Below are 144179 nucleotides of genomic sequence, written 5' to 3'. Positions count from 1 at the left end.
TACTTCGACTGCATAGCCTCCATCCACCTATCATCACCTTGTGCCTCTTCAAGACACTTGGGTTCATCAACACGGATCACCTCTGTCATCAAAACGTAGTTGACCAAGTGTTCATGCGCTCTTCTTTGCTCCTCTAATCTCTTGGACTGGCGGTGTTCGGATGATTCCTCCTCAATGGCTGGAGGTTCTTTGTTGTCCAAAAGCTGCTTTACCCACTTCGGTAATGGCCGTTGCCATTGTGGTTCTACAAGCTCTTCTTCCTCTTCTTTATCTTGAATCCTCCCAAACACCATTGGTGGGGGAGTTCGGTCTGCTATTGGTGGTTGTACTGGATGGATATCTTGGTCTTGGTTGTCTGGGAAGGAAGCATTCTCCTCCAATTGATGCGGCTGTTCTACAAAGACCACATCGCGGCTTACTATTACCTTCTTGGTAATAGGGTTATAGAGACGGTAACCCTTCGCCTCTTCACTATAGCCCAAAAAAATACACTTTCGGCTCTTCAGTTCCCATTTGGTCCTGTTAGCATCAGGGACATGCACAAAATAGTCACATCCAAAAACTTTGAAATATGCAGCTGAAGGTTTCTTACCAGAAAAGGCCTGCAATGGAGTCATCCCATTCATAGCCTTCGTGTAGCTACGATTTAGAATGTAAACTGGCGTGTTACATGCTTCAGCCCAGAAAGTCTTTGGCAAATCTTTCCCTTTCATCATACTGTTACCCATTTCACAGATGACGCGCATCTTGCATTCTGCTACTCCATTTTGCTGTGATGTATGTGGCGGGGGTTTCTGCCTCAATCCCGTGACTTTTGCAGTAACTTTCGAATTCACTTGATGTGAACTCACCACATCTGTCTGATCTCAACTTCTTCACCTTCCTCCCTGTTTCTTTCTTGACCATTATATGCCATTCTTTGAACTTACTAAAAGCCTCGTATTTAGTCTTCAAGAAGTATATCCATATCCTTCTATTGTAGTCGTCGATCAGCATCATGAAGTGGTAGGAACCACCCAAAGCTTTCGTCTCCATCTTTCCGCAAAGGTCCATGTGAACGAGCTTTAGAGAAGACTTTGCCCTACTGGCCTCTTTAGAAAGGCGTTCCGATGCTGCTTGCCCATCATGCAAGTTTCACATACATCGAAAAGTTCTGTAATTTATGGTAGGTCTGCAATCATTCCACTTTTATGCATCTCCTTTAAAGAACTAAGGTTTACATGACCAAACATCTCATGCTATGAGCTTAGTGTTCTCTACATCGGCTCGAGCACTGAAAGCTGAGAGTTCGTAGATGTTGTTGTGCTGTGTATCTTTACCAATGACCTTCCCTTGAAGATCAAAAATCTGTGCACCATTCTTATCAAATTGAACTTTGAGGTCCCGATCCGTGATCGCAGAAATGGACAACAAGTTCCTCTTGATATCTGGCACATAAAGAACATCGGACAACTCTTTTACAACTCCATCTGACTTGAGAGCAATCGTACCTTTTCCTTTTGCTAGACATTTTGCATCATTGCCGACTTCTACCAGGATGTCATTCCCTACCGGTTGTAGAGAGGTATACCAATCCTTCTGACTGGTCATGTGGTGCGATGCACCACTGTCAATAATCCAAGGTTCATCCACAGGTACATGAACTACCTGTGTGTAAATCTCCTCAATTGCTACGAACAGCTGTACTGGTACTACATGCGTGCTGTTGCTGGACTCTTTCTTCACTCCATTCTTCTCATCTGCAATCTTCTTTCGACAATCATTCTACTTGTGCCCTACCTTGTTGCAATAGAAGCACTTGATCTTCTTCTTTCTCTTTTTATCATCAGAAGAAGATGGGTTACCAAAGTCCTTACCCTTACCTTTCTTTGATCTAGCATAGAAAGTCGAATCTTCTCCAGTCCTCGTCTTTTGATGCATCTCCTCCAGAAGCATCGCACTTAAATCCTCAAAGTTGAGGGGCAGATTTCTGTTTTGCGTATTCAATGCCATAACAAGACTGTCGTACTTTGGTGGGAGAATCCGTATGCACCTTCGTGCTAGATTCTCGCTTGTGATGGTGATGCCAATCACAGTCATCTGATCGTGCAGATTATTCACCTTGGTGATGAACTTCTCTGCCGCTTCAGACTTAGACAGTTTCTTGTTCGCCAGTTGAGTCTCCAAATTTTGAATCTGCGTCTGATTCGTGGTCTCGTAGTGATTTTTCAAGACCGTCCATGCCTCCTCTGCTATGGTGACATGTTGAATTAATGCCATGATGGAATCACTTACACTACATGAGAGTGCTCTCAACGGAAGCAAGAACGGAAGAAGGAGAGAGAGAGAGAGAGAGCCACACAAGTTTTGGTGGGTGCAGAACCACCCTAATCTTCTTTTTCATTCATTTATATATGTGTTTGAGTATTGTACATAACCGGGGTAAAGGCACAATGACCTTTAACCCCCACAACCTCCCACTTAAAGGACAATCTGCCTTTAAGGGAGAACAACCAGTGAGCATACTATCCAATACCCATCAATACATGACAATACTCAAACCGCTGACTAGGTAGACTCTTCGTTAGCATATTTGCAGGGTTATCATCTATATGAACCTTGACAAGCTCTATGCGCTTGTCCTCAAGTACCTCCCTGATGAAATGGTACCTGACCTCAATGTGTTTGGTCTTTGCATGAAAGACCGGATTCCGTGCTAGCTGAATAGCACTCATGGAATCACTATGCAATGTCGGTACACCTGTATGAATCCCCAAATCTCCCACTAGCCGATCAAGCCATATAGCCTCCTTGCAACCCTCTGTGGCTGCAACATACTCAGCCTCTGTGGTAGACAAAGCAACGCACTTCTGTGCACGAGACATCCACGACACTGCACCACCTACAAAGGTGAACACATAACCAGAAGTGGATCTCCTACTATCCACATGCCCTGCATAGTCTGAATCTGTGTACCCAAGTACACGCATGTCTCCTTTACCAAAGCAAATGCACATCTCCTTGGTACCCTTCATGTACCTCATGATGCACTTAACTGCCTCCCAATGCCTCTTTCCTGGATTAGCCATATACCGGCTAACAACTCCCACTGCAAATGCAATGTCTGGTCTAGTAGCTATCATAGCATACATAAGACTCCCAACTGCTGATGCATAAGGAACCTTGGCCATCATGGCCCTTTCCTCATCTGATTTGGGACTATCTGTATGACTCAATTTCACATATGGAGGCAATGGAGTACTCACTGCCTTCCCCCCCTCCATATTGAAACGCTGTAATACTTTTGTAACATACTCTTTTTGTGAAAGCCAAAGGAGTTTCCTACTCCGATCACACGTGATGCGCATACCAAGAATATGACCTGCAAGTCCCAAATCCTTCATATCAAAGGCCTCATGCAACTTGGCCTTTAATGCATCTAGCTCATAAGTGTTCTTGCTATCCAATAGCATATCATCCACATATAGTGCCAGGATTATCAGGCTACTATCCTTAGCCCTTTTAGTGTAGAGGCAGTGATCAATTTCACTCCTTTTGAAACCCTAGGACCGAATGAAAGCATCAAACTTCTGATACCATTCTCTAGGCGCTTGCTTAAGACCATAGAGACTCTTCTTCAGCTTGCAAACTAAATGCTCTTTGCCCTTTTCTTCAAAGCCTTCCGGCTGCACCATGTAAATTTCCTCATGCAAATCCCCATGCAAGAAAGCTGTCTTGACATCCATTTGCATAAGCTCCATATCTCTGATGCCACTAGTCCAAGCATGCATCTAAGTGTGGTCATCTTCACAACCGGAGAGAATATCTCATCAAAGTCCACACCCTTCTCTTGCTTGAACCCTTTAGCAACCAAACGGGCCTTGTACCTAGGCACATCATCACCTGTGACCTTCATTTTGTAGACCCATTTACATGGCAATGCTTTCTTTCCATGTGGCAAAGAAACCAAGTCCCAAGTCTTATTCTTCATAAGTGAACTCATCTCTGATTGCATAGCATACTCCCACTTGCGTTGATCCTCATGCATCATAGCCTCTCTGTAGCAAGAAGGCTCCCCGCAATCAGTAAGCATCACATAGTCTACCCCTGGAACAAACCTATCAGGCGGTCTAGACACTCTAGATGATCTTCTCAAGGGCATTTCAGCTTGCTGTCCCACTTGCATATCAGCCACATTTGGCTCATCATTTCCACCAATAGATGATCCATCATCTACCCTTGATTGTATACCTGTGGGAGTACTTGGTAGTACCATTTCTTGCACATTTGGTGCATGGACAGCTTGTTGTCTATCAACATAGGCAGGTGGATTCACATCCTGGAAAGTGATTCTCCTCATTTCCACATCCCTCCTTCTTCTCATTGAAGACCACATCATGGCTGCTTATGATCTTCTTTGCTTCTGGATCCCAGAGACGATAGCCCATCTCTCCACTTTCACCATAACCCAGAAAGATGCATTTCCTAGACTTAGGATCTAGCTTCTTTCGAAGCTCTTTTGGCACATGTGCATATGCCTCACACCCAAATATACGCAAATGAGAGTAAGAGGGCTTCTTGCCACTCCATGCCTCTTCAGGAATACCACCATCCAAACTCTTACTAGGTGATCTATTGATCACATGCACTGCAGTCTTCATTGCCTCAGCCCAAAAACCACCAGAAAGACTTGCATTGGAAAGCATGCATTGCAACCTTTCTTGAATGGTACGGTTCATCTTTTCTGCAACTGGATTTTGCTCTAGAGTACGAGGGGATGTGAGCTCCCTCTTAATCCCACGTGTATCACAGAAATACTGAAAGTCATGAGAGAGATACTCTCCACCATTGTCAGTCCGTAGGCATTTAAGCGTTCTACCTGACTGATTCTCAACCAAGGCCAGCCATTTCTGAAATACCTGGAACACATCACTCTTCCGAGCTATAGCATAAGCCCACACTTTCCTAGTTGCATCATCAATGAATGTCACATAGTATTCAGCCCCGCCTAATGACCGTGTAGGCATGGGACCACATACGTCTGAATGCACCAAATCAAGCTTTTCAAACTCTTTCTTTCCCCTTCTTTTATGGGCTGATTTAGTCTGCTTCCCATAGAGACAGTGCTCACAAAATTCAAAATCAGAGAAACTCAAATGCGGTACATAACCCAAACGGCATAAGAGTTTCATTCCATTCTGGCTCATGTGCCCCAACCTGCAATGCCACAAAGAAGTGCTTGGCTGCTCGATTATTGCAACAACATGATCAAATACCCCTGATACATGTAAGGGATACAAAGTCCCACACTTGGCACCCCTGGCCAAAAGCATAGAGCCCTTCTGAATTTTCCAACTCTGAAAGCCAAAAGTAGTGTGAAAACCAGCATCATCTAGCTGACCCACTGAAATAAGACTCTTGGTCAACTTAGGCACATGTCTCACATGTTTCAAAACAAATGCAGACCCATTTGCAAAAGAAAAATTTATGTCACCTGCTCCCACTATGTCACATGCATAGTCATTTCCAAGATGCACACAACCTATCTTTCCACTATCATAAGTGGAGAACCATTCCCTATGGGGAGTAACATGGAATGAAGCACCAGAATCCAAAATCCAATCCTGGGAATATGCATCATCTGAAGTGGTAAGCAACTTTGCAGATAAACTAGACATGAAGAGAACATCATTGTCACTATCACGTGTGACTGCATTGATCTCCTCGATCTTCACTTTTCCTTTGTCCTTCCTTGGACTCTCTTCCTTTTGATTTGCACCCCAATTTGCATTCTTTTTCTTATCCTTTTGCTCTCTTTTCAGCTTGTAGCAATCCTTTTTCATATGGCCCTTCTTGCCACAATGGTAACACTCAATGTTCTGTGCCTTGGATTTGCTATGAGACTTCCCTCTTTCTTGGGACTTCCCCCTGAACTGTGATCTGCCCCTTTGCACATTTAAGGCTGCATCCTGCTTGTTGCCATCCATAGACTTCCGTCTAATCTCCTTGGCCAACAAGCTACCCACAACATCATCAAATTTCAGTACTCCACCAGGTGCAGAGTTACTGACAGCTGTACGGAAGGTATCCCATGAGGATGGCAATGAACATAAGAGAAATATTGCCTTAGTCTCTGCATCAAAATTCATTTTCTGAGCCTGAAGCTGGCTGAAAATAATATTGAATGTATTCAAGTGAGAAGCAATGGAGACCCCTTCCTTCATCTGCAGCAGCTCAAACAACCTCTTCATGAGGTAAACTTTATTAGAGGCAGTTTCCTTCTCATAAGTGGCACACAGTTTTTTCCACAAATCTTCCGTAGTCTGCTCATTTACTACTGTGAAATAAACTCGAAATAAACTCACTCTGCAAGATGAAGTCTAATAGTAGACTTTGCTAATGCATCCAACTCATTCCAATCATCCTCAGACATATTTGCAGGCTTAGCTTCAATCCCTGCCAAGGGTTTAATCTGCTTCTTTTGAATAAGCACATCCCTTATTTGTTCTTTCCACAAAGAAAAGTTTGTCCCATCAAACTTTTTAATGCTGAAAAACTCCTTTTCAAGCATGGAAGAGGATGCCATGATGCAAATGAAACAAAATCCCAAATGCTAGTCCCTGCAAGAGAGAATCACACCAAATACCAGGTGCACCCAAATGTGTATGCCACAATAGAGTGAAATATCACCAAAACTCAAAGCTCAAAGCATCAAAAGATGCATCTGACTCATGTGCATATACTAGCTTTGGAGTTTGCTTCATGGCAATGCGGCTTGAGGCTTGAGGCTTACAATAGGTAAAAAGAGCTTTGTGGAGGCTCATCTGACTCTCCATTATTATTCATACCGAGTTTTTCATGCTTTCGTCCATCAAGAGTAGAGTCCAAATTCAATTCGTTGGTGCCACTATTTGATGCTAGCATTTGATAATAGTGTCTTACTCATGCACAGTTTTGAGGGCAACTTGTGAAAAAAACTCGTAGAAATGATAGTACAGAAGATCGACGAGAGATGTCCAATTGATGGAGTGCTTCACCCAATTGGTTTGGAATGAGGGTCCGAGAAGTTGTTGTGCGTGGACGAACTCAGAATTGTAAAGTTTGTCCAACTGTATGGGATGAGTGGGGTTTGCAAGACCGTCATCACTCAAGCAGTTTACCAAAGCCTTAGTAAGGAGTTTCACGCACGAAGCTTTGTGAGAAATTGCAGGGATATGGACTTGAGGCAGATTCAGCATTCACTCCGGCAAGATCTATTGCTGGACAAGGATGACAACCAGGGGAACGACATCAAAAAAGGAAGAGCAATCTTGCAAGATCGCTTGAGGGAGAAGAAGGTTTTGATTGTATTGGATGATGTAAAGGAGTTCTCTTATGTCAAAAGTATCATAGATCTAAAATCGCTTCTTCCAAGCAGCGGCATCCTCATCACATCCAATGATCAAGCAGCCTACACGCTTTTGACTCACCTGTTCCACCAGAAGATTTTGAGTAGCGTGATCTGGTGGCACCTATTGTAAGAGAGTGCGATGGGCATCCTCTTTCGCTGGCCATTCTTGGGGCTCATTTAGGTTAATATTGTTCTCCCAAGGCTAAGGTCGACAAGCAAAACAGTCCAAGATCTGGCAAGAGACAATCCAAATGCTAAGAGAGAACCGATTCCCCGATAGAAAGATAGCAAAAGCACTCAAAATTAGTTATTATGATGCCCTCGTAGAAAATGAGAAACAAATGTTCCTCAATGTGGCATGCTTCCTAAACGAAGAAGCATAGAGTTGTGCACAATATTTCTAGGAAAGTTAAAAAAACTACCCTATAACTAGTATGGAGAAATTGAAGCGACTTTGTCTGGTAGAGCAGGGGAATGATGGAACCATACAAATGCACAATCGGTGAGAAATTTGGGTAGCGGGATTGAAAGGAACCAATTCCAAGAGACAGGCGAATGGAGCCAAGTATGGGTTGATGATGACTTGGAAAACTTGATGAGAAGAAGAAAGGTGTGTTTTTTTTTTAATCGTCCTGCTCTGTCTTTCAGCACAGAACATATATGCTCTCTCTTTTTTGCAAATTGCCTGCTTGCCTGGGCTGTTGCTCGGACTGTGATGCAGATTTCATTGGGGTTGGTCGCAGGGCCTTGGGAAAGTCCGTGGGCTTTCCACTTCTCTACTTGAGTTGGATGCAACTCTTCTCACCCAAATGGTGTCCTTACAATTGCTTTTCTTAAAGGGTACATGCTTAGTGGGGAAACGCAGGGGCCAGAATGAGCTGCTGCTAGAAATCAAGTGGCTGAAATGGGAGAGGCCCTGCATCCCCTCAATACCTCTACCTACATGCTATGGGAAGCTGACGGTGCAGCAGATGTCTGTGAGCGAACCCAGACGTGTTGTTGCAAGCGGTGGCATTTTAACAACTACAAAGAGCCCGTGCAAAGCACGGGTACAACACTAGTGTTCTTAACATATCTTCATGAAGTCATAATGACCAGCAAAAGAGCCAACTTATCAACAGTAATTTTAGAAGACTTTTACATAGACATGGGCAAAACATCACCTCCATCCACAAACTTGCAAGCTCTCATGCAATCCTTAGGGCTCCAATTACACCTCCAAAAGCCCACAACTATCTACGGTTCACATTTGGATCAAATTTGGAGTGACTTGAAGGCAGAAAAAATATACACGGAGATATCGAAGGCTTATTGGACTGACCACTCCACAGTATTTGCGTACATGGAATAGAGCTTCGCTAGCGAAGTTTGGTGGGACAAGCACTGCAAATCCATTACTTTCTCGGGAGACAAAGATTTTGGAACACGCTATAAGCCACCTTGTTTTACATGTAAAGGACAGCGGAACACGAAGAGCAGCAATAGTGTATGGAGCCTATAAATTAGAAGTACCTGAATGCCCATCCGAGGCAGAAGCAGCTTGGTCAAGCTTCCTGATCGTCTCCATATCCAGGACGATGAGGTCTGTGCATCTCATGGACGCCCTCTTCCCCCTCCTGATTCTCAGCCTGGGCTCCCAGCTCACCATCGAAGCTCACATGTATCCTTACAAGTCTCCCGCTCCTCCCTCGCACAGCCATCCTCACCATTACCGCTATCATTCTCCTCCTCCCCCTCGTCACCCACCCTACTTGCACTACACATCCCCTCCCCCTCCTTCCCCTTCTCCTCCACCACCTTACCATTATCATTCCCCTCCTCCCCCACCTCCCCCACCCTACCACTACATATCTCCTCCCCCTCCCTCCCCTTCTCCTCCCCCACCTTACCACTACAAATCCCCTCCTCCCCCTCCTCCTTCCCCTTCCCCACCGCCACCCTACCACTCCACCTCTCCTCCACCTGCTTCGCCTTCCCCACCACCTCCCTACCACTACAAATCTCCTTCACCACCGCCTTGTCCTCCCAAGTATTACTACAAATCTCCACCGCCACCTCCTCCAAAATATTTCTACAAATCTCCGCCACCGCCTCCTCATTATTGAATCAGATATGTTCCCGATGCCAGTACACTCATCGGCATATGAATTCTCTGGTCTTGTAGAGACTCGATCTGCTGCTTCGGGTTCTAATGTGTGCTGATATATAGTAATAATTCTATGCGGCGAGCTACATTGTGTCGCAGAGGACGTGCCACATGTTTGACAAATTCGTGCCATGTTAGGTAGTCACTTGCTTTTGTATTCATGAATGCTCGGCCTATTTCAGGCCAGTGCGAGCTGAATCTGTGTACTTTGTCCAACATAAATATAATTCGCTTAAATGAACAAGGTTCAACTGAAAGATGAAGCTTGGAAGTTGACCGGCTTGCGTCGTATAGACCGACCCAACTTGGAAATACCGTTGTGCCGCATTGTCTTTTTACTTGGCGCCGTTAATATTATGTGACGTGGTCTTGCTTAAACGGAGAAAAGAGCTGAATACAATTCCAGGGACCACGCCACTCACGAATATAGCTACAGCTGCCTACAATGTACCTATCGACTGGCAGCTGTCTTCTTTAAGGAATACACGAATCGCAGCTCGCCACTATAGTCAAGCGAATTGCTCATCCTAGGATCTCTAGAATGGGATGGGCGGCCTTTCTCAAGTGTTCGAATAATCGTGAACATTACAATATCCGCGATCATTCTAACCGGATCGATATGAAATCAGTGAGCTCAAAGTATTGTCGAAATGCAACATTATGCGTGATAGCGGATGCATTAACCTGTGCGAACTTGGACACGAATGGGTATAGGCAGCACAGTTTAAAGACAAAGTTTAACCGCGTAGGTACTCATTGTCAACAAGTGGCATATGAATTCTTAGCGTCCCTCTCTCCGAGAGAGTTTGATAGGTGAAAAACACTAGTAGCATGAGCCATCTACTACGGGTTAGAGCCCCGCTCCACTTGGTCTCAAGGTTGGGATCCTTGTGCTCGTCCTTGTTTAGGTAACATTGAATACATCTCTATTTACTTGTGCATGCGGTCTATGCTTATGTGTGTGAATGCATGTATATGTACATGTGTGTGTATCTTATTTCTTTATTCACCCACATGAACACAAACATCCAAATATAGAGACACCATGACAGATGCCTAGAGAATCAACATACAATGTGTAGAGACACCCACGCATGTGTATGCATACGTAGGTAAACACACACACATGTGCACATGCATATGTATACAGACGCTTAACCATGTGCACACGTAATTTTTTGTGCATGTGATATAAATGTATACGTGGGTGCCTATTTGTGTGTACGTGTGTGCTTATACGTGTATGCAAGCATGTCCTTGCATGTGCCAGCTGTATGTCAAACTTATCCATTCACGACATACATGTGTCAGCTGTATGTTAGACTTGCCAATTTATGGCCTATGCACTACTATGATATAATTGTGCATTACATGCTTTCTCCCCATGTTCTTAAGGTTATACCATCCCCTTCTGTCCTACTCTTCTTCTATTTATTTTTCGTTGGAATAGGAGAAACTCACCCTTACTCTTTCTATATATTTTTCCCTACAATCCCTTAAATCTTTTATGTTTACACATCCAAATTGACTTCTCTCTTTGAGAATCTAGTTAGAGCAACTTGAAATGTGGATATGTGGCCTAGTTCACCTTAGGAATGTCTTACTTCTTCCCCCTTATCGTTATGAATTCTTTTTCAAAGGTAATTATGGATCACCTCTTTTATTGCAAGCTTTTGGAATCATAGTTTCCTTCTCTTCTTCTTCAGATTGTTCCTTGCCTTTCCAACATTTCCAATTGCATAGCTCCCTCTTCCTTCTTCCTATCAACCTTTGCAATTCCCATCTCCATCTATGAATTCCTACATTTGTAAATATCTATTGCCATTGCTCTATATCACACCCATCCCTATAGCTCAAATAGAGCTCGAAATTTTCAATGCAATCTCCATCACCACCATAGTCCCATTTGCCATAGCAATAGCTAGAAGAGGCACTAGCAATAAGAACAAAACAAAGGAGCCACTTGTAGCAGCAAAAGGAGCAACGATAGGAACAAATTTGGAGCAATCTCAGTCCTCATCTCCCTCCTTCACCCTCTCCATCGACTGACCTTGATCATGAACCCTCCCTCCATTCCTCTCCTCTTGGCCCACGCCCTGCTACCTTCAACCTTGTTGTAATGATCAATGGCATCACTAACAAGTCTTCTCTCCCTAATCCTTCCTTTGAAGGAGCAACAATAATAAGAACTATGTGGCAATCTCGCGCCTCATGTCCTTCCTTCACCACCCTGACCCCAAGCCTGATTCCTCTCCTCACCCTTTCCTTAGCACCTTGTCATCATGATCAATTGCTCATAGGTCTATTCCTCCATCTATCATCCTTTCCCCCCCCCTTGTTTGGCCTTCTTAATCCTTGAAATTCGCATGGGTATTGACATTTTGAAGTACATCTATAGTAACATTCATAAAAGAAAACAATGGAATAGAACAAACTCACTATGGGTGATATTGAGACTTGGATTGCTTGTGATTTCAAGTCTTGTAGCTCACTCTATTATAAAATATGGAAATGTTAGTAGAGACCTTCAACGCATTTGTGCTGGCACTAGTTGTGTTGTAGTGGGCAGTTGCAATTGATGGCAAGACATATGGGCAAGCATCCAAAGAGTTTGGAAGATAATAACCCTTTTCCCTTGAAATCAAGCCTCTCCCTTTTTGGGATGAAGTCTCAAGAAAAATGTTAAGACATGCTTGCCTACAGGGCTAGAAATGTCTTATGAGTGCTAGCAAAATTTTAGATGATTGTACTAACCATACTTGGGCAATAGCTAAACAATTTGGCCAGCAAGATGCAACCAATGGAGGAAACGTCAAGCAACAGTCAAGATGGCAGTCAGATGCCTAATGGGAGTCACAATTCTTGTGAATGCTCCTGAGCTTAACCTCCAAAGGCTACATAATGTAGCAAAAATACCAAGACTTGATGGAAAGCATGTAGTTAGATACAATGCCACTATTGAAGGGTGACCCCAATGACCACCATAAGCTTCCAAGATTATCAATTGTAAAAAACTTGCTTCTATTCCCACCGTTCTAAATTTTGGAGAGTCTTTGTGCTTACTGGTCTGGTCCAATAAAGACCAAATACTGCATGTAACATTTTGATTTGCAAGTGCTTCCATAGTATGCGTATTCTTCCTTCAAGGTGATCCTCTTGCTAGAGGACTGCAACAAGCTCTTGGTATAATGTAGTGATGCCTTGCACTATAAGGAATAGGCTCTTTTCTGACGAAAATACCGATGTTTTTTACACTAACGTTTTTTTTTAAAACGAGCGCAAAGGTCGTTATTTACGTCGTTATAAGTGTCAAAAAAGAACAGTCACTATATAAGCGTCGCTATATAGCGACTCTAATAAACGTCGCTATATAGTGACACTGGTAAACATTGTTATATAGCGACACTGGTAAACGTTGCTATATAGCGATGATTAACAGAACTTTAAAAAAACATTTGTGGGGCTAAACAAGGCCACAGCAAGTCCTGTTTTGCCCCACTAATGTTTTTTTTTAGTAATTACAAAAAAAAGTTTTTAATTACAAAATCTCTTTTGCAAAAAGAGTGATACAAAATTGCTCAAATGAACCGATCGAGCGACAGAAGCATATACATGTCGAAGATATATAACATTGTTTGTTACAAAATTACCCTTTCAAAAAGGGTGATACAATGCTCAAACCAGCCGATATACATGGCAAAGTAACTACTACTACTACTACTGCTACTACTACTCCTCATTCGAATCGTGGTCCTCCTCCTCGTCCTTGTCTTGCTGGCCTGTTCCTTGGCCCTCATGAGCTGCACCTGATCCTTGATCCTCATGAGCTGCGCTTGATCCCTGGCCCTCGTCACCACTCACCTCCGGTAATGGGACGCTCGAGCTTTGACTCTAAGAGTGAAACCATATTAATTAGAAATTAGATTGGAACTTAAAGAATAAAACAATTTAAAAAGTGAGATTACAAGTAGGAGTAGACTTATACTGTGCGAACAGCCACCTCAGCCCAATCGACTATCACTCCCATTGCCTCTTGCTCAATAAACCATGGCTTTGTTCCTACACAAAATGTGCATCTCGTCTTTGCATCTATAGGAAGGCGACCCATCGCAACTTGTTGTGGACTCAATTTATGAGACTTAGATAAAGTGCATGTAATATGTAGTAAAACAAATGGAACAATACATTAAATGAGAAGAAGTAGACTTACCACGATTGCCTCAAATGCCAACTGTCCACCTGCACCAAAGTGCGAAGTACCTACAGTGTCCAGCCATCTCCTTGCAGCCCTCCTTTGACCCTCGAACATTTCAGGATGGTCCCTGTTCTGCTTCTTGAAAAACTTCCAATCAGCTTTGTCTGCCCAGTGGGGTTTAGCCCTCCCCTTTACAATGGAAGTACACAAGGTTGATCTACGATGCTTCAAGACCAAACCCATGCACTCTCGCATGTAATTCTCATTGAACTCCCAATTTGGGGGGTTAGGGTAATTTGCTTTCAATTCATCAATGACCACTTGCTTCTTTTGGTCATCTTGATACCACCAATCAGTAGCAATGCTGCTCTTGAAGTGGTGGCTCATCAACCTCCTCATGGTGGCCATCACTGCTTTGCCCTTTTTATCTTCTATTATCTCTTCAGCAATCGTGATTTGATAGGACAGTTCCTCGACTGGATAAGGAGGACTCATGGTAGTGGCAGAGTCAGAGCGAGTGGTGTTTGTGGGAGCGCATCCAAAGCAAGGAGTATCAGTGGGAGTAGGAGAGGGCAAGGGACCTGACTGGTACTGGGTCTTGGGACCAAGTGGAGACCTATAGGGATGTGAGTGTGCTGACTCATCTACATCTCCCGAGTCAGCACAACATAAGCGACCCCTCCTACTCTTCCTTCCCTTACGATGGGCATGCCCAGGTGATGACCCCTCAGTCAAAGGGGCACGAGGGGATAGCTGGGCAGTAGGTCCAGTCGTCAGTGTAGGAGAGGGAATTGCTAAGGTCCTCTGGGATAGAAGAGAGAAGAATCTCGCTGCCTCCTCATCGGTCATCTGTGCCACAAACTTGTCGAGACTCCCGACAAAGCCATGGGCTACTAGCAAAGGAGTTCCCCGAGGGGTAGTCACAATGCTATATCTGAGAGGAGTCGGGCTAGGGGTAGTCATAGGGGTAGGCCCCTGAGGTGTTGCTTGAGGGGAAAAAAAGTCCTTTGGAGAATAGAGATCATGATGTCTCCTCCTACGAGGGTTTCCGTACTCATCGGATGTGGTACGTGATCCCATGTCTAACGTAGACACAAACATGAAAACAAAAAACAAAAAACAAGAGAATACATTGAGAAAGCATATGAGAAGAAAGAAAGGAGAAGGAGAAGGACATGCATAGGCATAGGCATAGGCATAAGAGAAGGAGACATATGCTCATGCATAAGCATAAGCATAAGAGAAGGAAGAGGGAAAAAGAGCATAAGCATAAGAGATACGGAAAGAAAGCATATGCTTATGCTTATGCATGAGCATATGAGCATAAAAGAAAAAGAGAGAAAACTTAAGCATAGGCAAATACATATGCTTATGAAAATAGATCGAAAGAGGGGAAAGAGGGGGAGAAAGAGAGAGGAAAAGAGAAAAAGAGGAGAAGGAGAAGAAGAAGGAGAAGGAGAAGGAGACATATGCTCATGCATAAGCATAAGCATAAGAGAAGGAAGAGGGGAAAAGAGCATAAGCATAAGAGAAAAGGAAAGAAAGGATAAGTTTATGCTTATGCATGAGCATATGAGCATAAAAGAAAAAGAGAGAAAGCATAAGCTTGTTCTTATGCATGAGCATATGAGCATATGCTCATGCATAAGCATAGGCAAATACATATGCTTATGAGAAGAGATTGATAGAGGGGAAAGAGAGGGGAAAAGAGGAAAAGAGATTGAAAGAGGAGAAAAAGAAGAGGGAAAAAGAGCATAAACATAAGAGAAGGAAGAGGGGATAAGAGATTGAAAGAGAGGATGAATGAGGGAAAAAAGAAGAGGGAAAAAGAGCATAAACATAAGAGAAGGAAGAGGGGAAAAGAGATTGAAAGAGGGGAAAAAGAAGAGAAGGAAAGGAGGAAGAGGGGAAAAAGAGATTGAAATTAAAGAAGAGGGAAAAAGAAGAGAAAGAAGAGAGAAAGAGAGGGAAAGAAGAGGGAATAGGAGAAGAGAGGGGAAGAGAGGGTTCCTATGCCCATCACTACAGCTAGCGCTTAAGGCGCTAGCTACAGGCCAATGCAAATTAAAAAAATAACAAAAGGAAAAAAGAGGAAGGACTTTCTTACCTGGAATAGTCCCGCTCGGTGTTTTGTGGACTGGCCCTACAAAAGAGAGGAAACATACCATTTTTCAAATAACTAGTTAGAGGAAGGAGGAGTTTAGAGAACCAACTTTTCAAAGGGATTGGATTGAGGAGACAAGCATAAGCCTACAAACAAGGAGAAAGCATAAGCCTACAAACAAGGAGAAAGAGGAGGAAGAGAAATATCAAAAAGAGAAGAGGTGAGTCTTCTTTCTTTCACAAAATCTCGTTTTTTATCTTTAACCCTTGAAAATCAAGCATGAAAACTAGCACATAGCCTTCATAATACAAGGAGAAACATGCTTCAATACTCACAAAATGAAATTTCACAAGTATTCTAAGCTGTAGGATTAGTGTACCAATAATCGTGATGCGTTAGTGTAATTATGATTATGTTATATTATTGACATGACTTCTTTGTTGCTTTGATAGTTCATCCTCCCAATTACAATAAAAGGGTGCTTACAAGAAGATGTTAGAAATGCTATATTCAAGATCAGTGGTATTGTGAGGTATGCTTACTATCAAATTGCATTGATTGCATTCTCTTCAATTTAAGCTGAATAATCTGTAGACTGTTATGAATATATCTTACATGGGCATGTGAAATAGGTGGATATCTCAAAAAGAGATCTCCATATCGAGCATCGAGAAGGCTAGGGTGGAATCCATCGAAGCCGTATGCTTGCTTGAGAAGCACTTTCCCTCGAGCATTATGACAACTCAAGTGCACTTGCTTGTGCACATAGGTGATGAGGTGGCCATTGCGGGTACTGTTCATAGTCGGTGGATGTTTTTTCTCGAGCGGTTTATGAAAACTTTAAAGGGATTTGTAAGACAAAGAGCAAGACCAGAAGCAAGCATGGCAGAGGGATGGTTTGTGCAAGAGTCATTAGTATATATCACGAAGTTTTGTGCATCCACAAAGCTTGGCATAACAAGGATGATGATCACATCATTGGCGAGCTTCCCCAAGGAAAAGGGATTGAAAGAAAGATGAGAGAAGAGCAAATGGAGAAATTCAATAAGTTTTGTATCCTTAATAGCAAGGAGATGCAGAAGTGGATTGAGAGATATAAAGAGGCCAAAGCAGAAAGAATAAATGCAAGGACAAGATTCAGAGTAATGTACAGGCGATCGCAACCATATCCATGGGATCTGGCTCTTCTCCCCACTCACATGTCACTTCATTGGCTACAACTGGCTCTACGTAAATCCAAACGTGATGGAGAGACAATAAACGAGCACGAGCGAGACTTATCATCTAGATGTATGATGTATGCAAGTTTCTTACCTCTTGACGTAACTAAGTAATTATTTGTGGCAATATACGCTATAAAATAGATGCATCTTCGTTGTTTTAATGATGCTCTTTTATAGTACAAAAAGTACAGTGCATTGTGGTCATATGGACAACATTTTTGCGTGGAACGCATCAATTCAAAGAGAGTCACGTATGATTATGGAGTCATGGCTAACTTCACATAAGATAGCCGAGCAAGTTCTTTGGATACCAATCTTCTATCCTCACAATTGGATTATTGTGGAACCATATGTGAAATCTATGAAGTTAATTTCAGACGATTTAGTATTTTCATTCTTGATGTAAAATGGTTTAGAATTATTAACAACGCTCCCCATGCGACAGTGAGAAAAGACAATAGCAGTTTTTTTGCAATAGACTCCACCAAACTTTGGACCGATGAAAGTGATACTTTTGTTCTTCCTGAGCACTGTGAGCAGGTGCATACTAATGATTTAATTAATCGAAGCTTTCATTTTTAAAGATCTATTGATACATGTACTTAAGCATAATTTCATATATATAATTGATGGCATTTGGCACCCATCTTCAATATAGGTGGTTTTTCATCTGGATCATTCTGATCCAAGATGGTGGTATGTGATCCAAGTTGCACCACGAAGTAAGCAAATTTTTGAAGATAGAGATGTGGATATGGAGATGCCACTACCAATGCCGAATCCAATTGATCCAGATGAATCTAGTGAAGAAGATGAAGATCACAATATGAGCCAAGAGGAAGATGCACATAATGACATCGTACGGGAGGAAGATGGAGATCATGATATTGAGGAAAAAGACGACGATTATCAAGAATCACCACACTTTATTGAAGAAGATGATCAAGTACTCTTAGGTGAATGTATGATGCTAGAGTACGATGACAATATAGGAGATCAACTCGGTATAGAGTTAGAGATAGACTTGTTTGGTGCATTAGACTTGCAAAGGCTTGATGTACATGCTCTCGTACTTTTATTCTCTCAAAAGATCAAACATGTATGAAAATATAAAAAATTTTGTCATTGGGAAAAACTATCTTTAAAGGTCGGTATGGAAAAAAAAACTCTCTGTAAAACGTCACTATAGAAAACTGTCTCAGTGTCACTATATAACGACCATTACCAATCTGATAAAAGTCGCTATATAGCAATGTTTGACTAAAGTTGCTATATAGTGACCCTTAACAAACCCCACTTCCAATACCGACGATTAGCACCCCGTGCATGCTAAACGTCGGTACTTAAGCATCGCAATAGGATTCGTGTGTAGTAGTGTTGTAGCAAAAGATCTTGTGCTGACCCCTCCTCATCGTCATGAGCTTGACCTAGTAGTTAAATTTCCAACTTGGAAATTATTGGATTTTGATTTTGCCACTCCATGCACTTGTCTTTATACTTACCCAATGTGGAGGTGTATGCAAGCTTTAGACTATTGAATTCTTGAGATCCTTTTGGATTTCCTGGAAATCAATCATTAAGCACACGGAGTTGGAGTATCTCTTGCTCTTGAGCTTCCAATTATGCTTTGGTGTGCACAAGTATCTCTCTTGATGCCGTGCATTCCTTCTCTAGTGCTTGAATTTGACGTTTACCTTCTTTGAGGTTGTTCTACAACTCATTGTTTGTGTCTAATGTGGCATGGAGTTAATCCTCTTTAAGTAGTAATCTTTCATTTAAGTGCACCATTTCCCTCTTAATATCGTCACAAGTGGCTTGCATTTGAGAGAGGGACAACTCGACCTTTTCCTTTTGGTTCAAGGCGTCAGATAGCTATAGGTGTTTTTCTTGGAGGGAAACTGTGGCTTGTAGGGCATCCTTTCTTCTTTCTGCTAGAGCATTTTGTGCAAGGAGCTATTGCTACATTTGTTTTTCCATGCTTTCCTTGAGCTTAATAATTTTAGTCTTGGAACTTTGCAACTTGGTTTGGAGTGTTGGGAGCATCTATCTTTCCATTTCTCTTTCCTACTCATCTAATGCCATGGTAGCAATTAATTGAGAACATTGTTGTAATTGTTGGCTGTGATGTTGTATGATCTGGAATGTGCTATGGCCTTGTTTGTAATGGACATACAGTTGAGTCCCATGTGCCCATGTGGAATTTTGATCTATTTCTTGAACATCAGTCTGTTGTATGATGCCGCTAGAGACATTTGGGGGTTGTGACTTCAGAGTCGTGGAGTCGTCAACGTTGGTGACGTGATTCTTAGAGAGGCATGCTATTTGGCTCTCTTGCAAAGTCATTATGTGGCATGGTATCCTCTTGGATTTCCCTCGAGGGGGTCACTCATCATATGTAACCCTATCATGTGAGTTCAACAAAAGGTTATTTTTAATTCCTAAATTTTACAAAAATTAATTTACATAAGGGAATATTTAAAATATTTTTGAAAAAAAAGTACATATTTGTATAGAAAAAGGGTACATTTTATTAAGAAAACATTTACAGATAAGGGATTTTACAAATAGGCCTTGAACGCACATGATATAGAATTTTTATACGTAGTGACTCCCCCGAGGGATTTCCACGCTCGACTCCTTCTATTGCAGGAGCAAGACTGAACTGAGTTGCAGTATTCTTTGGCAGAGTTCCAAATTTTCATTCTCTAGAATTTGTTCAGATTGTTGCCCATCCATGTTATCCGCATTGAGAGTAGGTGGAGGGTCTAATTCCCATTTTGGCGATAATATCAATGTATCAAAGTCCTCTATATCTTGTGCTGAGAGGGGTGTAGAGTCTTCCTCTTACTCTATTGCAAACCCAATTATTATGGCCAATAGATGGGAAATGTAGCTTTTTCCATTATGTGTAGTGGATACATAATTGGTTAGCAGCAAGGATATGTGTTGAGCCCAATCTTGTAGTTTTGCTCTACCAAGGAGTGTAAGAGCTTTTATTGACATATAAATTTTTATCACTCTTGTATGATTGAAAATGTCAGCCAAAGACTTAGCTTCCTCTTTGCATACGGGATCTAGAATCATATCATGGCATATTCCCCCGCTTTGTGACTTTGTGTTAGGTGGGAATAAATCCTGAATTTTAGAGAATCTTTCATCCAAATATTTCTTTGGATATTCTTCTTGTTCTATCATAGCAGGTGTTGGTAAGAAGGATTTTAGCTTCTCAAAAAGACTACCTAGTTCCTTTAACTGCAAGAAGTTGTAAGCATCGGGTGACATGGCAAACATTGAGAATCGTGGCCATACAAGCTGTATTATTCCATCTATTGCTAGCTCTTTGTTGGTCTGGTCATCAAGGTGTTCTGCATCTGCATCCTGCATAGTCAATTGCTCTGCCTCCATTTATCCTTCCTATAGGATCCTTTGGTTCTGTGGCATATCTTCTTGGCATGTTGCATTTATTTGCTCATCAGTATCACTGTCCAAAACCACTAGCTATGGTAGTTTTGGTGCTGACCTCTGGGTTGGTGATTCTAGACTGTGTCCTCCAGGTTGGTGATTTGAGGAGGGTTGTTGAGGTTGAGGCTTGGGCTGTTTGGCATGGTCTCAGTCTGTCAATGGCATTGTAGGCCTTTTTTCCATCTTATTGGACTGTCTTCACCCTAGCATTGCACACATGAATCAGGTCCCAGTTTAACAGTGCCAATATAGTACCATGTGCTAAGCGTGCCTGTTTCTTTTGTGAGTAGCTAATGCATTTTACTCTTTGTATGATGAGGGTGTCGTGTGTGTGGATTTAAAACAAGTATCTCTTGGGGCTTTTATTTTTGCAATTTATTCGTGGTGCTCGAAATGTGTGGGTGCGCTATGCATGACTAGTCGATTGAAACTACCTCTATGTGCGAAGGCGAACATATGCTAGTGAGTGCTCATGATACAATCTAGTCCTAACTATGGAAGACTTGGAGCCCCCAAATCTTCATTATTGTCGAGGATGGCTTGCATGTTGATGTAGTAGTGCTTCAATTGGCTCCCATTTATTATTGTTGTGAACTGGAATCCATCCAATGTTTCTAGTAGCACAGCTCCGATGGGATTCATATTTTTGACTCTATAAGATCCTTGACCTAGAAATTTGAGCTTGCCCTTATGGACTTTGGTATTGTACAACAAAACCAGGTCACCTTCCTAGATGTCTTTGCCATTAAGGTTTCTATCAAACCATGCCTTCCTTCTTTGTTTTTCTGTTGTCATGGTATAGTAGGAAACTAATGTGATCTCTGTATGCTTCTCTAATTGGTAGAGTCTTTCTTTCAGCAATGCATGATCTCCCATACCTTCTTGTACTGCCATACGTAGACAAAGTATTACAAATTCTAGTGGGACCACAACTTCAAGGCTGTACACAATTGAAAAGGTGTATTTGTTGTACTGACCTTGAGTGTGGTTTAGTATGCCCATAAGGCTGCATTTAGTTTATCTGCCCAATCGAAACGCTTTGGTTCTACTACCTTGGTGAGGACAATGCATAATATTCTGTTGGTGGATTTCGCTTGTCCTTTCCCTTGGGGGTAGTAAGGCGTGCTCTTTCTATGGATCACCATAAAGCCAGACAAGAGTTCTTAGATGACTTCATTCACAAAATATGTGCCTCTATCTAACACAATTTCAATGGGACATCCAAATCGGGTGATCACATTCTCATACAAGAACCTTGATGTGCTTTTGGCATCCGCCTTTCTGACTTCTTTAGCTTCAGCCCATTTGGTAGAGTAATCAGTGGTGGCCACAATGATGTAGCATGCCTATGTTCCCTTTGCTACTGGATGGATGGGACCCACAAAATCAATCCCCCATTTTTCAAAGGGTTTTTGTGCAACGACTATTGTTAGGGGATTGAAGTCTTTGTGTTGTGGTTTAGTAGTTCATTGGCATAAATCACAGCTTTTGACATATTCATAGGCATTTGACCAAAGTGTTGGCCACCAGTATCCTGCGAGAAGGACTTTTTTTGTTGTTGCTTCCCCTTGGAAATGTCCACTTGCAATGCCTTCATGTGTTGCAGTGAGGATTGGCATGATCTCATGTGGCATCACACGTCTCCTTAAAACCTATGCCTTGCCCATCTTGTATAGTTATCTTGCAATGAGTTGATAGGGTGCAGCTTTTAGAATTAGTTTTCTAGCATCCACTGCTTTCATTGCAGGAGGTGGTCTTCCTGCCATTAAGTATCCAATGATGTCTGCACACCACTCAGGCATAGTGTCTATTTGAAATAATGTGGCATCTAGTAGGTCATCTTCTATTCCTTTTGGCTCTTCTCCTATCCTCGATCGTGACATGTGATTAGAAATGAAATGTTGAGCTCCTTTTCTCACCACGATTTTGAAGCTGAATTCTTGTAGCAGTAGAAGCCATCAAGTGATTCGACCTATGGTACATGGCTGATTCACAAGATATAATAAGGCTTGATGATCTATGTAGAAGATAAAGTTAGTAGCCAATAGATAGTGTCAAAATTTCTTCACGCTGTAGATCGTTGTCGGATGTGCACAGTTTTTGAGCAAAAACCTACGAGCAGAAAAGTCCGAGCGATAATTTTTGACACCAACCATGCTTGTATATTTCTCAAAAGAATATGCAATTCTTTCTTAATTTCTCATTTATGGAACCATATACTTACTTATTTTTCATTATAACCCTCATTTTAGAGAACATCATCTATATATGAACAAACAGTGAACACTTTAGAAACTCCTATAAATACCTCCCTACCATACTCTCTTTTGAGGATTATGGTAATTCAATCAATTTAAAAGAGTTTCCCTAATCTTTAGCAATCCCATATTTGAAGCTCTCATATAACAATGTATACCATATTCCTTGGATGAGTAGGAAAAAAATATTGGAAACCTCATACTTGAAGCCATTATAATTGATCATATATTAATCTCTAATACATTATCAAATATGGTAAGGCAAGGGAGGGATTTTCAAAATATTCCCAATTCTCCAAACCTAAGTACTTTTAAGGAAATGTGGTCTCTATTGAACTCCTTCTTACCATAATATGAACTAGGGAGAAGTTGTAACTCTCGTATACATCTTGAAATTTTTAATTTTTCTCTTTTATAACTATAAAAAGTGTAATTTTAAGCCTACCATTGCATAGATCATGAGATTCTGAACATTTTTCCCTTTTACAGCTCCTCAATCTGAGCTAAGGAGCAAAAGTTATGACCCCTTCTGCATAGGCTCTCCAAGGGTATTCCGCCAGCGGAATAGGGTTGGGGCAAGCTCTTCAAACCATATTCCTCTGGCAAAATACACTTAGAGGGTCTATTAAAAAGGTATTATATATTTTTCTTAGGTCATCTTGAGGAACTGTAAAGAGGATATTTGCTCAAAATTTCATGATCCAACCAATGGTGAAAGGAATTTGTCCGCTTGTCGCTTGGGGGTTTTGGCTCGGAAAATGGAAACCCCCATTACCAAGGCTTCTCTTTCTGTTGTGGTGTAGTTCACCTCTACATCATTTAGCTGCCTGCTTGTTGCAAAGTATACTGGGTAGTTTTTGTTGTGCTTGCCAGGTTGACATAACACACTCCCTATTACATAATTGGAACTGTCAGTATGTACATGAAATTCTATGTCCTAATTTGGTGCCATTAGAACAGGGGCTGTGATCAATCTCCACTTGAGGGTTTCGAATGCTTGTTCACATTCGTCTATCTAGATGAAGTTGACTAGGAGCTTATATAGGGCCTTACAATCATGGCATACCTCAGTATGAATCTTCTATAGTATCAGGCATGTCCCATGAAGACTTGGACTCCCTTGGCATTTAGTGGGGAGGGGAAGTTCCATGATGATCTTTCTTTTGTCCATGTCAATTGCAATCCCATGTCGAGAGACTATAAGTCCCAAGACTACTCTCTGTTTGACCAAGAATTGTTGGCATTTTAGAGGATTCAAAGAGATTCCATACTCCCTGCATTTTTTAAGCACTTCTTCAAGGCATTTCAAGTGATCTTTTTTTCCTAAGTGTATGCACAAGTTGTCGAGGAAGACTTGTAGGAAGTTGTTGAAATTCCTTGAAGGCGGTGTACATTACCCTTTGAAAAGTAGATGGGGCATTGCATAAGCCGAATGGCATGACTCTATATGCAAAAATGCCCCATTCTATGGCAAACATTGTCTTTGCCTAATCTTGAGGTGCAATTTGTACTTGGTTGTACCCGCTGAACCCATCCAAAAAGCTATACAGTTCCGATCCCTGTACCCTTTCTAAAACTGTTTTAATCAATGGTAGGGGATAATGATCTTTGATTGTTGCTACATTGACATTCTTGAAATTCACACATATTTTGAGCTTCTTGTTTTTTTAAGGAATAATCACAATTGGTGGCACTCAATCGGTATGCTCGATCTCATAAATGAAACCAACATCCAGTAATTTTTCTAATTCTTCATAGACATGGGTGCCATACTTGGGATTTGTCCTGTAAGATCCGCATACCTTTGGTTTGGATCCTTCCCTTATTCGTATGGTATGTACTACAACTTCTGGGGAAATCCCTTTCATTTCTTTGTAAGACCAAGCCATGCAATCATTATATTCCATCAGCAATGCTTTCAATTCTTTTGCTTCTAGAGTGAGCTATTCACCGATGTATATAGGCTTTTCTTCTTATCAATCCAAGGCAAGATTCAGTTTCCTTGTCTTGACTGGTCCTTCATAGACTGGGGTATCCTCAATGTTCTCTATTTCATTGAGCTCTGATTCCCTGACTGGACTAGGCATTTCTATTATTTCTTCTCCCCTAGTGTAGTTTTTGAAGTAATTAGAAACTTCCCTTAGGCCTTCATGGCATTTTGAGGTGCTTGCTTGGCTACTATATCCACTAGAAGATATTTGGTCCAATTCACATGTGTTCCCTTGTTCTTCTTTTTTGTTACTATTCACCATTTCACTCTTCATTCTCACATTGGGTTTGAACTTTCTAGGCTTTTTGGTTTGTAAGACCAGTGATGGATTTTCAATAGGAGTCACACTCCCAAGGAGTGGTTCTTTGGCCATACAAACACCTTCAAGCCCTTTAGGATCCCATTCAAATTTTGTGGACTTAGGTGCTTTTGTGGGCTTAGTTAAGTACAATTCCACCACTCTAGTCTGCATTCTTTTGAATTGGTTGAAGTGCTCTATCTTGGCCTTTTGGAATTGTATGTACACACTCCTTATTTTTCCTGGACTGATTGCTATTGGCTATTGCTGGAGGGTCGCGATCTTGGGGTATTCTATGGCCATTAGTGCCTGTAGGATTGCCAAGTCATTGTCAAATACTTAGCCCTCCAAGGTTGCATTATTTGCTTATGTTTCCATAACCCAATCAATGTCGGCACCATAGCCTTCTATTATGGACTCTTTAGGGTCACTGTCCCACTTGACACTTGCCATGAAGACTGGCATTTCCACTACTTCAGATTCATCATCCCAGATTGGTGCTTCTAGTTGTAGCATTTGGGCATCCACATCTAGGAACATTGGATGTGTTGTTTTACAATTATCTATTGTAGCCAACGTATGTATCCAATTATTGATGTCACTTTGTGTATCCCCTTCTATGGTCTTTAGTACATTGGTAGGTACAGGGGATGCATGACTGGTGGCTGTAGTGGAGGAATCATCTTCAACATTTATAGGAATAGTGGGTTTGGTTTCCCCTATTCCTAGATTTATCTTGACAGCGGTTTCTCTATTTTGGATAGTGATTCTATCAGTGCCCCAATCATGGAGTACTGATACTTCCTGAAGCCATGGTCTTCCCAACAATATTTGGTATAATGTGGGGTTGAGAGTTGTGGTGCCATGAGCACATAGATTAAATGCTAAGGTATGGTATAGGAAAGAATTAAAGTAGCCACCCTAGGATGTGGACTACATGATGTGAAGATGTGGATCAAGGATATCCACAAGGAGAGATGTGGATCAAAGGATCCCACAAGTGTTGACTATTCAAAGGGCACTCTCTGTATAAGAGGCCTATCATGTTTTGTTGAGTACAAGAGAAATGCACATTCACTCAAGATTCTGTTTATGAGTCCAAGCTAATATATCTTGGAACCTAATTGACTTGAGGTACATGTTATGAGCACTCTCTTCATCATGTCTCCACATAGGTTTCATCCACCTTAGAGCACTCCATCAAATGTGAGGCACTCCAGTTTTTTCATGTGGCTCCCTTGGGAAGATCCAAGATAGTAAATTGGAGAGTGAACCTTACTCCAACAATTTTTGTTGACACATTGTCAACAATACCCAATGGCTTCATTTTTAATGTGGTTTGCTAGGCGGATGTTAAATGTGTCCTTATGCATTGGAGGTAGGCCCCATTCTTCATATAGCTCTCTTGCCATAATGTTTACTCCGCCTCTGACGTCCACTATTGCCGGGTATTGACCAAAGGCTTTATGCTCCATCGGGATGGTTACATTTTTTATGTCATCCCTAGCACCGAATTTTACTGAAATTACATTTTCCTCTTCTTCAGGTGGGGGCGAGTATTGTGAAGATTCAATCCATCCCTTGAAACTCTCCCACATTGTAGGGCAATTTCATAGTAAGGTCCCAATTGGCATCATGAGAGGGCAGCTTATCAAGCTTGCTAGTGCAGTGCCATCCAATTGGGGATGTTTTGCATGTTGCTCTATTACCCGTTGAAAGTTGTTGGGATCAATCATTGTGTCAATGTTGGGTGCTGATGGTGCTATGACCTCTGTTGCTGCCATCCTCCTGTCTGTCTCAATTTTTTCTTGCTTCTATTGTACCCATTGCTTCAAGGCTTGGTAACGTGCCTTTTCAGTTTTGGCATTGGGGTATGCTTCCTTGACTCCTTGTGTGGCATTTTCCGTGGGCATGGTCTCACTATGTTGTGGGATTGGCATGGCTTGTTTTGTCAGAGGGCTCTTTGCTTTTTGAGAGGAAAGGAGTTTTTGCAATGCCGCTTCTTTCTATTGTCTTATTATGTTCAAGACTAGCTATGATACCATACTATGATTTTCCATAATTATCATCCCCAGGGGTACATCAGGTTTGACTTATGTGGTTGGTTGAGGCTTTGTTCTTAGTGGTCAATCCATGCAAGCATGCCCAACTCCGCATTCCCTACACACAGGTTGGAATGTAATGGGGTTACCCTTGTGTAGGCATTCCGCTATGCGGTGGTTTTCTCCGCAACCAGAACACTTGATGGGTGTTCGATATGTGGTGGGCCTTACTTGATTAGCATACACCGGGATGAGTCCTTCGGCACCATCTAGACGTAATACACAGGGCATTCTGTTTCATACTCATAGTGGGGTTCCAGCTCTTCAGGTTGGAGTTGTTGCACTAAACTACTGGAGCAAGATTGGGAGACCATGGATATTGCAGAGGATTGGGATTCCTCAGTAGTTGAGGCACTTGTGTTAGTGGATTGAGATGTGGAGCTTGTGCATTAGTTGCCAGTGCCAGTTATCTGTACACTGGGATTGGTGACTATTGGTATTGTTGGGGTTGGGGTTGTGCTACCCTCATATTGTAGAAACAAGTAGTTACATCATGCCCTGCAACATTGCAAATGGGACACCATAACCGTGGGGGATGAGCCACTTCTGGTGGGTTTAGTATGTTCCTCAACATTGGGCATTCATTGGCTATATGGTTGGCCATACGATGTGGGCACCAAAGATTTTCTCTCCAGGGGTACTGTGGTGGGCTGAGAGACACGCAGTTTTTGCTCGATGGCTTGCATCATTTCATCTTTTACTCTTAGGGTCATGGCTTCCACTCTGTCCTCAGTGGTACAATCTTTGTTGGAAGTGCTTCCCTTCTTGGAAGATTTCTTGTCGCATTGACTTGATTTATAGCCATCACTATCGTCACTATCAGAATCGGTCATGCCATCCTCAATGTCAATTGCAGCTTCATGAACGTCATTAATATGTGCATAGCTACTGACTTTTTTCATGTCCTTGCGAATGGATTTTTTCATGCCAGAGATGAACCATGCTATGAGATACTTGTCATCAAAATGGGGATCGGACTTTGCTATTAATCTTTTCATTCTTCCTAAGTATGTTTTGACCTTTTCTTTCTTGTGCATATCTATATATTGCCTAGTTGTAATGCGGGGTCATCTTGTAGCCTTTCTATTTGGAATCTTCTTCTGAACTACTCAAATAGTAGTGACCATGTGGCTCTTTCCTCTACGAGAAGGTTGTGGTACCATTCCGAAGCCTCATCGGTTAGGGCCATCCAGAACCATGTGGCTTTGGTTTCATTTGACTGATCACCTCCAGCACAACATGCTGCGTCGAAGAGTTGAAGGAACTTGGCGGGATCCCCTCATCCATTGTACTTTGGCATTTCCAATTTACCGAAGTGTCACTTGCCATGGTTGTTGTGGTTGTAGTTACGTTGTTCTTGAACGTGATTTGCAGCATGCAGATCATTGTTACCTATTTCTTCTTCAATTGTTAGGTCCTCCATGCTGCTTGTCCATGGTGAGAGTTTGAATTCTTGAAGAGCGTTGAAGGCCAAAGAAAGCTTGCAAACCCCCTCCACCTCCCCTTTTGCCCCTCCACCATCTCTCTACCTCTCTCTAAACCCCCATCACCATCCACTCCACGATCTCTCTACCTCTCTCTAAATGCCCATCTCCCCTTTTTCCCCTCCATCTCCCCTTTTCCCCCTCCACCTCCAACCCCCAACAGCCCCCACCTCCACCCACCCCTCCACTCCCCCAACCCCCTCTCCCCCCTCTCCTCCCCACCCCACCCTCCCTCTCCACCCCCCCTCTCTACCCCCCTCCACCCCCCCTCTACCCCCCTCCACCCCCCCTCTCCATCCCCCTCCACACCCCCTCCACCCCCCCTCTCCACCGCCTCCACCTCCACCCCCCCTGCACCTCCACCCCCCACCTTCCCTCACACCCCCACATCCACCCCCCCCCCCCCCCTCCCCCCCACCTTCCCCCCACTCCTCCCCCCCCTCCACCTCCTCCCCCCCTTCCCCCCCCTTCCTCCCCCCCCCCCCCCCTTTCCCCCACCTCCACCTCTACCTCCACGTCTCCCCCCCCCCTCCCCCCCCTCCTCCATACCCACCCCCCCCACCTCCACCTCCAACCCCCCTCCTCCCCCCCCCCCCCCTCTCCTCCCCCCAACCTCCACCTCCAACACCCCTCCCCTCCCCCCCTCTTCCCCCCCCTTTCCCGCCCCCCCCACCACCATCCCCCCCAACCACCTCCCCCCTCCACACACACCCCCCTCGCTCCCCCCTCTCTCACTCTAAGTACAAGGGCCTTAAGGCCTTGGCTCCCCACGGGTGGCTAGCCCGCAAGCTAAACAATGACACACGCCCAGTGAGAGAGCCTGCGTGCCATATGGCAACACTCTGCCCTTAGCCCACAGGCCCCTTAGCCTCTCCTACATCACTTCCCCCTCCCCTCCTTTCATGACCTATCCCCTCCCATCCTTCATCTCCACCACACCCACCCCCCCACCTCAATCGCCACCGCCGCCGCCGCCCTCTCCAAAAAACAAAAAACAAAAAAGAGGAGAGAACTAACCCTAAATAATTAGTGGAACCTAGCCTAAGTTAGATGACCATAGCTTAGGTTAGTTTGAGGTTAGATTAAAGTTAACTTTGGATTAGTTAGTAACTAACTATAGCTAGTTGGACAAACTACACTCACACTAATTGGATAGTTAGATTAACTAGGTTAGGCTAAAGACTAATTAAAGTAACTGTGTCTAAAATAGGTGGCAGTTAGCTCACAACCCTAGTTAGGCCTAAGGTCTAGGTCCATTCACAGTTGGACCTAAAGACCAAAGGGCCCCTAAATTCTCCTAACTTTAAAGGTCCATAAATTTTTTATTTGGGACCCGAATTTGAACCACGGATTCACACGTAACCACCACACTATGGGGAATTTTTCCGGCCCATTCTACACCATTTAGGCATCCATAACAATCACCAATTTGCACCCCCCGTGTGGGCACCTTTTTCACACTATTTCGCTCATAAGATTCCATTGTGACCTCCGATTGACAATCCATCTGCACCGACACATTTTCCCACTCACATGGGACAATCCTAGGCACATTTTTAACACGAAGGTCCCTACTACACTAACCCCCCTAAAATTTTATACTCCTTTTTTGGGAGCCCGTATCTTGACCGTTTGAAGACCAAATGGCACCTAGTATGACGACAAGATTCCCTCACACAACATCCAATCTCAAATGATAATTTTCATGCCTTTTTACCATCATTTTTAGTCTTGGTAGTTGCCATTACATAGGCAATTATTTTGACTCGTCCATTGCATATTTTTTGCCATTATCGGGCTACAAAGGTCAAAATCAATTGCTAATTTCAAAGTCAAAGGCACTCACTTAAAGGATACACTCAAGCATTGTGTATGCACCTCAGATCTAGATGAAGACTAGAACTTGCATTGAGATGGAGGTGTTGAGAGAGGTAGAGATATGGTGGAGGGGGAAAGGGTGGTTAGCTTGAGTGGGGGAGATGGGGGATGGACAGAAAAAGTGGCAGTGGTGGGGAGGAAGACGATGGGAGGTGGTGGTGGAGATGGAAGGGGGGTGACAAAAAAAGTGGTGGTGGTGGTGGTGGAAATGGTGGACAAAAGTTGGAGGACTGAAAATAGAGATAGATGGAAAACATGGAGGCTTAACGGAATTTCGAGAAGGAAGTGGCTTGCAAAAGTGTGGGGAAAGAAGTGGGGGTTGGTATTGCTTTTATAGGATGTGGGGGCATTAAGGGTTAATTCTGGTTGTTTAGTGTATTAATGTGATTTTGCGAGTCAACATTATAGTTTTGTACCATTTGGAAGCATTTATTCACTCCTTTGCCTTGAGGGATGTATCTTGAATGGTCTTTTGAAGGGGGTTCTTTTTCACACATGCAAACACGTGCTCTGCTGATTTCACTTCAGAGGCACTAACCTCCAAGGTAGCGGTGCCAAAATAATGTCTCTATTTCTCCCAAGTGCAGGTTCCGAGTGTGTTGGTCACCTATAGTCATGTCATTGCTTATTGTAGCATAGGTATCCACAAGTGTAGCATAGGTCCTCGAGTTGTGTTCCAGTGAGAGGTGTAGGCTAAAGCATGGAAAGTAGATCTCATGCGCACGTGAATGAGAAAGAGAGTTTGATCATAACGATTGAAGAAGGCTCTCGCCTTCACAAGAGTTCAGGGGTTTAGAATTGGATTTCAGGGCTTGAAAGGGGGATAGGGTTGAGAGAGATAACTAGGAGTTCCAGGGTTCAGAGGGGGTTGCACGGTTTAGGAGGTGCCCAAGGTTGAGGAGTGGAGAGCTAGTCTCCTTCATGGACTCGAGGGGTAAGGGTTGAGGAGGAGGGACAAGGAAGGGGGAGGAAGAGAGAGGAGAGTGGAGGAGGAGGGAGGGAGGAGGAGGAAGAGGAGGAGAGTGGAGGAGGAGGAGGGAGGGAGGAGGAGGAAGAGGAGGGAGGAGGAGGAGGGAGGGAGGAAGGAGGAGGAAGGCAGAGGAGATGGAAGGAAGAGGAGGAAGGAGGAGGAGGAGGAGGGAGGAGTAGGAGGAGAAACGAGGATGGAGGAAGGAGGAGGAAGGAGGAGGAGGGACAAGGAGGAGATGGAGGAGACGGAGGAGGAGGAGGAGGAGGAGGAGGAGGAGGAGGAGGAGAAGGAGGGGGAAGGAGGAGGAGGGAGTACAAGAATAGAGAGTGCAAGGGTAAGGGCATGCTAAAACATGAGTGTAAGAGAGCATGGATGCAATGGGGAGATCAATCACATGAACACAATAGTGATCTTGAACACTGAACCGCAAAGAGTGGGAGCTTCATTCCATTGAGACATATTTATACATGTTGGTCTCTACACAAAGTGGGGGGACCTTTGAGTTTCTACACGAAGTGGGCAGACCTTTTGGGTATCTCCACAAAGTGGAGAGACCTTTTGAGTCTCTACAAAAATTTGAGGGACCTTTTGGGTCTCTACACAAAGTGGAGGGACCTTTTGAGTCTCTACACAAAGTGGAGGGACCTTAGAAAGTGTAGGCTTTTAGTATTTCTCTCTCTAGATTTAGTATTTCTTTCTCTAGATCCTCATTTTGCAAGTGTGATTGGATCCTTTCTAGAGAGGATTTTGGCTATCCTCATCCTTTAATATTCATCATACCATCTTTCAGGCTCAAGATATTACAAGCGGAGCTGTGCCACTACACACACAATGCTCTCATAGTTGTTGTCCTAGACTGCACTTCTGGCCCTTGTTGCCATAGGGTTAACAGGGGACCATGGAATGGACCCACTCTCATACATTAAGAAACCTAACCTATGAAGCTTGAGGCAAGATTACATATACTAATGATGTCTAGGTATACATAAGGTAGCATTAATAGGGTAAGCTTGACCAAATACTCATGAAAAGGACACATGAGCCCTCATTGACAAAAATACCATGAATTCATAGTCAAAGGGACAACAATTTAAAAATATAGTAATTAGTGGAAAAATGAAGAGGAGAGTGATGAATCCTCTTTGTATGAGGGGAGGGGCACCTCCCTTCTTATTTATCAAGGTAATAATATATAACTCGTATACTCAACCTCTTTCACAACATCTTTATGTAGCTTAGTGGTAGGACCTCATGAGTAGATGATGAATATCTTATATTCAAGTCCCTCCTTTTGTGAAATTTTGAAGCTATACCTTTGACCTTGGCTGAATTAGTACTCGATTTTCCATCTAAAGATCAATTTAACTTCTCACTTGAAAGATAAAGGACTTCTTAAACCTTTCTCCTTACGTTAAGGTATATATATATAATTTATGGAGATTAATTGCCTTTAAGGTAGATACATGGAATGTATAGATGAGAAAACTAATGGAGGAGTTAGGTGAAAGCCATTAAACACCGTATTAGATAAAATGGGACAAAAGTGTTAGATATCAATGCTCCACTCTCGTGAAACCACGCGGGAACTAGCTAACTCTACTTGTAAGCCCCCCATATGAGGAGAAGGCATTTGAGTAGCTCGGTTATCCAGTAGGTCCTGGTTTGGACACCAGATGGGGGCCATGTGTGGCCTGATGGCTGGACGGCTTTAGATAGAGTTGGCACACCGCCAACTAGGCTACATGCAAGTGCGAAAAGGCATCCCTTGACTGACCACACTGAGGGTAGATGGAGCATTTCCCGGGGCAGCCCACTCTCGAGTTGTGGGGCCTGTTTGAAGCCTCAGATGATCCCGAATGGCTCTGGGCCAAACAAAGACCGTAGGTTAGTTGCTCTGTTTTGCGCACCGATTCTATCGTATGGTCGGTGGCCTTTCGGGACCGACCCCTAGTCGACCGTTTTGGGCGGACTGGGTCGGTCACCCAATTGAGCCTAATCGACTACAACTGGTGTGGCTATATAAGAGCAAGCCCGTGAAGCCCATTTCATCACTAGCTACAGCAACCCTGATTCTTTAGCATCCAGCCTCCGTCTTTTCCAGCACGCCATCGAAGCTTCTTTTACAGGAGCGCACGGTTGGGAGGTAGTGCCACACCAACTTGGCTCATGGGCACATATTGTTGCAATGGGCTTCCATCAAGTAAGGTGATCTGCTTGATGGGCCACTTAACTAGGCTGAGAGATCTGACATATTGCATAGAAGAAGACCCTAAGTCACTTCCTATAATTTGTTCCTTCTTTTCAATACCCACACCAATGCAATCGTTGCCCAATAAATCAAAGTCTATAGAGTCGCCTAAGAAAACATACATGATAACACCTTCCCCCATGGTCTTTGTTTTGCTGTCATCCCACAAGACAACCTTTTTCTCTTTCCAAGATTCACGAATGCAATTGTTAGTTTCCAATGAAGAAACTAGTATTGCCTCAAGATAAGGTTGCTCAGGCTCACTTGGTGTGGCTTCTTGAGTTATTGGATCATCTAAAGAACCACCAACATGTTTTAGAGAGGTCTTAGGCCACTTGACAATGCTCCAAAGTGGCCCACCACAATAAGCATTGCATCCATAGTGGGAAATGGCAAGAGCATATCACTATTGATAGACTTCTCCACTATCACCGATACATTTTCTGCCCCAATCTTCACACTACTACAGTAGCCCTTTGGATCTATGACACACACTGCACCAATTGCAACCACTTCATTCCCCACCACCATCATGACCTTGTCCCCACATCTGGTAGCCATCCCCTGCCATTATGATTACAAGAAATGAAATTTTGGAAAAATTACAACCAAAGAATTTCACAAACCAACAGAGATTGGCACCAGTGCCATTCTCCACAATCCCACATGGAGAATGGCACTGTTGCCAATCTCCATGTGAGTCTAGCAAATTTTAAATTTTCCCATGCGGAATGTATTTGGGTTTGTGGAGCATGGCATTGGTGCCAATAGCCATAAACCAACATTGGAGAGTGGCACCAAAGCCATTCTGCATAGGGAGATTTAAAATTAGCTAGACCCACATGGAGATTGGCACCAGTGCCATTCTCCATGTGGGGTTGTGAAGAATGGCACTAGTGCCATTCTCCATAAATCCACATGGAATATCCAAAAACCTTGTGGGAAACGGATCTACACAAAATTTACATGAAATTATTTTTTCTAAATTTTCTAATGATTTTCATGGAAACCTCCCATGCAAAAAGAGACATTCTGGAGATTTTGGCACCAGTGCCATGCTCAAAAAACCCATGTGGAGATTGGCACCACTGCCATGCTCCACAATCTCACAAGTAGATTGGTAATGGTGAGAATCTCCATATGGGATTGTGGAGAATGGCACTGGTGCCAATCTCCAGAATCCTCGTGGAGAATAGGCTAGGTAATTTGGAAAACAAATTGAGAGCAATGCAATTGTTAGGTTAGGATCAGATTTGCTAGACCCACAAGGAGCATGGCAATGGTGCCATTCTCCATATGGGGTTGTGAAGAATGGCACTAGTGCCATTCTCCATAAATCCACGTGAATCATTAAAAAACTTGTGGGAAACGGATCTAGACAAAATATACATGAAATTATTTTTCTAAATTTTTATAATGATTTCCATGGAAACCTCCCATGCAATAAGAGACAATCTAGAGATTTGGCACCAGTGCCATGCTCCAAAAACCCATGTGGAGGTTGGCACCATTGCCATGCTCCACAATATCACATGTAGATTGGCAATGGTGACAATCCCCATATGGGTTTTTGGAGCATGGCACTAGTGCCAATTTCCAGAATCATCATGGAGAATAGGCTAGATAAAATTTCCATGAAATTATTTTTCTAAATTTTTTGGTAATTTGGAAAAAATGAAAAATAGAAGATTGTGGTCGGTGGGTTACCTTTTGTTATAGGGAGAGAGAGAGAGAGAGAGAGAGAGAGAGAGAGAGAGGGTTATAGAGTGGATTATCTTCTGTTATAGTCCAATTAATCCTTCAATGAGGGTTTTTTAAATGCAAAGTTTTGAGTGGTATCCACTTTAGGCTCTAGAGCACTTCTTTTTACAATCACGCTCAAGGTGCTAGTAGACTAATACTAATAGACTAATCCTAAACTAGTAGACTAATCCTATACTATGATCTAATAGACTACTCCTAAACTAGCAGGCCATTCCCAAACTAGTAGACTAATCCTAAACTATTAGACTAATCCTAAACTAATCGACTAATCCTAAACTAGGATCTAAAAGACTAATCCTAAACTAGTAGACTAATCCTAAACTATGATCTAATAGACTAATCCTAATAGATGGGGGTTTCCATTTTCCAAGCGAAAACCCCCGAACGATGAGCGAACAAAAGGTGGGAGGGGTCAAAATATATAGGCTCAAGTCATTTTTGGGGAGCAAAAAATTCCAAATTATTTCAAGGAATATGTAAGTAAATATGAAATATTGATAAATAGATATAGATATAAATATACCTTTATATAATATACATATATAATGTCCAAGTGGTGACTTATTTTATGACTTTGAAAAATCCTTTATTTTCCTTTCACCATTGGTTGGATCATGAAATTTTGAGCAAATATCCTCTTTATAGTTCCTCAATATGACTTAACAAAAATATATAATAGCCTTTTAATAGACCCTCTAAGTGTATTTTGCCAAAGGAATATGGTTTGAAGAGCTTGCCCCAACCCTATTCCACTGGCAGAATACCCTTGGAGAGCCTACGTAGAAGCGGTCATAACTTTTGCTCCTTAGCTCAGATTGAGGAGCTATAAAAAGGAAAAATGTTCAAAATTTCATGATCTATGCAATGGTAGGCTTAAAATTATACTTTTTATATTTAAAAAGGAGAAAATTTAAAATTTTCAAGATGTATGTGAGAGTTACAACTTCTCCCTAATTCATATTATGGTAGGAAGGAGTTCAGGAGAGACCACATTTCCTTAAAAGTACTTAGGTTTGGAGAATTTAGAGATGATGTTCTCTAAAATGAGGGTTATAATGAAAAATAAGTAAGTATATGGTTCCATAAATGAGAAATTAAGAAAGAATTGTATATTGCTTTGAGAAATATACAAGCATGGTTGGTGTCAAAAATTATAGCTCTGACTTTTCTGCTCATAGGTTTTTGCTCGAAAACTCTCCACATCCATAGATAGATTAATCCCAAACTAATAGTCTAATCCTAATCTAGAATCTAATAGACTACTCCTAATAGACTAATTGGATCTAATAGATTAATACTAAAGTAATAGACTAATCGGGTAATCCTAAACTAGTAGATTAATCCTAATCGACTAAATTATCCTAAAATAGGAACTAATGGATTAATAGGCCTGCCCATCAAATGTTTGGGGGGCCATTAGTGGGTGTGGGCACGGAGGCAAGTAGTTTAGATTAATTAGCTTAATTAAACGGTTAGGAGCTTCATTAAAGGGTTAATTAGCTTAATTAAAGGGTTAGCAACTTAGGTTAGGAACTAATTAAAGGGATAGGGGAAGTTAGGAACTAATTAATTAATAGATTAGAGCATAGGAGCAAATAGGTACACACTAATAGATTAATATAAACTATGAACTAATATCCAAATTCATGACTAAGGTTGGAAGGGTTAATTAGCTTAATTAAAGGGTTAGCAGCTTAGGTTAGGAACTAATTAAAGGGATAGGGGAAGTTAGGAACTAATTAATTAATGAATTAAAGCATAGGAATAGATTAATCTAAACTATGACAAGAAACCCTACTTGAGCGCACGCCCTTTCTTGGAAACCCTCCTCTTCTTGGAAACCTCGCTCGTCATCCACTGTGCCCCCTTGCAATCCGATTCACCTCGTTCGTTGTCCATCGTGCCCCCTTGCAATTCCTTGAGGTTGAAGTGAACTGTGGAACTGTGGACAATGGAAGTGTGTGAGTCTGTTGAACTTTGTGGAAGCTGCCCCTCATTGCGCCTGCAGCCTATGCTTCGTCCACTATGCGTCCGTGGAAGAGACAAGACACATATGCTTCGTCCTCTGTGTGTTCTTTGAAGAGACAAGACACATCTGTCCCTTCGTGCGCTATCGTGCCCCTGCAGCCCTACTATCCCACCACCCGCGAACCTCTAGGCTCTCACAGTTTCACAGACTCACAGTTACCTTTATGAGATGTGACTCATGTGAGAGTTGAAAGCATAGTCTCTGTGACTCTTAAAAATCTGCGATGCTATCCTACGTACCTCCGTGAGTACCTCCGTGAGTACTTTGCTCCTAGGGACTACCGTGAGTACTTTGCCTCCTTCAAAGTTGAAGACCTCTCTCGACAAATTTCGAACCAGGGTCCAGGTGTCTCTCTCTCTCTCTCTCTTTCTCTCTCTCTCTCTCTCTCTCTCTCTCTTTCTCTCTCTCTCTCTCTCTCTCTCCCTCCCTCCCTCCCTCCCTCCCTCCCTCTATTTCTCAATGGCTTTCAAATTTGAAATTTGAATTTCTTTTTGTACTTTGTTTCAAGTTTCAAATTTCAAATTTCAAATTTCAAATTTTAAAATTGTAATTTTTTAAATTTCAAAATTTTAATATATATGTCTATATAAATAAATATATAAAAATAGAAATATATGTATGTTTAAATATATAAATATATGTATGTGTAAGAAATTATATATATATATATATATATATATATATGAATATGTATATACTCATATATATGAATATATAAATATATGTATAAAAATATAAAATAATATATGGAAAAAAATACATGTGTGTGTGTGTATGTGTGTTTGTGTGTTTTAAATTTAATCGATTTAATGATTATAGAAATATATATATATATATATATATATATACATACATATGTATATATATATAGATACATATGTATATATATATATATATATATATACACATATGTATGTATATATATATAGATACATACATATATATATATATATATATATATATATGAAACTATAAAAATATCTAAAAATATAAAAATAACTAGTTAAATGAAACTATAGGGATGTCTTTGAAATTTGAATTCATCTACTTTTGTGACTGCACATAGAAGCACTCATTACCATGGTGCATTTTTCTTATCAAGGTGTGTTGATTTAAATTTGTCCCCTAGTGTTAGGATATGGAGCAATTAGAATGTATAGCTAAACACATATTAGAATAGCTAATAGATTCTTAAAGAAAAATGTCACGAATGCATGAGAGAACACCTTATCTAAATGAGCGAACTCGTCTCCTCTCATTTTCTTTTCCCCCTCATGTGACAATTTGGCTATGATATATTTTAAAATGGAGATTGCAAGAAGAAATCATGTGACAGGGTCACTTATTTCAAAAAAAATCATGTAATAAAATATTTTGGATTCAAACGTTGCAAGAGTACATTGGCAGCAGTGCCATTCTAAACTAAAAGATTGGCACTAGTGAGATTGGCACTGGTATAATTGATATAATTGTTACTGTACCTCCTTGTTATTTTGTCACCACTAGTCCAGTCCTTTGTTTTAGGATTTATAACATAACTACCAAACCTTGAGCTTTGGTAACAGGATGCATATGAATTATTTTACCTTGAGCTTTGGTAATAAGAATTAGCACTCTCTATGTCTATGTCAATGTCAAGTATATTGGCAGCAGTGCCATGCTAATAGGGAATATGGAATATTTATTGATAACATTTTTGAGACTTTGGCACTCTCTATCTGGTGCCACTCTCATTCTATGTCTATGTCAGTGTCCACTCTCTATCAGAATTAGCACTCTCTATCAGGATGGCACTCTATATCAGAATGGCAGTGGTGCCATTCTCATTATATGTCTATGTTAGTGTTAAGTAGATTGGCAACAATGCCATGCTGTTGGGGAAGATATTGGCACAGTGCCACTGTCCACAAAATCTCATGGATTAGAATGGCACTCTCTGTCACAATGGCACTGGTGCCAATCTCATTTTTGTCAGTCACAAAGAGAATCAGATCAGTGCCCATTGAAGTATGATGTGGGAACATTTATGCACTCTTTATGTCTATGTCAGTGTCAGGTAGATTGGCAGCAGTGCCATGCTAACAAGGAAGATGGAAACAGATGTGGGACATTTATGCATAGCATTTTTGAGACATTGGCACTCTCTATCAGAATTAGCACTCTCTATCAAGATGGCACTCTATATTAGAATGGCACTGGTGCCACTCTCATTATATGTCTATGTTAGTGTTAAGTACATTGGTAGCAGTGCCATGCTGTTGGGGAAGACATTGGCACAATGCCACTATCCACAAACTCTCATGGATTAGAATGGCACTCTCTATCAGAATGGCACTAGTGCCAATCTCATTTTTGTCAGTCACAAAGAGAATCAGATCAGTGCCCATTAAAGTATGATGTGGGAACATTTATGCACTCTCTATGTCTATGTCAATGTCAAGTAGATTAGTAGAGCAATATGCTGATAGGAAATATGGAACATTTATGCATAACATTTTTGAGACATTGGCACTCTCTATAAGGAGGCAGTCTCTACCTGGCGCCACTCTCATTCTATGTCTATGTCAGTGTAAAGTAGATTGCCAGTAGTGCCATGCTAACAGGGAAGATTGAAACAGATGTGGGACATTTATGCATAGCATTTTTGAGACATTGTCACTCTCTATCAGAATTAGCAGTCTCTATCAAGATGGCACTCTATATCAAAATGGCACTGGTGCCACTCTCATTATATGTCTACGTTAGTGTTAAGTAGATTGGTAGTAGCGCCATGCTGTTGGGGAAGACATTGGCACAGTGCCACTATCCACAAACTCTCATGGATTATAATGGCACTCTCTGTCATAATGGCACTGGTTCCAATCTCATTTGTGTCAATCACAAAGAGAATCAGATCAGTGCCCATTGAAGTATAATGTGGGAACATTTATGCACTCTCTATGTCTATGTCAGTGTTAAGTATATTGGTAGTAGTTCCATGCTGATAGGGAATATGGAACATTTATGCATAACATTTTTGAGACATTGGCACTCTCTATAAGGAGGCTCTCTCTATCTGGTGCCACTTTCATTCTATGTCTATGCCAGTGTCAAGTAGATTGGCAGCAGTGCCATACTAACAAGAAATATGGAAACTGATGTGGGACATTTATGCATAGCATTTTTGAGACATTGACACTCTTTATCAAAATTATCACTCTCTATCAAAATGTCACTCTATATCAGAATGGCACTTGTGCCACTCTCATTATATGTCTATGTCAGTGTTAAGTAGATTGGTAGCAGTGCCATGATGTTGGAGAAGGCATTGGCATAGTGTCACTATCCACAAACTCTCATGGATTAGAATGGCATGCTCTGTCAAAGTGGCACTGGTGCCAATCTCCCACATCTATTTCCTTGGACCCTAGGAGCCACCCTAGTCCATGAGAGTTTGTGGATACTGACACTCATTTGTGCCAGTCACAAAGAGAATCAGATCAGTGCCCACTGAAGTATGATCGTAGAGAATTCTCTAGGTGAGATTGTACAGAATGGCACTTGTGCCAATCTCATGCAATCCATGTGCCTCCTTATTTTGTCACTAGTCCAATCATTCTAATGGCACTCTCCATCAAAATAGCATTCTATCAAGATGGAATTCTCCATCAAAATGACCTTGAGCTTTGGTAATGGGATACATAGCCTGAATCATTTTACCTTGGACCCTGGGAGCCATCCTAATCCATGAGAGTTTGTGGAGAATGGCAATGGTGCCAATCTCCACAATCTCAATTAGTTTGCCAATCTGATTCTATGTATATGTCAATGTCAAGTAGATTGGCAGGCAGTGCCATGCTAACAAGGAAGATGGAAACAGATGTGGGAACATTTATGCATTAATTGTATGAGACATTGGCACTCCTTTTAATGGTAGTACTCTCTGTCAGGATGGCACTATGCCATTTTCTACCAGAATAACCTTGAGCTTTAGTATGTTAAATTACACGGCACAGCGGAATAGAAACTGAACAAAGAATAGAGAGTACACAGCAAACTGGAGATGAACAAATTTTCTTGCAATATTGATGTAGTACAGATGATGGCTCCGTCCACCCATGCGCTCCCATAGTGGAGCTTAGATGGTGATTTAGACAGATACTAGTGAAGAGCTACTAGCTGGAAGATCTGATCTGGTACAATGGACTGGGGAGGTTGCCTCTCTATAGCTATGAGGGCGGTAGTTAGATCAACATAGTCAGTGGAACCGACCAATCAACCTAGTTGGTGAAGCCGACCAGTCAACCTAGTAGGTGGAACCGACTAGTCGTCCATGGAATATTTAGGGAATATTCCCTATACCGTCGCCTCGAGGGCTTTCACCCCCTAACCCCCACCAAGGTGGGGGCCGGCTAGCCCCTAGGCCCCAGCAAGAATAAGGGGCTCCCACACAATCACCTTTCTACCATCAACAGTCTCATTGATAGACCTCATCTGACATGCAAGTCAGGATCCAAGTCAGGATCCATCCAGTGTCCCGGGCTCACACATGGCTTCTCCTCATATGGAGGCCTTACAATTGAGCACCTTAGACCACTGGTGGTTACCAGGAGGGTGGGTCATTGAGCATATCTAACATGGTAATGGGATGCATAGGAATTATTTCACCTTGGACCTTGGGAGCCATCCTAATCCATGAGAGTTTGTGGAGAATGGCACTGTGCCATTCTAAACAATTCAATTAGTTTACCACTCTCATTCTATGTATATGTCAGTGTCAAGTAGATTGGTAGCAGTTCCATGCTAATAGGGGAGATGGAAACAAATGTGGGACATTGGCACAGTGCTACTATCCACAAACTCTCATGGATTACAATGTCACTCTCTATCAGAATGGCACTGGTGCCAATCTCCCACATCTGTTTCCTTTGACCCTAGGAGCCACCCTAGTCCATGAGAGTTTGCAGAGATTGGCACTGGTGCCACTCTCCACAATCTCAATTAGTTTCCCACTCTCATTCTATGTCTATGTTAGTGTTACGTAGATTGGCAGCAATGCCCGTTAGCAAGGAAGATGGAAACAAATATGGGAACAGTTATGCATTAATTGTTTGAGACATTGGCACTCCCTACCAGGATAGCACTCTCCAATAGGATGGCACTCTCCATCAGAATGACATTGAACTTTGGTAATGGGATGCATAGGAATTATTTTACCTTGGACCCTGGGAGCCATCCTAATCCATGAGAGTTTGTGGAGAATGGCACTGGTGCCAATCTCCACAATCTCATGTGTTAGAATGTTACTCTCTATCAGGATGGCACTGGTACCAATTTCTATCAAAATGACCTTGAGCTTTGGAAATGGGATGCATAGGAATTATTTTACCTTGGACCCTGGGAGCCATCCTAATCCATGAGATTTTGTGGAGAATGGCACTGTGCCATTCTGAACAATTCAATTAATTTGCCACTCTCATTTTATGTATATGTCAGTGTCAAGTAGATTGGTAGTATTTCCATGCTAACAAGGGAGATGGAAACAGATGTGGGACATTGGCACAGTGCTACTATCCACAAACTCTCTTGGATTACAACGTCACTCTCTATCAAAATGGCGCTGGTGTCAATCTCCCACATCTATTTCCTTCGACCCTGGGAGCCACCCTAGTCCATGAGAGTTTGTGGAGATTGGCACTGGTGCCATTCTCCACAATCTCAATTAGTTTCCCACTCTCATTCTATGTCTATGTTAGTGTCATGTAGATTGGCAGCAATGCCATGCTAACAAGGAAGATGGAAACAGATGTGGGAACAATTCTGCATTAATTGTTTTAGACATTGGCACTCCCTACCAAGATAGCACTCTCCAACACGATGGCACTCTTTATCAGGATGGCACCCTATAAGGATGGCACTCTCCATCAGAATGACATTGCACTTTGGTAATGGGATGCATAGGAATTATTTTACCTTGGACCCTGGGAGCCATCCTAATCCATGAGAGTTTGTGGAGAATGGCACTGGTGCCAATCTCCACAATCTCACGTGTAAAAATGTCACTTTCTATCAGAATGGCAGTGGTGCCAATCTCCATCAAAATGACCTTGAGCTTTGGAAATGGGATGCATAGGAATTATTTTACCTTGGACCTTGGGAGCCATCCTAATCCATGAGAGTTTGTGGATAATGGCACTCTAGTTCCAATCTCCCACATCTATTTCCTTGGACCCTAGGAGCCACCCTGGGATTGGCAGTAGTGCCATGCTAACAGTTCGTGGGCAGACAGAAGCACAACAGACGACGGGCACTCGGTGACGGTGGTGGCAAAGGAGGAGAGGAGACGGTGGGAAGGAGGGTGGATTGGTGAGTGAGGTAGGAGGAGAGGAGATGGAAGTGTAGAAAGGGAATGGAAGTGTACAAAGGGACTACATACTACTATAAAATACAAGAAAGAGTGTCTATTATCGGAAAGGATGTCGTGTGTGTTCAATGAGAATCAGATGAAAGGAAATTGGATGGAAGAATGTTTAGGAGAATGTTGGCTCTTTTTTTTTAGGAGGATCTCGACTCTTTTTGTTTGTACTTTAAATTCAAATCTTCCCAGACTTTTTGTTTGCACTTCAAATTTAAATCGCCCGGCACTTTGATTTTGTAAGGTCAAATTTGAATCTCTCGAGCAAATTTTTTCCCAAACTCTTTAGAAATTAGAATCCTTCTCATTTCAATTCTCACTTTCTTTCACTTCTCTCTCATTTCCATTCTCTTTTGGTAAGCTTTTGACTCTCTTCTAACTCCCTAATTGACCTCTCCTCTTCTCCTCCATATCGATGTTTCCTCCCCCTCTTGATCGACCCAAATACTATGGTCCATTCAAGACTGTAAGAAGAATGGGATAGGTTGCATATGAACTGGAATTGCCTCTTGATGTGAGAATTCATCTAGTTTTTCATGTCAATAGACTAAAGGAAGTATTGGGTGTTGAGGATCAAGTAGTACTACTTACAAAGTTTGAAGATTTGAACTCTGTACCGCACCTACTTGAAATTGTTCTTAGATTTCATGAATGTCAAGTTAGTGTGTTGTCTGGCAGAGATGTCTGGCAGAGACACACATGTCATGGGGATGTTGGAAGTGTTCTGATGGAGCTCCGCACTCTCATGCTACTCCTTTTGGGAGCATTATGTAGTAAAGCCTTCACTTGAGTGACTACCGGATCATTGCAAGAAGGAGAAGAAGGTGAAGGGGGTTCGTGGCAAACACCAAAGGCAAACAAGGAGAGCAAGCAAACCTCAATCTCATCACATGAGCAAGAAGAGAGCTTGTATTTCTCAAAGGTTGCATAAAACAATGAAGACCAAAGTCAACCACTTGGCCTTTTATACATGTCACCTTTTGAAGGGAGGGCAACCCTATTCCTTATGCCACTCTCTCTCTTTTGTTATAGCTACTTGGGCCCATACGGTGCCAAGGCATATGCTGATTCTCTCAACCTTCTCTATGTCTTCAAATGGCTCTTGTATTATCCATATATGAGATCCAAATGGATCTTGTGTTATCTTTGCCAATTTGAGTGATCCCAATGACTACTTCGAAGCTGAGCCATTTATGGCTCAAAACCCGTAGGGTTTGGATGGGACAAATTTATGAGCATGCTCAATGGCTGTTAACATGCCCCCCTTCCTTCTTGTTACTAAGCCGCACTACAGTAAGTGAGTGCAGAGGACCATCTAGAGTATTGTGTAGCAGTCCATTGTGACATAAGGCCGATACTTCCAGAAGTGGGTGGCATGCATGTCCCCAAATGTGCGAATGTGACGGCCATGGAGATTTTGGACCCAAAGGTACAGATGCAAGTCTTGGAATTGGGAGGGGTTGATGTCGAGGTTGAAGACAATTTGGTTGTTGAGATTGTGAAGTTTATCATTGATTAGACAGCTGTGGGCCGGGAGATCTCGGAGTAGTTGAAGGATAAGGCGGTTGAAGTGCACTATTGCTACCACCGCTGGTCTGGTACCGAGCCATAAGTATCATTGAATGACTGAAAGCAAAAGCAAAATCCTTCTTAAGTCATTTCCTTGGGAAAGATGTACTTAGGGAAGTTATATATGATGTTGTGATCTTTCTTTTGGAGCTCTCGGAAGTAGGCCCAAGACCATCATTGTTCCATGGGCGTATAGATGAAATGGATCCAATGGTGGAGGGGTGCATTGTGATAGGAGAGCCAAAATTGCTCCTTCTTCAAAAAGGGGAGGCACCCGTAGGGTTGAAGTCTTGCATCTATGTCAATGAGGGGAATAGGTGCATCTGGAGCTAAGTTATAGCCGTCACATGTGTGCTTCGGGTTGGCTCACCTCGAATCGTTGAAGGACTTAGTGGTAAATGTAGTGAGGGGGCAAACTTCCATTATTTCATATAGATGAAGGCAAAAGCCTTTGAGTTGGGCCTTCTAGTGATGCATGAGCATTGTCGAGGTAAGTCCTGGGAGGATTGGAGGTCAGGCTACCATGGTACATATTTTGGCGATGATGAGGGGGGTGCTAGAGGAACATCATCATCTGCATTTGGCATGGGATCCTCCTCTGCATTTCCTACGATCAAAAGGTCAATCAGCCTGTCAACTAGATTTGTGAGCCATCGTAGCAATGTATTGATAGCTTTGAGCATCTGGTAGGTCAACAGCATTGGAGGATATGGACTAGGAGGTCCCGTGCTATGCGGTGCTAGTGTTGGAGGCATTGGAGGAGTACTCGGGTTAGCTTGTGTGAGGAACGGGAGGTGGGATGGAATTGATGGGTTGCTGAGGGGGGTGGGAAGGATTTGTGGGGTGTGTCGGATTGAGGTTAGGAATATCTGTGGGTGGGGTGGTAGCGTTAAAGACGGAGACGGATTCTTGACCATCCTCCTTGGTGACAACTTTAGGGTATGCTACATGAATCATTTCAAAAATTGCTCACCAAGGGTGTGAGTTTTGAAGAGCTTGTAGCACCCTGTTGAAAAAAATGATGATGTCAAGGGGGTGGGAAGTCATGGAGTGATAAGGCAGGTAAATATCCTTGAGTTTGAACTTATGAATGCATCCATTCGATGTTAGCTTGGATGCTTTTGGGAGCACATACCCATGGGCTCATTTCTTTGGTCTTGGCTAGCTGCATCATGTCATCATCCTATGGATAACTGGTGGACTCGGTGATTATTCGACACCACACATAGAAGTTTAAGAGAACGGGGCGGGTGGCTAAGGTCAAAAGATCGAAGGGACAGAGATAGGCTGGCAAGATGAAGGTCTAGTGAGAAGTAGGACATAGCTAGAACGAGACGATAGTGGTTGGGATTTCGATGAAGGATGGTTGGGAGTGTTGGATGGGAGAGGAGCGGTCAGATAGTGTGGACGATAAGATTTCATACGTGGAGTTCATCAAAGTGCATCTGAAAGTGTTTGGGGGATTGTGTGTGGGGATAGTGTGTAGGTGGCGACCTGTGCAGAGACCTTCCTTTACATGGCAAATTTCTACTCCTCCATGTCCTCCAGCATGGACTCCTCTTGGCATCGAGAGGTGCGAAGCCACTCATTTTTTATATGCAAGGTGATGGTGAGGGTTCGCTCCTGTGCGAGGTCTTGAAGCATCTGAATTTGTCAGTCAAATCCCTCCCTATGCCTTGCATACATTTCCTCAATCTGTATCTGCCGCTCTTTTGCGGTTCTGAGGCTTGATTCTGCCTTGTGCAGGTGGTCCATCATGGTCTAAACCAAGGATTCACTAGCAAAGAGTTCATCCTTGAGCTTTGTAATAGTCACCTCTAGGTCCTCGACCTTGGCCCTGTAGTCCTCTGCTCTATCTAGGGTAGTTTGCTTGTTGGTAGCTTGTGCAACAACCATGAGGGTGTGGCTTTCGCGTGTCCTGGCTGACTTGAGCTTGCAGCAGAGAGAATGACAATTGTGAGGCATTATGTTGCCTCCACTGCAAAATTGTGCATAGTACCTGAGGGAGTTGGGCCATGGCATCTAATAATTGGATCTCCATATTGTCTGGCTTTGATAATTGTTCAACAGACATCTCGCTACAACTTGCAGGTGTTCGATACTCAAGTGCACTGCAAAATTATAAGGCTTTTGTGAGCCCTGCCCATGGAGAGAAAGAAGAGTTGGTGATAAAAGAAGATGGCTCTTGGGCCTATACGGGGGTGGTGGCTGTAGTCTATGGAGCAGAGGAGGTGGGGGGAATTGATTATGCCCTTAAGTGGAGGCTAATATTTATGTATCTTCCCCTTGAAACATGTTTACATCAACGAGGGCTTGGATTGACGCCTTGCCTTTGGATTGATGGTTTGAGGCCTTGCAGCATCTCTGTCTCTCCAGGAATTCTCGTAATTGATGGTCTTCATATTGCTCCCTCAATTGACTGTCGAGTGGTTGTTGAGCAAGGTGGCTTGATGTGGTTGCACTTGGATGAATCCTAAGCCTTTTGAGGTAGGCCGCCACTGTCCCTTTTTCTATTGGAATGTCTCATGTGGCTCCTTTGTCGGCTAGCCCGTATGCGACAGGCAGATGCTGTTCCAACATGTGGTAAATTATGGGCTTGTAAAGGATTAGGTTTCCCAGAACATTTCCATGTGTTTTGAGGTCCTCTCTCATCTGAGTGCATAAATAATCTGCCTAGTTTGTGACTTGCGGCTCAGCCAGCCTGGCGCGGATGTTCAACACTATAGACTGATGGTGGTCCATATGTCTGACCTGTAACAACAGCTACAGCACTCTTGCCGATTTATCCAATTTTGGCACTGTGAGCTTTGAGAAGTGGATGTGTCCCTTACTTTTCTTTCTGTCGTAGGTGCAGATTTTGCTAAGGGGCTCATTCAGATTCTTCTTTTGCGTATATAATTCCACAACTACTGGTAGGCCAAAGGCAACGCGCACTACATCCACATTGAGGTGGTGGAAGTGGGGGGTCCATGTTGCATCTCAGAGTATGCAAGCCTGCGAATTTAAATTGTAAGTGCCTACGAACTCCCCACAGCAGCTTCATGTTAAAGTGGCAGGGTAGGATGCTTTCACCTCTAGATCATTCAGAACTTGGTATGCGGCCACGTTGTGGTAATAGAGGGTATAATTCTAACCCTCATACACGTATTTGGAGTTTATGGCGCAGCTGTTAAGTTGCTGGAGCCAGGCTTCACCAAGCAGAGAGTGTGCCAATGCCCTTACGACTTTGCATTCTCCTTGTGTTGGAGCTGGCGTGCGCTTCCTAGAAGATCAAGGAGGGGGGGTGGCAGCCACTTTTGATGGCTCTTGAGAGGTCTGTTGAGTATTGATCTCCTCCTCAGTTTGTAGTTCAGTTGCAAGTATGTCAAACGGCATCCTGATTGATCCTAAGGGTGTGCTCTGAGACTTAGATGGGCCAGTGGGCAATGGATTGGCAAGTGCTGGATTTGGGGGTGGAGACCGAGTTCCCTTTTGAATTCAAAGAATTCATTTTCAAGATCCAAGAAGGAGGATAGGCACATAACGAATGAGTCTGTGGAGGAGGAAGAGGCGGAGAACATTCAAATGTGGGCTGGTAGGTAGTGTGGAAGGGGGCAAGAAATTGTGGAATTTTGGCAAAAAACTGACAAAGTTTAGCTATTTTTGCTAAGGCGACAATCCTTTTATAGTTTTCAGCATCCCACCAACCAAGGGGATAGCATTATGGAGACGATCTGGAAGGATGGATAAGACGAGTCAAGGGGGTGGAAGGATGGTGATGATTTGATGTGATGACTATATAGTGTCATCTGCGGGTTAGTGTGCGGGTTAGTGGTATGACGACGATCCGACGAGATGGCAATAAAGCAATGATCTGACGGGATGACAGTAAGGCGATGATCCAATGAGATGGCCATAGGGTGACGGGGTACCAATTGGGCTTGAAAAAAGGGGAATTTTAATAGGTGTTTGAGTTATTGAGGGGGTTGTCGCATGCTGAGGGTGCTACCCAGGAGAAAAAACGAGGTAGACAGACTTGGGAATGCATAGACTCGTGAGGTCATCATGCAAGGATGCAAAAATGTATTGGCCGTATTCACCTAATGCATTCACCTAATGCTGACCTTGAATTTGGGTGGGTACATTGTGAATATCAAGGACTTGTGAGTCGATGGTGCATGTGGGTGATATGCCTACCGTATAAACTCACCTAGACCTAGACTTAATAATTGTGCACCTAGTGAAGGGTCGATTATGTGGAATGCAGTGGAGTTGAATACCAAACAGCAACATACTTTGTCATTAGCCAGGTGAAGCATCATACCTAGTGAAGGGTTGATTATGTGGAATGCAGTGGAGGTTAATGCCAAACAACAGCATACCTTGTCATCAGCCAGGTAAAGCATGTGCTGAGTTTGTGCATCATCTTGGTTGTCGGGTGTGTATCAGCACTGCAGCGTTCACATTAATGAACCTCCCTCGAAATAAGGCACGCGAGTTCTTGTGTTGTTGTACCCAAAGCAGGGCAGGTTCTTATGGTACGACGGCCTTTGATTTGAGAGGAGTAGGTCCAATCGACAGTACAAGTACTACCCTGAGTATGGTGACTTCCGATGGTGTTTGCATGGGCTTGGAGGAAGGTTCTTGTGTACCCGACCTATTTTTAGGGGTCTATTATTGTGTTGCTCCCTCAATGACCTTGATGACTTTCTCCTTGAGTTGCACTATACGTGGGATCATGATATTCCTTGGTCTAGTAGAATGGTCCATCATACTAGGCTCGAGGATAGGTTCTTGTGGGACTGCCTCAGAAGTTGACGCAGGTTCTTGGGTGGCTACCTTATGAATCCTAGTTGGTTGAGGGTGTGTATTCTATGTTGTTGAAAGCTTTGGGATCCAAACATATCGCTTGCCTTAACAGTAGTCATGGGCTTTTAGGAGCTTTGTCGCAACCCAATCCTTGTGAATCTTCTAATCGTGGAGTATTGGAATTTTTCTTTGCAAGCAAGGCGATCAGCGTCGGACCTTGCTTTTTAATGGAACTGCACGTGTTGGCACGTGTTGGCACGGGGCGAGAAGGGGTTGAAAATCCTTCCATGGCTTTGGTCTTCCAAGGTTGTTGTCCTCCTTCGGAGTAGCATTATGTAATATGCACAAAGGACAGCCTTGTGCACCCATTGTTTGCGGAATCCTTGGGTCATTCTCATGGCATTGGACATGGGAAGTAGAGGCGATACAGTCATTTGCGGCAAGGTTTGGATTTATTGCAATTAGGGCTAGGACTTCGAGCGGAATCGGGATAGATTTCCTTCTGGGGAGTAGAACAAGGGTTACGGGAGGCATCTGGAGCTTTGGAATTGTCTTCCTTTAAAATTTCCTTTCCTCTTGAAGGTGGTCGTACTATAGGGGGAGTGGAATGAACTTTACAAAGAGGAATTACTAAGGTTCTTCCACCGTACGCAAGAGTGGCAGTTCACGCTCTTCAATTTTTTTGTCAATTTATGGCATAGCACCAGGTCCTTCCTAGGATCATATGTTCGTCAATCATCACTATGGGAAGAAAATCAAAACAAATCTCTACCACCTGGCGGGCAACAATGAGTTTCAAGTCCACATACCACAATGTACTTAAGATTTGACTGTTGATAACTTGAACTGAAGCAACATTAATGTTTAGCGGTACCTTTAGCACTTCCCATACCTCATGGGAGATGAAGTTATGGCTCGCTCTTGGATCCATGAGTGCCTCAATGCTTGTACTCAGGCCATGCAACTGGACACTCAACCTAGCTAGATCTATCATTAGTTCATCAGACTCGGGGGCCTAGGTGTTCTACTATTGCCTTTAACAAATCCATTTGTTTTCATGGTATAATTTTGTCATTACATATCTGGGCTTCTTCGATAACCTGGCATTTCATCCAGGCTACCTCGACCTTGAGCTCCTTTTCTCTATGAATGGCCTGGAGGGTCTGTAGAGTGAGTGGACCATAATATTTTTTCAATTTGCTACCATTAAGGTAGCCATCCATCTCGACTCCGTCTAGGGGCATGCGCCTTGCAGAGTAACACCTTATGTGCCATAATGTTAGCGGCGAAGTGACCGCTTGCTATTCCGGAATGTGCTTCCTCAAGCACATCCACATACTCGTGTTCGCACATGCACGTGTGTATAATGCCATATTTGTCCATGCCGTAGAGTTGGCATGCAATTATTTGGTATAGCGCTGCATCTTTAATGAGTTTGCGAGCTTTGTCCTTCTTAAGGACTTTATCCGTAGAACTCGTTTGCCAGTTTTAGTGACCTATTTCAACTGCCCATTCCCAAATTATATCAATGAGAAATAAGGGAGCATCTAGGAGGTCATCCTCGACTCCCGTTGGAGATTGTCCGTTGGGAGTTCTCCAGAGGTGGTTGGCTAGGATGTGGGTCTTTCCTTTACACACCACGACTGTGACGTCGAACTCCAAGAGGATTAGCATCCACCTTGTTACGTGTCCCCTCATGCATGGCTTATTAACCAGATATAGTAGTGCCTGATGATCAACAAAAAAGATGAACTTGTTGGCTAGCAAGTAGTGACTGCAATTCTTAACTACATAAACCATGGCTAGACCTTCCCTCTCTATTGTAGTGCAATTAACCTCGGCATCATTTAATTGTCAGCTGGCAAAGTACACAGGGTAATCCAAGTTGTACTCTGTTGGTGGGCTAACACGCATCTGATGGCAAAGTTTGAGGCATCTATGTGGACGTGGAATATTAGATTCTAGTCCGAGGTTCGCAATACCGATGTTGTAGCCAGAGCTAGCTTGAGGGCTTCGAAGGATCTCTAACACTCTTCAGTCCACGCAAAGACTACTAACAACGTGTACAATGACTGGGCTATGTCTACGTAGAATAGGATAAATCTTTGATAGTAAGCCGTATGGCCTGTAAAGCACTGCACTCCCTTGGCATTCATGGTGGGGGTAGATCTAGAATGAGCTTGATCTTATTGTAATCCATGGAGATCCCGTTCTTGGACACTATGTGACTGAGAATCACTTCATGTTTAACCCAAAAGTGACACTTGAGAAGCTTTAGGGATATTTGGTACAATCTGCACCTCTCAAGGACTAGCTTCAGGTATTTTAGATGAGTATCCCATCTTGAATTCATGCACAAGTCATCCAAGAAGACTTCTACAAAGTCCCTTAGGTACTCCTTGAAGGTGGTGATCATCAGTCGCTCGTGCTGAAATATGGCGGGCGCATTGGGGAGTCCAAATATCATCACCTTAGCCGCATATACACCGGATTCGATTGCAAAGGCGGTTTTATCTTGATCATCCAGGGCGATGTATACCTGATTGTACCCAAAAAACCCATCTAGGAAGTTGTGAGCTTCTTTCCCGGCTACTCTTTCTAGAATATGTTCCATGAAAGGCAATGGATAGTGGTTGTGCCTTATGGCGGCATTGACCTTTTCCAAGTCCACACATACCCGAATTTTTCCATTCTTCTTTAGGACTATCACAATGGGCACACCTAGTCTATATGCTCTATCTCATAGATGAATCCCATATCTATGAGTTTTTTGGTCTCCTCCCTCACTACGAGCGCATATTTGGGATTCATAGGATAGGGACAGTGTCACAATGGCCTGATGTCATCTATCATGGGTATAGTGTGCTGCGCATGACTTCAGCGGGCACACCCTTCATGTCTATATAATTCCAAGCCATGTATTCTCGAAGGACGAAAATTAAGGCCTGCTCCTCGTTGGAAGTGAGGTCATCTGCTATGTATACCGGTTGTGGCTCCGCCCCTTCTGGTGCCAGGTTCACTTCCTTAACTTAGACCGGGCCATCGTATCCTTGGAAGCAACCTTCTTCATGGCTTCTCTTGGCCTGCTGGTATAAGATTTTGTGGTCTTCTATTGTGTAGGCCTTATAAGGAGAAGGAACCTATCATCATCGCAAGTCCTTTTCTTCCTCCTCCTCCTCCTCCACTTTTTTGGTGTCTTCTCCCTTGCCCCTGGTGGAAGCCTTCGAGCTTTTGGAACTTTGGAGCTTCAGGGACCTGAAGGGGGCTCTTCCACGGCACTCATGGAGCCGATTGGAGAGGTAACTCTACTCAACCGAGATCCCCAATTGGAGAGAAACTCATGGTGAGCAGTAGTGGAGCAGTAGTGGCCCCCACATATGTCAGCGGCAATGGAGGTCTTATTTTCCCTCACTTCCCCCTTGCTCACCTCGTGGGGTTTGAGCATGTTAAACATTTAGAGGGACACCACCATATTCAACCCTTCACGCTCTGGGGTTGTTATTTGTAACCCTATTCTTTCTAGGACGTTAATATTTGCCAGAATGTGCATCCAATTTCGAGAGAATTTAGGCTCGGGGAGAGGGGCATACCAAAACTCATCTCCTTACCATTGCATTTTCTCTCACAAGTTTGGAACACTTTTAGGGATGAGGTCATGTCCGTTGTGTCGGATTTTTCCACAAATAGGTGTCTTGACAATGGGTGGGCCTTGTATGTGCACAGGTCCACTTGCGCGATTTTCTCCTCATGGTGTAAATAGATGTTGTATGTGCGCCAATCATGTACAAGTTTGGACATTCGTAGGAAGGGCCTACCTAGGATGGCTTCATATCCGAGCTGCTAGGGGTGAAGTCCATAACCACAAATTGAACGGGGTGTGTGAAACCAAACACCTTAATGTTAATACCCGTGAGAACTCCTAGGGATTCTGCAGTTCAACTGTCAGCTAGCTTCACTACCAAATGGGTTTACTCGAGGGAAAATTTCCCCCACGTTTCCCAACGTTCTTTGGTGCAGACACTCACACCTGCTCCCCCATCTAGGATTGCATCAACCTTTTGGTTCTGGTAGGTTATGGGGATAGATGCATTAGTGTCATCACCTTCAAAGTATTGGCCTAAGTTATCGATGGGAACCTTAGGTCCCTCCTCCTATGGTCGGTTGTCTTCGGGGTTAGTAGGTCCTTACGCCAAGATTTGCCCATTTATCCAGCTTGAGAGGTCTCGCCAGAGGGTAGAATTCCCCCTTAACAAGGTGCAATTGGCATATTAACCTCTGTGGAGAGGAAGGATTCTAGCCCGACAATATCACGCAATTCCTAGGAGGTCTCCCTTCCGACCGATAGTGGCTCCTCAAGGCTATAGAGGTCTTCCTCCTCCCTTAGGTTCTGCAACACTGGGTCCTCTTGAAACATCTGTTGCATCAAGTCGAGAACCTTTGAGTTATCGAAGCTGGGTGGTTCATCTTCTTCCACTCTCTTTGGCACCAGAGGAGCTGGCGAGGGTGGTTGTCCCCTCATTTGAACCGCCTTGGATAAGCACTTGATTTGTTCCTTTGCCCACCCTGGTGGCCTTCTTGGGCTTGGTTTGTGGGGGCTAGTGTGCCTCGAACATGGGAGTTCTGTCCTTCCTTGCTTGCTTCTTCATTTCTTTGCCTACAGCCTTTGCCTGCATCCTTGTGATGACCATCAAGGGCACCACCACTACTTGACCTTGTTCAATGCTTAGTAAATTGATGCTAGTGCTCTTGAGCGGGGTGGTCGGAGCCACTAGCCTCCTTAGGAGGAAATCCTTGAATAGCTCCCCTCCACATCCAATGCACAAGGGCGTGGGACTTGTGGGGCGCGGGACCACAGGGGTGACCCTTGTATGGAGAGTCCTTTAAAAAGTGCGACCCTTGGCAATTAAAGCATGATACAGGAGGGTTCATTGTGCCCTTATACGGGCATTCGCTTGCCCTGTGAGGGACCTTGACATATATAGCATTGGATCGGGGGCCTTTATGCTAAGGAATTCATGTCTCTTGCCCTTGAGGCTACGGGCGCTGTCTAATACGGACATATTGATCCTCATGTAAAAGGTAGTGACTTGTGATGCCACTTCCTTCCTCGTAAGGATGATAGTCGGGATTACCATGCTCATGCTCAGGCTCTTCCCAATCATTAGATAGTTCTTTCACCAATACTTGGTTGACTGGAGTTATACGAGGTGGATACGATTGCGGACCTAGTATGGGTGGCAGTAATGGAGCATGTTGTGCCCTATATTGCTGGATTGGCTAGAGGGATTCCAAGTCCTATTCCAGGTTTGTGTGCATAGAGGGGTTGTTAAGGACCTAAACTATCTACCACAAACAAAAAACTTCACAAAACAATAACTTTTGGCACACAAACGAGTGGTTTCTACAAGTTTGACTGTCAAGCACCCAAAACCAATTCGGAATTCCACTCCACTCCTCATTTTCAAGTATTTTTAGTTGGATTTGACACTACAATCAACTTAGCAATCATTCTAAATACCTTCTTGTATAAACAAACATCAAAAAACAATAAAAAACAAGCTCAAATGCATGAAAATGGCTTGATGGACAGAAAGTTCAAAAGTAAGCTTTTCTACTCTAAAATCACTCTTTCTTCACTCTTTTCCACCTCCAATCCACTCCTAATCTCCACTAACAAGGCCTAAGGACATGTGCAATGGGTTGTTTACGAGAGGAAGCTAAACAAACGCAAAAGCATACCTCGTATCTCCCCGACAGTGGCTCCAAAGCTGTGTTGTCTGATGGAGACGTGTTGTGGGAATAGTGGAAGTATGACGACGGAGCTCCTTACTCTCGTGCTACTCCTTGTGGGAGCATTGCGTAGTAAAGCCTTCACTCATGTCACTGAGTGCTTACCGGATCGTTGCAATGGGGTTTCCACCGAGAAGAAGGGGGTGAGAAAGAGAGGGGAGGGGGAAGGAAGAAGGGAAGGGGATGGAGAAGAAGAAGAAGGTGATGGGGAATCATGGCAAATACCAAAGGCAGACAAGGAGAGCAAGCAAACCTCAACCTCAACACATGAGGAAGAAGAGAGCTTGTATCTCTCAAAGGATGCATACAACAATGAAGACCAAAGTCGACCACTTGGCCTTTTATACATGTCACCTTTTGAAGGGAGGACCAACCCTATTCCTTGTGCCACTCTCTCTCTTTTGTTATAACTACTAGGGCCCATATGGCACCAAGGCATATGATGATTCTCTCAACCCTCTCTCTGTCTTCAAATGGCTCGTGTTATCCATATACGGGATCTAAATGACTCTTGTGTTATCTTTGACAATTTAGGCGATCCCGACCACTACTTCGAAACTAAGCCATTTGTGGCTCAAAGCCCGTAGGGTTTGGATGGGCCAGATCCATTAGCATGCTCAATGGCTATTAACAGTTAGAAATAGGATGATCACTTAATACATGATGAAGTGGAAGGATCGTGTCGGAGGAAGATTCTACATGGGAGACAAAGAGAGTTTCCAAACTTTCTTATGAACTCAAGAGTGAGTTCTTAAAGAAAGGGGAGTATGTCATGTGCATGGCCCATATCTAATGTGTTTTAGGCACACAGGACTACCTTAAGAAGCGTGGGGAGGCTTTGGGCTAGGCAAGCGATTCTTGGGTTGAGTTGCAATGGCACGAATGAATTAGGGTTTCTACTATTTTTAGCAATGTTGGGCTTGAGCTTATACAAGTAGCCCAGGGGTTCAATTTTCAATCATGCAAGTCAAAGCAAGCTTAGCTCTTCCTTGTTGGTCTAGATCTTGGATTGTGTTGAGGGCGCGCACGTGCTTTCTAGCATAGGCCAAGACCAAGCAGTGAATACAAGACTCGTGAGGATGCCACCTTGTGGTATGGGACGCTAGGCTAGTAGGGATCTAGTTGGGAGATGTGACAAGATGCTAACAGCTCAGCTCGTGGCTCGGAGGGGACATCCTAGCCCTGGATGTCATGGTTGGGTGGTGAGAATGCCTACCTCTGTTTCTTTGTACTTGCAAGTTCGGATTCTCAAGAGTGTTGGGGTCGTGTCAACAGGGTTCCATGTTTCATATATAAGGAGTTTGATCATTACAAATATTAGAATCCCTTGCAAGATAACCATGATTGCCTCACACCAAGGGTGAAGCAATGGCTATGGTAATCCACCTTGGTCTAAACCAAGATAGCTTTAGTGAAACCCAAGCAAGAAATCATCTCAAAATCCTTATTGCAAGGATGGATAACATAAACGTCTAATAGGAATTGGAATTACCTTCAACTCTATGTAAATTCAACATGCTTGTAATCCTATATGCTTGTTATGTTGATGCAACAATTTGCTTGATTCATATTAGCAGTGTCATATGAAATTTTGATGTGACAGCTCGAGTTGAAGTAATTGTTCTAGAGTAGCTATAAAAGCTGCCCTAGGTGGCTGATCAAAAACGTGTAAGAATGAAAGTACAAAGGGTTGTCAACAAAAACCCTAGGGTGAGTTAATCCTAAACTCAACCACTAACTGTGGTTAGGGTAGAAAACCTTAGAAGGAAAAAGAGCCCTTAACCCTCCTAACTAAATAATACATTGGCCACTGCCTTTAATATTACAAAATTTCAACAAGTCTTTTTCATTGATACCAAAAGCAAAATAAAAACCAGATGGCACAATGGATAGGTGACTACAAAGCCGCTCAAAATGGTCCTTCGGGTATCAAACAGTGGCAATTTCTTATACTCTCAGAGTTATATGCAAATAGAACATCAACAATGAGCAGACTGGCACTACAAACTGTTCTCTATTCCTCTCAATTGCCTCTGCGGCTTGACTATGAAGTAGTCGCTCCATCTGCCTGATTTTCTTCACCCCTCAATAACAGGAAACATTTATTGCCTTGCAAGTATGAGTATTCACGTAGTAGCAAGAATGAGTTGCCGCATGTAAAAAATGTGGAAAGGTACACCTGGAACAACAGCATTTGTGAATTCCAGTGCAAGCAGCACCTGATTTGTGCTGCTGCCTGGACATACACATTGACACCCCTTTTGTTTTCCACAGTTCTCTTCTTTCTTAATACTGGTAAAGGAAAACATTCACGCTCTTGACAACACTCTCTCCAACCCATTAAATACCAAGTCCATCCTATAACTAATGTTTCCCCCTCCTCTCACGCAAGCTTCCATTCTGTCTTTGCTTGCTGAAGCTGTCTTCACTATTTCTATCATTTTTTAGCTCTGGTTTATTCAAAATTCAAGATTTTGAATATGATACTAAGGCATGTTTAGGATTCATGGCATTGCATCAAAATGGACATTATCTTTCCTTTTCATGTCCAGGTACGCCTTTTATCATTCCAACTCCCAAGGATCATAAAGCATACATGAGATCAAAATCTCTGCACAGGACAAGACAAACTGAAGTTATAATCACAGCAAACAATGTTCTACAATGACAAATCAAACCCCAGCATGTGCCTTGCATGTGGTAAAGTTAGTAGCAGTGAAAACGAGAAGTACCTACCATAAAGGAAATAGAAACCGGTCATGGCCCAATGACTAATTTCCAACTGCTTCACAAAGTGCTTTCCAGATTGGAACAAGCATGCTCAGAGGAGGCCGCACTTCCTAATAACAACATCCATTGAACATCAAAAAGTGTAAGGCTACTCTCAAAATGTGATTCATGATACCTTTCCTACCCAAAAATACCCCTTACCCGAAAGGCCAGTACAAGATTAGTGTCATCTTGCAGCAATAATGCAAGATAATAGTAACATGATGTTGGTGTTACTGCTTCATTGATAACAGCTGCTAGGATTCTTTTTAAAGGCACAAACCGACGCTGCACTTTTCCACTGCATTCACAATTTGCCAAGGCGTGAAATATTAAATATGCCGCTTGCATAATAAATCCGATCTAAATATGCCACTTACATAATTCAATCCACCTACATAATAAATCCAATCTATTCATCCAACTACTCTAGATTATTGACTTTGTCAGATACAGATGTTATGCTGCTGGCTCTTCCCACAAACTTATCCACATGAAGATGACTCTTAGAGGAATTACATTGTATATCACTTAAACTGAAACACATGCAAAAGAATGAATACAATTTAGCGAGAATTGGCACTTGATCAATGCTGACCCATACTACGAGAAATCAATCAAATGGAAAGGTATGAAATGCAGGAATATCTCGGGGAGGACATATCATGGTTAGAGAGCCAGGGACAGCCATGACAGTGGCGGTATGGAGCTGCAATGGCACCCTATGGTCACAGACCCAGGGGCTCTCAGAGACTTCTTCTTTTTTTCCCATGAAAGAGACTTCTAGTGCCGAGGCCATGGGGTGGGGGGACAACACAGATTGAAGATAGCGGTATGGAGCTGCAATGGCACCCTATGGTCACAGACCCAGGGGCTCTCAGAGACGACTCCTTTTTTTCCCATGAAAGAGACTTCTATTAAGTATGAAAGAAACCTGCAAGAGCAAGCTCAATGCGTAAATACATCATGTTGGACATGAGAAAAAACACTCTAGAAGAGTAAGCAAAAACTCAAAGAGCTGGAGAGAAACCAAGGTTGAGGCTGAAAATGCCACCTCAACCCTGATGATGTCTCTGAGAAAAAAGGTGAGCCCCTCCATTTCATAAGGAATATAACCCTCCTGGAAGAGGCTGCCTTGGAGGACCCTTGCATGCTCGCCCAGCTAGCCATCATAGTGTGAATGGTATCAGCCCAAATACTGGCCAAGCTATGTGAAGGGTGGTCCTGAGATCCATCAATGGCCTCCGTGCATCTGGCCCTTCAGATCTGCCAAGCAGCAATACTAGCCAGTATCTACCAAGCTGAATCCATATCAGCATGCACTGGTCTATATCGGGAGATAGGCATGTCCTCCAGAGAGCAAGGCTCAACTAGGTGCCGTCAAATAGAAATGGCCTAGGAAGCATCCTGCCACTCGTGGAATATCTAAGGACCTGATAAAGAGAGCCAAGCCACTGATCCCCACGTGACGAAGAAATGAGGGGGGGGGAAAAGTGGCAAGAATCCTGCCAGCCCCCCGCATCCAAATGGCTCTCACATGTCTGCAGTCCCATAAGCAATGATGAACCGACTCATCTGCAGAAGAACAACTCGGAGACTTCCACCGACAGGGAGATGATATTCTACACCGAGACACATGAGAGTCCAGAGAGAAGACTACCCATAGTCACGGGATACACCTAAGAGTCATCCTTCAAACATGAGACGAGGAGGGATAGTGGGGTACGAGGTTCTTGAGGGGTAGCAATTTTGGTAAATCACACCTAAGACTGCTTATCTATGTGATGCAGAAGGAGGAACATGCACGGCATATGTGGGTGTGATCCCAGCCACCTAATAGACGACTGCTCTTTATTGCAGTATGTTATTTTCCCCCAGATACATCATCATATGTGCAAGAGGTCACTACAGAGGGTCATAGCCCATATGAGATGATATACGATAATATTGTGGAGATTTCCAGGCACGGAGAGATACTCCTACGTAACATCAATGCACACACGACGAACACATAGATGGAATTGCTTGATTTTGAGTTAGACCCCCTCAGAGTGCCAGAGATAGACCCAATAGATCCCGGGATAGTGAGACACTCAGAGGATACACCACATGTGACAGGATATGAAAGACACCTGCTGAAGATGGGAGTGGTACACGTCATGATCATATACAATGGTCTCCAGCGATGGCCATTGTCTGGAGGGCTTACCTGTTTCCCACACAGAGGGGGTAGTAGCACTGTAGACTACTAATCGGGCTCCCCGACTTTTGTTACACGATTACAGGACTTCATAGTCTCTCCCCCCTCTTGGCGCCAATCACTCGTACCTGTCATTTAGTATCTTGACTACACTACTTGACATAGTACGTGATCCACCTACCCTCACCAAGTCCGAGTAACTTCAATCATGCCCTTGATGCAGTATACATGAGCAACTTATTAGTTATCCCACAGGCTAGCGACCCCCTTTGGAGATGATGCAAACCTCGCTCATACCTCAGACACACTGGTATTAGTCATCCATGATACCTCCACTAGATCATTCCCCACGACCAAGTCTGCAGTTCGCCCCTCAGCTAGATAGATAACACAAAACCCATGGTTTAACAATAGAGTTTCGGGAGATAAGATCCCACATCATACAGAAGCAAGCTTTGGGACACTGGACGAGGTCTGAGGCACAGTAGCTTTCATGACATTTGGCGCAGTGTAAGAGGCAGGCATTACTCTCACATAGGATGGATGAGGTAATTCGATCTTTTCGTGGAGGTGATCACACACCTTTGCATGGGGGCTCTTATCCGAGGGGAAGACCCAGTTGTATATATCTAGGTGAATCCAAGAACATGCCCAAACTCATCTGCTAAAAACACAACATAGTGCAGCTTCAATCTCATGATAGTCACTCATAAGGTTGACAACCAAAAAATCCATCACGCATAGGAGGGACTAGCTACTATGACATCCCCACTAACATCATCAGCGTCCAACATTGGGTGTAGACCATAGTATAAACATATGCTCTCGCACATACAAATCCACACACCCACGCATACTTTAGCAACCATTTATGCAAAGTCTTTGTACTGAGTTTATCTCGGCAATCAGGAGGTGAAGGGAAGTCTCAGCCATGACGAAGGCTAGCACTAAAGGAGAAGGTTAATCAAAAAGTAGTCCAAAATCTCTTCATTCAAGCTACAACTGCTTGTGGAGACTAAACGATTTCATTTTAGTTCTCCCAGACGAGCATCTAAATCTAGCTGATAACTTAAGATAGAAAGAATTATCATAATACCAACACGCCACAACATGGACGAAAACTTCACAAGGTGAAATTAGATGAATCCAAGAACATGCCCAAACTCATCCTCTACAAATACATAGTGCAGTTTCACTCTCATGATAGTAAAACCATAAACTCTGTCACGCATAGCACTATGACATCCCCATTGACGTCATCAACGTCCAACAGTGGGTGTAGACCATAGTATAAACATATGCTCACACATACAAATCCACACACCCATACATACTTGAGCATCCATTTAGTATGATCGTTTTTTACAAGCATTAATAGAAGTTCTTTTCTCTGGAAAAAAAGATTATGAGATATTTCGGGCCTCACTCCCACCGGCTGATACACTTCCAGAACCAGGTCTATGTTGGCCTCTATCTAATGGAGATGTGACGACATAGAGAGACCCTATTCGTCAAATCAAAGAGGAGGAGGGAACAATATCGTAGGAGACAGGAGTAGAACGAGGTCAGAGACACATCACAAGTTTCTACGCATTCAAGTCTGCCCCTAGACATGTTGGAGTAGAAGAGGAGAAGATAGATGACATGAGGACAGTATGGGTTAGTGGGACGGAACGATTATGAGAAGGGATGCAGCCAGAGACATAGGAGCCACATATGAGCAGTGACGAACCAGAGCACGTACAATGAAGGTCCAACCCATCACAGCTTTACTCATTGGAGACCGCCCGACCAAAGGCGTCACTCTCGATATGGCCCACCGGGTACAAAGATCACGAAGACCACGCCCCCCGCCACAGCGCAAGACAACCAAGCAGCCACAGATACGATATATTTTCACAGCTCACAGATGCCGGTTTCGGCTTTCGGTCCATCAGCAAAGGATTGAGGTGGGGAGAGATGCAAGTTTACCGAGAAAGCAACGGATCTGCACGCTATGTATGCTGGGGACAAGACAGAGGAGCATTTTCTTTGTGCTTGCCCAGCCTACTATGAGATCCGAGGGTGCTACCATTGTCTCTACCTGGAGGGGAGAGGCTTCGGTCCACTATCATGACTGATCCATTTCCATGACCAATTCTGCATTGGACTTTATTTGGTGGAGATGCACTAGCACCGAGAGACAATACTGCGACACATCAAAGAGCAGCAAGAGGTGGCTACGTCAGAGGACATAGAGGCTGACCGAACACAGCGATGTGTCACAGACTTCTACACATTTGAGTTAGCCCTAGAGCACAGCTGAGTGGAGGAGGAGGAGCTAGCTGACATGAGAGCAGCCTTGATAGGTAGAGAGAGCCGACACAGTGCCGCCGAGAGAGAGACACAGAGACCACGCACGAGATAGAGTGTGCCCAGAGCACATTCAATTGAGGTCTGGCCTATCACAGCATTCCTAAGGGAGGGACCGACAAAGACGAGGGGTCACTCAAGACATAGCCCAGAGAGTTTAGAGATCGAGGAGACCATGTCCCCTACCACAGCACGAGACAGCTCAACAAACGCAGATACGAGATATCTTCACAGCTTACCAGAGAGCCATTATTGTGCCGGGCTTTAGTATTTGAGTCCCAGCTCCGAGATTGACTTGATTCAGTTTGTACTTGATAGATTGACTTGATTCAATTTGTACTTGATTGATTATGATTTTGCTAGCATAGATTAGTACTCAACAAGGGCCCTAGCACGCCATTTGCTCCAGCCCATTGAGGCTTGTTTTCTTTTTCTATGCACTTTGTCCCATAGGCCCGCGAGGCCTCCCGCGGACGTACACACATCTCTCTCTCTCTCTCTCTCTCTCTCTCTCTCTCTCTCTGTGTGACATCAGGATATCCCAAACCTTTTAGCCCGCGGGGAAGTTCTCCTTGTTGGGGACTTCAACGCCAGAACGAGTACGCGACAGGCACCACTCCTGGACTTCCAAGACGACTCTATCATGCTTCCAGACATGGACCTAGACGGAGCAGGTATGACTAGGACCTCATCGGACCGACACGGGCCTGTTACACCATATGGACACGCGCTCCTTGATTTGGGCAGGATGCATGATCTCATCATCTACAACGGGCTCGACCTATGGCCCTCCTCAGGTGGTTTTACTTGCTTCCCACACGGGGGGGGCACTAGTGTAGTAGATTACATCATGGGATCCCCTACCTTCACTTCATGTATCACCGACTTCACCGTAGCACCACTCCCTCCAGGAGCTGATCACACATACCTATTCTTCACTATCGCCACCCCATGCTTAGCCACACCACACACCACATAGGAAGCATGACACCTACCACAACATACACTTTGATCACAGCCTCTCACCGGCCTACTCTGGATGCCTAAACAGACTCCTAACCTACATCGATCACATACCACTCATAGAGGACCGTGCTGCCCTGATTAGTCGCACACTCCACGAGGCTGCCCTCCAAATCTTTCCCCACACCACACGGTCCACTAGACCACCACCTCTTGGTTTTGTACCCTGCAACAATTGGTACGATGCGGAGTGCAAGGCTTATCGCCGACAGCTCCGACTTGAAACCAAATGTCACCTCCCGAACATACCAGACATGGTACGTAAGTACCGACGTCTCGTACGTCGGAAGAAGCAAGCTTTTCTTCGTCAAAATGAGGAGCAGCAGCTGCACATCTTGTACAACAACAACTCTAAGGATTTTTGGCGGAGATTCCTTGAGCGTAGGTCCCCATCACCCCTCACCGACACGAGAGTCTCGCACACGTATGCACACCATCTATATGATGTCCCACACCAGCCCACTCCAGACCTCATACACACACCTCGTCCCACCACTTGCACGTTGTTCACCAGAGGGGGAGTCAAGGACGCGACATTGAAACTGCACAATGGCCGAGCTAAATTTCACGAGGGGCTATGCACTAAGTTTATCGCATATGGGATCAACACGTTAGCCCCCATTCCAAGCAAAGCTATGCAATGAGCTGTTTGCCTTGGCTTCCCCCGCACTTGGACACTCAACACCATCAGCCCCATCCACAAGGTAGGGGATCCCATGGACCCGAGTAACTACAGGACTATCATGATTGGACATGTGATGTCCAAGATCTATGCAGCTGTATTGGATGCATCGGTCAGCCTGTTCGCAAAGATGAGAGGGCTCAGAGCAGAGGGTCAGGCCGATTTCAAGCGAGACCATGGGACTATGGATCACATACTCACACTCAGGAGTGTCATTGAGGAGGCCAGATCACGGAAGGAGAGGGTATACTGTTGCTTTGTGGATTTCCGCAAAGCCTTTGACACAGTATCTCGAGCTCGTCTTATCACATGCCTACAGACACTGGGATTTGATCAAGAGATCATTTGGGCAATCATGACACTGTATGAGAGAGTCTCACGCCGAGTTCGTACAAGCGCAGGTTGGACAGATGAGATCCTGAGTACCATAGGGGTCAAACAGGGTTGTCCCTTATCACCGATCCTGTTTGGCCTCTACATCGATGAGCTTGAGACTTTCTGGGGACGTTCGGAGGGACCAGTTGCTCACTTGCCGGGATCATCATCAGGATTCTTCTTTATGTAGATGACGTGGCACTCTTGTCGTCCACACCCGAGGGGCTCCAGCGACACCTGGATGCACTGCAGGCTTTTTGTTTATCCCATGATTTGGAGGTCAACCTTGGCAAGACCAAGGTCATGATCTTTAACACCTCTCGAGCAAACATGCAACGGAAACAGTTTGCTTTTACTTTGGGTGGGTCACCAGTTGAGATCGTATCCTCATACACTTACTTGGGGGTCATCTTCTCCGGCCCGATCTTCACGATGAGACCAGCAATGCAGGCCAGACTGAGTAGGGGATACGCCTCACTGGCTCGGCTAGAGAGACAGTGTTTCACTCCCACTTCCAGGACCCTCGGACCAAGGCTCTTCTCTTCGACTCCTTCGTCCGACCAGCCGGTATGTATGGCAGCCCTTGTTGGGGGCCTGACATGTCAGAGATAGAGTGGACACGGGTGGAGTGCTTGCAAATCCTCATGCTCTCACGGATGATCCAGGGGAAACTGTCTGTACCACATCACATCATTCAGGCCGAGTTTGGTGCTTCTCCACTCCAGCTAGATGCAGCCTTTCAGACCATCACATATCTACACCAGGTTAGATCATATGGGGACTGCACATCAGGGAGATAGAGGTTGCCATGGTTGGCTCTCGATTCCTCCATGACGTTGGCAGCAGAGGGAGACGAGCGATGTTGGTATGCACGGACCCACAGATGGTTTGTGAGACTAGGGTTCCACATCGATAGGATACCTCCTTTTCAGTACAGTTTAAATGCCCCTCCAGTACTCCCACCCCCCATCCCGATTGGGCCACATACCAACTAGGTCATTCGAGAGGATCTCCTGCAGCTACACACCTTTAGGACCTGGTTGGAGCCAAGGGAGCTTCCAGTGAAGCTGAGTTTCTACAGAGATTACTGTCTTCGCATTTCGGAGGAGGGATTCATCACACCACCAGGGTACACTGAGCTTCATATGCCTCACTCACTACGGATCTCCATCAGACAGTTTCGGGTATCATCACACCACCTCCGCATAGAGAGCGGCAGAGCAGAGGTGATTCCTAGGGAGCATCGCTTATGCATATTGTGCGACTGTCAGGAGGTTGAGTCGGAGGAGCACTTTATTTTCATCTGCCCAATGTACTATGAGATCCGAGGTCGCTACCACTGCCTCTTCAGAGACGGCTCCAGGCTCCTTTCCAGATTCCTCGCCTACCCAGATCAAAGATGCCTCGCGACCTTCATTCACGAGGGAATCCGACATAGAGAGTACTTACTCAGGCGACGGGGCTTGGCCACATCATCAGACACCTCTCAGAGCAGGATCACAGAGTTCTTCCCATCGAGTGACATTGATCGCCCAGTCTCTAGCCGCGGACGTGACAGAGACCCCGACCCAACGATCGCAGCACGACACACGAGACATCGAGGGGACACACAGATCACTCTGGGGGACCTCCCGTCATTGTTTAGACCCGGGATACGTCCCACGGGAGTCACGGTGGCTCTGGTCTTGCATCGAGCCTCGTCCAAGAGACCGAGATGCACGGCACCCCTTGACGGGCACCAGCGTCCCATCACCGGCTATGCACCAACCAGGGGGACATGACATATGGAGGATTCCGCTCTGCTCCAGTCCTTTTCTTTTCATTGTTACATCCAGATGTATTTGATTATGTATGATCAGACTTAGGATTCAGCACGGGTGATGATGCTCGTTTCACTAGCTCCACCCTTACTGTGATTTGTATCAGGTTTTCTTTCAATCTCATAGACCCATCGGTCTTCCGAAGACTGTAATAAAATTTCTTTCTTTCTTTCTTTCTCTCTGTCTCTCTGTGGTGGTAAGCCATCCGTTCCTCACCAGATCATTCAGGCTGAGTTTGGGTCATTCCCATTACAGCTAGATACTGCATTTCAAGTCATCACGTATCTGTTCCGAGTCAGGGTGTATGGGAGTTACACTTCTAAGCCTAGCAGACTACCTTGGCTAGCATTGTCGTCCTCTATGGCACTTTTGGCAAGAGGAGACCAGAGATGTTGGTATGCACGCACAAAGAGATGGTTTGAGCAACTTGGGCACAACATGGATAGACTCCCTCCCTTCCAACACACTATGGACGCTCTGTTTTCTCCCCTCCTATCACACGAGGTCAACCAGGTAACCCGTGACGATCTCTTACAACTACACACATTCAGGACCTGGTTGGGACCGAGCGAACTCCCAGTGAAGCTCAACTTCTACAAAAATCACTGCTTGCATATCACAGTGGAGGGTTTCATTGACCCACCAGGATACACGCAGATCCACTTACCCACTCACTGAGGATCTCTTTTGGGCACGAGTCTCTTCACATGGACTTTGTATCGAGAGCGGGAGAGCAGAAGGCCTACCCAAGGAGATGCGCATATGAACATTGTGTGACATGCAGGAGGTTGAGACGAAGAAGCACTTCATCTTCAGGTGCCCCGTTTACTATGAGATCCGAGGGCATTTCTAATGCCTCCTCAGAGATAGCTCTAGGTTTTTGTCCCAATTCCTCTCCTATCTAGACCAGAGAGGTTTGGCGGGCTTCATTCATGAGGTAGTCAGGCACCACGAGAGGATACTTCGATCACAACCGGAAACAGGAGCAAACTTCTTCCTTGGCAAATCCCTCTCACAACTCTATCACGGAGTTCTTCCTGCCAGATCACATGGACCCCCACGAGACGAGGCCTCGACATGATCATGACCCAGAGCCAGTGACCCGACAGCTTAGAGGGTTGACGTGCAAATTACACTTCGGGATATCCCCTCTCTGTTCAAAGTTGGAGCCCGGCCGACAGGGGTTACTGTGGCCCTTGTTAGACGCAGAGCGATGACCAAGAGACATCACAGGTCCGCACCCGTGAGCAGCCGACAACACTCTATCGTCGATTTCATACCTCCATTGCCCCTTTCACCCTGATGTCCTGATGATGATCATGATGAGATTGATAGGTAGTCGACCACTGACATGACTATGTTGTACTTAGTACTATCATTTTGCATTTTCGCATTCTGTATTGGTGTGGATGCTCGTTAAGTAGCTCCACCCTCACAGTTCGTTTTGTACCAGGTTTTTCACAGTCTCATAGACCCATCTGCTTCGCAAGAAGAAGCATGCTTTCATTCATCGAAACGAGGAGTTCATACACATTTGGTTTAGTGACAACTCTAAAGACTTGTGGTGGACGTTCCTTGAGCGACGAGCTCCATCCCCTCTCACGGACACCAAAACCTGGCACTCCTATGCACGCACGTTATATGATGTCCCTAACCAGCCAGCACCTAAACTCACATGTACCACGCTCCACTTTGTACACACTTTTCACAACTAGTGGTACGCAGCCCAGAAGCTTCACAAAGCCAAAGACCATGAAGGCCTACGTACTAAATTCATTGCATACGGAATAAATACCTTGGCCCAGATCTTAGCGAAGCTCTTCAACGAAGCAATTTGCGCAGGCGTCCCACACACTTGGATCCTTGCAAACAGGAGATCTCATGAGCCCGAAAAACTACAAGACCATTATGATTGGACATGTCATGTCCAAGATCCATGCATCAATGCCCAAGATCCATGCATCAATGCTTGACACATAGGTTATCCTAGTCACACAACTTCAGAGACTCAGAGCTGCTGGGACAAGAGGGCTTTCGGATAGATCACGGGACCATGGATCATCTATTTACACTCAAGGGGGTCATCGAGAAGGCCAGGCCATTTAGTGGCTCCATTCATGCTCTCTCTCTCTCTCTCTCTCTCTCTCTCGATCCGAGGATTATACCGCTCTCTTTCAGGAGAGGCACGGCTTTGGGCCTCTCTCCCAGCTGATTCAGTTCCATGACAAAGTCTGTGTTGGCCTCTATCTGATGGAGATCGACAACACAAAGAGACCCTATTGTGTCAGACTAGACAGCAGGAGGAGATAGTGCCACTGGAGACAAAGATGAATCGAGCTCAGCGACATGTCACAGAGTCTGCCCTTGGACATAATGGAGTAGAGGAGAAGGAAATAGCTGATATGAGGGCAGCATGGGTCAGTGGGTTGAGATGACGAGGAGAGACGCAGCCAGAGACGCAATGGCAACACATGATGCAAAGACGGACCAAAGTATGCACCATGTTCAGCCCATCACAGCTCTACTCAAAGGGGATCACCCGAGCAGAGGCATCACTCTTCATATGGCCCACAAGATACAGAGATCACGGAGACCGCATCCCCCATCACAACAAGAGACGACCGAAGAGCCACCATGGCACCAGGTTATGTGTTTTGACTCTGAGATTGAGTACTAGTTTTGAGTTTTGACTTTTGAGTTTTGATTTTAGTTTAGCATAATACTCAGCAAAGGGCCTTAGCGAGCCCAGCCCACAATGGCTTGTATGAGTTATTCTTGGATTGTATTTTGTCTCATAGGCCAACGAGGCCTCCCGAAGATGTAATACAAATTTTTTTCTTTTTTCTCCCAGCCCCCCTGCCATCCGTCTCAGCCTTCCTGCCATCCCTCCTAGCTCCCCCGCCATCCCTCCTAGCCCTCCCACCATCCATCCTAGCTCCCCGCCATCCAGCCTCGCTAGCCCACGTCTAGGTCACATAGACCTGCTCTTGCCCCTGCCTAGGTCCTGGGGACCTGCTCCAGCCCTCAAGGCCTTGACGCTACCTGTCAGGCTTTGATGCGATCTGCTATCGAGGTACCCTGGGTGTCTAAATTGGCTCCAGCACTACTCGGGTGCTCCAGCTGCTGCCCCACGAATCGTGGCTGTTCCTCGCTGCCCCGAATCTCCAAACAAACATGCAGATCGATTGCTACAGATTGGCGTACACACACAGACGACCTCCAAACAGCAAACAACAAAGACATTGCAAAACATAAAGGCCCCACGACTGCTGTGAATCAGTACCAAGAGACAACAGCTGATAGATCTGCTCCCACCCTCAAAATTCGGATTTTTTAATTCCAGAAAGGGGCACCAAAACTAAGGTCAGGCATCACCTCCAGAATTCGAATCTGAAATCCCAGAAAGGGGTGCCAAAACTCAAAACCTGCTCCAAAAAACTCAGGTCTGCTCCTGCCTTTGGACTGTCTTTTGAACTACATTACAATGGGACATTGGCTCAAAAACAGCCCATAACAGTGCATAGAATTGAAATGCAGGACTGTACATCCAGTATGGACAGCTCACCGGACAGGAAAACCTGACGGGAAAAAAGAAAGGGAATACAGTGCAACTTGGATGAGCATTCAGAAGATTAATGACCAGCACATCAAATAATGCCTGAACACAGTCTCTAAAATACAAGATAATGACACTGAGAACTTGCAGAAAAAGTTAGGGGAAACAAAAGAGATGGATGTTGATGCAATCACGCGGGGCACTTTTTGATAGTATCAGAGAATGAAGTGATCATCAAACCCTAGTACCTTGAGGACAGAGGAGTTTCACATGCATTGAGGATTGCCATTGCACAGATGCGGGTCTCGTCCCATCAGTTAAGAATCAAGGCAGGGAGAGCTACAAAGCACACCCAAAGAGCAATGGATCTATAGACTATGCTCGCTAGAGGAGGTAGAGATAGAGGAGCACTTCCTGTGCCCAGTCTATTATAAGATCCGGGGATGATACCACTGCCTCTTTCAGGAAGGGCTCGGCCTTGGACAACTCTCTCGGCTGATCCACTTCCATGACCAGGTCTGCTTTGACCTCTACCTAATCGAGATGGGAGAGCCGGGCTTCGGTTTCTGAGCCTCATCTTTCAGTCTGTATTTAAGTTCTTAGTTTTGTTTGAGCTCTTAAGCTCTTTAGCTTTAGTTTTAGCTTATCATAGTGCTCAGCAAGGGCCTTAGCGCCCCCTTTTCTTCATCCCTTCAAGGCTTGTATGAGCTTTTTTTCCTTAGTGTACTTTGTCCCATAGGCCCACGAGGCCTCCCGAGGACTCTCCAGTTATACACATCACGCACTTGGGGGGGGGGGGGAGACGCAGGAGTTTTCTGCCAAGATCCAATTTTACTGAGACCACTTCTTGAGAGTATCAGAGGATGGACTGATCATCAGGCCCCAGTATCTAGAGGACAGACGGGTTACCCATGCGCTAAGGATTATCATAGGACAGATGAGGGTCTCGTCTCACCAATTGAGGATCGAGGTAGGGAGAGCTGCATGTACACCTGAAGAGCAGCGGACTTGCAAACAATGTACACTAGCACAGAGTAGACACCACAGAGGATGGCCAGAGCATGCACGATAAAGGTCCAGCCCATCACTACTCTACTCAAAGGAGATCGACCGACTCGAGGTGTCACCCTTGATGTCGCTCACCATATGCAGAGATCCCGAATACCACACCTCGAGAGACATCTTGACAGCTACATATAAGCAACATCTTTGCATCCTATTGGAGGGATACCACGACTCCCACGGAGGTTTTGCACTGTCTATTGGAGCCGGTTGAGAGCCTCAGAGAGTGTGTTCTTTTTCGAGATCTAAGTTTTTGACATCATTAGCTTAGCTTAGCACTCAACAACGGCCTTAGCAAGCCCTTCGCTCTTCAGCCCATGGAGGCTTGTATGAGTTATTCTGTTGATTCTACTTTTGTCTCGTAGGCCCGTGAGGCCTCTCGAAGACGTTAATACAACTCTCACAACTCACCAGAGAGCCATCACTGTACCGGGCTTCGGGTTCTAAGTCCCAGCTCCATGACTGGCTTGATTCAGTTTGTACTTGACTGATTATGATCAGTATGATTTTGCTAGGGTAGATTAGTACTCAGCAAGGGCCATAGCGTGCCCTTTGCTCCAGCCCACTGAGGCTTGCATGAGTCTTTTTTTTTGTGTGCACTTTGTCCCATAGGCCCGCGAGGCCTCCCGCAGACGTTAATACGTCTCTCTCTCTCTCTCTCTCTCTCTCTCTCTCTCACACTTTTATTAGTCTTTTGAAGACTTTTATTGAACTCTTTTTCTCTCTCTTCCCACCCTCCCTCCCTCTCTCTCAGACTTTTACTAGTCTTTCGAAGACTTTTATTAAACTCTCTCTCTCACCCGCCCCACCTCTCTCTCCCCCCAACTTAATTCTTGAGCCTATAAGATGAGCTAGAGGCACGATACAACTCGAAGCCATGTGACTATTGGGGCTCTTATGGCACCTCAGGCATAGAACATGCGACATGCAATTGTCGAAGGCTAGAGTTTGATGGATAGATGTTTGCAAGCAGGTCAGAAGTCACATACAGCTTTGCACTTCAAGCTACAGCCATAGATTTGCTCAAGCAGGTACTCACAAGCAAGCAAGGAAAAAGCAATGTGGTGTCCTCTCATCAAGGCTTCTGTGAATCCGCATAGAAGAAAAGTGGAATTAAGACGGTGAGAAAGTTTAATTGAGAATACCTGAGTCCTCTAAAACCCTAAAGACCAGCAAATATCCTAAACTGTCTCCAAGGTATTGTGGTCCGTTCCAAAGGCATTATCATGGCTTTTAACAATGCCATGCCTGTCACGACACCTAGTAGCTGACTAGTTGTACAAATTGAGTTGTCCCTATTACAGTGGCTGCTTTTACATCGAATTAAAATTCAACTGCTGCCACAAATAAATTATTTCAAATAAGGCAAAATGCACATTGAAAATGAAAATGACATAGCAAATTAGCAAAAAGTAAGGAACATCTTGTGAAAACCATGTGAACATAATACCTGTAGTATAAAGTCTCAAGCTGTACTCCAAAAGTGGGCATGACAACTACTGCCTCTGTATATAAGTACACCAAAAGCCAGTTATTAGCATAGATGTACCTTTATAAGAGTGGAATATACCCAATCTTGCAAATTACAATTTGTTTATAACATGGGCAAAAGAAGAAAGGAGAGACAAAAGAGACAAAAGAAGAGGAAGGTTTGTAAGAGGCATCAAACAATCTAAGAGTAAAAGAGACAAATACCAATAAAATAACTTGGTAAGCAAAGCTATGCTTGTGTTGTCATCAATACTCAATTATTAAGATACAATTTGAAAAAATCAACGAGACAGTCGTCAGTTGAAAAAGGTCGATGAGAAAAGCATATACATTTAACACAAATACACTATGTTGTGCCTCAATCATAATTCCCACAAGTTTCCAAAATAGGGAAACGGAAATGGGCGGGAAACGGTATTTCGGAGTTTCGGCCACCAGAAGAAACGGTGGAAATGGAGTTCGGTTTTTAAGGTTAATAAAGTATATAATTTATATATAATTATTATTAACACATATGTCATACAACAAGGGCTGAGAGGACAACAAGGAGGAGAGGAGAGGAGAGGGCGAGGGCTGAGGAGAGCAAGGAGGAGAGCAAGGGCTGAGGAGAGCAAGGAGGAGAGGAGAGGGCAAGGGCTGAGGAGAGCGAGGAGAGGAAAGCAACAAGGAGAGGTTGGAGAGGAGAGCAAGGAGGAGAGGAGAGGGCAAGGAGGAGAGGAGAGGAGAGCAAAAAGGAGGCTTGAGAGGAGAGCAGGGAGAAGGGGCAGCGGGCTGAGAGGGGGGCTGTAGGATGAGAGGAAATCAAGGAGGAGAGGCTGGAGAGGGAGAGAGTTGTAGGGTGAGAGGGCTGAGAGGGCTGCGAGGGCTGCGAGGAGAGCGAGGGCTGTGCAAAGAAACGGCCATGGCCGCACAGAAGGGATCCGAGGGTTTGGGGCAAAATCTGCCCAACCCGAAATGCTGTTTTGGGTTTCGAAAACGGCGTACCGTTTCAGGTGCCCAGGAACGTCGTTCCTGGGCACTATGGCCTCAATTTGTCAAACATGACTACTAGTACAACCATCAAAAGCCTAAGCTTCCCTTTCTATACATTTTGGAGCACTTTGAAGGGATATGCCAAATCCAATGTTGAAGCAATTATCCAGAAGTGGATCTACTATCATCTAGACAACAAACCCAATCAAATCACTGCAAGTACACCTCAATATTTTCATGTAATTGCTTCTCTCACCCTTGACGTATTTAGGAAGCCACTTTTCAGTTGTATCCATTAGGGTGTGCCATGCATTTAAACATTGCACTAACTTGAAAAGCTAAGTCCATTTTGGTAGTAGTCGAATATATCACGCTTCCACAACTAATTGTCTGTATGGGGTTCCATCTACTTCAAGACTCTCCTCCTGTGATAAATCCTCACTTGAATACATTGGAGCATTTACTGATTTAGAATTATAAAATGCCTCTTTCAAATCACCACTATAAAATGTTGTCTTAATATCCATTTGATATACATGCGAGCCATAGGAAGAGCCACAATCGACCTGATTGTGTTTTGCTTAGTTATAGGGAATATGCCTTTATTTGGACACATCCCTTTGCTAATAGTCTAGCTTTGTACTGTTACAAAACTAGAGTGCCCACCAATTGGGGGGTACCACATGTATAGCGCAGCATGCCTAAGCCGCCTAGCCACCCTCTTCCCTCTATCTAAAAGGGGAGCGGTATATATAGAGAGGGCCTTCAGCTCATATATCCTAGTGCACCATATGCGCACTATTGTATGTGGGGTGACTATCATGTGGTAGTCCCTTAATGTTGCATTTTAGCCCTTGCGATTGCATTGGAGCTACATACCACTTTCACGGTTCTAACAATCGCACTCGATCCAAGAATGTTGGGGACTGCCCACCATGTGCCATGTATCGAACCCCACATGGGGGGAACGGATCCACACCACCGCACCAAGTATGACATGCATCAGCCACGCACCATACTCTAACCTCCGAACATGCATATAGCTGTCAGCCACCAACTATCAAAGCCACAGTCACAGTCACTCCACTACAAATCACGTGAGGTTGGCTGGTCCTTGATTGCTATGCCAAGGTCTGTGTTCCATTGCTCTGCATGTTCTCACTTGGCACAGCCACATGACCAATTGGATTATCATATTTGTCAAGCTCAAATATGCATCCAATGGTTGACATCAAAGCACAACTCGCATTGAGTGTACTCAAGACCCCTTCTTAGGCTACAGACCCCACTTGTGGAGGATTGAACATAGTTGTAATGAAACGAGTTTTCTAAGAGCAAACACTTGTCTTTTTTTTTACAATTGCAAGGGAGCTCAGAGCTGCTCGGTGAGCTCACCACCGTCCTCGGCCGCGGCGGCCTGCTGCCCCCCTGCCCTCCGCTCCTTCTCGCCTCACCCTTCCCTCAGCGTCCTGTCCCCTCCGCCCACTCGCTCTCCCGCCCCTTTTGTTGCTCCTCCGTCCCCGCTCCTCCCCTCCCGCCGTCCCACCTCCCTCCCCGCCCGCTTCGCACCTCCCGCTGCTCCTTGCCTCTCCCGCCTGAGCGCCTCCCCCCGCCATTCCGCCTCTTCCTCCCCCCGCAGGCACTCCCCCTTCCATTCCTCCTCTTCTCCTCTCCTTCCTCTCTCCTTCCCCTTCTCCCTTCTACCTCCCCCCCCGCCTCCACCTCTCTCCTCCGCCTCTTCGCCTCGCCTCCGCCTCCCCCCTTGCACGCTCTTCTTCCTTTTCCTTTTCTCTCCTCTTCCTCCCTGCAACGGGAGCATTTGTGCTTGTTCAGGTGAAAGAAAATCTTGGTGGTGACCCTTGGTCTGGCCAAAGGGGCTCTATGGCAACACCCTCGACTCCCACAGCCGTTAAGGTTCTTCTTTCCCCATCAGAAAAGCAACAGGTACAGCAAGTAGTTCAATCCCTTCAGGACAAGGCGCTCGTGGGCAGAATTGTGGGCCTCACACCTACATGGAGATAGGTGCAAGAGTGGATAGAGGCGAGCTTGGCATTAGAGGGTGACCACATTCAAGAGGTCACCATCTATGGAAGAGGCGTTCTCATACAGCTAAGCTCCCCCGACACTGCCTCGACACACTGCCTCGACACTTGTGGAGCAGAGCCCCATCCTCCATGGCCCGCACCTAGTTTACCTCTTTCCCTGGTATCATGGGTTTACAGTGGAGGACATGGACATGACACATCATGTTCCCCGTTTTCCGGTTACGCTCCGCTTTCCAAGGCTCCCCAAGGAGTATAGAGCCATTCTCCCCTCCCTTGGTCGGGCATTTGGCACGGTGCTCGAGTCCTCGCTAGAGTCGGCCACCTCAGTTGTAGCAGATGATGGAGTCCCCAGGATCAGACTGACCAAGTTGAGAGCCCATAGTCCCTCCCAGCATTGATCCTCCTTGAGACTCTCGAGGGGGGCACACTTCGCCAACATGTGGAGATTTATGCACTGCCAGGCCGGTGTCTTCGGTGCAGACAGATGGGTCACATCGCCAGAGATTGCCCCCGGGGCCACCCCCGAGCACCTCCTCCCCCTCCCCCGCAGAGCAGGCAGAGCCAGCAGACCAGAGTCCCGCACCCCCTCAGACAGGAGCAATAGGAGTCTCAGACCCCCTGGGTGACCCCTTCAGAAGGGGACTGGACCCAGGTTAAAAAGACAAAAAACCAAGCAAGCAAGCTCGCAAGTGCCGCAGGCAGAGAGCCAAATGCAGAGAGAGCGACAAGTTGGTCCGCAAGGAACTTGAGGAGAAGCAGCAGCAGCAACAAGAGCCCTTGAGTGGGGATTCACCCCCCTCAGCAGAAGGGGCCACCGCCCAGCCAGATGTTCCTCACGTGGCAAAGGTTCAGAGTCCGCATCCACCCTCGCACCATCACCGAGTTCCTGATGTGGCGTTGGCGGACGATAGTCAGACTACGATTGAGGAAGAGTGGATCCAAAGCCCCGACGAGCCTAAGCAGCAGAGGAAGCCTGGGATTGCCCCCTCCCCCTCCAAATCCCTCCCCCCTTTCCCCTCAACTCCCCCCCCCCCCCCGGAGCTCCCTCCCCCCCCCCGCATCCCCCCCGCTATGATCACTCTCACCACCCGCCCCCTTCTCTCCGCCCCCCGACCTCCTCCTACCCCCACAGCCCTCCTCTCCACCTTTGCAGCAGGTTCCTCAGCCTCCCCCTCCTCCCAAGCTTCGACACCCCTGCCAGCAGCCAAGGGTAAGACATCCCCTTCTGCTCCCTCACCGCAGCATCAGGCCCATCCAGGGAGGGAGGCAGAGGGACGGGGCTCATCCTCTAGGTCAGCCGCCCCCACCTCCAGCCTGGGCGCCCATTACCGCGGGACTTCTGCAGGCTGGGACCCCGGAACTACCTGGAGATCCCGGACTCCTATCCTCTACCGTTGGAGGTAACGCTTATGATCCTGCAGCCACGGTAGGGGGGTTTGATCAGTGCATTAGGGCTCTTAGACACACTCCGTTTGGAGCTTCCAATTTGCCTCCACAGGGTTGGAGAAGTGGACCCTAGAGGTGTTTGATGCTATTATGGGAAACCAGATAGAACGGATGAGTGGATGGGAACACAGGGACTGGACCTTTAGTACGCCCATGGGATGGAGGTCAATTTCCAGCTGAGCTTCACACGAGAGGAGCCGTTATGTGGTTTGGCGGCAGGAGTTATGAGATTGCCGCTTGAGACCACGGTGGACCATGCATACTACTGGCCCCACCAGAAGTGTGCGGAGCTGTTCGGGGTGGAAGTATCCTTCATGATGAAGTGGGCACGGAAGATCAGCATTGTGTGCGGGGGAGATAGTAGTGGAAGAGAGCAAGAGAGTGAGAGTGAGAGAGAGTGACACTCTAGTGCGGGTGTGAAGAATGATGAGCCACACCACAAACTCACTTATGTTTTATTAGGATTAGGTTTACCCTACGACTGTCTTAAGACAGTCATAGGTGTCCTATCTTTTAATGAAGGGTTGGCAATGTGCCTTTACCCCAACAACCTCCCACCTAAAGGCCAATGTGCCTAAAGGGGAGAAAAGAATAAAAAATTACAGCAATATACAGTTACTGTATACAAGACCATAAAATAAGAATGGTCTCATCCTAATCCCATGATGTGGCGGCAATGTGCAAACCGCTCTGTAGGCAAGCTCTTAGTGAGCAAATCTACAGGATTATCATCAGTATGTACTTTCACAAGCTCAAGTCGCTTGTCTTCCAGTACCTCCCTGATGAAATGATATTTCACTTCTATGTGCTTGGTCTTCTGATGAAAGACCGGATTCTTTGCCAACATGATAGCACTCTGACTATCACAATGCAAAACTGGCATATCTCCTGTAATGCCCAAATCTCCCACCAGCCGAGTAAGCCATATTGCTTCCTTGCAAGCCTCAGTGGCTGCAACATATTCAGCTTCTGTGGTTGACAGTGCAACGCATTTCTGCAACCGAGACACCCATGATATAGCACCTCCTGCAAATGTGAAAATATAACCGGTAGTAGACTTCCGGTTATCCGCATTCCCTGCATAGTCTGAATCTGTAAAACCATGCACCAATGCATCCTGCCTACCATAGCATATGCACAAGTCTTTGGTACCCTTGAGATACCTCAAGACACCTTTCACTGCTTCCCAATGCCGCTTGCCTGGATTTGCCATATACCTGCTGATGACTCCCACCGCAAAAGCAATATCCGGACGAGTGGCAACCATGGCATACATCAAAGATCCAACTGCAGATGCATACGGAACCTTGGCCATTTCAGCCTTATCATCATCTGATCTGGGGCTGTCCTTACTGCTGAGTTTTAAATGTGGAGGCAACGGGGTACTAATGGACTTCCCCCCCTCCATTTTAAACCTCTGCAGTACTTTGTCAATATACTCTTTCTGTGACAGAAACAAAAGTCCCTTGGACCTGTCACGAGTAATACGCATGCCAAGAATATGATTTGCATCACCCAAGTCTTTCATGTCAAAAGACTTATGCAGTTGTTTCTTCAAAGCACTAATCTCATGCTGAGATTTACTGGCAATAAGCATGTCATCCACATATAGAATGAGTAGCATCAAACTGCCATCCTTTGCCCGTTTGGTGTACAAGCAATGACCGATGATACCCTTGGGACTGCATGAAGGCATCAAACTTCTTGTACCATTCCCTTGGCGCCTGCTTGAATCCATACAAGCTCCTCTTGAGCTTACACACAAGCTGTTCTTTCCCTTTAACAGCATATCCCTCTGGCTGACTCATATAGATCTCATTATGAAGATCTCCGTGAAGAAAGGCTGTCTTCACATCCATCTGACATAAATCCATGTCGTCATGAGCAACAAGAGCTAACACTGCTCTCAAAGTAGTCATCTTGACTATCGGGGAAAAGATCTCATCAAAGTCAATGCCCTTCTCCTGCTTAAATCCCTTGGCAACCAATCTGGCCTTATACCAAGGTAAAGCATTTGAATCCACTTTGACTTTGTAAACCCACTTGCATGGCAAAACCTTTCTGCCTGCAGGTAGCTGCACCAAGTCCCATGTATCATTCTGAAGTAGGGAGTCCATTTCTGACTGCATGGCTTTCTCCCACTTCTTTTTCTCTGTTCTTCCCATAGCTTCCTTGAAGCTGGAAGGCTCACCACAATCAGTCAACATGATAAAATCAGCCACATTATTGGCTCCTGGAACAAACCTGGCAGGAGGCCGTTGTGCACGGGTGCTCCTCCTAACAAAATGTTCCGGATTAGGCTGCTGTCCAGCCTGTTCTTCATGCATGACGGGTGGCTGTACCACCATATCTGGCTGTTCTACAGCCCCATCTGTTGGCACATCCAGTGGTGCATCATTGGCAAAATTATCTGGCTGATTTTCAGCCTGTATACCCTCTTGAACAGGGTGATCTGCAGCAGCCTGCTGCTGCATATAAATGGGCATTCTTTGCTGTCCAACATCATCATAAATAACCCTCCTGTATTCCACAGGTTGCACGGGTTCCTTGTGTACACTATCTTCTTTAAAGATGACATCATTGCTGCGTATAATCTTCCGTTTAACGGGATCCCATAACCTGTACCCCATTTCACCTTCGTCACCATAACCCATAAAGATGCATCTGATAGACTTTGGATCCAGTTTGGTGCGTAGATCTTTGCGTACATGAGCAAAGCACTCGCAGCCAAATACACGTAAGTGCTTATATGAGGGTGGCTTGCCAGACCACACCTCCTCTGGCACTTTCAACTCCAAAGCCTTATTTGGTGACCTATTAATAATGTGAACTGCTGTTTGCACGGCTTCTGCCCAAAAGCCATGGGGTAATGCAGCATAAGACAACATACATCGAACCTTCTCCTGAACAGTTCGATTCATCCGCTCACTTGCACCATTTTGAGATGCATTATGAGGGGCTGAGAGTTCCTGTTTGATGCCCTTAGCTTGGCAAAACTGCACAAAAGCATGTGACACATACTCACCCCCATTATCGGATCTGAGGCATTTCAGCCTACGACCTGTCCGATTCTCAACCTGAGCGACAAACTTCTTGAAAGCATCTAAGGCATCTCCCTTATGCTTCAAGAAATAGACCCACACTTTACGTGTGGCATCATCAATGAAAGTAATAAAATATTTTGCACCCCCTAGTGATAACTGTGGCATTCACACAAATCAGTGTGCACTAGATCAAGTGGTGCTCTATTCTGGGGAGTTCTCCTCTTATGAGGAGTGACAGAGTGCTTGCCAAATATACAATGATCACAAGTAGGCAAATCTGAAAAAGAGAGAGGCGGCAGATAACCCAAACGTGACAGTTCTTGCATTCCTTTAACAGACATGTGTCCCAACCGGCTATGCCACAATGAAACCTTTGGCAGCTCGGTTATGGCAACAACATGATTACCCACACTGGAAACATAAAGAGGGTACAAGGTATCACTCTTAAAACCCTCAGCCACTACAGTCTGGCCATCAGTAATCACCCATTTGGAATCCCCAAATGTGGTGTGGTAACCACTGTCATCCAATAAGCCAGTGCTAATCAGATTTTTCTTGATTTGCGGCACATGGCGAACACCATCAAGCATAAATGACTGTCCATCAGGAAATACTATCTGTATACTGCCAATCCCTGCAATCTGACATGCATAGTTGTTCCCAAGATGAACAACTCCATGAGTACCTGTGTAGGAAGTAAACCACTCCCTATGAGGAGTAACATGAAAAGAGGCACCTGAATCCAAGAGCCAGGTGTGCATGTCATGGCCATCAATAACCAAAGCATGTGCTATTACAGCAGAAGAGCATAAAACATCATGTATGTCACTGTCACTGTCCTCTGCTGCAACATTCACTGCATCCAAGTCATCTGCCTTGGCCTTGCCTTTGCCTTTGCTTGCATTTCCTGCATCCTTTGTTTCAGCCTTCTTGGCTTTCTGATCCCGTATGAACTTGAAGCACTTCGACTTCACATGTCCCTTCTTGCCACAATAAAAGCATTCAATGTCCTTTTTGCCACGGGACTGACTGCGGGATTTGGACTTACTAGCAGATCTCCCCTTCTGCTGAGTCCTGCCTCTGTCCTGTACCTGCAAAGCATTTGAAGACTTGCTGCCCGCATTATTCTTCCTGCTCATCTCCTCCATAAGGAGAGAGCTCTCTACATCAGCATAAATAAGAGTGGCATTCGAGTTTGACAGGGTGGTCTTGAAAGTGTCCCAACTCTCGGGGAGGGTACACAGCAAGAAAGTAGCCTTGAACTCCTCATCAAGGTTCAACCCCTGTGCAATCAGCTGTGTAAAGATAGCATTGAACTCACTCAAGTGTGAGGTCATAGCTGTACCTTCCTTCATGCGAAGATCGACCAGCTTCTTCAGCCAATAAACCTTACTGGCTGAGCTCTTTTGGGCATACAATTCTTCTAGTCTTTGCCATAGACCATAAGAGGTCTTTTCAGCCTGTACATTGAACACAAGAGTGTCTGAAATAGTGAGCATGATAGCTGCCCTCGCGGACAAATCAAGCTCTTCCCAGTCATCAGCTGCCATATCAGATGGCTTGACACCCTTCACTCTTATGGGCTTAGCAATCTTCTTTAACAGAAGTACATTCAAGCACTGTTCTGCCCATAATGCATAGTTGTGTGCTCCTTCCAGTTTCTTTATGTTCAGAATTGAAGAATCACCTCCCCCTGATGCCATATCAGATGAGGAAAGTACCTGACTCCCTGGAAGTAAAAAAAAGACTGAATAAAAATTCTGATTTCTCAGAAAAAAACCTGCTCTATTCAAGAGCCAGAAGCACTCTCAATGGTGCTGTTTTTACTGTCAGTAAAATCTGCAGCAAAACAGTAAATGTCCCTGCAAATACTATACCTTCTGACAAACTGTTCTGAGCTCAGAGAGGCATAAAAACAGTAATTTCAGACTGCTGCTGCTGCTCAACAAGTGCTTAACAGTGCACAATCATCTGACAAAACCACCAACACTGCTGTAAACACTGCTGTACTGACTGTACTGATCACTTCTCCCACCTCAGATGAGGTATTGTCAAGGACTTTCTCCATTCTTACCACTCCAGCAATGCAAAGGTTGGCAAGTACGGTACAATCACTGAGTTAAATTGCAGAAACCACTTGACAAACACCCCAAAAACAGTAAATGACCCTTCAGCCTGTCACAAAACCTGCAACAGTAAATGGGATAAATCCCAAGCAATCACCCTTATACCAAGGGGAGAAAATGCATCTGAAGATCTCTGTCGGTAACCGAAGTGCTATCAAACAAAGTCTGGGCAAAAGCCCCTTGATCTGACACCTGAATCAAGTGGAGAACACCTCAACACTGAGGTAGCATGCAATATGAAATCTCTCTGACACTTGTACCTAACAATGTGCAATGCATAGACTGCCCCTGTGTACTCAGTAACAACACAAATCACAAAGTACAAACACCAAGAAGAAAATCTTTTGAGCACTGTCAACGATGGGCAGTTAGGGACCGAGTAAACTTGATGCGCCCTGACCAAGCGTGGCTCCAAGCGTGGCTCAACTAAGATTTTCAAAGTGCGTACAAAGAATGTGACCTGCAACAAATGTCACCAAATGCACTGCGGAGACAAAGCAAATGTGTGCTCCCTGGCTACACACTGCCTCAAGGCATATACTGCAAACACATCCAGGCAAAAGCCCTTTGAAATGGTCACCCAAAACTGAGAATTGCACTCAGTAAATGCATAGAAGCTTCTGCAAAACAAGCATCTGACCTTCCTGAAAGACAAGTAACTGCGCAAACACCACCACTGTGGCACAAGTCACCTCAAGCGTGAGTGACACGAGAGTACCTGCTGTACCTCAACAAATGCACAGTATACAGCTGAAATGCTTCAGGAATGTATCAGAAATGCTTCATGTACTGCGCGCACATGCACAAAACAGAGTGCTTCAGCACTATTCCTCTTCCAACAAAAATGTCTGCTGTACTTTTCAGTATCTGCTGTACTTCTGTCCCTGCAGAGTACCTGTGTACTATCGGTGCCTGTAGCAGGCACGCTTCCCCCAAAAATCGAGTCTTGCAGCAAAAATTGTACCTGCAGGTGAAGAAGACGCCCGTACACAGTTGTACGGCAGTCCGTACGACTGTACGGACAGTCCGTACAGCTGCCGTATGAATGGCTGCACACAGCAGCTATGCAGCTGACTGTTGCTGCATACAGCAGCTGCTGTACTGCTGCAGCCTGACGACGCCCGCGCCCGCGACAAAAAACCCTGCAGCCCTACGAAATGCGCCGCCTTAGGAGCTGCCCTGCGAAATGCGCCGCCCTTGGAGCTGCCCTGCGAAATGCGCCGCCCTAGGAGCTGCCGCGAAATGCGCCACCCTTGGAGGCTGCGAAAAAACGCCGCGCAGGCCGCCTTCACTCCGCGCACGCCGCCTTCACGTCGCGCACGCCGCGCAGCCCTGATCTGCTGCGCCCGTACCCGTACTGTGTGTAGTCCTGCGCCAGATCCGTCCGTACAACCGTACGGACGACGTACGGCCGTACGGATCCGACCGTACGGAAAGGATGGGGCAGGCAGATGAGGCTAGGGAGAGGAGGCTTGGTAGGCAAGGGAGGCTCTGATACCAGTTGTGCGGGGGAGATAGTAGTGGAAGAGAGCAAGAGAGTGAGAGTGAGAGAGAGTGACACTCTAGTGCGGGTGTGAAGAATGATGAGCCACACCACAAACTCACTTATGTTTTATTAGGATTAGGTTTACCCTATGACTGTCTTAAGACAGTCATAGGTGTCCTATCTTTTAATGAAGGGTTGGCAATGTGCCTTTACCCCAACACATTGAGCCGGTATCCACCCTAGTACGTCGTCGCACAGACACAGACTATTCGCCCTCAAAACCCCCGACAAAGTCACTTAAGGCAGTCTTCTGGAACAAGCACCCACGCACAGGAGAGCCTTGTTCGCTGCACCCCCGTCCTTGGACCATAGTGAGTTGGAACGTGCACGGCCTCCACGACCGTGCTCGTAGTCATCCGTAGTACCTGATACTCCGGCAAGAGTTGCAAAGGGCCGTTGTAGGACGGTCCATGAATATCCTTTTGATGCAAGAGCATATGTTTTCAGCAGCAGACATCAGACGGCGTCACCACCTCCTCCCAGGGAGAGGTCCGGAGGAGTGGTCCCCTGCAATAGGATGGAGCGAAGCGGTCTGCATCTCGGTTTCACAGACTTCGGCTCTAGAGGTCTACAACCAAGGCGAGCTTATCCTTGGACGTGCAGTTTGGATGGGAGTCAGATCAGGAGAGTCCAGGATTGGGATCCTGAACGTGTACGCCCCAGTGTGCAAACAGCACCGCCCGGCCTTTTGGAGGAGGCTGACAGAGAGTCTTCCAAACGTAGACTCCTGGATTGTTGGAGAAGACTTCAACAACCTGGAGTTTGGGGAAGACAAGCAGAACAGCGCCTCATTCGCTGAGATGCCTGCAATAGAGCATAGCACCTGGGAGCAGTTCATCTTCATGATCAGTGGCAGAGACCCGTGGCGAGAGCCAGATTTCAGCAGGATACCTGGCAGCCTTCTGTTCTCTTTTGGACAGAGGAGACATGATGGACTGCTTGAGAGACTAGACTGTTTCTACGTTGGGGATTGGGCACTGCACAGAGGCGGCTCTACCGGGATTTTGGCAGGTAACACGATGTCAGACCACTCTCCCGTAGTACGTCACTTACAGAAGCCCCACCGAGGTCTCCCCCAGAAGGGGGTCCGCATCCCAGAGGACCTCCTGCAGGATGAGGAGATCCAACATGCCATGGCAGAGATTTGGGAGCACTCAGAGATGATACCGAGCGAGGGCTGGGCTTTGTGGGTGGCCGACACGATCCAAAGGAGCAGTGAGGAGCTACAGGCTCATGCCCTTAGGCGGAGGAAGATGCTTCAGGATCGTGAGCAGGCTTTGAGGAGGGACCTCGCCTCCATAGAGTGGCTCAGGGAGCAGGACCCAGGTTCCCAATGGCTTAGAGACAGGCTCGAGAGCGCTCGCCTTGAGCTTCACGACACGGAGATCAGACGGGCTGAGTTCTCTTATCACTCGTCCCGGGCTCGGTGGGTACAGCAAGGGGACAGGATGACGAAGCAATTCTTTCAGACCTCGCTCGGCAGTCCGCAGGGCATCATGCACACTGACCCGCAGGAGATACTAGACCTCACCACAGATTTCTACAAACAGCTTTTTCAAACGGAGAGGATGACTCCAACTGGTTTAGTGGCCCAAGAGGTAGTTTGGGATCACGTTCCGACAGTGGTCTCACAGGATTTATGCAGCAGGCTAGAGGTGCCTTTCATCGATGAGGAGCTCTGGGAAGCCCTCAAGGCTCTCTCGACCCAAAAGTGTCCTGGCGAAGATGGCTTGACTCCGGCCTTCTTCCGAAACTTCTGGGAGATCATCTCCACCCCTTTCCGACTAGCATGCCAGGAGATTTTTGACACGGGCTCCCTCCCACAGTCCTTGAGCAGGGGTTGGATTTGTTTGATCCCGAAAGGGGGAGAAAGGTCCGACATCCGACAATGGAGACCAATCACTTTGCTTACAAGATCCTCGCCAAGGTCTTGAGCTTGCGGTTACGGGCCCATCTCACGGACATCATCCACAACACACAGACGGGGTTTGTCCAGGAACGCAGCATCCTGGACAACATCTTTACTTTTTGGGAGGCAGTGGATTGGTCCAGGGAGGAGTCACAGCCGCTAGCCGTCCTTCTCTTGGATTTTGAGAAGGCCTATGACAGGGTGGAGTGGCCCTTCTTGGATTGCACTATGCAGAGATTGGGTTTCTCAGACAGATGGGTCAGAGGAGTTTCAACGCTCTATGCAGGGAGCTCTAGCCAAATGCTTATCGGAGGACATACAGGTGAGGCCTTTCCTCTCTCGCGCTCGGTCCGCCAAAGCTGCCCACTTGCTCCTTTCCTCTTCCTTTTCGTGGCAGAAGCCTTGGGCTACTATTTGAGATCACAGGTGGCGGGCCTCACAGGGTTGAGGCTCCCAATCCGTCAGGAGGAGGAATTGCTTGACTCTAAGTTTGCAGATGACACGGCTTTGTATGTTGAGGGCACTAGAGCGAGCTTGGAGAGAGTCACGGGAGCCTTGGCTATCTACTGCGAGGCCTCGGGTGCACGGATCAACTGGACAAAGTCTATAGGTTTCTTCACGAGCCAGGAGGAGACACAGGAGATCCGCGAGTGGGGGAGTGATTTTGGCTTCAGATGGATACCGAGGGGTCAGACAGCAAGATACCTCGATTGCTAGGTTGGTATTGATACTACAGCAGAGTAGCAGATCGCCCCGGTCCTAGAGAGTGTTCGGCGCAAGCTTCTCTACTGGAGCTCGGCCAAGCTCTCCCTAACAGGGCATGCCTTAGTGGCAAACCAGGTCCTTCTCACCACGGCCTGGTATATCACCTCCTGCTGGTGCTTTCACAGAGGATGCATTGGGCAGCTCCGCCGGTTGGTTCGGAACTTCCTTTGGGCAGGATCGGACAGCATGCGGAATACTAGAGCCCGGTCGCTTGTTGGCAAACAGTGATCATGCCACAGGCAATGGGAGGCTTGGGTATCATAGATCCGGAGATGCAGAGTAGAGCCCTCTTCTTGGGCAAGTTGGTTGTTCGCGGCCTCACTCAAGGTGCAGAGCCTTGGAAGCTCCTCTTATAGAGAGGGCTTCTCATGAACACCCCACGCACCGGAGGACAATGGCAGCCCTCACACAGGTGGATCTTCTCAGAGGCTCCCCTTACAGGGAAGTGTTCCCCTTTGATGTTGAGCCTTCACAAGGTCTGGCAGAGGCTATCAAGGGGTCTCATCCGTGCTCCGCCCAGATGCAGAGAGGAGTTTGAGCACCAGCCCCTTATGTGGCACCCAGAGATCCGAGATCAGGAGGGGCGTATGCTTGGACAGCGGACGCACATTGGTTGGGCACAATGGGACAGTGGCCCGGCCCGGTCTTTTGGCAGATGGAGCAGATTACCCATGGAGGCAGAGGTGAGACTTGGCGCCGTAGCGCATCTGCGAGGGATAGGGCAATGGATGAGAGAGATTGACCTAGCCATCCCTGAGTCCTGGTGGGAGGGACTTCACGCTTGGAGGGGATAGTACTTGGCTTGGGTAGTTTTCTCAGACTGGTGTCCCTTTGAGGATGATGATGTAGCAAGGCAGCACGCACCCCGGCTTCTACCGTGTCGGATCGAGAGGCCTACTCCATCCACTCACGGAGAGGGACCCGGAGATGGATGGGAGTCTTGATGGGATTCACTGGCAGATGATCAGAGTGGTGGGACGTTTGGGGAAGGAGTGGCTCATTGACCCTCCCAGTATTTTAGAGCAGGATGCCCCCAGATGGTGTCTGTGGCTATGGGAGGGCAGACCCTTAAGGGAGGTCCAGTGGGATCCAAGAGAGTGGTTCTAGCCCTCCATGGGTGGCCTTGCCGAGCAGATAGATGAGATGCCCTTCTTTTCATATACCACACAGATTGGCCGGAGGCTTCAGATGGACTCTTCGAGGTGGACTCCCTCGAGGGAGCGACATTGGGTGACCCAGAGAGTGCCCCGGGATGTCCGTTCTAGATTTTGGACACGGCTATCATCCACTTTGTGGCCGAGGAAGATATCCTACTTCTTTTGGCTGGCCGCCCATGGAGGCTTACCCATCAGACCATGATTAAAGCAGATGCGAGTGGAGGGGCAATGCCACTGTTGCTCTGGTGGTTTCCTAGAGACGATTCCGCACTGCCTGTGGAGCTGTCACAGAGCAGCGAGAATCTGGATGGGAGCCCTCCGGATCATGACCCGCATGCAGTGTCTCCAGAGGGACTACACCTAGGGGATGGTGTCCTGGTTGATGGAGGGAGGACACGTGTTTCAAATTGATGAGGTCTCCCCAGCTTATCAGATAGAGGGTCAGAGCATACAAAGGATAGCACTCCATGAGATGTCTCACCCGAGATGCTGCTTGCTGAGACAGTATTTCTGCCGTGAGGTCTCCATGATGGGTGTTTGCGACACTCAACATAGAGGATGCATTGATGTATGGATGGACTCTCGAGCTCTCCTAGCCCATATTATCATTGCAGGTTGTATCTTACATATGATGTATATTCTGGTATGGGCTATTTCTGCCTATTTGTACTTTTTCAACAGCATCCTAGGTAGTTTGAGGTTTTAAGAGGAGGGTATGTCACAAGGACGTGAAAAGTGATGTAAAGTAACTTCGTAACTCAACCTACGCTTAACCTGGGGTTAACCATGGTTAAGTGTTGTAATGGTTTGGCCGTGAGGGACTGGCTAGAGGAAGTGCACACTTCCTAGAAGTTCCTAAGGGCAAAGTCTAGGTGCACCACTAGGTCCTAGGGGCAAGTCAAAGGCTTTAAAAGAGGGGTCTAAAAGTTGGGCCCAAGGACAACCAACGTTGTCCTTGGTATGGGGGTTAGGACTTTAATGAAGGGGCAAATGGCAAGGAGGAGGTGCCATTTGTCAAGCATGTGTATGCATGCCCTTCCCCCACCTTCCATCTCTCTCCCTTCACTCTCCCAGAGGTGTGGGACGTTTTCAGTTGTTCTTGTGCAGTTTTTGAGCTGTTTGAGCTGTTTCAAGCCTGTTTTCTGCCATTTAACACTGTTTTGACTGTTCCAAGGCTAGTACGCACTTCTAGTAAGTGCCAGAACTCATTTTTGAACTTTCAGAAAATTTTCGTACGGGCTGTACGGACGTCCGTACGGCTGTACAGAATCCTTACAGACGTATTCAGCTGCGTCCAGCACATGCTCAGGGTTGTCTTTTGCTGTGCTGGACCTTTGTGCACATGTTTTTGGCTGCGTGGTGGCTTCTGGAGCTGTTCTGAAGCTGTTCTGGAAGAGTACAGGCTGCAGGAGGAACTTTCCCTGTTGCTTTTGGCACCTTCTCTTAGAAGGACTCAGGCACAGATCCCGAGAAAATCATTTCGGGGCAGATTTGTGAACCATCTTTCCTCTACAGCTCTTTCTTGTTCACCCTCCGCTCTCTACCTTCATTTCTCTCTTCTCCTGATTGCTGGAAGACACATGCACCCTGCGGGGAGCTTGGACAGAGGATAGGTGCGAGGAAGGAGCTCGCCCCTCCACCACAGACAGCGGGAGTTGGTTCCAGGTTCGGTTTTTCCTTGTTCTTTCTTGCTTTGCAGCTTTTTGCAGTGCATGCGTAGTGCATGCGTGTTGTGTGCAGTCCTTTCAAGACTCCAACAGGTTCTAGTAAGCACCCAAAGGCCAAGGTGATCCTGTGGAAGGCCTAAGGACAGTGTGGATGCATGTGATAGCCTTGAGGCTGCCTTGAGCTCAGTTTGCCAGTGGTTTGGATGCCTGAATGCCTCTAAGTTGTGTCAGATCAGAAGTGAATGCATGAGTATGCCTTCCCAGTGGGAATTCTTATGGTCCACTGGGATTAGATGCCTTCAAGACAAGTAGAGGATTTGCAGAGAGGAACAATGCAAGGTTGAACCCTTCTTGTAAAGCATTTCCATTCAGAAGCATTAAATAAATACCGTAAGGGGCGCCAAGGCATTTGGGGCCAGTGGGTGCACTGTGTACTATTTTCATTGAGCAGGGGCATTCTAGCCTCACCTTTGTTGTTGTTGAAGCTTGTTTCTAAGTTGTGCTAAGTGATTTAAGTGACTGAAGCTTGCATTGTGGCTATTTATGAAGTTTATGACTGAGTAGAAGAAGATCACTGCCCTTTTGTTTATCGAAGGCTGGTTTCAGTGGTTCCATTGCTTTTCTACTGGGAATGGCTGAAAAAGGAAAATCCCCATGCAAAAAATATAAAACAACATGGGGATTGTCACCATCTTCCTACAGAGGTGGGCCCTGGTAGTGTTGGGTGAAGGACACCTTCAGTGCAATTGTTGCTATAGCCATCAATCTTAGCAAGCATGTCACACCGTGAGAGGTCATTGACCATTTCAGAGCAAGAGGGGCAGGACGAAGACAAAGCATCAGAGAGCTTTGAAGAGGAGCACAGTACCAGCAGGGGTGATGACCAGCAAGACAGTGGGACTCATCCAGTCTCTCCTGAGCATGCCACGGAGGACTCACAGGATGAGGTAGATGAGGCACAGGAGCTTGATCCCAATGCACTTTTTCAGCTACGAATGCAAAGTGTAGCGGGAGCCCTATCGCAGTTGCAACATGCTGTCACGGAGATTATGCAAGCTCCTCCCCCTATGGTCGCTTCCCCTAGAAGCAAAAAGCCATCTCAAACGCAGAGGCACCCGGAATGCCAGGTAGCTTTATGGGCAGCACAGCCGGGCATGCAGAATTTCCAGCAACCTCTGATGGGTGGAATGCCCCTTGCAAATGCCAATATGATGTACTCAAACATTGGGATGCAGCCTCAAATGCAGACAGGAATGCCTGGGACAATGGGCAATACTTGGAATATGCCACAGATGCAAGGAGTGGGACCTGGAATGCCAAGCCCCACCATGGGTACAGTTAGAATGGCTCAGAATGTGGGAGCAGTGATGCCCCCACCGTTTTTACAGGCCCCCGTTTATGACAATCTCACCCCTACAGCCCTCCAGAAAAGCCAAGAGAAGCACAAACAGGCAGCCGATAAGCATCGCTGCGAGTTGCTCTTGAAAGAGGGCGATTGGGTGCTGCTGCGTTTTCAAAAAGCACGACTCAAGACGATGAAAGGCAAGACGAAAGTGTACACAAAGCTGAAGATGCGGTATTATGGTCCTTTTCAGATTTTTGAACGCATTAATGACGTAGCTTACAGGCTGACGCTACCTGCCAGTTGGACCATACACAATGCCTTTCATGTGAGTTTATTGAAGCCTTTCCAGGGTGATGTGCCTGTTGACCTGCTGCATGAGGATCTGCCCGAGGTGGAAGAGTTGGATGACCTTGGTTCCGAAACAGATTTTGGCACATATGGAAAGAAAAGTAAAAGGTAGAGTTTCCCGTCGCTATCTGGTGAAGTTCAGGAATTATCCCCTGCACTGGATGCGAGCTGGATGGAGGAGGGTGACCTGGCAGACTCATCTCAGATTTTGCAGCTCTACCTCAACGCGTTTCAGCTTGTGCCAACTACGGTACAAGCTCCTACAGGTTCAGCAAAGCAAAGATCTGGAGCATTGCCTGGTGCTCAACAGGAGGGTAGCACCTCCCCTTCCTTGATTCAGACTGCTCATATATCTGGAGATCGCTTGGTGGCACCGATTGTCTCACCCGAGATGCTGCTTGCTGACAATATTTCTGCCGTGAGGTCTCCATGATGGGTGTTCGCGACACTCGACATAGAGGATGCATTGATGTATGGATGGACTCTCGAGCTCTCCTAGCCCATATTATCATTGCAGGTTGTATCTTACATATGATGTATATTCTGGTATGGGCTATTTCTGCCTATTTGTACTTTTTCAACAGCAACCTAGGTAGTTTGAGGTTTTAAGAGGAGGGTATGTCACGAGGACGTGAAAAGTGATGTAAAGTATCTTCGTAACTCAACCTACGCTTAACCCGGGGTTAACCACGGTTAAATGTTGTAATGGTTTGGCCGTGAGGGACTGGCTAGAGGAAGTGCACACTTCCTAGAAGTTCCTAAGGGCAAAGTCTAGGTGCACCACTAGGTCCTAGGGGCAAGGCAAAGGCTTTAAAAGAGGGGTCTAAAACTTGGGCCCAAGGCCAACCAATGTTGTCCTTGGTATGGGGGTTAGGACTTTAATGAAGGGGCAAATGGCAAGGAGGAGGTGCCATTTGTCAAGCATGTGTATGCATGCCCTTCCCCCACCTTCCATCTCTCTCCCCTCACTCTCCCAGAGGTGTGGGACGTTTTCAATTGTTCTTGTGCAGTTTTTGAGCTGTTTGAGCTGTTTCAAGCCTGTTTTCAGCCGTTTTAACACTGTGTTGACTGTTCCAAGGCTAGTGCGCACTTCTAGGAAGTGTCGGAACTCATTTTTGAACTTTCAAAAAATTTTCGTACGGGCTGTACGGACGTCCGTACAGCTGTACAGACGTGTTCAGGTGCCCGGGGTTGTCTTTTGCTGTGCTAGACCTTTGTGCACATGTTTTTGGCTGCGTGGTGGCTTCTGGAGCTGTTCTGGACCAGTGCAGGCTGCAAGAGGAACTTTCCCTATTGCTTTTGGCACCTTCTCTTAGGAGGACTCAGGCACAGATCCCGAGGAAATCATTTCGGGGCAGATTTGTGAACCATCTTTCATCTACAGCTCTTTCTTGTTCAGCCTCCGCTCTCTACCTTCATTTCTCTCTTCTCCTGATTGTTGGAAGACACCTGCACCCTGCGGGGAGCTTGGACAGAGGATAGGTGCGAGGAAGGAGCTCGCCCCTCTACCATAGACAGCGGGAGTTGGTTCCAAGTTCCGTTTTTCCTTGTTCTTTCTTGCTTTGCAGTTTTTTGCAGTGCATGCGTGTTGTGTGTAGTCCTTTAAGGACTCCAACAGGTTCTAGTAAGCACCCAAAGGCCAAGGTGATCCTGTGGAAGGCATAAGGACAGTGTGGATGCATGTGATAGCCTTGAGGCTGCCTTGAGCTCAGTTTGCCAGTGGTTTGGATGCCTGAATGCCTCTAAGTTGTGTCAGATCAAAAGTGAATGCCTGAGTATGCCTTGCCAGTGGGAATTCTTATGGTGCACTGGGATTAGATGCCTTCAAGACAAGTAGAGGATTTGTAGAGAGGAACAATACAAGGTTGAACCCTTGTTGTAAAGCATTTCCATTCAGAAGCATTAAATAAATACCGTAAGGGGCGCCAAGGCATTTGGGGCCAGTGGGTGCACTGTGTACTATTTTCATTGAGCAGGGGCATTCTAGCCTCACCTTTGTTGTTGTTGAAGCTTGTTTCTAAGTTGTGCTAAGTGATTTAAGTGACTGAAGCTTGCATTGTGGCTATTTATGAAGTTTATGACTGAGTAGAAGAAGATCACTGCCCTTTTGTTTATCGAAGGCCGGTTTCAGTGGTTCCATTGCCGAGATTGTCACCACCTTCCTACATAGGTGGGCCCTGGTAGTGTTGGGTGAAGCACACCTTCAGTGCAATTGTTGCTATAGCCATCAATCTTAGCAAGCATGTCACACCGTGAGAGGTCATTGACCATTTCAGAGCAGGAGGGGCAGGACGAAGACAAAGCATCAAAGAGCTTTAAAGAGGAGCACAGTACCAGTGGGGGTGATGACCAGCAGGACAGTGGGACTCATCCAGTCTCTCCTAAGCATGCCACGGAGGACTCACAGGATGAGGTAGATGAGGCACAGGAGCTTGATCCCAATGCACTTTTTCAGCTACGAATGCAAAGTGTAGTGGGAGCCCTATCGCAGTGCAACATGCTGGCACAGAGATTATGCAAGCTCCTCCCCCTATGGTTGCTTCCCCTGGAAGCAAAAAGTCATCTCAAAAGAAACATAAGAAGCATAAGAAATCCTTAGGCATGTTTCTTTCAGTGGACAGCCGTCAGAGATGCCGTCGACTATCTATATCTTGTTGCAACTCCCTTGTGGGTGTGTGAATTGGATTATCCAATTCTTAAAGCTCATTGATGGAATCATTAATGGTGTCTTCCATTGAAAACTCAAGGGAAATTGGAGGAACATGTGGTCTTGGGAGAGAGAAAGAGGTTATATGGGGAAAGCTTGAGGTCGAAGCAAGTAGTGAATTCGAGAAGTTAGAAGTAGGGATGTTGGTGGAAAGTGGAGAGAGAGCAGGACAAATTAATTTAGCAACTTGATAATCCTCAAGGGATGGATTGTCAAGTGTTGGAAAAAAGTTAGGTGTAACTGGATGATAGGAGTTAGATTCTTGGATTAGGCGATAGTGTTGAGAAGCATGGGCAAAGAGGCATGGCAAGGAGTATGAATTAGCATGCATTTCTGAAAAGGTATGGAGGATACTACTGGAGTTAGGTAGGGATGTGAGCAGATCAGAATAGAGTGTGGCAAGATAGGGGATATTAGATTGAAGGTAGACCACATATTCCTCTGGCATATCCCTGTCATTTCTGGTAGGCATTGACAGCTTTAATTTTGGATTCTTCTAGGAGTTGTATCCCATGAAAGTTGCTAGTGATTGTTGCAGTAGTAAAGGTAGGAGTCCGGCTACTACCCGAAGAGGGGGGGCTTCCCATCAAGCATTCATATAGTAGTATTGCATCAGCCTTTAACCGTATGAGATTTGTATGCACTGAGAGACAGAATACATTCCTCTGGTTTTCATCCATGTGCTAGCATAGATCTCAAAGAGTCTTTGTGCTTACTAATCTGGTCCAATCAAGACCAAATACTGCATGTAACATTTTGATTTGCAAGTGTTTCCAGAGTATGCGTATTCTTCCTTCAAGGTGATCCTCTTGCTGGAGGACTGCAAAAAGCCCTTGGTATAATGTAGTGATGCCTTGTAGCAAAAGATCTTGTAGTGACCCCTCCGCATCGTCATCGGCTTGACCCAATAGTTGAATTTTAGTTGAATTTCCAACTTGGAAATTATTGCTTTTTGATTTTGCCACTCCGTGCACTTATCTTTATACTTACCCAATGTGGAGGTGTATGCATATACCTTTGTAAGACTAGAATAAGTCCAATCATACAAATTTAGAATTTTTGTTGTTCTAAAGATCAAAAATCTACAAAGAAAATAAAAGAGAAGAAAAAAGAGGTAAACAAAAACTTTTATGAAAGACATACTTAGCAAGCAAAGCAACACTTATGTCGTCATCAGTACCCAAGCATAAGCAGCTATACTAGGTTTCTAAAGACCCGCGGAGTCTCTTGGGCAAACCCAGTGCTTACTAAAATACGTCAAATAAACAAAAGAGAATGAAAACAAGAAATAAAGAAGAAACGAAGCAGGTGACTAAGTAAAAATAGAAATCTTTCAAAAAACTCTCTCTCTCTCTCTCTCTCTCTCTCTCTCTCTCTCTCTCTCTCTTAAAACATAAAAAGCTAAACACTTATGTATCGTTTCTACAAAGAGGCAAAAATACATTTCTAACTTAGAAAGCACAAGCATACTCAAACAAACTCTCTTTTGAAACTAAAAGAAAAACGGGCTATTCAGCTCCCCGCTTTTTGTTTTCAGCTTATGTTCAATCATTCTAAACATACCTAAGGCTGATACACCATAGATAAAAGACTTCATATCTAAGAATGTGCGAACTTTTTTCATTATTTTCCTTGGATTATACCTCTTGTGTAATAGTAAAGTGATCAAATTACTACATTGAGTGATAAAAGACTCCTTAGTTGTACAAAGGCAGGAAAATCAATGGAATTGGGAAGAAATGACTCCATATTTTGCCAAATCAGAAATGTTTGAGTCAATGTGAGGCATTTTTATTATGTGTAAACCACTATATTCAGGTTGTTTACGTTTATCGTATATATCAACCTCTAATCCTATGGTAGATTGAGAAAGTCTAAGATCTAAGAAAACACAAGAATCCCCTCTTGAAGAGTGCAGTTCAGTTCACAAGAGTCACAAGGATAGATTCCTTCTCCAAAAGCTCTAGCGCTTTTGTACATAAAGTCTTGAAAGTTAGGAACATCTGGTACAAATAAATCATCTAAAAAACGCCTAACTTGACTAAGCTTATGTAAAATGATAGGGCAGGTATTGATAGAAATAAGACGTTGCATAAACTCAAATTCATAAGTGAAAAGATAAAAGTTTGCTAAAAAGACGGCACAATTAGTGCCCATGGGGATTCCTATAACTTGTTGAAACAAAGAATCACCTATTGTGATGTAAAGATTATCTAAAAGAAAATATATCCAAGAGCAAACATTTTCTACACTTACTACCTTTGTGTACCTTTTCTTTTTAGAACCTATGTCATAATCTTTATTTTTTAGCCACAAAAAGTCAAAGCATAAGGCTGTTTTCTCAACTTTTAGCACTTTGTATCTATCTTTGTCAAATCTTAGCTTGAAAACTTCAGCCACTAGCTTTTTAATTCTAAACTTCAGGTCTTCCAGCTCGATCTTTGTGTAAAGCGTGGTAAAATCATAGGTTTAAAGGAGAATAGGAGACTCTTTTTCCTGAATGCTTCGAGAGGAATTAAAAAATTTTACAACAGGAATCACTCCTACAGAGTCATTTAAAATCCAGCTTGAGTGCGAGGGGACATCTGCCTCTTTTAATAAGTCCCTCCAAAGTTCATGGACACTAGGCAACATGGCTTTGAAGCAGTAGCTTAGCCATTTAGAGACATCCGTCAAAGTAGTCTCACAAGCAACTGCAATGGAGGTGTATGCAAGCTTTAGACTATTGAATTGTTGAGCTGCTTTTGGATACCCTGGAAATTGATCATTAAGCACGCGGAGTTGGAGTATCTCTTATTCTTGAGCGTCCAGTTCTGCTTTGGTGTGCACAAGTATCTCCCTTGATGCCATGTCTTCCTTCTCTAGTGCTTGAATTTGACGTTCACCCTCTTTGAGGCTGTTTTGCAACTCATTGTTTGTGTCTAATGTGGCATGGAGCTGATCCTCTTTAAATAGTAATCTTTCATTTAATTGCATCAATTCCTCTCGATATCATCACAAGTGGCTTGCATATGGGAGAGGGATAACTCGACCTTTTCCTTTTCGTTCAAGGCATCAGATAGCTGTAGGTGTTTATCTTGGAGAGAAACAGTGGCTTGTACGGTATCCTTTCTACTTTCTGCTAGAGCATTGTGTGCAATGAGTTGTTACTGCATTTGTTCTGCCATGCTTTCCTTGAGCTTCATAATTTCAGTCTCGGCACTTTGCAACTTGGATTGGAGTGATGGGAGCATCTGTCTTTCCATTTCTCTTTCCTGCTCATTTAACACCATGGTAGCAAATAATTGAGACCATTGTTGTAACTATTAGCTATGATGTTGTATGATCTGGAATGTGCTATGGCCTTGCTTGTATTGGACATACAGTTGATTCCCATGTGCCCATGTGGAATTTTGATCTATTTCTCGAACAACAGTCTGTTGTATGATGCCACTAGAGACATTTGGGGATTGTGACTACAGAGTCGTGGAGTCATCAACATTGGTGACTTCTAATTCCTGGATAGGTATGCTATTTGGCTCTCTTGCAAAGTCATTATGTGGAATGGTATCCTCTTGGATTTCCATGCTCGAGTCCTGTTGAGGGAGCAAGACTGAACTGAGTTGCAGTATTCTTTGGCAGAGTTCCACATTGTCATTCTCTGGAGTCTGTTCGGATTGTTGCCCTTCCATGCTATCCTCATTGAGAGTAGGTGGAGGGTCTAATTCCCAATATGACGATAATATCAATGTTTCAAAGTCCTCTATATCTTGTGTTGAGAGGGGTGTAGAGTCATCCTCTTGCTCTATTGCAAATCCAATTATTATGGCCAATAGATGGGCGATGTAGCTTTTGCCATTATGGGTAGTGGATACATAATTGGTTAGCAGCAAGGATATGTGTTGAGCCCAATCTTGTAGTTTTGCTCTACCAAGGAGTGTAAGAGTTTTTACTGACATATAGTTTTTTCTCACTCCTGAATGATTAAAAATGTCAGCCAAAAACTTAGCTGCCTCTTTGCATATGGGGTCCAGAATCATATCATGGCTTTGTGACTTTGTGTTAGGTGGGAATAAATCCTGAATTTCAGAGAATCTTGCATCCAAATGTTTCTTTGGATATTCTTCTTGTGCATCTGGAAATGAGAAAGCCTCCTGCATAGTGGATCTACTGAGGTAGATCTGTAAGGTCTTTTCTTAATATGTTACTGTTCCATACTTATCTTTCTCCAACTCTGCTGCTTTTATATGATGTTATGAATTGACAAATGTATTCTGTCATAGCACGCGTTGATGAGAAGGATTTTAGCTTCTCAAAAAGACTACCTAGTCCCTTTGACTGCAAGAAGTTTAAGCACTAGGTGACATGGCGAACGTTGAGACACGTGGCCATACAAGCTGTATTATTCCATCTGTTGCTAGCTCTTTGTTGGTCTGGTCCTCAGAGTGTTCTGCACCTGCATCTTGCATAGTCAATTGCTCTGTCTCAATTTCTCCTGCCTCTAGCATCCCTTGTTTCTGTGGCATTTCTTCTTGGCATGTTGCATTTATTTGCTCATCAGTATCACTGTCCAAAACCACTAGCGTGGTCGTTTCGGTGCTGACCTCTGGGTTGGTGATTCTGGACCGTGTCCTTCTTCAGGTTGGTGATTTGAGGAGGGCTGTTGAGGTTGAGGCTTAGGCCATTTGGCATGGTGTCGCTTTGCCGATGGTGTTGTAGACCTTTTTCCCATCTTATTGGATTATCTTCACTCTGCCATTGAACACATAAATCAGGTCCCAGTTTAACAGTGCCAATATAGTGCCATGTGCCAAGAGTGCATGTTTCTTTTGTGAGTGGCTAATGCATTTTACTCTTTTTGTGATGAGGGTGCCGTGTGTGTGGATTTAAAACAAGTATCTCTTGGGGCTTTTATTTGTGCAATTTATTCGTAATTTATTCGTGGTACTCGAAACGTGTGGGTGCGCTATGCATGACTAGTGAGGTAGGCATTTGTCCTATATGCTTAATTTGCTAAGGGAATCATAGGGCAGCTAGGACTTAGTCATCACCTCTGAGCCCTAGGTTGAAATCGATTGAAACTACCTATATGTGCGAAGGCGTACATATGCTAATAAGTGCTCATGAAACGATCTAGTCCTAACTATGGAAGACTTGGGACCCCCAAATCTTCAATATTGTCGGGGATGGCTTGCATGTTAAGGTAGTAGCGCTTCAGTCGGCTCCCGTTTATTGGTGTTATGAACTGGAGTCCATCCAGTGTTTCTAGCAGCACAGCTCCAATGGCATTCATTTTTTTTACTCTATAAGGTCCTTGACCTAGAAATTTGAGCTTGCCCTTATGAACTTTGGTATTGTACAGCAGAACCAGGTCACCTTCCTTGATGTCTTTGTCTTTGAGATTTCTATCAAAGCATGCCTTTCTTCTCCATTTTTATGTTGTCATGGCATGGTAGGCAACTAATATGGTCTCTGTATGCTTCTCTAATTGGCAGTCTTTCTTTCAGCGATGCACGATCTCCCATACGTTCTTGTACTACTATGTGTAGACTAGGTATTACAAATTCCAATGGGACCACAGCTTCAAAACTGTATACCAATTGAAAAGGTGTATTTCTTGTACTGACCTTGAGTGTGGTTCTGTATGCCCATAAGGCTGCATTTAGTTTCTCTACCCAATCAGAGCGCTTTGATTCTACTACCTTGGTGAGAACAATACATAGAATTTTGTTGGTGGATTTGGCTTGTCCATTCCCTTAAGGTGTGCTCTTTCTATGGATCACCATAAAGCCAAACAAGAGTTCTTGGATAACCTCATTGACAAAATGTGTGCCTCTATCTCACACAATTTCAATGGGACATCCAAATCGAGTGATCACATTCTCGAACAAGAACCTTGATGTGCTTTTGACATCTGCCTTTCTGACGGCTTTAGCTTCAACCCACTTAGTAAAGTAATCTATGGCCACAATGATGTAGCGTGCCTGTGTTCCTTTTGCTACTGGATGGATGAGACTCACAAAATCAATCTCCCATTTTTCAAAGGGTTTTTGTGCAATGACTGTTGTTAGGGGATTGAAGTCTTTGTGTTGTGGTTTAGAAGTTCATTGGCATACATCACAGCTTTTGACATATTCATAGGCATCGGACCAAAGTGTTGGCCACAAGTATCCTGCGAAAAGAACTCTACATGTATCCTGCATGATCTTATGTGGCATCACACATCTCCTTAAAACTTGGTCCTTGCCCATCTTGTATAGTTGTCTTGCAATGAGTTGATAGGGTGCAGCTTTTAGAATTAGTTTCCTAGCATCCACTACTTTCATTTCAAGAGGTGGTCTTCCTGCCATTAAGTACCCAATGATGTCTGCACACCAATTAGGCACAGCGTCTATTTGAAATAATGCGGCATCTAGTAGGTCATCTTCTATTCCTTCCGGCTCTTCTCATGTCCTCAATCGTGACATGTGATCGACAATGAAATGTTGAGCTCCTTTCCTCACCACGATTTTGAAATTGAATGCTTGTAGCAGTAAAAGCCATCAAGTGATCTGGCCTGTGGTACATGGCTGATTCACAAGATAAAATAAGGCTTGATGATCTGTGTAAAAGATAAAGTCAGTAGCCAATAGATAGAGTCAAAAGTTCTTCACGCTGTAGATCATTGCCAAGGCTTCTCTTTCTGTTGTGGTGTAATTCACCTCTGCATCATTTAGTTGTCTACTTGCAAAGTATCCTAGGTAGTCTTTGTTGTGTTTGCCAGGTTAACATAACACACTCTCTACTGCATAATTGGAACCATCAGTATGTACATGAAAGTCTATGTCCCAATTTGGTGCCATTAGAACAGGGGCTATAATCAATCTCTACTTGAGGGTTTCAAATGCTTGTTCGCATTCGTCTGTCCAGATGAAGTTAACTAGGAGCTTGTATAGGACCCTTGCAATCATGGCATACCTAAGTATGAATCTTCTATAGTATCTGACATGTCCCATGAAGACTTGAATTCCCTTGGCATTTAGCGGGGGAGGAAGTTTCATGATGATCTTTATTTTGTCCATGTCAGTTGCAATCCCATGTTGAGAGACTGTGTGTCCCAAGACTACTCCGTGTGTGACCAAGAATTGGCATTTTAGAGGATTCAAAGAGATTCCATACTCCTTGCATTTTTTAAGCACTTTTTTAAGGCATTTCAAGTGATCCTTTTTGCCTGAGTGTACGCACAAGTCGTCGAGGATGACTTGTAGAAACTTGTTGAGAAATTCCTTAAAGGCGGTATACATTACCCTTTGAAAAGTAGATGGGGAATTGCATAAGCCAAATGGCATGACTCTGTATGCAAAAATGCCCCATTCTATGGCAAACGTTGTCTTTACCTGATCTTGAGGTGCAACTTGTACTTGGTTGTACCCGCTAAACCCATCCAAGAAGCTATACACTTCAAATCCTGCTACCCTTTCTAAAACTGTTTTAGTCAATGGTAGGGGATAATTATCTCTGATTGTTGCTGCACTGACGTTTTTGAGATTCACACATATTCTGAGCTTCTTGTTTTTCTTAGGAACAATCACAATTGGTGACATCCAATCGGTATGCTCGATCTCATAAATGAAACCAACCTCCAGTAGTTTTTCTAGTTCTTTATAGACATGGGTGCCATACTTAAGATTTGTCATGTAAGGTCCAGATACCTGTGGTTTGGATCCTTTCCTTATTGGTATGGTATGTACTGCAACTTCTGGGGAAATCTTACTCCATCAATTTTTGTTGACACATTGTCAACGATACCAAATGGCTTCATTTTTGTGTGGTCAGCTAGGCGGATGTTAAATGTGGCCTTCTGCATTGGAGGTAGGCCCCATTCTTCATATAGCTCTCTTGCCAAAATGTTTACTCTGGCTCCGTCATCCACTATTGCTGAGTATTAACCAAGGCTTTATGCTCCAGCGGGATGGTTACATTTTTTATGTCATCCCCAGCACCGAATTTTACTGAAATTACCTTTTCCTCTGCTTCAGGTGGGGGGAAGTATTGTGAAGATTCGATCCATCCCTTGAAACTTTTCCACATTGTAGGGCGATTTCTTAGTAAGGTCCCAATTGGCATTGTGACTGAGCAGCTTATCAAGCTTGCTAGTGTGGTGCCATCCAATTGGGAATGTTTTGCATGTTGCTCTATTACCTCTTGGAAGTTATTGGATTCCCTTCTTTGAAGATTTCTTGTCGCGATGACTTGATTTATAGCCATCACTATCGCAGTCAGAATCGGTCATGCCGTCCTCAATGTCAATTGCAGCTTCATGAGCGTCGCTGAAATGTGCATAACTGCTAACCTTTTTCATGTCCTTGCGAATGGATTTTTTCAGGCCAGAGATATACCATGCTATGAGGTACTTGTCCGGACGGGGATCACATTTTGCTATTAATCTTTTTATTCTTCCCAAGTATATTCTGACCTTTTCTTTCTTGTGCATATCTATATTACCAAGTTGTAATGCGGGGTCATCTTGCAGCCTTTCTGTTTGGAATCTTCTTTTGAACTGGTCAGATAGCAGTGCCCATGTGGCTCTCTCCTCTACGAGAAGATCGAGGTACCATTCCGAAGCCTCATTGGTTAGGGCCATCAGGAACCAAGCGGTTTTGGTTTCATTTGACTGGTCGCCTCCAGCACAACATGCTGCGTCGAAGAGTTTAAGAAACTTGGTGGGGTCCCCTCGTCCATTGTACTTCGGGATTTCCAATTTACCAAAGTGTCGTCTGCCATTGTTGTTTTTGTTGCAGTTGCGTTGTTCTTTAAGGTAATCTGAAGGACTTTGATCATCGCTACTTATTGCTTCTTCAATTAATATGTCCTCCATGTTGCTTGTCGATGGTGAGAGGTTGAATTCTTGAAGAGCGGCAAGGTTCGAAGAAAGCTCCCGGAAGCAGCCAGATTCTAGTCTTTTTCCTGATCTCAAGTGCATAAACAAGTCCTATTTGCGACTTTCACGTGGGTGCATATGACTAAAGTCTGATTATGATTTCGACCTTCGTAGATCCGAAAATGGTCAAAAATAAGCAAGCGGCGGGTCGAAATTAGTGCCTACGTGAGGCGACTACGAGAGCCCAACATTGATGGTTAAACACTTCGAAAAACTTCATTTACAATAGATCTTTACATGCGTAAAATATGGGTTCAATCCGGGTGCAATTTGGTCTTTAATCGGCCGTGATACGGGCTCCCAAAAAAGGAGTCAAAATTGTTAGGGGGGTTAGAGATGCATTAGTGTCGTAGGGACTGTCGTGTTAAAAACATGCCCATGATTGTTCCACGTGAGTGGGAAAATGTGCCGATGCAAACAGATTGTCAATTGGAGGTCTCGACAGAATCTTATGAGCGAATTAGTGCGAAAAAGGGACCCACACGAGGGTGCAAATTGACGTGTTTTATGAATGCCTAAAGGTGTGGGATTGGCTGGAAAAAGTTCCCATAGCTCAATGGTCCCGTGTGTGAAGTTGTGGTTCAATCTGGGTCCAATTCAGGTCCCAAACGGGCAAGATATGGACCCTCAAAGTTAGGGGATTTTAGGGACCCTTTTGTCTTTAGGACCAAGTGTGAATGGTCCTAAACCTTTGACCTAACTAGGGTTGTGCACTAGCTGTTAGTTAGTTTGGACTCAGTTACTATAACTAGTCCTTAGCCTAACCTAGTTTATGTAACTATAACAATTAGTCTGACTGTAGTTAATCCAACTAACTAAAGTTAATTTCTAATTGATCCACAATTAAGTTAATATAACCCTCTGATCAACTAACCTAACCGAAGGTCAACTAACCTAACCGAATGTCAACTAACCTAACCTAATGTCAACTAACCTAACTACGATTAGTTTGTTTAGGGTTAGCTTATCCTTCTTTTTTTTTCTTTTTTTTTTTGGAAGAGGAGGGGGGAAAACCGACGACGGCGATGGAGGGGGCGAGGGGAGGGGGTTGGTTTTTGTAGATGTAGGCGAGGGGGTGCGAAAGGAAGGGGGGGTTTAGTACTTCAAGGCCTTTAGTAGGAAAGGTGCCGGGAGGCGTTGGCCGGACGGGTGTCGTCGCCGTCACGGGCGAACTGGCTAGCGTTGCGCCGCCGCGTTTGGCAGGCGCCGCCTCTATGCGATCAAGCAGGCGAGCTACCCTTAGGCAGCCTTAAGGCCTTGTTAGTCAAGGAGAGGAGAGGGGGGGTTGGGGGCCGCGGGGAGAGAGAGAGAGAGAGAGAGAGAGAGAGAGGGAGGGGAAAAGAGAGAAGAAAGGGGGTTGGAAGGAAGAGAGAGAGAGATAGAGAGAGAGAGAGAAGAGAGGGGAAAGAGAGAGAAAATGGGGGGTGGAGGAAAGAGAGAGGGGGGTGAGGGAGATGGAGGGGGAGGTTGGAGGGTGGAGATAAGGGGGGTGGGGGTGGAGGGGAGGAAAAGGGGGGGGGTGGGAGGGGGTCGGTGGAGAAGGGGGGTAAAGGTGGAGGGGGTGGGGGTGGAGAAGGAAAAGGGGAGATGGGGTGCGGAGAGAGGTAGAGAGATGGTCGAGATGGGGGGTGGAGGTGGAGGGGGAGAGGGAAGGAAATGGGGGGTGGACGAGATGGGGGATAGAGAGAGCTAGAGAGATAGTGGAGTTGAGGGAGTGGAGCTAAGGAGCAAAAGTTATGACCCCTTCTTTGTAGGCCCTCCAAGGGTATTCCGCCAACAGAGTAGGGTTGGGGCAAGATCTTTAAAACTCTACTAATACGATGAATATGTTATACAAGAGGGGTTTGCTGGATTAGCCAAACCCTAAACAGAGCGGAAGGTATAAACCCAGAATCCTACAGGCTCGTGGATATAGACGTGTGAACACAAGTTCTTTCAGATCTGCACAAGTGCACTCAGACCTGTGAGATATGAACAGCAATGGAAACAGTAAACAACTTGATGTATGTTGCACAATGGAGATCATGTGAGAAGTACAGCAGAGCTGAACAGCAAAAGAGAGCACACAAACTGCAAACTGGAAAGAGAGAGAGAAAACTGCACACGAACTCATGGGAAAATGCCTCTACTGCTGGAGGGGGGAGCCCCTATATATAGGGCCCCCACACATGCCAAATAGGCGACTGGAGGAGGCGGTTTGGCCGACCCAGGTCCACCCCAAGGTCGGGCTGTACCCGACCTGCTGGTGGGGGGGTCTGACCATGGTTGGGGGCCAGGTTGACCCCCCAACCAGGGTGCCACCTAGGCACCAACATGGCAGCCTATTGGCAGCCTGGCAGCCCTAGGCATAGCAGCCTATTGGCAGCCCCTGAAAAGGGCTGGGGGGCGGGTGAATGCTGCTCCGCAGCCCCCTGCAACAGCGTGCAGCTGCCGCACCACCAAAACAGCCCGAGATGGGCCTGGGGCAGGTGAATACAGCCATGCACCCTCCCGCACCTGTCCATGGCAGCTGTGCCTCCAAGGCGTCCCTGAAGTCGGCGAACTCAACCCACAATGATGGCCCTCAGTCTTTGATACAGGAGATGCTATCTCTAACAGATCACTCGTACAAAGTGTCACCCACAGATGAGCATATACCTACAGCAAGAAGCCGCAGTGTCTGAGCGTGCAGCTGCTGCACCACCAAAACAGCCCGAGATGGGCCTGGGGCAGGTGAATACAGCCCTGCACCCTCCGCACCTGTCCATGGCAGCTGTGCCTCCAAGGCGTCCCTGAACTCGGCCCTGAACTCAACCCACAATGATGGCCCTCAGTCTTTGATACAGGAGATGCTATCTCTAACAGATCACTCGTACAAAGTGTCACCCACAGATGAGCATATACCTACAGCAAGAAGCCGCAGTGTCTGGCTCCTGATGTGAACTCTAATGCTCTACCAAAGGACTTCTCAAACTCAGTCCTCAATGAGGATCTGCTGCCTACTCCTTGTGTAGTGTCTGTGGGTACTGGTGAAGTGAGGTCTGAGGGGCTTCCCTACATAAAGGGCAAAGGGGGGCAGTCTCTCCACCATTCTCAGAAGCAGGTAGACGTGACCTCGTGTGGCCACCCAGCAGACCTAGGGCAGCGCTGGTCTGCCCCTCCACCAACCCTCCCATAGGGCTGGCCGACCCACTATAAAGGCCTATTGCAGTCCATCATTCGCTCCTCTGCTGCATAATCTTCTGCCACTGCCACGTATGATGGCCTTATACCTCCACCTACATGGCTGTGTACCTGCCTCATACACCGACCACTTGTGCAGGCATATACCATCCGTTCATCATCATTGTGCTGTCCATCTGGAACCCACACCGCCAGGCCACTTGGCACCCCTGGGCTATACTCACGTACACGTGGCAGCTTGTTCTTGTACCCACACGTGACAAGGAGGGAACAGAGGACAGGGGCGAGGAGGAGGAGGGCAGAAGTGGGGGAGACTTTCTCTCAAAATGTAAGCTCACTTGTTAAATATCTTAGTACCCTGAGGTTGACAATTGGAACGTGGTGTAATAGAACCTCTGACTGAGGAGACAAAATGGGAAGCCACAAATAGCATTCAATACTTGATACAAATACTTTTTCACTTCAAAAAGCTTGCCCCAATTGAAAAGAATTCAAGAATGTATTACCTAGCGGAAAAGGAGGAGGGAAGGAAAGGTAAACGCAAGGGGAGGGGGTTATAAAGAGAAGAATGAATAATGAGGGTGTCCCTCTATTTATAAGGAAAAGGGTCCCTCCCCTCTTATTTATGAGGGTAAGAATTTAAAACCCTTCTACGATAAATTTTTCACATTTGATTAGCCTAGAGCCTATAGGTGGGTAAACGATGTCTTGAGTCGCAATGAACTTTTAAAGTTATCCCTTTGACCTTAGCTTAACTGGGCTATCTCCATCTTTTCCCCTAAGAAATCAATTTAATTTCTCCATTGAAAAATAAAAGCCTCTTCAATTAGGTTTCATCTTAGCTCAGGTTGTATGTATGGAAGAATTTGTTGAGATCAAGGACCTTTAAAATAGGTAGGTAATGGGAGGAATTAGGTGAGACATACTCCAAAAGCAGCCAAGCGAGAAGCATAAAGAGTAGTCAAAACCTTACCTTCCTCAACGGCGTTCCTTTGAAGCGTAATACTGACAAGACCATAAAGCAACATGGCCCACTGTAGACCAACAGCTACAGTCACCTGCAACAACAAGCATTGTCTGATTTGGAAGGAGGATAACGCACAGGTAGCCATTTGCTTCAATAAGTCAGATATAGCGAAATGAAAACGATTTGAGGCATACCACGGAAAATAAAACTGAGTAGGAGAAAGAAAGAACCAAGACAACCGAGAAGAGATAGCCGAGTCGAGCTCGTAGCTTCCTTCTCTTAACGATGATACGATGAGTATTGATGAGAGGGAAGCCAAATTCATGCTGATGCTCACAAACATAAGAGTAAAGAGGATTGGAAGGGGGCAATACTGATGGTGAAATCTCCATAGCCCGCTTTGTACAAGGGGATCAAGCGCAGCCAAATTGTGCAAACGATTGTTAAAAGTCCATTTAGTATTCAATTTTCTAGAGAAGGAACTCCATTGGCACATGACATCTCGAAAAGGTTTAGTGATTAAAGCAACTTTATTAGTGCCCACGTGGCACATTCTTCACCACAGAAACCTTTAGCATTTCCATTTTCATCTCTTGTATATATGTCTTCTCAATCTCGTAGAACTTGCAAAGTTTTAGGAATTTTTGTTACACCTAGTCTTTACGATTCGCCTCAACATGCACGGCATTGTGCGGATTTTCCATGCACAATGAGGAACTCACTCATCAATATGCGAATTGTGTCATTTACGAAGTCTGTTCCTCTATCACTCACGATTTCCAATGCATTTAAATATGCAAATCCTCAAGAAAAACCTTCAAGATTTTGAAACCCCAAATTTTGTGATTTATTAATGAAAATGTTTCCTGTGAACACTAACCCCTTAACTTAATACCACACATGTCCAACCCCAAAAAGTGATCCTCATCACGGTGGCGAAATCTCCGCTTTACAACACTAGCACAATAAACTCGAAAATGGGCTTTCTAGCTCAGCATTGGCATCTCGAAAGGGACCTAGATGCTATTTCAATCACATTTGAAGAGCTTCATCCAATTGTATTTGGCCCTCTCATCTACGCTACTAGTGTTGCCTGATCAAACTCATATTGTTGGGCATTGGATAGGGCTATGGTGCTCCTATCCTAGCGACCTGCCAATAGTCACTCATGTAAGCAACATACCCTCTGTCTAGATTGTATCCTTAGATAGAGATGCTAAGGTGACCCCAACTACCCATTCATGGTGCTAAGGAGGTGATCTTAATATCCTTTGCCACCTCTTCAGACTTCCCAATCAGTAATTTGCAAATAGCTCCAAATATATCCCGAGTCGATCTTTAAAACTATGAACAAGGAAACGAGCATGCCCACCCACTTGACATGTTATACCGTTCCTCTCACATGTGACCATGCCCTTGCATGCTAGATTGCAATCATTAGGAATGCCACGTAAAGTGATAACCATGTTATTTTTTGCAAATAAGTCCAACAAGACACAACCATCTTTGGCTTATATGCCATTATGTACTTGGCCCATATGCAACCACACATTATATGTTAAATAGCCTCAACGTGTCTTTAACAGCTGTGTTAGTTTTGAGCCAGCAGTCCTTCTAAAGGAGTGGGTGAGGGTGGAAGGGCGAGAGGGAAGATGATCTCTGAAAGGGTTAGTGATCCTTTTTGAAATTTTGTTTTCCAAGAGTGGGTGGAGTCCCTTCTATCCATTTAGAGCTATGGCCCCATTGAGGTCCTCTTGCCATCAAAGCATATGCCAAGTGGGAAGAGGGCAAGATGTGAGGAGGAGAGAAGCAAGAAACCAAAATTGAGAGATGGCACACTTGTTATCTATACGCTTTATAGTTTGAGGATAGAAATGATCTTGTATACATGCCACATTTGGGTTGGGTCCTTTAAAGGCCATTTATCATCTTAATGATCGAACTACTTTCCAGCTACTTTCACAAACCAATTCAAAAAATGTCTAGAGGTTTCTATGGATTACCTTTTTGTGCATTCCTCTTGAGAAAATCACCTCAAGTTTCTAAGAAAATTCTTTTATTAATGTTAGTTAAGTCCAAGTACCACACCATAAATCACCCATAAATTGGCATTCTGGGGAGTTGTATCAAATCTTTCTCAATTTCTTGAAATGCTAGTTTAAGAGGTAATACTTGGTGTGATACTTGGACACATTTTGTCTCAAAACGAAGAATTGATTGATAAATGAAAAAACAAGGTGATTTTAGAACTAACTCCTATGAAGAATTACAAAGTAGTATAGGTGTTCGTGGGACAAGTGGGCTACTTCCAAAGATTGATTTTAAGATTTGACACCTTGGCAAAACCCATCTACCACCTAAACCACGTTGCCTTTGAATGGAGTGAGAAACATGAGAGCTCATTTCAAACACTAAAAGAAACCCTCATCAAAGTCCTCACCCTTTGACATCCTGAGAGGAAATTAAGTCCCACATGCACATTGATGCATCTATGCCAATTGATGTGCACCATCTCAAATAGGGAAATCTGCTTGATTATGTTGTATGCTTCTTCAATAGATAGCTAAATGAGAATGAGAAGAACTACACCATCACTATGCAAGAAGGCCTCTATGTAATTAAGAAATATAGGCACCATTTGCTTACAAACCACTTTAACTTCTATGTAGGTCAACAAGCATTGCTCTACTTAGTCAACAAGCCATGCAACAAAGAAATTCAAATGCCTATTGCAATGGAGTTTGATTTCACACTTGTGGTGTGCAAGGCAAAGCAACACTATATGGTAACCATACGTGAAGAGCTGAGTTTGAAGATGAAATTCCTCATGGATTTTTCTTCAAGCTGGATAACTCCACGATGCATCTCTCTTCAAGCCAAATAACTCCATGATGTGGTGCAAAGAGGTATCTAACTCCTAAGCTACAAGATAGCGTCAAAAGAAGCACATGAAACTTCACGCAAGAAGATTGGTAACGAAGGTCACTACTTGAAATCATAGCAAGAGCCATTGTTATCAAAGGATGATGTAGCAACCTTGGAGGTGTGTTAAGTGTTTGAGTCTTGTAGGACGACCATCGTGGCATGATGTAGTGAGGAGGTATATTAGGAAGGAGTACATAGAATTAGTCTTGTAGGAAGCCCATTTTAACATGGCATGTAAACATTTCATAGCAAATGTCATTGCTCACAAAGTACTCTAAGCAAGACTATGGTTGCCCACTTTGTTTAAGGACTCTAATGAGATGTGATCTATGCCAATCTCAACTCCTCTTAAACCAAATCGCATGCCTCTCAATCTAATCATCTCACTACTTCATTAGAACCTCACTACAACCTTTAAAAAAATGGGGTTTTGCTATGTAGGACCCATACTAACAACTATAGGCAAGAGGTATAATCTTTAGATTTTGCCATAAATATTGAAAGCATTCATATTTTTGAGAGTATGAGGTGTGTGAATGTGTTTTCAAAGAGAAAATTTTAGAAAAGAGACCAACAAACATAAAAAATGTTAAGAAAGTAGGATCAGACATGTCATTTTCTCCCTATCTATCTTAGCTATTATATAAACTATTGGAAACATTCACCTCTTAATGGGTATGAAAAAAATCTCCCAAAAACATGAAAAGTATAAATACTAGAAGCAATTTCTCTCTATATACCTTAGCTTTTGTATGAGATATTGAAAACATTTACCTCTTGAAGAGTGTGAGGCGTATGAATGTGTTTGCAAAGCAAAAGCTTAAACCAAAGGTACAAAACATGAACAATGTGGAAAATATAGTCATGTTATTTAGCCTTGCTAGATGAAACACCGGCATAGGGTGTGGGAGCAGCTGTTTTGAGAGATTAGGGTAATGGGGTAGGAAGGAGGTGTGCAAATAGTGAGTAAGATAGGTCGAAAATGATGTGCAACGCGCTAATATGTAGGATTTTTCCCAGGAAAGCGTTGATGTAAATATAAAAACCTTATAACCCAAAAACCATTGGAAAAATGTCAAAAAAGTATTGAAATAATTTCATTCTAGATTGTTGACACTTTTATTAATGATGTGTATGCTATTTTTTTGTGCTTATTCAATGCTGTCACTTTGTATATTTGACATTTTTATCAACTTTTATATCAATGCTTGTAAAAAAAAACAACCTACCATGTATGTCCACTTGCATTCTAAATTGGAAGACCATACTTTGGTGGGACTAAAGGGCATGTCTACCTCTAGCATCCTATCAAGTGTTTTATTTTGATTGGCTTGGCTTTGACTCTCTCTTTAAACCAGTTGAACCTTTTCCTCATTGTAATCCCAATGTCAAGTAGGGCTCCTAGATACAGGACAACCTTCCCTGTTTTGATCCTTTGTAATTCTAGCTCTTTTGCCCATTCCAGACCTAAGGGCATAAATTTTCTGCCAAATATACACACAAAATCGAGAGACTGCATATCAGAGAAAACACACTGTCCCTACCTTCTGAAGAGTATGCCATAATATCATCTACAAATAATTGTGAACACACTTGTTTCCCATTTGGAAGGCTAACCACAAATATATGGCCTTGATCCATACCATATTTTATCAAATGAATTAATGGGAGCCTACTTGACCTGTGCAGGTCAAATCTCCCTACTACACCACCATTTAAACATAAAATAGCTAAATCATTAGCAAACATAGCTGCAATAATTTTGATAAATCCTTCCTCAAATCCATCATCATTTTTTAATCCTAACTTGTAGAGGTGTACATTTTTTATGGATGGCGTCATTTTTTAAATAATAACCCTCCTTGGGCACTAAATTGGTGCGCATTATTGTCATGTGGGGATACAATGCCCAAAATGGAATTAAAATTAGTAAGGATTTATAAGACAATGAAACCAAGCATCCTACAAAATTTGGTCCCATTTAGACTTACAAAGCCTCACATTTTAATAAATGTCATCTTTTTTATCCATGCCCCGCCTAGGCACTAAATTGGGATGAATGAGAGGAAAGTTGGACTGGATCAAAACTCAGAAAGAATTTACAAGATACTTCAAATGACCATACTACCAAGTTTGGTCCCATTTGGACATGCCACACTTGCACATTTTAATAGATGGGGTTGTTTTTAACCCACCTAGGCACTAAATTGGGGAGCAACAATGGCATGTTGGGATACATTGACCCAAATGAAAAAAAACTTGGTAATGATTTAGTAGGCAATGAAAAAATTCAAATTACCAAGTTTGGTCTAGTTTAGAGTTACAAAGCCTCATATTTTAATAGATGTTGCCATATTTTAATCTCGATACCTCGCATAGGCACAAAATTGGGGTGCATCACGGGCAAGTTGGGCTACATTGATCAAATAGAAAAAAAACTTGGAAAGTATTTAGAATATATTACAACCAAGAATCCTACCAAGTTTTGTCCTATTGAGACTTACAAAGCCTTATATTTTAATCTATTGCATTGTTTTTCAATCCATAACCCACCTAGGCACTAAATTGTTGTGCATCATTGGCATGTTGGGATACATTGACCCAAATGGAACAAAACTTAGATATTGAAACCAATTATCCTATCAAAATTTTCCCTATTTAGGCATACAAAGCCTCAAATTTGATTTGATGCCATCATTTATAAATCCATCTCCCACCTATGTACTTATAATTGGGGTGCATCATGGGAAAGTTCGAATACATTGATCCGAATGGAACAAAACTTTGTAAGTATTTAGAAGTTATTGAAACCAATCATCCTACCAAGTTTGGTCCCATTTAGACATACAAAGCCTCACATATTAATAGATGGTATGGTTCTTTAATCTAAACCCCACCTAGCATTGGTGTGCTTCTAGCATATGTCCGATGGGTATTATCTTGAACAAGACTTAATGTGATTAAGATACATGCACTTGAAAAGTGTGATGCGGATTAGATATCATTTGCATGGTTGGGCATGCACATTTTCTTATTTTTTACCATGCAACATGCATTAGGGTTAGAAAATATGCATCGATGTCCTTCCAGCATATGTGTTTGTTCGATGGGTATGATAGTCTTCATAGGGCTTACTTTGAGTAATATCCATGGGCTCATAAATTTTGATGTGGGTTGAATATCTTTTTCATGGTTGGGCATGCACACTTCCTTGTATTTTACCATGCATGATGCATCAATGTTAAAAATATATGCATATCAGTGTGATTCTAGCATATTTTAGGTTTGAGTTTCGCCATGAGGAGCTAGATTGTGATGTCTTCTCCATTTACGCCCCCAACATAGTCACGAGCAAAGATCTCTTGTGGGACAAGTGTCCTTTCAATGGTAAAACTATTCTCATGATGTGATTTCAACATGATGGAGCTGAGCAAAGACAAGTGGGAAGGCATTGGCAACACCATAATAGATTTGGAACTTTGGGCCTCGGGGTGAGCCGACTGGTGCTCACCACCTTGTTGTGGTGCAATAATCAATGTTGGGATTGTCACAAGAAATCCCAAATTGATAGATTTTACTTGTCAAAAAGTATTATAGATGACTCCTTGCTTAGTAGGTGTGTATCTTTCTCCTCCTTCCCTTTCCTGAACCATAAGTCCATTTTACTCAGATTGGATAGGGGTGTAGGGAAAAACTCCAAATAATGGTTCAAAGCAAACTGTAGCTCCCTTATGTCAAGGAAACAATAGTCAAGATCTAGAGGTCAACTTTTGGAGGCTCTCAGCTAGTTATATAGTAGATAAATGGTTAAGGGCAATTGAGAGAACTAGAATCTTTCTTGAAGCTATTGCCAAAAGAGCTAACCAAGCTTGCTGCCATGAAAGGAGGAAAAAACTGGAGGATAGAATACAAGCCTTAGAAAATGATGCCTTGGTTGACAGTCAGGCTAAGCTAATAGATTGTTTGAAATTAGTTAAGACTAGAAGCTTCAATTGAGGCCCAGCAAACCCAGTTGTACACCAGAGAGTGGTGGGTAGGGAAGGAAGATAGGGCAAATGAGAACATGTTTAAAATTCTCAAAAAGAAACTTGCCCAGTAGGGCATAGAGGAGCTTGTAGTTGAGGGAAGAGTAGTAAGAGAATAGATAGAACTACTGAAGGTAGTGTTAGACCATTTTAAAGGAATTTTGGGGGGAACCAGAGGTGTTAGCAACTGAGAAACTAGTACCTAGATAGTTGTGCGATAGAGTAAGGCCCAAGACAATGTCAAACTTTGATGGCCTATACCTAGACAAAGATCTAACAATGGAAGAATTGGAGGTGGTGTGAAGGAAATGGCCAAAAGTAAAACCCTGAGAGAAGAAGAACTACCTATAAAATTCTATCAAGTCTTTTGGGAAGTAATGGGTCCCTTTCTAGTTTTTCTCTGGCAAGAATCCCTTCAACAAGGCCATCTCAATCCTTTGATTAATATGGGCATGATCAAGCTCATACCGAAAGGGGGTCAAAAAGAGGACCTAAAAAATTGGAGACCGTTGACTATGCTGAACAATTGCTATAAAAATTTTGCCAAGGCCTTGGTGCTTAGATTAAAGCAAAAAATGTAGGACTGGAACAGAAAGGTTTCATTTGAGGAAGGAACATTCTTGAAGCAATCGTTATGTTGTGGGAAGGTCTGGAATACATAGATGCACAGGGACAAGATACTTGCTTCCTCAAGGTGGACTTCAATAAAGGATATGACAGGATGGAATGGGGTTTCATTTTGGATAATCTAGAAAGGGTGGGGGTGGGACCTCTTTTTGTTTCTTGATTGTTGTGCTTTTAAGTCAAGAAAGGGCTAAAGTGGAGATCAATGGCATATCCTCCCAACCTTTTCAGCCTAGGACGTCTATCAGGCAGGGCTACTCACTCTCCTCTGCTTTTTTCCATTGCAACAAATGCCTTGGTGTGCATAATCCAAGACGGAGTGGACAAAGGAAATATACAAGGCATTGTTTGTCGAAGGGGGGAAATAGATTATTAGACAACAGTTTGCAGATGATACAAACCTCAGCTCTCGAAATGATCCTCAGTTAGTTGGGACGGCGCTCCAAAGCTTAGATATCTTCTACCTTGCCTCAAGGTCTAAGATCAATCATAAGAAGACCAAGTTCTATGGGACAAAAAATGAACCCCTGGAGGTTTTATTGAATAAAGGGTGTTAAACAACGAATCACAGAAGATGAGGTCATCAGGATCCTGGGCATTCCTATGGCTTCAAATGTTCAAACAAAGACAGATGGGATTGGGTGTTGAAAAAGATTCGCAAAATAACATCTCCAAATGGCAAGGACTTGAACCTTCTTTGTTCAAAAGGAAGTTTGTGCTCAACCACTTTTCGTATCCCTCAATGATCTACTTGATTTCCTATTGGTTTCCTTCCAAAAAGGTATGTAGGTGGGCCAACAAGTTGGGCATGATGTTGTTGAGGTGGTTTGTTGCCTCCACTCTTGTGAGGAACTGCAAAGCGCAAGTCGGCTTGATTAGAGAGGAGAGCTGGATCGCATCAAGGGGATGCTGCCAAGGTGCTTCCTTGTGGTGTAGTCTACCACACACTATAGCTTGATAGGCATATTGCGAATACTTTTCTACTCCTTGCTGATAACTGGCAACTTGTATACCACCCTTACTACGTTGAGATCAAGGTGGTGCTATCTAAGCTCCTCATCCTTATTCCTGGTGAATGTAGTATGTGTAGCTGTGCTATAGTTTTGTAGAAACTTAGTGACATGTTAATGCAACAAGGAAAAAGATTAGCCATGGCCTAGTGCTTACAGGTGAGGCTAGACATCAGGGAATTGAAGCAAGGTATAGTGTGATAGTGGAGTATGTTCTTGCTAGTGGTACTAAATTTGTACTTTGAATGCATGATCCTGCCTCTGAGTCATTTTGCTCCAAGAGGGGAATGTGAGGTGCATGTAACTACATATTCCATGTCCATCTTTGGCTCTTCACACTCCTCTAGCCTTCTTTGCTTGGTCCCTGCCATTTGTTGATAAACCTTGGGGTTAGGATCATCTTGGAGTTTGGGGTTGGGGACTTCTTGGAGTTCTTCTTCATGTAGTTGGGAGGGAGTTATGATTGAGGTGGGGTGGGAGGTGGTGGTTTCGGATGTCTAGGCAGTGACCATGAGATTAGTTGGGGAAGGAAGGTGGATATCAGATTTGAATTCGAAGTCAAGGTTAGAATTTTGAGGGAAACAAATTTCAAGCTAACAACAAGGGAGTTGGTGGATGAGGAAGAATTTGATGACATTGGGGGGAGCTTGGATGGACGCTGGAAGTCAAATGAAGCTAGTAGAAAATTTCAAAAAAATTTGGTAGAATTCTGACAGAAATGCTAACGTGATGTGGATGGTCACAGAGCTAGTTTTTAGAGATTTCTATAATGCTCCATGGGGCGTTGTTACCTTATTGCAATGTGATAGAGCATTAGAAGTGGGGCGTTATGCTTATCATGGCATGGCAAGGTGTTAGTGTGAATGTACCAGTGCGACGATAACAAACAATACATTATTGTTAGTGTGGCATAAAGTGAGGTGGCAAGATGAAGTTCTCTCACTGGATGATGGAAAGCATTGGTGTGGTGACCACTTTTGGGGATCTAGTAGTGTCCTTTCGCCTGACTTGGAGAGCTAGGGGTTGGCACCATTGCTATGGTGGGTATAGTTGTTAGTGGCATTTGTGTCTTTCCTCTGGGTGCCTTGGTGGTTATGTCCTTCGCAGGATGAAGGCACTATCATGGTACTAGCTTTTCCACATAGAGTAACGGCTGTGGCATGGGAAGATGTTGAAGTTTGGACATTTGTGTGTGGATCTCTAGTTTGTTTGCCGACCTGGGTGGGTGCTTTATTAGACTTGTAGGCCAGAGAGATATTTAACTCTAGGTCTCCTAAACTGATTGGGATCACAGAGGTGCGGGATAACTGCTTTTCAAGGTCATTATACATTCTCGTCAGTCAATTTGGCAATTGAGGCCCAACACCAGGTCCTGTTGAGGATTACCCATTTGTCCATGCACCTACAGGCATCACATAGCATCTGCTTGCCACACTATGGTTATTTACCAAAATTGGTACTTCCACATATCCTACGGCCAATGTTCTCTGATTGTTTATTGCTTGTTTTGTGACAGGGGTGGGTTTGAGGATTACCTTGGATGATAAGAGCTGGCTGCATACCTTTTGGGAAATCAGGTTGTGACTCACCTCAAGGTCCACAAAGGCTTCTGTGGAGTAGATTGTCTCCCGACATAGTTGAAAGTCCACTTGCACTCTAGCAGGTGCAATAGTTAGATCTTTCGTAGGGCCTAGCCCTTCTACTATGGCCTTGCAAATCGATATGAGCCCTAATTTTTTTGTTTTGGCTTGGTGGGGCTTGGGTCTCTTCTATTGCTTGCCTATTCATTCAAGCAACTTCCTTCTTTAGATTCTTTTCTTTATAAGTGGCAGAGTTAGGGGGCCATAATAACATTTAAGCTTACTCCATTGATGAATCCATCCATTTTAACTCCGTCAAGGGTTGCAATGTGGCATGACTCTTGCAGCATGATCTCTACAACTTGATATGGATCCATCCCATGATATTTAAGCATATGCTTAGTATTCCTCATGCTATATAGTAGCGCAAGGCCGCGTTCCTTAAGGTCCTTGCTTTTTAGATGCAATCAAATGTCATACACCACTCTTAACCTCATTTCGTCGAGCTTCTTGAGCTCTATTAGCCTCTCAAGAATGGCCTCTTCTGATAGTCTATCTTGGATGGTCATCCTTAGGCTCAAACTATAAACTGCATGGGCAATACTACTTCTACCCCAAATGCAAGGCTACAGGGTGTGCAGTTAGTTGTGTCTAGGTATTGTTGAGATATCGAGCTCCACTCGCGATATGCCAGGGTGACTGTTGTGCATTTATGTCACCGACTTGTTAGCTGGAGATGCGGTTGGTACACCGCCCACGATGGATGACAGCTATCCTTATCTACACTAGTTCGTGGCTCAGTTAGTATGCCACCTTAGTTAGTTGAGTTTGTTTTTGAGACCCACATATAGGGTTCTTCTATTTCTTTGTACTAGAGTTCTTTTGGCTTTCACAACTAAGAAGAGGAAAACTGTTTTCAGCCTCCACCTTTGTGTGTATTCCCCCATTGTGCATGTGAGAAAGCCGCAAGTGAGACTCCTTCCCTCTCTCCCACAATCTTCACATGGTATCAGAGCCTTGTTCGTGGTAAGGAGCTCAAGAAAGCAAGCCAAGTTCGTGGTGTCCTGGTAAGAGGACCAGTGTTGCTTTCCTATTTCGAGTTTGGGAGCAAATCTCTGCAGGTAGCACAGCCAAAAGTGCAAGAGTGCACTGTCTCAGATTGAGACGCCCTTCGCGGTGTGGCGAGAGCACAGTATATGCTGCGGGCAATGGCGAAGCCATCGATGACGTTATTTTTCTTATTCGAGGTCATTTCGGGGCCCGTTTTGGAGACCGAAGTTCTCCGCAGGCACTCAGAAAAAGGCCCTGTTTTTGCTGTGCGACCACTGTTCTGCGGGTCGGTGAAAAGTTGCCGCAGAAATTGCATCGTATGCCTGTGTGCAGAGATATTGGGAGTTGCAGATTCATGCCTGTTGCCTATTGATGCAAAATCGTCACTAGGAAGTGACTGTGTGGTGAAATACCACTTTCGTCAGTTTTGCACTTCTACCCATGTGAGGCAAAAGCTGTGTTTTTTGCACTGACAGAATATTTTGCAGTGTTCTGTAATGGCATCTGATTCTCTTTCACAAATTGTCACTGAAAAGCTTGACAAGAACAACTTCCAGGCATGGAAGTTTAGAATGACAAATTTCTTGATGGGAAAAGGCTATTGGGAGTTCATTACAGGAAATGAAGAAGAACCTGTTCTTCCTAATGTTCCCAGTCAACAGGAAATGCAGGCATTCAAAGGATGGCATGAGAGAGCCAGGAAAGTTATGTATTGGCTGTCTATCAGTATTTCGGACTCCATGATTGTGCATATTCAGGATGCAAGTACGCCAAAGGAGGCATGGGATACTTTGGCAAAAATGTACAGCACAAATACGCAAGCCAGGAAAATGCAACTCAAACAGGAGTTGTACAATGTGCAGAGAGAAAATTTGAGCATAAATGACTACCACATGAAAGTGAAGAAAATTGCAGATGCACTTGCTTCCATTGGGTCGCCAGTGGATGATGATGATTTGGTTTCTATGACCTTGAATGGTCTAGGAAAGGATTATGCACAGTTCCGGACATCCATTGCCGTCCATGAAAAATTTCCTGATTTTGAGGAGCTGATTGCTCTTCTAATTTCTGAAGAGCAGAGAAATGGTGGTGCATCTTCTTCAGCAGGAACTTCAAAAGAAACTATCTTCTACTCAAATGCTGGCAGAGGTAGAGGCAGAGGTAGAGGAGGCCGATCTGCAAGCCGTGGTAGAAATCAGAATATGCAGCAAACGCAAGAAAACCAGTCCTATGCAGGAGGACGTGGTAACTCTAGAGGCAGGGGGAGCCAAAGAGGCCGTGGTGGATGGCAGAGAAGCCAAAATGCAAACAGCAATGTTGAATGCTACTATTGTGGCAAAATGGGTCATATGGCGAAGGACTGCTACAAAAAGCAGAATGACATTATGAACGGAAAATTGCAGCAAGGCAATTATGCATCTTCTAGTAGGCAGGGTGATGACAGAAATGAGCATCTATTTATGGTGCAACATATGACCAATTCTGTGACAAGTGCAGAAGAACAAAATGATGTGTGGTATGTTGACTCAGGTGCGTCAAACCACATGACAGGTCATGCAGAATGGATGCAAGATGCAAGGAAAATGGAAAAACCAGGATTTGTGGAGACTGGTGATGATACTGCACATCCTATTGTGCAGATTGGCAAAATTCCTTTGTCTATGCAGGATGGGAAAAAGAAATACTTGTCTGATGTATTTCATGTCCCGAACATCACCAAGAACCTGGTTTCTGTTGGTCAGATGGTTGAGCAGGGCTTGCAGGTCAGATTTAATCCTCATGGATGCTTTGTTGAGGATATGAAAAATAATGGTCGCTTGATAGCAAAAGGAAAGAAGAAGGGCAGGATGTTTACGTTGGATGCGGACATGCCTGCATTGAGTGCAGCAATGTTTGCACATGGGTGCAGATATTGATATCTGGCACAAACGCATTGGTCATGTTAATATACAGCGACTTAAATCAATGCAAGCCCAAAATATTGTTGCAGGATTGCCTAAATTCAAGGTTGCAGAAATGCACAAGGTTTGTGAAGCCTGTCAATTTGGGAAACAGGTAAGGAAACCTTTTCCTAGGCATGTTCAAGAGAGTAAAAAGCCATTGGAATTAATCCACTCTGATGTGTGGACTACAAAAGCTGCATCTATTGGAGGCTGTCACTATTTTGTCACATTTATTGATGACTTCAGCAGAAAACTGTGGGTGTATTTTATGAAAAAGAAAAGTGAAGTGTTTGGGCAATTCAAAGCTTTCAAAGCTATGGTTGAAAAAGAAACAGGCCTGCAAATAAAATGCCTAAGGTCAGATGGAGGGGGAGAGTACCTCTCAAATGAGTTTGCAAGGTTCTTGCAGGAGCATGGTATAAAGCAGCAATATTCATGCAGTCATACCCCACAGCAAAATGGAATTGCAGAAAGAAAAAAACAGGCATATTGGAGAGGTATCTCGGGCTATGCTAAATGAAAAAGATCTACCAGATTATTATTGGGCTGAAGCAGTTGCTACAGCAGTCTATATAATGAACAGGACTCCCACTGCAGCAATACATGGCATGACACCAGAGGAGATGTATACTGGTAGGAAACCAGATATTTCTCATTTGAAGATTTTTGGTTGCATTGCCTATGTCCATGTGCCAGATGAGTTGAGGTCCAAGTTGGATCCAAAAGCTGAGAAGTGCATCTTTATTGGTTATTCTCTGCAGCAGAAAGGGTATAGATGCTATAACCCTTCTACACGTAAGTTCACAGTGAGCAGAGATGTTGTTTTTGATGAGATGAGCAGCTAGTATAAACCAGTAAATGTGATGATTGATGTAGATGCACAAAATGGTAATGCTGCACAGAATGCACAGCAGCAATCACAAAATATTAGTGGACCTGGAGTGTCCTCTACCAATGGTTCACATACTTCGCCATGGACAGGCAGATTGAGATCAGGAGAATCCCCTCAAAGCAATGCAGAGAGTGGTACGCAAGTATCACGAAAAGGAAAAGAGAAGGTAGATCAGCCCATGTTTGATGTGAATGCAGGTCACTCTTGTGTGGATGGTGAATCCAGTGGCTCAGAACAGAGCATTGATGATGAGTTGGGTATTCCTTCTGTTGTTACACCTGGAGTAAGGAAGACCAGGGATGTTTTGAGAGCACCTGCTGGAAGTGAGCCTATTTTGCACAGGTCTATCAGGGTTAGGTATCCTGTGGATAGGCTGAAATATGATGGATTTACAGCCATTCACTATGCCTATATGGTCAAAGTGATACAGGAACCAGAACCCACTTCTTTTGAGCAAGCCATGGGAAATGAAAAATGGGAGAAAGCCATGGATGAAGAAATGGATGCCTTGGATGCAAATGCTACATGGGAATTGGTGCCTTTGCCTAAAGACAAGAATGCAATTGGCTGTAAGTGGGTTTATAAGATCAAGCACAATGCAGATGGTTCTGTGAATAGATACAAGGCAAGATTAGTTGTCAAGGGGTATGCACAGACATATGGCATTGATTATGAAGAAACTTTTAGCCCGATTACAAGGATGGCAACCGTAAGAGCAGCCATTGCTATGGCTGCATCAAAGGGATGGTCTTTACATCAGATGGATGTAAAGAATGCCTTCTTGCATATGGTGATTTGCAAGAAGAGGTCTTTATGGAGCAGCCAACAGGTTATGTTAATGCTATTCATCCTGAGTTTGTTTACAGGTTGAAGAAAGCCTTGTATGGCTTGAAGCAAGCACCTAGAGCATGGTCTGACAAGATAGGACAGTATCTTGTCACTATTGGCTTTCAGATTTCCAAGGCAGATTTCTCACTCTATGTGAGAAAAACAGAGAAAGGGATTATGCTGCTGGTCATTTATGTTGATGATTTGATCATCACAGGTGATAGTGATGAAGATATCCTTCATGTGAAAATGCTATTGAGGCAGAAGTTTGAGATGAAGGATTTGGGAGAGCTGCGTTATTTCTTGGGCATTGAGGTGATTAGATCACCAAGTGGGATATAGCTCTTGCAGAGGTAGTATGGATTGGACATGCTGTCCAAATATGGGATGACAGGCTGTAAGCCTATTTCAGTTCCTTTGGAGCAGAATGTGAAGCTGAGCGCAGATGCAGGTGAGCTTCTGGAGGACCCTACTATGTACAGACGTATAGTAGGAAGTTTGATTTACATGACTATTACCAGGCCAGATTTGAGCTATGCCTGTTGGGTTGGTAAGTCAGTTTATGCAGGCTCCAAGGAAACCGCATTTGGATGCGGCTAGACGCATACTCAGGTATGTGAAGTCCACATTGCAGTATGGACTATTTTATGAGGCTGGGGTTCAGATACAGTTGCATGGATACACTGATGCTGATTGGGCTGGTAGCATTTCAGATAGACGATCTACCAGTGGATATGTGTTCTCTTTTGGGAGTGCTGCAGTCACTTGGAGCAGCAAGAAACAGCCTACAGTTGCCTTGTCGAGCACAGAGGCTGAGTACAGGGGTGCAGCAATGGCTGCATGTGAGGTAGCTTGGTTGCATAAGCTACTTTATGATATGCATCAGTCTACAGATGGGCCGGTTGTCATTTATTGTGACAACATGAGCAGTATACATTGGGGAAAGAACCTAGTCTTTCATGCTAGAACAAAGCACATTGAGGTGCATTATCACTATGTGCGGGAGAAGGTTTTACTAGGTCTTATTGATCTAGTTTATGTCAGCACAGAGGATCAAGTAGCTGACATATTCACGAAAGCATTGGGCGCAGAGAAGCTGCGCAAGTTCAGAGACTTGCTTGGTGTGCAGGAATTGGGATTGAGCTCGAGGGGGAGTGTTGAGATATCGAGCTCCACTCGCGATATGCCAGGGTGACTGTTGTGCATTTATGTCACCGACTTGTTAGTAGCTGGAGATGCGGTTGGTACACCGCCCATGAATAATAGCTGGATGACAGCTATCCTTATCTACACTAGTTCGTGGCTCAGTTAGTATGCCACCTTAGTTAGTTGAGTTTGTTTTTGAGACCCACATATAGGGTTCTTCTATTTCTTTGTACTAGAGTTCTTTTGGCTTTCACAACTAAGAAGAGGAAAACTGTTTTCAGCCTCCACCTTTGTGTGTATTCCCCCATTGTGCATGTGAGAAAGCCGCAAGTGAGAATCCTTCCCTCTCTCCCACAATCTTCACAGGTATACCATGCAATATGCCTAGAGTGCAGTGGTGAGTTTATGTTCCCAGTCATTATGACTTGCCTCTACTGTGCAGGTCATTGTTAAGCATAGAGTTTTGTTAGAGATCTTGGCTTGGCCATTTGCTCTAGGATAGTAGGGAGTGGATTTTCTATGAACAATCTAGAACTCACTCATTAGAATATGAATTATTTTGTTGTTGATAAAGTGGGTTCCATGGTTGCTCACAATTTTGAGTGGGAGGCTGAAGTGTGATATAACATTCTCATACATGAATTTTGCCACTACTCGTGCGTTAGCCTTCCTAGTAGCCTTGACCTCTGCCCACTTTGTGAAGTAATTGGTTACAACGATAATATATTGGGCTTGTGTCCCTTTTGCCACTAGACTGATTGGCCCTATGAAATCTATGACCCATTTTTGGAAGGGTTGATCATCAGTGAGAACTCCCATTAGAGGCATATAGTTTTGCTTATAAGGAATGGAAGCTTGCTCTAGTAGGGGTCGTAGTTCTTAGCAAATTTGACCACATCTGCAAAGAGAGTGGGCCACTATAGCCCTGATTGTAGAGCCGTATGTGCCATAAGCTCTCTTGGAAAGTGTCCTCCTTCAATTCCCAAATGGGCTTCTTCCAACACCTCTATAAACTCATCCTTGCGGATATAACGGTGCATTATTGCCCATTGGGAGTGCAAGGAAGTATGGACACTTGGAGACAGCTGCTTGGAATAACAAAGTAGAACTCAACACAATGCCCCAAAGAGTGTGGGCTTCATTCCATTTTGGGGTATTTATATAAGTTGGAGATCTTCTCTCTCTACATGTAGGCATTGTAAGACATTCTCTCTCTACATGTAGAACTTGCATATAGAAGTTGCATGTAGGAGTTGCAAGTTGCATGTAGGAGTACTCGCATGCTGCATGTTGCATGTAGGAGTTGCATGTAGGAATCACATGTAGGACTTGCATGCAGAACATGCATGTAGGAATTGCAAGTAGAACTTGCATGTTGAGGATTCCTAAGAGAGATTATTCCTAGCCTTATACAAGTACAAGTTGAGCTTTGCCGCTACTCCACACACACATTATGTACTACCTAAGTCCATGTTGGCACAAGATACTCTCGGATCCATTTTATTACCCGTCCTCGGGTTATGGCTTATTGTGATCACAGAGGTGGGATGCCATGCGTGTAATCCACTGCCTGTGGAACTTGTGTCATGCCAGTCAATCCTGCTATAAAGCATTGGAACCATACAAGTTTTTCTCTCTTTCCAAGTAGCATGTATCCACCATTTATTCGAACAGAGATATGTGGCGTGCTTCTAAGAACATGACTCTTTCATAGAGGCATCTTATAATATGAGCATCCATCCATTCATTGGGATTGAAATTGAGTGGAGGCAAATGGCAGTCGATGTGGCTAGGGACCTTCAGAATGTATTCCAATGTTTCACAGAAGATAGCACTTTGGCAAAGGAAGCAGTCAATGTTGCCGCGCATTATTTGATCATGTTGTTGAAGTGCTCGGATTAGTGTGCCTTGGATATTCCATTCTACGCCAGAGTATGGCTTGATCATTGACCAATTAATGGTGTGATCTTCACCCAAAGTGTGTATGGTGGCTTCCCATCGGCGACATCGTGGAACTACATAGAACTTGGGATGGGTTCTGAGGCATGGAGGTGCACGCAGGTACTCTTTCAAGAAGATTACATCAAAGAGCTTGGGACGGCACCAATCAGGTTGGGGATCCAACTTGCTTACCCAATCTTCACTAACTTGATGCTGACGAAGGTTGGTAGGAAAGTTGTCCAATTTTCATATCAAGATATTGTTGAGATATCGAGCTCCACTCGAGATATGCCAGGGTGACCGTTGTGTACTTATGTCACCGACTTTTTAGCTAGAGATGCGGTTGGTACACCGCTCATGAATAATAGCTGGATGACAGCTATCCTTATCTACACTAGTTCGTGGCTCAGTTAGTATGCCACCTTAGTTAGTTGAGTTTGGTTTTGAGACCCACATATAGGGTTCTTCTATTTCTTTGTACTAGAGTTCTTTTGGCTTTCACAACTAAGAAGAGGAAAACTGTTTTCAGCCTCCACCTTTGTGTGTATTCCCCCATTGTGCATGTGAGAAAGCCGCAAGTGAGACTCCTTCCCTCTCTCCCACTATCTTCACATGGTATCAGAGCCTTGTTCGTGGTAAGAGCTCAAGAAAGCAAGCCAAGTTCGTGGTGTCCTGGTAAGAGGACAAGTGTTGCTTTCCTATTTCGAGTTTGGGAGCAAATTTCTGCAGGTAGCACAGCCAGAAGTGCAGGAGTGCACTGTTTCAGATTCAGACGCCCTTCGCGGTGTGGCGAGAGGCCGTTTCGGGGCCCGTTTTGAAGGCGGAAGTTCTTCGCAGGCACTCAGAGAAAGGCCCTGTTTTTTGCTGGCGACCACTGCGCGGCTAGTCGGTGGAAAGGTGCCGCAGAAATTGCATCGTATGCCTGTGTGCAGAGATATTGGGAGTTGCAGATTCATGCCTATTGCCTGTTGATGCAAAATCGTCACTAGGAAGTGACTGTGTGGTAAAATACCACTTTCGTTAGTTTTGCAGATCTGCCCGTGTGAGGCAAAAGCTGTGTTTTTTGCAGTGACATAATATTTTGCAGTGTTCTGTAATGGCATCTGATTCTCTTTCACAGATTGTCACTGAAAAGCTTGACAAGAACAACTTCCAGGCATGGAAGTTTAGAATGACGAATTTCTTGATGGGAAAAGGCTATTGGGAGTTCATTACAAGAAATGAAGAAGAACCTGTTCTTCCTAATGTTCCCAGTCAATAGGAAATGCAGGCATTCAAAGGATGGCATGAGAGAGCCAGGAAAGTTATGTACTGGCTGTCTATCAGTATTTCGGACTCCATGATTGTGCATATTCAGGATGCAAATACGCCAAAGGAGGCATGGGATACTTTGGCAAAAATGTATAGCACAAATACGCAAGCCAGGAAAATGCAACTCAAACAGGAGTTGCACAATGTGCAGAGAGAAAATTTGAGCATAAATGACTACCACATGAAAGTGAAGAAAATTGCAAATGCACTTGCTTCCATTGGGTCGCCAGTGGATGATAACGATTTGGTTTCTGTGACCTTGAATGGTGGTCTAGGAAAGGATTATGCACAGTTCCAGACATCCATTGCCGTCCGTGAAAACTTTCCTGATTTTGAGGAGTTGATTGCTCTTCTAATTTCTGAAGAGCAGAGAAATGGGGGTGCATTTTCTTCAGCAGGAACTTCAAAAGAAACTGTCTTCTACTCAAATGCTGGCAGAGGTAGAGGCAGAGGTAGAGGAGGCCGATCTGCAGGCCGTGGTAGAAATCAGAATATGCAGCAAACGCAAGAAAACCAGTCCTATGCGGGAGGACGTGGGAACTCTAGAGGCAGGGGGAGCCAAAGAGGCCGTGGTGGATGGCAGAGAGGCCAAAATGCAAACAGCAATATTGAATGCTACTATTGTGGCAAAATGGGTCATATGGCTAAGGACTGCTATAAAAAGCAGAATGACATTATGAATGGAAAATTGCAGCAAGGCAATTATGCATCTTCTAGCAGGCAGGGTGATGATAGAAATGAGCATCTATTTATGGTGCAGCATATGACCAATTCTGTGACAAGTGCAGAAGAACAAAATGATGTGTGGTATGTTGACTCCGATGCGTCAAACCACATGACAGGTCATGCAGAATGGATGCAAGATGCAAGAAAAATGGAAAAACCAGGATTTGTGGAGACTGGTGATGATACTGCACATCCTATTGTGCAGATTGGCAAAATTCCTTTGTCTATGCAGGATGGGAAAAAGAAATACTTGTCTGATGTATTTCATGTCCCGAACATCACCAAGAACCTAGTTTCTATTGGTCAGATGGTTGAGCAGGGCTTGCAGGTCAGATTTAATCCTCATGGATGCTTTGTTAAGGATATGAAAAATAATGGTCGCTTGATAGCAAAAGGAAAGAAGAAGGGCAGGATGTTTACGTTGGATGCAGACATGCCTGAATTGAGTGCAGCAATGTTTGCACATGGGACCGGTGTAGTTGCAGATGTTGATATCTGGCACAAACGCATTGGTCACGTTAATATACAGCGACTTAAATCAATGCAAGCCCAAAATATTGTTGCAGGATTGCCTAAATTCAAGGTTGCAGAAATGCACAAGGTTTGTGAAGCCTGTCAATTTGGGAAACAGGCAAGGAAACCTTTTCCTAGGCATGTTCAAGAGAGTAAAAAGCCATTGGAATTAATCCACTCTGATGTGTGGACTACAAAAGCTGCATCTATTGGAGGCTGTCACTATTTTGTCACATTTATTGATGACTTCAGCAGAAAACTGTGGGTGTATTTTATGAAAAAGAAAAGTGAAGTGTTCGGGCACTTCAAAGCTTTCAAAGCTATGGTTGAAAAAGAAACAGGCCTGCAAATAAAATGCCTAAGGTCAGATGGAGGGGGAGAGTACCTCTCAAATGAGTTTGCACGGTTCTTGCAGGAGCATGGTATAAAGCAGCAATATTCATGCAGTCATACCCCACAGCAAAATGGAATTGCAGAAAGAAAAAACAGGCATATTGGAGAGGTATCTCGGGCTATGCTAAATGAAAAAGATCTACCAGATTATTATTGGGCTGAAGCAGTTGCTACAGCAGTCTATATAATGAACATAGGACTCCCACTGCAGCAATACATGGCATGACGCGAGAGGAGATGTATACTGGTAGGAAACCAGATATTTCTCATTTGAAGATTTTTGGTTGCATTGCCTATGTCCATGTGCCAGATGAGTTGAGGTCCAAGTTGGATCCAAAAGCTGAGAAGTGCGTCTTTATTGGTTATTCTCTGTAGCAGAAAGGGTATAGATGCTATAACCCTTCTACACGGAAGTTCACAGTGAGCAGAGATGTTGTTTTTGATGAGATGAGCAGCTGGTATAAACCAGTAAATGTGATGATTGATGTAGATGCACAAAATGGTAATGCTGCACAGAATGCACAGCAGCAATCACAAAATATTAGTGGACCTGGAGTGTCCTCTACCAGTGGTTCACATACTTCGCCATGGACAGGCAGATTGAGATCAGGAGAATCCCCTCAAAGCAATGCAGAGAGTGGTACGCAGGTATCACGAAAAGGAAAAGAGAAGGTAGATCAGCCCATGTATGATGTGAATGCAGGTCACTCTTGTGTGGATGGTGAATCTAGTGGCTCAGAACAGAGCATTGATGATGAGTTGGGTATTCCTTCTGTTGTTACACCTGGAGTAAGGAAGACCAGGGATATTTTGAGAGCACCTGGAAGTGAGCCTATTTTGCGCAGGTCTACCAGGGTTAGGTATCCTGTGGATAGGCTGAAATATGATGGATTTACAGCCATTCACTATGCCTATATGGTCAAAGTGATACAGGAACCAGAACCCACTTCTTTTGAGCAAGCCATGGGAAATGAAAAATGGGAGAAAGCCATGGATGAAGAAATGGATGCCTTGGATGCTAATGCTACATGGGAATTGGTGCCTTTGCCTAAAGGCAAGAATGCAATTGGCTGTAAATGGGTTTATAAGATCAAGCACAATGCAGATGGTTCTGTGAATAGATACAAGGCAAGATTAGTTGTCAAGGGGTATGCACAGACATATGGCATTGATTATGAAGAAACTTTCAGCCCAGTTGCAAGGATGGCAACCGTAAGAGCAGCCATTGCTATGGCTACATCAAAGGGATGGTCTTTACATCAGATGGATGTAAAGAATGCCTTCTTGCATGGTGATTTGCAAGAAGAGGTCTTTATGGAGCAGCTAGCAGGTTATGTTCATGCTACTCATCCTGAGTTTGTTTGCAGGTTGAAGAAACCCTTGTATGGCTTGAAGCAAGCACCTAGAGCATGGTCTGACAAGATAGGACAGTATCTTGTCACTATTGGCTTTCAGATTTCCAAGGCAGATTTCTCACTCTATGTGAGAAAAACAGAGAAAGGGATTATGCTGCTGGTCATTTATGTTGATGATTTGATCATCATAGGTGATAGTGATGAAGATATCCTTCATGTGAAAATGCTATTGAGGCAAAAGTTTGAGATGAAGGATTTGGGAGAGCTGCGTTATTTCTTGGGCATTGAGGTGATTAGATCACCAAGTGGGATACAGCTCTTGCAGAGGCAGTATGGATTGGACATGCTGGGGATGACAGGCTGTAAGCCTATTTCAGTTCCTTTGGAGCAGAATGTGAAGCTGAGCACAGATGCAGGTGAGCTTCTGGAAGACCCTACTATGTACAGACGCATAGTAGGAAGTTTGATTTACATGACTATTACTAGGCCAGAGCTATGCTGTTGGGTTGGTAAGTCAGTTTATGTAGGCTCCAAGGAAACCACATTTGGATGCGGCTAGACGCATACTCAAGTATGTGAAGTCCACATTGCAGTACGGACTATTTTATGAGGCTGGGGTTCAGATACAGTTGCATGGATACACTGATGCTGATTGGGCTGGTAGCATTTCAGATAGACGATCTACCAGTGGATATGTGTTCTCTTTTGGGAGTGCTGCAGTCACTTGGAGCAGCAAGAAACAGCCTACAGTTGCCTTGTCGAGCACAGAGGCTGAGTACAGGGGTGCAGCAATGGCTGCATGTGAGGTAGCTTGGTTGCATAAGCTACTTTATGATATGCATCAGTCTACAGATGGGCCAGTTGTCATTTATTGTGACAACATGAGTAGTATACATCTGGCAAAGAACCCAGTCTTTCATGCCAGAACAAAGCACATTGAGGTGCATTATCACTATGTGCGGGAGAAGGTTTTACTAGGTCTTATTGATCTAGTTTATGTCAGCACAGAGGATCAGGTAGCTGACATCTTCACGAAAGCATTGGGCGCAGAGAAGCTGCGCAAGTTCAGAGACCTGCTTGGTGTGCAGGAATTGGGATTGAGCTCGAGGGGGAGTGTTGAGATATCGAGCTCCACTCGAGATATGCCAGGGTGACCGTTGTGTATAATGTCACCGACTTTTTAGCTGGAGATGCGGTTGGTACACCGCTCATGAATAATAGCTGGATGACAGCTATCCTTATCTACACTAGTTCGTGGCTCAGTTAGTATGCCACCTTAGTTAGTTGAGTTTGGTTTTGAGACCCACATATAGGGTTCTTCTATTTCTTTGTACTAGAGTTCTTTTGGCTTTCACAACTAAGAAGAGGAAAACTGTTTTCAGCCTCCACCTTTGTGTGTATTCCCCCATTGTGCATGTGAGAAAGCCGCAAGTGAGACTCCTTCCCTCTCTCCCACTATCTTCACAGATATTTGCTCCAAAAATCCTTGATGGGGTAATTGGGAAGTGGTATCACATCAAAATCATACCCATCATTAGAATTTGGCATGGGAGTGTGAATTGGATTATCCAGATCCTGATATTCAAAATCAAATACTGGGTCATTTTTTGCTGATGGTGGCAGCACTAGTGTCGGAGGCGATGACGAGGCAGGGAGAGAATCTGGAGACATGGGGGAGAAATATGGAAGAGTGTTAGTTGTGGATGGGGGATCAGAGGGGAGGGGGGGAAGAGTTGTGTGAATGGTTTGAGCAGCTTGGTAATCCTCAAGGGTAGGATTAGCAAGGGAAGGGAAGAAGCTAGGTGTGAGGGGCTCATAAGTTTGTGACTATTGGGTTAGTAGAAAGTGGTTAGAGGCATGAGCAAAGAGACGATGAAGGGAGTAGATGTTAGGCTGGAGCTCGGGGAAGGTTAAGAGGGTGGTAGTAGCAAGGGTAAGTGAGGCTATGAGGTTGGCATAGAGGGTGGTTAGATATAGGAAGTTGGATGTGAGATAGGCTCTTTCATCTTCAGACACTTCTTTTTGTTGGTGCAATGGGATCATTAGCTGCAAGGGTGGGATGTCGTTTATGTCATGCCTTGCAAATAATAGTGATGGCCTTTGTAGCAATGGCAACAAACCAACAATAACCTTGAGGGGAGGACTATCCATGAGGCATACATATGCGATGAAAGCATCCGTCTTGAGTGCTATAAACCCGGCATGTGTAGATAGGAAGAAGATATTTTTCTGATCTTCGTACACATCTTGGCAAATTATGTGCAGAGTTTTGGTCCCTATGGAATGTTCCCATTTGATTGTTAGATGAGCGGATATGTTCCTGATTTGGAGTTGCTTCCATTGGATAAGCACTTGTGCTTTGAGATGATTTTTTGCTTGTAGAGCAGCCACAAGTTCTTGGTACACCACCGTTGTGCATTGTAGTGGACTTCATTGGTGTTGTCTTCCATTGCCTCATTGTTGTGCACTAGCAATTGGAGTTCAAGCTTGGAGATGATTATCTTTTGGGATTGCATCTCATCCATTTTCTCTTAATATTTATGGTAGATGGATGTATATGCCTCCTTAAGCTTTCTCAATTGCAAGGTGACTTGCGCTTGTTGAGGAATGACTTCAGTGGTATTGGACCATTGGTCCAAGACTTGTGCTTGTGAAGTGCTGGCCTCTTTAGCAATAGCAAATTGGTCCTTTAAGATTCTGCAGTCCCTTGTAAGCTCTTCAATGCTGAATGTGCATATTGCCAAAGACTGTTGCATGTCTTCAAGCTTGTCTTGGCAATCCTGGAGCTCTTCTTCTTTGTGGATTAGAGTGAGTCGAGCTTGTGCCAGTGCCTCCATATGTTGAGCATTTGCGGAGGTCAAGTAGTCATAGGAGGTATGTAGGATTGCCATAGCTTGTACTACTGTTGTTGTCTGCTATATTTGGCTTTGGTGGAGGTTGGAGGTCACAGGCCTCACTGCCTTCTCTTGAGCTTGGAGAGTGTTACGAAAATTATATTTATAATATATCTTGCTTAGGATATTATTATTTTAGTCAAGTGTGACTATGGCAAAGTACTCCATAGGAGCACACTAGATGTGCAACAGAGGTCCTAGTGGATACTTTGTGTGGTTAGTTGGGGATGCCTAACTAGCTTGTGTTTTGCCATGCTAGATGGTTGGTATTGTGGGTCATTCCATGTTAATACTGATGTCACTAGTGTTATTGGTGTTCTACTTGATTATTGTGCTTTGAGCATGGTTATGTTGGGATCGGTTGATTCGGTGATTCGTTCAATCGATTGTTAATAACTAATGTAATTGGTGGCTTGAGTACAGGTGATGGAACTCATAGCGAGGATTGAAGTTAGTGCGAGGATATCGATCGAGGTGTTGCACAGTGCATTATTTTATGGCCATGGTCCAATTTTGTATTTCTTTATTATCGCAAGTTTGAGCAGTATATTTTGGAGTGGACATAATTCAATTTTGGGCCCAAAGATGGCTATGTAAATCAAATCCCTCATTTTGGAAGAGAGGGATAATTTTGGCTCCTTGTGCTTTTATGAAATATCGTAAATACTCTAGATGAGGAAGCGTGAGCCACTCATCTAGGGGGGGGAGATTGTACCCAGTCTACTGTCGCTTTTCTGGTGTGATTTGTGTTCTTCTCCAATTGATTAAGTGGTGAATTTTGTGTGGAAGAGTTTACTTTTTGGTTTCAGTGGTATCAGAGCCTTGTCCACTCTTGTGGAGGAAGAAGAGAGAAGTCTAGTGAAAGAGACTGGAGTCGAGAGCACCACCTGATTTGTGTGCAGATTCCAGAATCAGCTCATGGGGAAAGAAAGTTTGCATGTGTGTGTGTTTTGGAGCCCATCAAAGTCATAGTCCAAGGAAGCTCTACTAAAGCCTTTAAATTCCTCATGCCTCCTCAACACCAGTGCCTTCATATCTCTGCCTAGCCTTGGAGCAGCTGCCGCTATAAATGCAAGAGTACTTTGGGAGAACCGACATCGAAAGAGAGTAGCATGTCTCAACTAGCGCACCACCACTATGCAGACTACAAGGAGATTGTGCATCGCCCACCTACTGCCTTCACGAGTTGAGCTCTCTCCTCTACTGTAACGGCATGGCAAGGCAAAAGCGGGCTGCTTGCAACTGTGACTCGTGAGGTAGAGGAGAGAGCTGCGACTTTGCCCTGCCATGCCCTCACGGATGCCAGAGCAAGCTCTCTGACATCATCTAGGGCTTGCGCCTCTGTGCACCCACCTGCAAACCTGCTCATCCAAGCAGTCCCAAATCATTACTACAACTGCCCTTTCCTCTCTACCTGCATTGATCCTATCATCAGTAGTCAGCATGCTTAGCCTTTGCCCACGTGCAAGCAACCACACTATTAATGACTGTCCATCAGGCTCTGTAGCTCCTAGCCTCCTTCACTGCCCATGTGCCCAACTGTGCTCTCTTGGACTTTGAGAATAGTCATCAGGCCCTCACTGCCCTCAAAAGGATCAGTAGTGAGCAGACTTTGGGGGAGGAACCCAAGATCATCACGACATATAGACTGCTAAATTGCCAAGTCAAAGACTTCTTTGACCATACACAAAGGTTAAGAGAATAAGACCCCAAGGTCCATATTTTACTCCATTTAATTAAAAAAAAGGAGCTCTAAAGTTCTAAAAAAGAAGACGTTTTTATTTTGGTGATTTGCAATACAAGTGCAAGGCCACTCCACTGACCAGTAAAGCAAAATCTAAGGAAGCTTAAATCAACAAGGTGATTTGGAACCACGAAATCACTGTGCAATTAATTGGAGAGTGGTGGAGCACAAAGATGACTTCAAGCGACATCATTGTCACATATCTCCCACTCTAGTCTTTTCTACATCCAATCAAAGAGCGAGATAAGTGATTTCTTCTGCTTTATACTTCATACACTTAGTATCATCTGCCATTCGTTTCTTACCATACACTCAAAATCACACTTCTTCTGTTTAATTTTTTCATATATTTGGTATCCTTATTTTCCTCCGCTCGGCTTTATTTGTAATTATTACATTATCATGGCAAATCAACCACCACCACCCATGCTTCGAGAGCAGTTAGACACACTTCAGGCACATTTGCCGATGAGCGTGAGCATAGGGAAAGATTGGAAAAGAAAATCAATGGTAAGAAAAGGAAGAGGCAATCATTTGACAATGAGTCATCTGACGATGATTTTGAAGATGATCCTATTATCAGGACAGTCAAAGCCACACTGAGAGCACATAATTCAAGAAAGGGGAGTAAGATAAGTAGAAAAGCTTTCTCATTTCAAAATTTTGATGGAAAGAAAGATGCACGCACTGTCTTGTCTTGGATCAGTCAGCTAGATGATTATTTTTCAGGGGATAAATTCTCTGAAAAAGATAAGATTAAATGTGCTGCAAATCATTTAGTTGAGCATGCTGCACTTTGGTGGAACACTAAGCATAGTAAAAGGTGACCAAAATCTTGGAAGTCTTTTCAAAAGCTCATCAAGAGAGATTTCCTTCCGTCACACTTCAAAGCAAAAACCAGGCAACAGTGGGATACTTTCAAGCAATTCGATAAAGAAACGATCTCCACATACACTAATAGGTTTTGGCAAACGCTAATCCAATTACAGTCCTTAGAGACAATGAGTGAGCAAGATCAACGAAGGAAGTATGTGGCATGTCTAAAATCTAAGTTGAGAGCTGAGATTAACATGTTTCATCCTCGCTCATTGAACTCTGTGATTTCTCTTGCAATGAATTGTGAGAGAAAAAATGGAATCCCAAAGGAAGGAAAAGGTTTGGAATGGCCTGTGCCCTTCCATAAGAAAATGAGGTTTCATAAGAAGCCCTTCTTTAAATCTAAAAGTGGTTTTTTTCCATAGAAGACATATTCTTCTTCGAAGCCGAATGGTGGAAATTTACCGAAGAAAGAAATAAGGTGTTTCAGGTGCAACAAGGTGGGGCATATAGCAACTGAATGTCTCGAAAGAAAGAAGACCCCAGTGGCAAAAGTGCGCATGATTGAGGACGAAGCAGCCAAGAAAGAGGGAGGTAAGTATAATTGTGGTGCTCTTCTAAAAATGAAAGGTTTCATTAATGGTAAAGAGGTGGTTATTCTACATGACAATGGTAGTACACATGATTTCATTTCTACAAGAGCCTTAGCAAAGCTAAACCTAGAGTCATTCCCATCTAACTATATAGTCAAAGCTGCTTTTACCAAGACAAAGTATAATTGCACTAGAGAAGTCAAGAGTCTTGAAATTTCAATCAAACCTTACAAGGATAGACGAGACTCTCTAGTTGCACCCCTACAGGGAGTTAATATCATCTGAGGAATGCCATGGAGACATCGATATAATCCTAAGATAGATTATGATTCACATCAGATGTGAATTGAGAAGGACAAACAAGAAATATGTCTGAAACCTCTGAGATCAATCCTTTACTCAACCATATGCAAGTCAAGAGAGCAATTAGGAAACATGAGAAGACATATTGGTGAATACGGTAATGGCTACTCAGCCAAACACTAAGCCTACACACCAAAAGTTTCTTTCTCAAATTTTTGGTTGTTTTTTAGAGGATTTACCACCTGGATTACCCTGTTCTCGACCTAAAGATCATAGGATAGAAATCCTATCGGGCAATACTCCACCTTGCAAAGCTCCTTATAGAGTCAACTAGCTAGAGCAAACTGGGTGAAACCCAATCAGTGTGCTATATCTCATAGATGAATCCAGCATCTAAGAGTTTTTCCAGTTCGTCATAAACCGTGGTGCCATACTTTGGATTTGTTCGATAAGGTCCACATACCTTAGGGTGGGTACCTTCCCTTATAGGTATTGTATGTACTGCCATGTTTGGTGAAATTCCTTTCATCTCCTTATATGACCATGCTAGGCAGTCTTGATATTCCATTAGGAGTGCTTTGAGCTTGGTTTCATCTTCCTATCGAAGTTTTTTCCCAATGAAAACCAAATTTTCCTCCTCCCCTTCAAGGGTGAGGTTTATTGTTCGAGACTTTGCCGGTCCCTCATAGATTGGAGTCTCTCCAATGCTATCAGTTTCTTAAACTTTAGATTCTCTTAGTGGTCCTGGAATTGCTATGGGGACACTTCCACTTGTGTAGTTCTTGAAGTACTCTGGCACTTCTCGAAGATCAACCTTTGATGGTATTGAACTAGCCTGACATGTGCTATGGGTATTGGGTGGCATAGTATCATTAACCAATTTTTGAGGCTCTTGGGGACTTTCTTTTTTTGAAGTTTCTTGATTGAGCTTCATCCACACATGTGGCTTATACTTTTGAAACTTCTTACGTTGGGAACTATGGGGTAACTTTTCCACTGGCAAGGTATTCCCAAGTAAGGGTTCATTTGCTGTGCATACTCCTTCAAGTCCATCAGGGGACCATTCAAGAGGAGGTGGCTCAGATTTTGAGGGAGCTAGCTTTGCAAGATACAATTCAACGATCCTAGTTTGGACTCGTTCGAATTAATTGAAGTGTTCAGCCTTGGCTTTGTGGCAATATCCTCCTTCAGCTTTCTTGCGGGATCTTCTGCTGTTATTCAACTGCTGTTATTCAACTTTGGGAAGATCGACCACCATTAGGGCATGTAGAATGGCTAAGTCATTGTCAAATACTTGATCTTAAATTGAGCATTCTCATCCTTAGTCTCAAGGTCCCAAGGAAAATCTGAGTCATTATTGGTATGGGTATCTTCTTCAGGTTCATTATTCCACTCGAGGTCAATGATAAAGAATGGCACCTCTAAATCCATTGGTTCTTCATGTGTGAGTGGAGGATCTACCTGCATGACCTTAGCATCTATCTACAAGAAGATGGGGTCTAATGAATGGCAATTGTCAATGGTTGCCAAGTTTGTATCCAATTATTGACATTGCTTTGTGTATCGCCCACTATGGCATGCTGTTGCAGGAGAGCTGATTTGCTTGAGATCCTCATTGAAGAGGTTTCATCCAATGCTCTAGGCACAATTGGTTTTATTACTCCTGTCCCCACATTAACATTTACTGTGGTGTCGTGATTTTGGAGTGTCAGCCTATCAGTTCCCCAATCATGGAGGACTGATGCTTCACGTAACCAAGGATGCCCCAGCAAGATTTGATAGGATTTCTTGGGGAGATTCAAGATTGTGAATTGAAGGGAAAATCGGACTCCTATGACTTTTGTTGACACGCCATTCACTATTCCCAAGGGTGTATGTTGAAATTAGCCTTTTGCATTGGTGGCAGATCTCATTCATTGTAGAGCTCCTTGGTCAAGACATTTACACCAGCTTCACCATCCACTATGGACTTCATCACATGCCTTGTGGATCAAAGGCACAGTGATGTTGCATATGCCATCTCTCTCACCCATCCGTACAAGGATATCTTCTATGTCTTCCACAGGTGGAGGGGGATTTGCGAGTTCAATTCAGCCTTTGAAACTCTCCCAGAGATTGTTACAATTCCATAATAGGATTCCAATAGGAATTGACACAGGGCAACTTAGAATGCTAGAGAGTGCGGCTTCTTCAAGTTGGCCTAAAATCAAGCCTTCTCCACTTTTGCATTCGGGTATGGAGCTTCTTTTATTTGAGGCTCGAGAGCTGATGTGGATGAGCTTGGCTGCTCATCGCTTGGAGGTAGAGGCACTTGTGCTTTCTTTTTGAAGAAGTTGTCTTGATTGAATTGGAATATTAGGGTCCTTGGTGGCCCCTTTTGCTAGCGTGTAATTACATTCACAGGTTGTGATATTACACTTGCCAGCCCTAGACTTTGATGGTCCACCCCAATAATGCCAATTGGGATGTTAGGCTTAGCCTCTGTTTGTTGTGGGACCTTATTTTTCATGGGACAATCCATACAGGCATGGCCTATGCCACAATCTCTGCAGAGTGGTTGGAAAGTAGCAGGGCTATGACCACAGTGAGGGCACTCTACACTCTGATGATTTTCTCCACAATCGTAGCACTTGATTAGCGCTTGATATGTGTTGGGTCGAACTTGATTTGCATAGACTAGTATTAAACCTTCTGCACCTTCTACATAGTACACTGGGTACTCGGCTTCATACTCGAATGGCAAATCCACTTCCTCGGATTGAAGTCGTTGTATTGGAACTATTGGAGGAGCTGGATTTGGCACTCTTGGATAATTGCAGGACTGGCCATGTAGTGTGGGCACCATGCATTTTCTCGCCATGGATAAGTCTGAGGTGGCGGCTGAGACATGTGAAGCTTTTGTTCCATGTCCTACATCATTTCTTCTTTTAGCTTCATGGTCATGGCCTTTAGGCGATCTTCATTAGACGTTTTGGTAGTGGACTTGGATTTTTCCTTTCTAGAGCGCTTATCTCGTGCACTGGATCTTCCATCATCACTGATGGTGTCAGAGTCGGTCATGCCATATTTTCGTAACTGCTAATCTTTTTCATGTCTTTGTAGATTTTCTTCCTTATGCCTGCAATGAACCAAGCTGTGAGGTACTTAGCATTGGGGCTTGGGTCACATTTGGCAATTAATCATTTGATCTTGCCTAGGTATGCACATACATCTTCTCGGCGACCTTGTTCGAGCTTGCTTAGTTGAAGAGCAGGATCATCTTGTAGTCTCTCCATTTGAAAGCACCTCTTGAATTCAATTTACAATAGGTCCCATGTGGCGCTTTCTTCCACTAGGACGTCTAGGTACCATTCTAAGGCTCGGCCATAGGGAACCAGGCAACCTTGGTTTCGTTGGATTGATCTCCACCAACTCAACATGCGGCATCCAAATGCTAGAGGAATCGGGCTGGATCGCCCCTACCATTTTATTTGGGAAGTTCGAGTTTGCCCAGGGAGCACCTGCCTTGATTGTTATTATTGTTGCCGAAATTGTTGTGATTGTTAAAGAAATTGTTCCCCTCTACTTTGAGTTCAAGATCCCCATCATCTTGTGACGACGCCCGGCCATGTTGTGTCGTGGGAAGTCAAAGGGATTTCCTAAATTTCAGGGGGGTAATTTGGGTAGAGGGTTGTTGGAGGCATTGGCCGCAGTGGATTTGTATGCAGATTTGGTGAGCATTGTTGTCGCAGGCATTGGTCGAAGCGTAGCTGCATGCAAATTTGGCGAGAGGTGGAACGGGTGTCTTTGCTACAAGTGCGAGTGTTGATGTAGTTGTGTTAGGGGGGTTAGATATGTGTTAGTGTTGTAAGGATTGTCATGTTAATAATGTGCCTAGATTGTCCCACGTGAGTAGAGAAATATGGTGATGCAGACGGATCATCAATCGGAGGTCACGGTAGAAATTTATGAGCGAATTAGTGTGAAAAGAGACCCACACGGGGCCACAAATTAATGAGTTCTAGGGATGTCAAAATGGTGTGCAATGGGCTGAAAAAATTTCCCATAGCATGATGTTTCTATGTGTAAAACTATGGTTCAAACAAGGTCCATTTTGGGTCCCAAATGGGCAAGATACGAAGGGTTAAAATATGGGTAAAATGTGTGTGTTGGGGGGGGAAAAGGGGGGGGGGTTCCCTTGGTCTAAAGTGTGGTGTGAATGTGCTTTAAGTCTAACTGAGGGAGAGTAATTGACACTCAATTCAGTTACTCTAACCTAACTGATAGTGGTTAGCCACAATTAGTTAAGTTACTCTAACCTAGCTAACTAATTACAGTTAGTTCGACTAACTTCAATTAGTCTACTAACTCAACCTATGCTAAACTAACCTGAAGTTAAAACTAACCTATGCTAAATTAACTTGAAGTTAAAACTAACCTATGCTAAACTAACTTGAAGTTAAAACTAACCTATGCTAAACTAACCTAAGGTAATTCTAACCTAACCTAGGTTAGGACTAACCTAACTAGGGTTATTTTAGGGTTTTGTTTTTTTTTGAAAGAGGGGGGGGTGGGCAGCACGTCGGTGGCTGAGTGGGAGGAGGGGGGGGGGCAGTTGCGACCGAGGGGGAGGGCCAAAGGGGAGTGGGGAGGGGATAGGAGTGTGAGGGGAGGGTGGGAGATGGAAGGAGAGGAGGTGGAAGGAGAGGCGCGCACGAGGCTGGGGCATAGGAGACGGGGTGGGCCTCAGGCGCGGGCATGGGCGAGGCAAGGTGGGTGCGCCGCCTGCGCAAGCGGCTAGCTGCACTTGCTATGTGCAAGAAAGGGCTTTAGGCCCTTAGTCAGTTAGGTTAGGGAGAGGAGGGCCACCAGGGGGGTGGAAAAAAGGAAGGGGGGGAGAGAGAGAGAGAGAGAGAGAGAGGGGGGGGGGGGGGGTAGAGAGGGGGGGTAAGAGGAAGGGGGGATGGGGGATGGGGGGGGGTGGAGGGGATGGAGGGGTGGTGGGGGATGGAGGGGAAGGGGGGGGGGGAGGGGGGGATGGAGGGAAAGGGGGCGGGGGGGGGGGAGAGGAGGGGAGGGGAGGGGTGGAGGGGGGTGGGGGGGATGGAGGGAAGGAGGGGGGAGGGGGGGAGGAGGGGGGGGGGGGGGGGTGTGTGTGTGGAGGGGATGGAGGGGGGTAGGGGGGAGGGAGGGAAGGGGGGGGGAGTGGGGGGATGGAGGGAAGGGGAGGGAGGGGGGGGGAGGAGGGGGGGGGTGTGGAGGGGATGGAGGGAGGGGGGGTGGTGGAGGAGGGGATGGAGGGAAAGGGGGGGGGGGGTGGAGGGGGGAGAAGGGGAGGGTGGAGGGGGGGGGGGGTGTGTGTGGAGGGGATGGAGGGAGGCGGGGGGGGTGGAGCGGATGGAGGGGTGGGGGGGATGGAGGGAAAGGGGGGGGGAGGGGGGGGGGATGGAGGGAAAGGGGGTGCGCGGATGGAGGGGGGGATGGAGGGAGGGGGGGAGAGGAAGGAGGGGGGGGGGATGGGTGGGGAATGGGGGATGGAGGGGGGGATGGGGGGAAGGGGGGGGGGTGGGAGGATGGAGGGAAAGGGGGGGAGGAGGAGGGGGGTGTGTGGAGGGGATAGAGGGAGGGGTGGGGGGGCGGAGGGGGGGTTGGGGGGATGGTGGGAAGGGGGGGTGGAGGGGATGGAGGGGGGGAGGAGGGGGGGGCGATGGAGGGGATGGAGGGGGGGGATGGAGGGAGGAGGGGGGAGGGGGGGTGGAGGGGATGGAGGGAGGGGGGGGGGGGGGGTGTGGAGGGGATGGAAGGGGGGTGGGGGGGATCGAGGGAAAGGGGGTGTGTGTGGAGGGGATGGAGGGGGGGTGGAGGGGGGGGGGTGTGAGGGATGGACGGAGGGGGTTGGTGGAGGGGAGGGGGGGGGGGAGGGGGGGGATAGAGGGAAGGAGGGTTTGTGAGGGGATGGAAGGGGGGGGGGGGGGGGGGCGGTGGAGGGGATGGAGAGGGGGGTGGGGGGATGGAGGGAAGGGGGGGGGGGGATGGAGGGGGGGTGGGGGGATGGAGGGAAGGGTGGAAAAAAAAAGGGGGGGGGAATGGAGGGGGGGGGTGGGTGTGGGGATGGAAGGGGGGAGGATGGAGGAGAGGGGTGGGTGGGGATGGAGCGGGGGGTGGAAAAAAAGGGGGGGGGGGGGGCGATGTAAGGGGGGGGATGGAGGAAACTTAACGGACAGAAAACTTTGACGGAAATCCAAAGGGAGGAAGAGATGGTCACCTTAAACGCTCTCCAAGTCTTTCTCGATTTAACAAGATTGTTGAGGGCGAATGGATGGTGGGTGGATGGCTAGGTTATTGCTATGAGAAGGGCTCAAAATAACTCACTGTGTGAGGATGGGAGTAGGGTGGTGGTCGATGGAGAGGGAGGAGGGTCTTGCATAGGGCTCAGAATGGGGAAGAAGATGGGGGCTAGATGTGAAAGAAGAAGAATGAGGGGGTGGAGTGGGTTTTTATAGGAATGGGTGTAGGGTTAGGGTCAAACCCTTATCTCTTCCCGGGCCATAACTTTTCATAGTTAGCTCGGATCGCTCTTCTATAAAAAGGTGAAATGATCGAAATTGCAAGCTCTATGCATTTGTGTCCATTACCTAGCCTGATTTTTTCTTCAACTGGCTTCTTTTTAAGAAATAAAGAAAATTTCTTAAGGTAGTAACCCAAGGTTGATGCTTGGGGTTGATATGTTTGGTTAGAGTTGGAAAAAAAATTTACTCTCCTTGCCCTTGAGTGTTATGTTTGTGAAAATTTGTAGTAGTTTATTTTTTACACATACTTGCATATGTTTACTCGTTACTCGAGATGCTAGTCTCCCTAGCAATGGCGCCAAATGTTCTCTTTCCCATAGCTTCCGGAGGAAGAGCAAGGTATTCTCAGTATGTAGGGTTCCAAGGCTTTTTGTCACCTACAGATATATCAGTGTTGTTGTTTTTTAGTATAAGTGTAGCTTAGGACCTTGGGTCATTCCAGTGAGAGATGTAGGCTTAAGTGTGGTAAGCAAACATAGTGCATGCATGTGCGAAAGGAACGTGCATCATCATGGTTGGGGTAATGAAGGCTTTTTCCTTCATTGGGGGTTGAAGGGTTTAATTCCATCACACCCCTTTAATGGGAATGTCCTTCCTCTGAGTCAAACAAAGAGCTTGTCGGCGTTTCTCAAAAAGCTCTTTACCGAGTGGTTTGGTAAATATGTCTGCAACATTCTCTTTGCTATCACAATGTTGGAGTGTGATGTCACCAAGTAACAATCTTTCTCTAATGAAGTGCTCTCTGATATCAATGTGCTTTGTCTTGGAGTGATATACTAGATTCTTGGCCGATGCTTGAGCCGATTGATTATCACAGTATATTGTTGTTGGCTTTGATTCATCAAAGTAATCTGTTTTCTGATAGTAGTCTTCTGAGCCATATAGCCTCACATGCACCTGTAGTGAAAGCCCTATATTTTGCTTTAGTTGAAGACAAAGAAACAATTGGCTATTTGTTTGACAACCATGATATAGCACCTTGACCAAGGAAAAATGCATATCCCTGTGTGGATCTCCAGGTCTCATGATCTTTGGCATAGTCATTGTCACAATATCCATGCAACCTTGGATGACTTCCTCTGTATTCTACTCCAAATTGTCTTATACCTCTGATGTATCTCAAGACGCTTTTGGCTGCATTCCAGTGAGATTGTTTTGGATTTGCCATAAACTATGCTAGTGAGCTTACTGCATAACAAATATCTGGCCATGTGATAGTCAGATATATGAAATCCGATGAGCTGCCTATAGTATCTGTCATTGACTATAGGCTTTTCTAAATCTTTTGTAAGTTTCAAACTCTGTTCCATGGGAGTGGCTTCAATCTTGCAATCTGCCATATGAAACTTCTTCAGAAGGCTGTCAACATATTTGAGCTGACTCATGAAGATGCTGCCTGAATCTCTCTAGAACACAATTCCAAGACAATAGTGCATAAGTCCAAGATCTTTCATGTCGACGAACTCTGCAAATAAGTCTTGTTTCAATTTCTTGATGAAGCTATCCTTGCTTTTGATCACAAT

At 44.6% G+C, this 144179-nt stretch overlaps 1 protein-coding gene across 2 annotated transcripts; it reads right to left on the bottom strand.

The window, feature by feature from the left end:
* Window positions 1-57975: 57975 nt before the first annotated feature.
* Window positions 57976-108046, bottom strand: LOC147890524 (phosphatidylinositolglycan-like protein). 2 transcript variants are annotated; one of them, XM_087390833.1, is made up of 6 exons: window positions 107727-108046; window positions 107503-107587; window positions 73351-73405; window positions 58993-59131; window positions 58798-58901; window positions 57976-58672 (listed from the first exon to the last, which is right to left on the bottom strand). In XM_087390833.1, exons 1-5 carry the CDS (start codon window positions 107886-107888, stop codon window positions 58833-58835), a joined length of 510 nt encoding a protein of 169 aa, XP_087246959.1. In that variant the 5' UTR covers window positions 107889-108046; the 3' UTR covers window positions 57976-58672; window positions 58798-58832. The 2 variants fall into 2 exon arrangements, with proteins under 2 accessions (XP_087246959.1, XP_087246958.1); XM_087390832.1 differs by having other exon boundaries at window positions 107691-108042.
* Between the last annotated feature and the right edge of the window lie 36133 nt (window positions 108047-144179).

Source organism: Dipteris shenzhenensis, chromosome 19 (assembly GCF_047967505.1).
Source record: "Dipteris shenzhenensis isolate YYH24624 ecotype China chromosome 19, Dip_SZ_1.0, whole genome shotgun sequence".
Classification (NCBI taxonomy): Eukaryota; Viridiplantae; Streptophyta; class Polypodiopsida; order Gleicheniales; family Dipteridaceae; genus Dipteris; species Dipteris shenzhenensis.
Note: the sequence above shows the minus strand (reverse complement) of the source record. Positions and strands in the feature narration are given on the sequence as shown.

Excerpts from the sequence above, each read along its gene's own strand:
- LOC147890524 (XM_087390832.1), bottom strand. The coding sequence starts at position 107,888 with ATGGAGATTTCACCATCAGTATTGCCCCCTTCCAATCCTCTTTACTCT. Across the intron at positions 73,406-107,502 it reads AAGGAACGCCGTTGAGGAAG|AGGCAGTAGTTGTCATGCCC; the intron begins GTAAGGTTTTGA and ends ACTTATATACAG. Across the intron at positions 58,902-58,992 it reads ATCTTGTACTGGCCTTTCGG|GAAGTGCGGCCTCCTCTGAG; the intron begins GTAAGGGGTATT and ends TGTTGTTATTAG.